Raw genomic sequence first — 144,179 nt, forward strand, 5'->3', positions numbered from 1 at the left:
AGGTTGCGCGCCTCAAAGCGCCGCTGCGCTGTTTACTGCGTCGGCGCCTCACGTCTCTAATTGGCCGTCCACACCTGTGACACGCAATAATACTCGTTAACGTCTGTTGCAATCGCTTGAATCTCCGCTGTCTAAAAAATTTGGAGTATGCTTATGCTTCGTCTTTAGGAGCGAGACGCGACAGCGTGTTGCAGCGTGTCCAAGGAGAACACGGAACGCCATCACCCTTCCGGCACGACGCGTGGCATGTTGGACAACTTAAGGAAAAGACGCTTGTCTCACATATCAAATCAAATCAAATCAAATCATATTTTATTCTCCAGCAAGTATCTGGATGGTCACCTTGGCTAAAAGCTGTACGAACAGCTTGATGAAGGCCCAGGAAACCATTACATGGCAGCAGCAGACAGAACAAAATAACAATTAATGAACAATACAGTAGTGGTCGTCAATAAATAAATAGAAAAGAAATTACACAGCGTATGCATGAGAGCAACACATCAGAAATAAGATAACAGAATGTGTTTCAATAATGAATAATAATAATTGGTTTTTTTTTGGAAAGGAAATGGCGCAGTATGTCTCATATATCGTTGGACACCTGAACCGCGCCGTAAGGGAAGGGATAAGAGAGGGAGTGAAAGAAGAAAGGAAGAATTATGTGTCGTAGTGAAGGGCTCCGGAATAATTTTGACCACCTGGGGATCTTTAACGTGCACTGACATCGCACAGCACACGGGCGCCTTAGCGTTTTTCCTCCATAAAAACGCAGCCGCCGGGGTCGGGTTCGAACCCGGGAACTCCGGATCAGTAGTCGAGCGCCTAACCACTGAGCCACCGCGGCGGGTCTTTCAATAATGAATGAATGCAAAATAAAAAGAGTACTGTGATAACAGACATTTTCTCATACGACATAAGAATAAATACAGATTACAATTTCACAAAGTAAATTCGCAGTTGTTTTGGACTAAATTCAGCAGTATCTTTATATTTATTAAGAAAAAAAAAACGGCAGATTGTGAGCCAGGGATTGCAGCTTGTAATCAGTTCGAAACTCTTGTAAGGACCAAGTGTCAGTACAACGAGTGTTAACTGTTGGTGTACGATATTCAAGGGAAGCAATTTGTGTCTAGAAATTACTGATACCTGTGGAAGAAAAGTATGTTATTTGTAACAAACTAAATTCATATATATTATCTACACGGATCATATTGAATGATGCTATTGTGGGATTAACACTTGATGTTGGTTCGGTGTTTGCGATAAGACGAACAATTTTCCTCTGCAGAACGAGAAGCTTGTTAATATTTCTTTTAATTGTTGTTGCCCATACCAGTGTACTGTAGTTAATATGAGAAAGAAATTGAGCGCAAGATATTTGGAGTTCAGCGCTTGTGGGAAGAAATGTTTGGCAGCGTGAGATTACGCCAGTAACAGCAGTTTTCTAGAGATATAAACAATATGAGCTTCCCATGACAGGTCATCAGCAGAAGCACAAGCTATGGGCACATGAACTGAGTGAATTTCAGGTTGTTGCTGCGTCTCTGAAATCGGGCTTAAACCTCGGCCTTAAGAGTATGACGCGACAGCGTTAATGGGCTAATGTCCATTTTCACGGAATTGGATATCACTTTCGTCACAACACTTTATTTCCTCTAAATACTTCTTGTGGAGCGGTTATGGGAGAAATATTCTCTACACTCATAGATCCCTGGAAGTCCTCAAAACACTCCTGGCGCAGTGGTGCGGTGGTTAAGCGATGCGTCATTGCCCTGCGATGGCAGGTGCTGCCACCGGTGGTGTTGTTAGACTGAAGTTGCTATTCCCGTGCAACCTCAAAATCACGGAGGGAAGCATCGGACAGACGAGCGTTGGCGCAATCTGAAATCAGGGGTTCTAGTGGTAGCGCACTATAAACTGGAGGGCACACTTAAGCTCCGCCTTAAGGGTATGACGCAATAGCACTCATGGGTTAATGCCCATGTATGTGGAATCGATCATTCTCTACTTTACATCCATAGATCCTTGGGAGTCATCATAGCACATATGCTGGCGCAGTGGTGCAGCGGTTAAGCGGTACGTCACTGCATGCCCTGCGATGGCAGGTGCTGCCACCGGAGGGCCTTATGAGACCCGTGTTGCTTCTCCTGGGCAACTTTTCGCCACCAATAATTAATTCAATCGCCACCTGCCATAGTGGTAAGTGCGCTCACAATCCGGTGCGCAGGTTATGATGACACCATAAGGTCACGTGACCTAGGTGGCCCACCTATCTAGGTCGCTTCTCCGGGGAATTTTCGCTCACAACGCCGACGATGACACCAGATTTTCTTCAGAACAGAAGCCTTAACTCTGTCGCGTTGAATTGGCAGTAAATAAGCTTATCTGTGAGCCAGAAGCAAGAATTGATTGCATTAACGCTAGAGACCTCTTGCAGCGGCATGCCGCCCGCCAGTGTGCTGGCAGCGGACTGTTCCGTAAGCGTTTATAGGCCTAACTTGGTTCGCCTCGAAGAGCCAGGGAACACAGCTTTGCAACAAGTCACTGCCTATCATAGGATGCCCTGCTATAGTACAATAAAAATAGAATAATCGCTCATTAAAATTAAGGTACAGTTGGTTACCGCAACACCTTCGGCAGCGAAGCACGCCAGGCGAGTGCCAGCGCTAGGTTTTAGTTGGGTTGTCTCCACCGTGTGATAGTGCCTTGTTGCAGCAAAGACCACACTCAAGAACACCCCACATTCACCTCTGCACGGAGTTTCACAGCGCTAGAGCTGCCAGCAGGTGTCCAGAGTGACCTTGCAGGGGTGCGGCATGGCGCTCAAATCCCGAACGACCGCGGAAGTTAGAGTTCGATATCATCATCGTCGTCATCGTCATCAACCTGACTGCGCCCACAGCAGCGTAAAGAATCTCCCATGTCCCTCCAATTAACCCTGTCCTTCGCCAACTGCGGCTCCGAATCTTCTTAATCTCGTCCGCCCGCCTAACTTTCGCCACCCGCTGCTACGCTATACAGTGTGCTTCACACAAGACTTCACATAATTTTAAAAAATAGGGTTTCTTTTTTCAGTTAGAAGGGCGATTTTTTCGGCTTAGCAATGTCAGCAATTTAGTAGACATCAGAATATAGCTAAGATATGCTAACTAGCAGGCTGGTTAACTAATATTGCATAGTTTACTTTTTATCTTTGAAGCTTGGGCATGTTAAATATTGAGGGCATGTAGCCCACAGTAAGCAATACCGCTATCAGTTTTTAGAATTCCAGGAACGCCGTAACCGTTGGCGCTGTGCACAACGTATTTAGGCCATTTCGACGAGTTACATGCACTGGAGAGGTTGTTTTGCTTTCAAGCGTCTCGAGAGCGCATGTATTTTTGCCAAAAGTTGTTTGGACACAGCGCCGAGAGTAACCGCGTTCTCAAAATTGTAAAAACTGATGTGGCTATTGAGATGGGCAACGCGCCTCTCAATAATTAAGGAGCCTGAGGGTAATAGCCGCTATTCAATATTATTTAACCAGCAAGCTAACTAGCACGTCTTAGCTGTATTCTCGTGTATTATAACGCTGACAGTGTTCTGGCGAAATAGTGCTCTTCAATCTCTAAATCTTATTTTTGAAAATTGTGTAAAGTCTTAGGTGAAACACCCTGTACACTGCGAGATACTGCGCGACTTTCCAGTACTGTTACACACGATGTTGAAGAGGATAATCTACGTGTTCGACATAGGCTATGACGGAAAATATCGGAGCTCGATTAACTGGCCTCGACTATTCTTTTTCAACTCAAAGGCAGTGAGCACCACTGAACACATGTACTGTGACCACTCGGGTCACCACGTCATAACAGGGCGCCGCTTCAGCCGGGACGGACGTTCGAAGGTCGAGCGTCCTGTCAAGGCCTGTTCTCTGACCACTTGGAGCCATGCATGAACTCAGCATGCCGGTAATCTCTAATTCACACCCTTATGGTGAATGCGTAGCCACATGAATTTGTAATAATTTAGCGAAAAATCCTAGAACATTAAAAAGCATTGCTAGACCGTTGAAAGGAAACGTGACTGCAAGCATCGCTAACACATCTGCAGTACGCAAGATTACCTTCTCATCATGCAAAAACATGGTAGGGTTTCAGCGCAGTTAAACAAAATAGACGTGCGAAAGCGTGTGTTTAGCCAGACTGGCTCATGGTTTTGCTTTGCTGGGTCGTCGACACGTCTGGCGACGATATTAGACTCGAATTTAGTTCTGATCGAGCTTACGCTGATGTGATCTGTTCACGCCGCAGAGGGAAGTTGAGGTTGACGGCGATGTGCAATGCACTGCACAGGAGTGGTTTACAGTTTTACAGTTTAACACGAGGCGTGGTCTGCTACGGCGATAGCACAGTGCTCTCGTGCACTGGCCGTCAAGGTTTCAAATCCTTGTCGCGGCAATATTTTATTTATTTATTCAAGACCAAGATCAAGGCTTCAGCAATGGCCCGGCTTTTGTAGCTTTGGTTGTGAGGTAGCAACTTCGCTCTAAAATAAAAACCCTGCAATCAGCTGACTGAGATATTCAATGGGAACTGTTCTCAAAATTTGCATACGTAAACAAACATGCTAAACAAACCCCACCTACTCTTCCAAGCCAGTTCAATTACTTGATTCTATTTTTGGAATACAACAAGAGAGTGCAGTTGAAACCTCATAACTACATTGATTTAAATTCTGGTCTGTATTGCGGAGAACATATCTATAAAAGGTTTCCATATATGACTCGCTCCGTATTTAGACAGCAAATAAAATGCGGCAAAGCATACGGTCATACCTTGAGAACCTCACCAACATTTACTGCATGCACTCGTGTAAGGGCCAAACTTTTCTTTCAGTTTTACCAGGGAGCAGCCCTTATAGGGAAACAGTTTTTTTCCGTCAATTTTTCCATAAAGCGGAGGCTTGATTTCGTGTACTCTGTTTATACGGCGACAAGATTTTTGTTACGAATTAGCGCGACCTCGGCGAATCCGTCTTGAGAGGTAATGCATTAAACATGTGGACGTCAGGCTGGCAGATGTCTGCATTGGTGGATTTCACGTCATTTTGAGTTATTCCTAATAAAAATTAAGGTGGACTCATCGTTGCGAGGTGGCCCACGTCTAGAATGCGTTTGCGCTCGGTTCGCACAGTGGAAATAAAGCGTGCCTTTATTTCAATATACAGTTGTGTTATGGTCAACTGTCAACAAGGTTAAACCCTTTACACTAAACGGCGGCTGGTTTCAAAGCAGATTTGCTACGAAGCACGCTAGGCCCAAGTGACGCCAGGCCAGCGGCGCACAATGGCAAGGGCGGCGCATTGATGCAGGGAAGCACACCGCGAGCGTGGGTGCACTCCATCCTGGCTAATGTGAAGCAGGGAAGCGTTCCCGTAACATTCTGTCCTTTCTGGTGCACGCATCTAGCACACATCACCGGGTGCCTGCTGCCCAGATACGCCTCCGGTGTGTTAGACACGTCTAAAAATATACACAGCATTTCGTTTTCGGGTTACAACCGATTTTACCCTATCCATACATCTCGAACATGTTTCTTAAAAATCAGCCTAAGCGAGATTTCTCCACGAAAACGTCCCTTCTAGAGACACACAGGGGCAAGAGAATGAGTTTTTCGTTAATATACGCGTTCGAGCCAACTTACAACGAACCTGTCTGTCACGGGGATTCCGTTCGTTATATCCAATATTCGTAGTAAGCCGAATTTTCTAAAATAACCGAAAATACTTAGTCCGCCAAAAGTGACATTGACTTCGTAAACAACTGCGTTATGCACGTGTACTTGTGCAAAGCAGTGCCTACCGCTGCTCTTTCCATGGTCTCCAGGGTGGTAATTTCGCCTCGCGGACACCCGTGATGCTATCAGCTTTACTGACGAGATATAACTAATCGCGGCTGAAGCTTCGACGGCAGCTGGTTGCAAATCGAACACACAAATTAAATTCTTGGTGGTAGGAAAGTACTCGTAATTGGCGTTCAACAGCTTCCGCAGAGCACGCGACTCAGCGATTTTGCGGTCCACAAGAACGTGGTCATCGATATACGAGGTAATAGCTGCCCAGATATACGCATCAACGACGCAATACCACAAATCTAGGCGGTTTTGATCATGTGCATATTCGAGCTCTATCTATCGTACCTAGGCTCATGCAGCGACGAAAGTACAGTAGCGTTCGCGGCAGCAGCCAAAAGATGTAGCCGACTGGACAGGATACGCTTACCACGTGAGCAGCACGTCCAGCAAGGCATTCATCTTTTCATATCACTGCTGTTAGTTGACCCACAACCGCTGGCAGTAGCTTCTCTTTCGACGATGTCCCTGTCTCGCGCCCATTGCGCTTCGTCCAATAGGGATGATTTGCCCAGCCGGCGAACACGCAGGCAATGGTTGGCTTCCTAGGCCATCGGCACGGGCTTGGCCGGCGGTTACATACTGCTTCAATGCCGGACTTTTATTGCACTTTTGGGTCGGCATGTTCTTTCTGGAGCGGTGTTGCGAGGGTTGAGAGACGCTCTTCGATCTCTGCGTTTGCTGGAAGAGCGACCTCTTCAACTTCGGCAGGAGTTACGGTGCCTCCTTGTTTGCTATTGTCAAGCGGTACAGCCAATGTTGTTCGTTGTAGCCGAGACAAAGTCCCTTGTTGTTATTAGTGGCCTAATGCATATTTTGACGGTAGCACCGCACCCGCTCGTAATAAGCGAGCGTTCCTTGAAGCCGTATTAAGCACGCTTGACTGTATTTACAGGGTGTTTCACCCAAGACAACAAAATTTTTTTAAAATAGGCTTTTCTGTTAAAGAGCGCTTTTTTCAGCGTAGCATTGCAAGTAGTGCTGTATATCAGAATGCGGCTAAGACGTGCTAGCTGGCTTGTTAACTAATATTGAATAATTGGACTATTACCGTTAGACTCCTGGATTATTCAGAGGCGTGTAGCCCAACAAATTTTGCCAACATCACGCCAAAATAAACGAGCTTTCCGCTGCGGCGGCTCAGTGGTTAAGGCGCTCGTCGACTGAGCCTGAGTACACGGGTTCGAAACCGACCGCGGCGGCCACGTTTCAATGGAGGCGAAACGAAAAAGGCACCAGTGTGCTGTGCGTTGTTGGTGCATGTTATAGATTCCCAGGTGGTTTAAATTATTCCTAAGACGTCCTCTACGACACCCCTTTCTATTCCTCCTTTATCACTTTCCTTATGGCGATGTTCGGGTGTCCACTGAGATAAGGGAGACAGTTACGGCCTCTGAAGTGAACATCCGCCTTCGCGACGGAAAGCTGAGGGCATGGGCGTTCCTACTGCAAGAGCATATTGCACTCCCACGCCTTTCAGGTTTCTGCGCATACCACTCACCATCTATCCCTGATCGCCGTTGCACCGCCTCCTCCCTCAGCCCAGGTAAATCTGCAATTTATATTCACAGTTCAGTTCCGCACACACCGCTCGACCTTTCACGGTGGTGCAACACACGTCAAGAGGTTGTCGCCCTTCTCGTAAAACCTGCACGCACACCCCTTATTCTAGTTTCTTTTTATAGTCGTCCTGGCTCCGCATCTCCCAATCTGGGATGGGTTCGTTTTCTACGTTCTACCAACTCGGGTATCCCTATTCTAGTTGGCGGTGACTTCAACGGCGCACACACTGCGTGGGGTTACCCATCGGATTCCTCAAGGGGTTCACACATCCAAGGGAGCTTTTCAGATCATTCCTTTCAACTTTTAAACCACCCGAATACTTCTACCCGCCCACGAGGTGGCCCGTATTCACCTGATTTGACTTGGTGGTTAGGCCCCGGTAACCCTCGTTGGGCTGTTGATTCTGATACTTGGGGTAGCGATCACAGCCCTATTTTTATCTCCCTCACGCCTACGCGTCTAAGGAAAATACGCCGCACTGTACGAATAACATCATGGGATTCTGTACGCGCAGACAATCATTTATCTACATTCAACCCCTCTTCAGCATTGTCTACTCTATCTGATGTTCTCGCTACTCACACTATTACCACTACTGTAAATGAAGATGACCCAAACCCGGACATACATCTCTTGAATCTGTGGGCTCTTCGTCGCCAGGCGGATCTTTACGCTACTCGTCACCCCGATGACCCTTCGGCTCTTCCTACTCTTCACCGCGCTACCGCACGGGCGCGGCGCTATGCAAAGCGGCTAGGCAGGCAACGCTGGGCTGCATGGTGTGCCCGCCTGTCCTCTACGCAGGGCAATCGACATCTTTGGAGAGTGTTTCACGCCATGGAGCGCCCTTCTCAGGTTGCAGATTACACAGAGAGCATTCGCCTCGCGCTAAATGTGGATGAGGACACATTTGCACAACAAGCGGCCCGTCAATTTTTTCCAAACCATGACTGCACCGCTACGTCTCCACCTGACTTATCGGTAACAGAGCCCCCCGATGGGATTACTTCTGACCTCACCATGGCAGAGCTGCTGGCCTCCATTGACCGTTTAAAAACTATTACTACTCCCGGGCACGACGGCATACCTAACTCCTTATTCCGTAACTTGGAAGGGAGGGCTTTGGAAACCCTACTTGATACTTTTAACGAAGTGTGGCTTTCTGGCGTCATGCCGGGAGACTGGAAGCATTCTATTGTGGTTCCAATCCCCAAGTCAGGTCAGCCTCCAGTATCTCTCTCGGCCCTTCGTCCAATTTCCCTTACCCCTACCATCTGCAAGCTTTATGAAAACATTCTAGCCGCACGCTTATCATGGTGGCTGGAATCCCATGATTGTTACCCAGATTCCCAAATTAGTTTCCGCCCGCATATTGGAACGGAGGACGGCCTTGCTACTTTGGCTGCTGACGTGCTTGACCACTCTCCACAGAGTCACCTTGTACGAACCGTAATCGCTACAGACATAACAAAGGCATATGATAACATCCTTCACTCTGCCATTCTTGCCTCCCTTCAAACTCTTGGTCTCCCTCACCGGTTCCTCCTCTCCATTCACGCCTTTTTAGCAAATCGAACCTTCAGCGTGCGTGTCCACGGAAAGCCCTTTGGTAATTTCACTTCCAATAGAGGAGTGCCGCAGGGCTCCGTTCTCGCCCCCACATTATTTATTGTGGCTTTAATTCCTCTGGTTCGAGCCCTAGAGACCATCCCTTCTATCCGCGTGCTTGCATATGCCGATGATATCACCTTGTGGTGCTGTCATCCAGATGCGTCTATTCATCAGTCGGTCCTTCAACACGCGCTGGATGTATTGACATATCGCCTCCCACCTTTGGGTCTAACACTCTCTCCTACTAAATCATGTTTCATTCGAATTGGAAATAAAGCCGCCTTACGGAAAGCTCCCCCTTTAAATTTTACGGTACATAATTCTCTGATTCCTCAGGTAGAAACTGTTCGTATTCTTGGTCTTCTCCTCCATAAATCAGGGACTGGCACCCCGTGGATGACAGCCACCCGTAAATCGGCTCACGCTACTCTAGGTCTGATTCGTCGCATAGCTATGCGCTCTGGTGGCGCACGTGCTCATACGGCCCGCCAGCTTGTGCGCTCTATCCTTCAGCCACGGATAGTATATCAGGCTCAATTTCAACGTCTCACCCGCAGACAGTGGGACTCCCTTCAAGCTATCAATCGTGAGGCTATGCGCGTCATAACATATCTGCCTCGTTTAACACCCATACCTGTGCTACAGGAGTTCGCCCAACTTAATACACTCAGTGAGATCATCGACCAACGGGTGGCAAATAGAGCTCGAAAACAGTCTCTCAAACTTCATTGTTTAAAGACACTTCCACCGTGGTCCTATTGCCAGCTCACTGACAATCGCCCCACTGTTTCCCCGTCGGTATCAGCAGCGTATCTGCCTGAAGGGTGCATATTATACACGGATGCATCTCATTCTGCAGAGAGGGGAGTTACTGCTGTGTATAGTCCATCTCATCCGCATCTCAACTCTCGCGCGACGTATACTGCGGATACGTGCACTCCCCTGGCATTGGAACTTCAAGCCATTTACAATGCCATTGCTTCCCTTCCGCTCGTTCCAACATTCAATACAGTTCACATTTACACCGACTCCCGCGCCGCCCTTAAACAGCTGAAGGCTGTTCGACGAACGTTCCAGATTTCACAATCTATTCATGTGCTCTGCGCAAAGTATCCATGTCCTGTGCGCATACACTGGATTCGCGGCCATGCCCAGGATCCACATAACATTCAAGCAGATGCTATGACTCATCTTCATACATTAGACGATCCGCCACCTTCCCCTCTTCCCCCAGATCCGTTCCTGTCCCACGTTTCCGATTCCGAAGTTCTGCGCCAGCGAACACGCGCTCTAATTCCTCCGTGTTCGCACCCTCTCCCCCGTAGTCTTACTCGGCAAGAGGAGGTATCCGTGCGCCGGATTCGGGCAGGGGCGGCTCTGACACCATCTGTCCGTCATCGGTGGCGTGCCAAAGATCTGCCACTACCTGACAGGTGCCCTCACTGTGGCGCTGCACCGGACATATGTGATGTGCGGCACTTGTTGTGGACGTGCCCAGCGACGGCTGCTGTCAGAAAACGGCTCCTCAGGGAGGTGGGCCTGCGGTGGAACCGCGAAAGTGACTTCGTGAAGTGGACAATGGACAACCGCTTCATTTACAACCTCTGCGACTACCTCAGCGCAACGGTTCTTCACTCCTTCTTTTAACTTTCAATCCCGTGCATTCCTTCCCCCCTTTCCTTTTTCAACTTATGCCTCATGGCACACTTCTCGAATAAAAAAAAAATACTGCGTCATTTTCTTTCCTCAAAACCAATTTTCATTTTCCTTCAAGAAGCTTGCGGGCAAAGCAACCTCTCCAGTGCACGTAACTTGTAAAAAAGGTGAAATTTGTTGGCAGCAGCACCAACGGTAACCATGTTTTTGAAATTCTATTAACTGATATGGATATTAATTACGGTGGGCAACACGCCTCAATAAGGATTGATCCTCCCTATAAATTACGGAGGGCAACACGCTTCTAAATAATTAAGAGACCTGCAATTAATACTTTATAATTAAGGATTTGTAATAAAAAAGGTCTTGCAAAGCACAGCGTCGAGAACAACCAGAGGTATACTCCAGGCACAGACCAGCGGCAGCGGTCAGTCCAGAGCACGCATGAGGGACAGTGTGTTCGCCGCTTTCGTCGTCTCCTTCGTTAAGCGGCTGACTCTGAAGATTCCAAAGCCGAAGGCCAGTCTTACTCATTCAATATTAATTAACCAGCCAGCTAGTTAGCTTGTATTAGCTATATTCTGATGTACTACAGCGCTAAAAATTCTATGCGGAAAAAAGTGTTATTCTAATTAAACAGCCCAATCCTAAAACTTGCGTAAAGTCTTAGGTGGAACACCCTGTATGAAAGGACATGAAGAACCTGTTTTCCTTGACAAAGCTGAAGACACCACATGATAATTAGTGGATATCCTGGCAATTACTTCAGCAAAGCTTTCGTTCAACGGGAGGTATTAAAAAAAATTCATTCAAGACGTGGCTTAATTTGAGGATATATCCCAAAAGTAACTTTTAGAAGGGAAAAGACAAAACACTAGCACTGAACACGCATTTATTTGGCATCATGTATCAAGTGCTATCCACGCTAACGACATCCTGCTCCAGGTCTCTTGACTGTTTACAATAGCCTCTTGTATATTTGACTGTTTTGGCAGTGTAAAAGGCAGGCAGGTTTCACGTGTACACAAAGTTCTGCGTAAACAATTGACTGGCGATGCATCGAACTAATTCCAATAGGTGGAAAAAAACTTATTTCGCAAAGTTTCTGCGAAACCTGTCATTTCTACGTTTGTGAATTATTGAGTAAGAAATAGGAGATTTTGCGTCCTGCACAAGAACGAGCGCTTGTAGCAAATTGTCTTTTCCTGCAAAAGAAAAGGACCCGAGAAACCCGAATTCTGAAAAATTTTCGCGGAATAAATGATTTGTACCAAACTTTGAACTAAAAATATATTACAAGATTTTTACCTGTCCCCGCCGGCTCCAATTCTAGAAAAAGTAAAATCCGATAATGACGAGCCCTGATTATAGCACACAGTTACCGTTTACCCGGCAAGGCAGGCAACATCTGAGAATGCACGACCATTGCGTTAACCGGAATGTTCCGCGTCCGGTTAACGATATGCTATAATTCTTGCTGGGTTTGATGTCCTCAATTGACACACAGGCAACGAAGAACCATGCAGTGCTGACCTCTGAATTAATCTGTACCAAACGACGTGCGACGGTATCGAGCAGAATATGGACGCCTTTTGCGTTTTGCCTTTATCTGTTAGCGCCCAGAGAAACAAGCTGCATGGGAAAAAAATGTCACATATAACTCAATTCTGGCCGATATATTTTTTTAATGCGTTAGCTGCTCGTCTGTCCGAAAACTCGGTTCGAAGATGGAAAAGTGGTGCAAAACAATCCTGGGAGGAAACACAGAGAGGCGAAAGGTGGCAATGTGGAGAGAGAACATAGGGTGTCAGTGTGGAGGGATATGGCTAGTCACACGCTGAGTGATGCACTGAATCTTGCTACCCGCTCCACGGGCTGAACCCGACAACGGCAGCTCCATCCAGGGGAACACATAATGCTAACGCATACTCTGCCATCGTATTTATCACATTAATCTATCTCTTGTTTTTATATTACCAGCTGTAAATTTTGGGGATGCGGCCTTTACACATGTATACTTAAGTTGCCTTGAATCAGACTTTTGCAAACAGCACAAAACTTCTGTAATCGTAATTTAGTTTCAAGCAAGACATTACATAACAACACTAACGACAGGCCAAGCCATTTATTAAAGTCAGGTGAATTAGCAATTTACGTCGCCATGGCGACACTCTATTCGGTGTGCTTTCCGTTGCCCTTTACCTTGACCTGGAGGCCACGTCCATGTTGCTCGAGGATCTCCTTGCGGTCCTTGTCCATCTTGAGCTTGACGATCACCACTTTGCTGGGATGGATGCCAACAAAGACAAATGCACCGTTGGCCTTTTCATGCTGGATCTGCTCAGTGTAGATAACATACTCATTGCGGTACACCTGCACGAACTTGCCCACCTGCTGGCTCTTATGTTGGCCACGCACTGCCTGCATGGCATACCATTCGAAATTATGACAATGCCCACGTGCTCAATTATAAAGCACCAAGAACATACACTCTCCTTCTTCCAGCTAAAAGTGCTGCAAATCACACATTTCATGCCCTTTTGAAACATGGCACAGCATTAAGATACGAGCCTACTGGTCTACACTGCTGGAGGAGAAGGCAGAACAAAACGCCAAACGTCAAGGCAGCTGCTGTCAGGTCCGCAGTTCTCGTGTCTATTTCTGCTGTATGTCTAAAGTACATGCACTCAAGCGCATGCGCTGATTATGTTTGCTTGAACAACTTTTTGCTTGCTACTGTTGGGATTCAGGTAGCAGCATCCCACAGCTGCCACCAGTTGTAGGGATTCAGGTAGCGTGACAGGGCCGGAGAAGAGACGAGGACGATCGGAGGAAGAAAACTTGGAGAACTTTATACAAGGACAATTTACATGATGTACAAGTAAGGCAATTGAGAGTGCTTCTCAGTAAAGAGAACTTCGCAGTCGGGAGTTCCTGGTATCTCTCAAGAGGGGGCTCTCCTCTGGTACCAAACCAGCAGCTCCTTAATACTCTTCGTATTCCCCAGATCTCTAGCTGGGGAATATAGTTCGAAGAATGATGTTCAATCACACGATGGCACTGATGGTACCACCCACGGCAGGGCGGTCCTGATGTTCTCTCGCAGCTTGGTCTAGGGAAAGGGAACAGGACCTGGTCACGTTGTCGTCCCCGCGCCCCCCAAGCGGGCGCGCACGTGCGTCCGGACTGCGCCCTTGTGGACCCGGAAGGCGCGTGGGTTACAGAGGAATGCAGACTGTCTCCCAGCAGTGTTTGAAAGATCTTGTACTGATGACCGGAACGCGGAACCTCTGTCGAAGGCGCGGCACTCGGGCAATTGTTCAATCCCAGCATGACTGAAGAAAGCAACGCTGATCCTGTACTTCGTATCCTGATGACCGGAACGTATACGTGGGGAAGCTATGGTCGTCGCTGCTTCCGGCATTCCTGTTCGAACACGTGGGGACGCTATTATCGTCACTGCTTCGGGCATTCCTGCAGCCATGTATCCCCCTGAGGGCTCACCATTCCTCGCGGTGGTCCTCGGGGAATCCTCCCCACGTCCAATTTCGCCGAACTCAACAGCAGGAAGGAAGAGCGAGCACACCACTACACAAAACACCAATAAATCAATACATTCCGTTCATACATCAGGTACAACACTGTGAAAAGCAAGAAAGTAGCCCATGTAAAAATTAAAGAAAGGTGCGTTACACTTTGCTTGTTTTGTGGCCAATTCGTACAAAGAACAAAAAAGTGACAATGTGTCCTCCGCAAGATGAGCGAAATAATCAAGCTCACAGCAAATGTGTCATTAATAATCCAGCTGCCAAAGAAATATTTTACACCCACCACAAGAAAGGCAGTACTTTTTGATCGCGAATGTACGCAACACAAAGCACTAGCTGTAACAGTGTTGCACGTGATGTATGAGACGGAATATATGAGGTATTCATGTGACTTCACTGGCGCCAATTTGTTGTCCAGGTTGCAGGTATAGTATTGCCGGCAGGAGCAGGAATCGATAATCTCAGACGCGCGAGGCCTTTCACAGCGCCTCACAAACAACAAAATGGCGGCTGTGTGACGTCTGTGAATACTCCCTATAAGCTAGGCTGCCAATGGCTGCACAGGTACAGTACCATCAATTGTTAAAGGGGACATGCAATCACGTGACCTCTTTGCTTCACAAAGCGGTGCCGCCGAAAATGGGCGGCACCAGGCGCATGCGTGAATAGAGGGCAGGTCGTGCGTACTGCGCCTTATGGCGCTTATTCTCGCGACAGTGCTTTTCGATCGCATGTTGCCTTTAACAACGAAACTTGTTTTATCAACTTGCTTTAGCAGTGAACTGTACCGTACAAGCAATCGGAAATTGAGCCCATTATTACCATACAACCAAGGTAAAGAAAAATATAAGAATAATGCAACCAAATAGAATAATTTGTTGAGAAATTTTCGCGAGAATTTCTATGTCGGAAACCACTGTGAGCCTTGAGGCAGATCATATCAAAGGCTCCCGATAAATTTCAACCACCTCGGGTAAACCCCTACTCCTGTTTACGCAAAGCCCACAGGAGGAGGAAGAATGCAGATTTGGTCTATCTTCTCCTGCTTTTAGGCATGTGCGAGTAACGAGTTTTTGGTTTGGAGAAAATACTTTTAATACTTTTGGCACAAAAGCATTTTTCGTCATTTTTCACTGCTGCTTCAATTATGAGGCCCGCAAAACGTCTCACTACGCTTTGAATGTCAAGGTTGGGTGTGAAGGTTCTTCAGAAGTGTTGGCGTGACAAAATCTGTGTTATGTTCTGGGCCTGCAGTTGTAAGGCAAACCTATCACCTTAATCTCATCCCCCGAAGCCATTCACATTTATTGGAGGAGGTCACAAAGTACAGGTTTCACAAAGAGGGCATCACAGGAAACGTCGATTGGTGTTCTTGAATCTCAACTGACAGCCCCGCTCCCCCCTGAGCGGAGGAATGGCTATTTTCTCCCCCCAACGAATTGGAAGTGGCGTGTCAAGTAGAGTCACATTTGTGAATTCAGGCATGAAACGCTCCGATGCCCTGCAGTAAACATGGGCACCTACTCTTCCGTGTCATTCACACCATGCAACAAGACATCACTGAATAAGTGACCTAAATCATTACAGTCGAATCCAGACATTTAACACATAACGCGGATTAAATAGCTAGATTTGTCGATACGTAAAACATGCCAGTCCATCATATGCAAGCTAAAAGCATGAATACAGTGCCTCCATGCTAGCAATGCACTACTTGCTGCAACGTGCAGCCCAATCCCTGGATGGTGGGATACCTATGATTCATTTTATACACAGCAGCCAATGCTACCAAAGCTAGCGCACCTGTTCATGCAGGCGAAGTCGGCACCCAAAAAGTAGTTAGCGATTCAACCAAAGTAAACACAGGCATATTGAGTTGCGACAACTTTAAAGTGCTATGACAGAGAACTTCCTGGACATAGTATTACTTCTTGCCATATTTTCATCCTGCAATTCATCTAGACTTCGAGAACTACCTAACACAGTATGATACGCGGCTGAAACGGTGAATCACTCTTACCTATTGCGCTCTTAAAAACTTGTTCACACTAAGTAGAGAATATATACAGAGGGCTTGAACATTGAGCACCTCATACATTCCAGTGATTTTCAATGCTGTCACTTTGTTTTCTACCACTGTTTGCTTTCTCCCCAACGCTCACAAAAGTTTCGAAGAGAACGAATGATGTGTGACAGAGTAACACGGTTTCGCAGATGCACTACCTCCCAATGCTGCCTGCTATGGTACGAAACAAAGTATAGCCTGCTACATATGAAAACCGTCGCGGACTCTTTTGGAAACTACCCACTGCCTATCGTGAAGCTTAATTTCGTTATAAACACAACAATCAATTTAAAATAACGGTGTTCACTGGTCTTAGACATATTATACTTTTTTGTACAACGCTAACGAAAGTGCACCACCTTGTTCATTTTTTGATGACAAGTTAAAATCCGTATTTGCTTTTCGTAAACATGAATTCGCACTATAATCAGTTTTAATTGGCCACTGATCTCAGCTCTCCTGGGTAACCACATGAATTCTAACCAATCTTCACTCGCTCACAAATATTAGTCACTGCTGGTAATGGCAACAAATGAGTGGAACACATTGCCATCCAACATCAGGAATATCGAATCATCCGTCCTTTTGAATAGATTTACTAATATTTTTGAACACAGCAAATATGTCGCATAGTGCTTGATTCCTTTGCATGTTGATAATGCAGTTACATTTTTGCCGGTACCTTTTTGCTCTTCTTATGTTCCGTTATTTTTGTGCTATTCTGAACAATGCCCGAGCTTGTTTTGAGTACCAATGTGTTTGCACAGTTTTTGATTCTTCTCTTATGCCCCAATGTTGACTCAAGTTTGCTACTGTAACTTTTCTATCATTTGTCATCGGGTGCTGCTTTCTTTGACACCTCCCCCTATTGTAATGGCCGATTCCAGGGCTTTTGGGCAAAAAAATAAATATTAAATTAATTATTCATTTATTTTATTTGGTGTGTGCATGGCTACATAAGTGCAATGCTAAAGAAGTTTTTTCAATTTAGCCCTTATTGGTTGATATACAGCACTTGAAATATTAGTCAAGATGTGCCTATCATGCATCGATTCTCTGTAAAATAAAAGAATTGAGCCATGATGAACAATTCTGTTTTCAACATTGCAAATATTGCACGTTCAGCTTTGCTTGGCGGAAAATTGACTATCTGTTCTAGATGCTCAGATATTATTTTACCAAAGTAGCCAGGACCTAAAATTTTAATGCCAATTTATGTCCTGTTCCCGAACAATTCAGCCCACATTATGATACCAATCCGGTATTATGGTCAAAATACTGATTCCAGAAAGAAATGATTGGTAAATTTGGGAAATTTATATCTGTAAATTTAAAAAATGCAATTTCGAAAAGACCCATTTCTGGGCCAACTTTTGGTCACAAAGACCAGTGCGCCCCCTTAAGTCAAGTTTGTTTCTGCAGCGACTTTGGCAAAATAGCATTCCAGGCGAGAGCGGCCACAAGCTTTTGGTGAGCTAGGTTCGCTTTACCGGATGACAAGCAGTGCATCAAATACATGATTCAGAGCATAAGAATGTTGTCGTACTGAAAACAGGTGCACCAGAGAGAGGGCTACCCACACCCACTACCTGTCTAGAAGCAGTTTGCAGCATCTTCGCACAGAAAGTGAACGCGTGAGCAACCTCAAAAGTGCCCCATGTAGGGCCATGGCAGGACATTTGATATAATGTTCCACTAAATGATAGTTCAAAACACACTAACAAAAAGCTATATATTTTCACGCAATTTTCATGCAAATGTTTTGACTTTTAAATGCAGACTACTTTATTATAACCTGAATCTCCTGTACGCTATTCACATGCAAGGACAGCACTGTTCCAAACTGGCAGGCCAATCACGTAAGAAAAGCACTGGAGTAACATGAATCAATGTTGTTAGAGACAAATTTACTCTTTATACCAATGATTGCCTTACCTTCCCTGATGTTGCGTTTATAGGATTACAAGGGCTTCTGCATGGACCACAGACCGCTTCTTCACCAGTGTTGCGAGACAATGAAACACCACCAAATGGTCTCAAATATGTCGTCCTACACCGCCTTCACTGCCCATTACCCACATATTTACTGACATCATCTTCCCATATCTCTGTCATCTCTTGTCAGTGCTTGGAATACACTCCGCTAACATAATGGACCACTGGCTATCTGTTCTCCGCATTGCATGTCCTACCCATGTCCTCCATTTCCGGAAAAATATCATTACCTGATGACCATTATTTTAAACTGGTCTCTATTTCTTGACATTACCCCTGTGACTTCGTTTTCCATAGCTCGTAGCATTGTCCAAGGTGGAGTCAACTCATGCTCCAACCATTCTAAGTGTAGCCTTTGTGGCAAGAGGGAGTGTAACTAGGTAACATTAGGCGGCTCATGTGACGTTTACTAATAGCCACACTTTATTTTCATCGCAGTTCTCGTTGGGTGCTCTTCATCACAGCATACAGCTGCAGGAAGCTGCAAACTTACAATTTCACTAAAGCAAGATCAAAAAGTGCTCAGGTCTCCAAACGTTACTTCTTATGTTTCATAAGTAATGCTTTAAAAGCATTTTTTACCGAAATTTCATTCACTAAAGTTTTTGAAGCCTCATCAGCACAATACCATACCTAGCCGTGAGCATGGAGCATGTCTGCTGCTTGGCAAGGTCGCATAAAGAATGCACACAAAATGCAATTCAACGCAGCCTGGATGAAATTGACTTTTTTCCAGTACGTTCGCATGCGCCAAGCCTTCAGAATGGCAAGAAAGCTGACTTACAGGAAGATTCTTGCAACCAAAAACTTCTCAGTTTTTTCTACTCAGCCAACAGAAGGCGTAAGCATGAGGGAAGATGAGTCAGTCACCCTCAATTGCACTTTTTAGAAAAGGAGAGGGGGATGCCCTTCAAGCTGCTGAACCTGAGGCCCCATTATTCACCACCAGCTTTATCAAGTATGAAGGTGCTGTGGAAAGGGCACAAGGATGCATTATCTTGCAATAATGTACTTGTCTCATTTGTACGTCTGCTCGGGGATAAGTGCATAAGTCTTGATGTAGGTAAGTCTGAGCCAGTAGAAATTTTGAATTCACTGGAAAGTGTTCTAGGCTACTCTAGTGCGTCCTTCGAGCAAATTCTCTTTCATGCAGATAAAGAAGAATCTCCTCCCATCCTTTCCGTATGCTCTATATTTTAGATGGCATGCAATTATTCGGAAAGATGTCCTTTAGGCAGGGCATCAAAGCAGCCACGCAACCAAGTGCAGATGATGTCACTGTCTTAAGTACTCCACTTCGCACAATTATGCACACCGCGTCCATTAATCTTGTGGTCAGTAAATTTCTATTCCAGCCAATACACAACAGCATGTACCAGCTTCTTACATCAACTGCAACTACGGTGCTTGCTAACATACTGATTAGACCATAACTGAAAGAAAAAGAGATGAACCGCACATGCCTAATCTAGGCACATCGGCTTTTCTCTCCTTCCTTTATTAAAAGCGTTCCTTACAAGCCAAGCCACCAAAACAGCCTGCACAAAATTATCCATGAACCTCACAGAATAGCAGGGATTATATTGCTTTGTTAAACCATGTTTAAACCAATACATGAAATAGGAGGTCAAAACTTTCACAGTCAAACTGGACATTTGACCAAACTTAGCTCTTGCATTGCTGATAGAGCACGCAAATACCATATACACCACCACCCTGACTTATCCGACTTCAGCAATCTTTGTACCACAAGTTAGGTCAACACCGACTGGTGAAACAAGCAACCAATTATCTGCGGCCAGTCTGCAAACAGCAGACTACTTGGTCCACCTAATTTATACGATGCGTCCGCGCCCGCATGCGCGTGTCGATGCATTGAATGAGTATTGGTTTCAGCCAAAGGTCTGTCACGATGGTACAGATGAGAAGTATTTACTGGCGCTAAAAAAATAAAAAGAAGGGGAATTAAGGTCGGAGAAGGAAGCCAGACTATGCATGACAAACGATGTATTCCATGGAATTCGCATGCATGAATACCTCTCCGTCCAGAGCACTACTGCACATTTTTGCGTTCGAAGTTTCTTAGCCCGAATAATCAAGTTACACCCTTACAGAGAAAAATATACAATCATGCAAATAAGGTGGCCTGAAAACAGCACACAAAATACACCTGTTCCCAACAAGGGGTACTCTCGTTCCAAGGCTAACGATCACACAGCCGCAGTCACGCACGTGAAATCGATTGCTTGTGGTAACAGAAATCAAACAGGCACGCAAAGTTACCAGAATTTACCTGAACTTCGTCTTCTTTTCTCAAAGGGCGGGCTGCGGACGTTGTACTTCCGCCGAAGGTCCCTCGACAACAATGAGCTTATGATCTTCCGTGGAGTGTGCAATAATATTTCGTTCAAGATTATTAAAATATTGTACAACACAGGGTCATTTCGTGCCGGAGGCCATGTTGACCTTGTAGTGAGAAGCGACAACATTGTAACGAAAATCTTAACGGGCAGCAAACGTACAACAAACGTATGCACAGTGTAGTTTATAAAATTTTTACTGTACACGCAAAAGGCACTCTTAGAAAAAGAAACGCTGACAGATCAGACAAGAACATCAGACCCCGGCGATGATACACACCGCAAAACTGGGCCGCCCTAAAATAATAAACGAAAATGATTTTGGACAGTAATTTAAATAATACATCAAGCCAATGTCAAGAAAGGACTCTAGGACACGCAGACAATGTTAAAAACCAGAAAACTTGCAAGAGAATTTAAGGATTTATCAAGATTTTAAGGAGTCACAGCACAACATTACTCGCATATGCCTTTTCACCAACCAGAAAGAGAGGCATTAACGTACTCTCGTGCGATCGAAGGCTAGAGAACATCATATCATTGTCGCATAAAAAAATTGTTCATTACTATATTGTTATTTAATTGAACTGTGAAAAGCAGAAACATTAATAATATTTCCAAATAAACTTGATTTTTGTTTATGGCTTTACTACAGTGGACTCTGGGTTCTGGGGCATAAGTCGTCTTCGGGTTTGTGACATACCTCGTCGATTGGTCTCAGAATCTCTTTGCTGTGAGTAGGCTGCTGTGGCAATCTGTGAATAGCCTTGCGTGTACAATGTATGTTGTGTACGTGAACGACCAGGCTAGGTCGCCTATTGCTTAGCCTTGTTTCTAAATAGGTATGAAACGCTCTTAATCGCAGATGTCACCATAGCAGCAGTAAAACGCGAAGTGGAAGCTTCTCGAGTTCCTTCTCGCTAGCTCCAATCGGTGTTCCTTCTTTATCCAGAGGAAAGAACACCGAGAGAAGAGCCAGAACAGCGAAGTTAATGTGCTTAGCCCTGCTGTAGAAGCATGCAACAGAAAGCGTCGTATTAAAATGCGCAAACGCAGTGTCGTCGTTTGGTTACTTCCAGCGATCGAGGTGCGTATGTGCAAGGCTGATAAAACTCGATGTGTCAAACTTGGGCGCAGAAGTTTCTCGGTGTTTCGAGTCTAAAGCAATGTTTTACATTTGCGTTTGCTGGCTAGAACTAGCAGTTTACCATCATCTGTTGCAGTGTTGGGGAATTCCTCAAGTTTTCCAGTCAGATCTTGGTGATGCGAAGCTCTGAAGCGACTCGGTCTTCAGTGCGGGAAAACGATAGGCGTGACTGTCCATAGCTAGATGATGGTTTCATCGGTAATCCACCTCTAGCGCAGAATATATGTAATAATAATAATAATAATAATTGGTTTTGGGGGGAAAGGAAATGGCGCAGTATCTCTCATATATCGTTGGACACCTGAACCGCGCCGCAAGGGAAGGGATAAAGGAGGGAGTGAAAGAAGAAAGGAAAGAAGAGGTGCCGTAGTGGAGGGCTCCGGAATAATTTCGACCACCTGGGGATCTTTAACGTGCACTGACATCGCACAGCACACGGGCGCCTTAGCGTTTTTCCTCCATAAAAACGCATCCGCCGCGGTTGGGTTCGAACCCGGGAACTCCGGATCAGTAGTCGAGCGCCCTAACCACTGAGCCACCGTACCACGTCTACGTTCGCAGTGGCTGTTTAGCCGCTGTTGTCGTCTCTGACCATGAGTACCCAGGCCGAGTCGCGCACACTTTGATCAAAAAGGTAATTGCCAGCTATTGTAGTGCTCCAGCGCAACTGACGCTTTCGGTTTCTTTGTTCCCATTCTAAGTGCTGGAGGGCTTTGCCTCCAAAATTCTGCCTTATGCATGGTCTTCACTAGTTGATTGTTAAAGCCATTTGCCATGTTTTCGCTCTCCTGCCTAATGGGTTGTGATTCTGCTTTAGCACATGCCAGTATCAAGGACAGGAGGAATATCTGGCCAAGTATTAGGTAAAGCGTGCTACGTTTTTAGAGCTCCATTTTTTCGTTATGATTGCAAGCACTGTTTCTCACACACCTGTCTTTTTGTCCTCTCCCCTCCCTACTTATTTTACCAAGTAGACCAAATAAGCAGATGCAATGACCAAGATCATTACCGACCTCGATGAAAATAAAATAATCTTGGTACGTACGTACCTGCACCATGTTGTTTTACGGTGACAGTGAGCGTGTCACGATTTACTTATGCAGCAAAATACCTTCGAAGTTGTCCTGGAGCCTGGTGAGAAATTGGATGACCCTGTGATATATTAATTGGTTTTTTGGAAAAAAATAGCGCAATATCTGTCTCATATAACGTTTTACACCTGAGCCGCGTCGTAAGAGAAGGGATGAAGGAGGAGTGAAATAACAAAGGAAGAAAGAGGTGTCCGTAGAGGAGGGATCCGAAATAATTTTGACCACCTAGGAATCTTTAACGTGCACTGACATCGCACAGCACACGGGTGCCTTAGCGTTTTGCCTACACACAAACGCAGCCGCCGCGGCCGGGTTCGAATCTGGAAACTCGGGATCAGTAGCCGAGTGCGTTAACCACTGAGCCACCGCGGTGGGTGAAGATGACCTTTTGGAAAAATCTGGGGATCTGAGCATGCGGTCAAAGACGTTTCACAAGACAGTGTGCGCTTTGTTTTAGATTACAAGGGCCTCGCCATCTCACATGCTTATTACCATTTATTAATGGAATTCATGAAGCTACCGTTCACTGCAGTGCCATATGCCCGCTTGCCATTTGCTGCATATTTGTTAGTCACCATGGTTAAAGATTCATGGTCACTAGGGTTTGGTTTATTGACGTCTAGAATATTTGTGTAAATTGATGAACCAGAATTCTTTGAATTTTTTGCACATTCTGCGGAATCTCTGTTTTTCGTCTTGTTTTGTGACCTATATTTGTATCTCTCTCCCACTGTATCTAATACTTCCTTAAGGCAGACTGTGTTCATCTATTGAATAAAATTGGTGGTGACTTTTTAGCATCATCACTTATGTAGCCGTGCTTCAAGGACTATAAACACAATTTTTTTTCTTGCATGATTTCTTCTTTCGATGCGTTAGACATTGGCATACATGGAACCACCTCATGGTATTCAATACCGCTAACTAATGTATATTCGAATTTCTTCCACGGGGCTTTCCACAGCAGTATAGTGCATGGAGTGTACTGATTAGCGTGCTGATTGCCTGCCCTCTGTCGTGCAACAGGCTGGCGCCGTCGACAGATGGTGCTGCATGTCTGGAGATTGGAGCAAAGGAACAATAATTGGCAAAGCCCCTACTGGATGCCTACTAAGCAGGCGCCATCCATCCATCGTCACCGCCATCGCTCGCCTCTCACCTTCAGGCTTGCCATACATGGTGGCTGTTTCCCGCAACCTCCCTGTCATTTTGCATCTTGTGCACCCACTCGGTGCCATGTTGGTGAAGGTTCGACACATCGTAAATGTAAAGGAGCGCAGGGATGACACAGAGTAAAGAGACAAGCAGGCTGCGCCTTGTCCCATCACTCCACATTATTGCTCTCTGTGCTATTTTACATTAATCTTAGGCGTGAGCCAGCCACCCCACCCCACTACTCAAGCAACATCAGCTCATAAAATGCAAGCAGCAGGCAGTCAAAATTAGGTGCAGCGGTGTTTTTTCTTACCGTGATTAGTTCTGGTCTAAAATGCTAAAATAATTTTGTTTAGGTCAAGACAAGCTTCTGCCCTGTGTCACCATTTTATAGCGAGTCTAAATTATACAGAATCCACTGAAAGGAGGCAACGATTCACAATGTGTTTTGCAAGCTTTGTTCAGTGCAAGCTTCTAAAGCAAGACACAAATCTTTCTAGATTCCGTAGACGATTTACATCGATGACGAATGCGAGTACGGAGCAGTACCTGAACGCCTTTTTCTAAAGTTCACATGTTAGGTACACAAAACTAGGGCCGGTCCTGCTATACTGTGTTACGGTGTTTGTAGCAAAGAAGAAAAAAGAAAAACCGCTGGCCCTGGCAGAATTTTTAGGCATCTTGTAAAACAAATCATGCGCGAATTGCAGTGTTTAGTTGGCTACCGATTATAGCAGTGCACATTATCCTAGTTACGGATGAGTGGTGTCAGTTCGAGCCCCCTAACAGTAATGACGCCCTTTTAGTTAGCATGGAAGGTAATTCGTTATGGCTTTAGTTCATTTTTAGCAGGAATTAGATATTTAGAGGAAGTTTAGCTCAGTTCACAAATATTGTGAACACTGCATTTCCGGAGCTTCAGTGCATGCCTTGAGCATGAGAGCAGAACATTGTTATTATTAGCATTAAGTTATTTTTATTAAGATTTTCGTTTCCTCAATGCATCAACAACAAAGAAAGAGCAGTGAAAGCGACGCATACTGCCAAACTTTGTCACTGCAAGTGGTCTCTCTCTTAGACAAGTTTATTCAGATTACCCCCCTCTTACCACTCCACAGGCAATCATTATCAGGATATTATGGGAGGAGGGGTTAGCATTTTAACACAAATAATATAAATTTGTTGTAATCTCTGGACAAAAAAAGAAAAACAAGGCAGTAGAAAGTAAACATCATAACAAAGAGCAATGATAAGGATAATACATTGTAACACACAGTAGCTGAGAACCTATGCGTACCCTTCGCAGTGTGTGTGTCCCGTGTGTTAATGAAAAGACCCGCATTTCTTGCATTAAAATAACCTGGGGTAGAAGTTAACCCAGAGCCAATAACTGCTGCCGGCCATAAAAAGAGCATGACATTCGTTTTGCGCACAAAAACCCAGTCAATCAATCCCCCAGTGAACAAATGCGTCAAAATCCTCTGCATCACACATTTTAGATTGTGCTTATGTTCACCGCAGTGAATGCAGCGTGTGACGCAGATCCCACTGCTTGACTGCTCAAACAGGGTGCGTGGATCATTGAAACATCTTATGTTTTTATGAGACTTATCTGGATTTTATACTTTAGCACTTCCTAAATATTTGCTCAGCGTGGAGCACGCAAACTGCAGGGGACCCGCACTTAAGTGCCCTGCGTGGCCTCCTTAGGCAGGCATTGCGTTCGTTGCCACTCCGGTGCGGCGCTCAGCACATTAGTCATCATGTTCTAGGCACTGTAACGGCAGCACTGCCGTGGTACGGTGAAAAGACAGTGCAACGGACGTGGTCTCCATGTGACCCCCGCGGCGTCGCCAATAGTGGCCTACTTTCAGGAGTTCTCGATTGCAGCACAGCCAGATACAGATCATATCACCAAGGCGTTCAAGTGTTTGGGAGCGCTCGCAATTTGTTACCTCACTCACTGTCTGCCCACGGTCCATGTAACCAAAAAGAAGGATTTCATCGCTTTACGCATCTGGCATGCAGTGCAATGCAAGTTAACAACAATGTTTGCCAACAAACAGGAAACCTCTAGCAGCATATTGAAAAATGGGCCACTCCGTTGCCAACGCTTCGTTCGCCAGTTGTGGCGTCATGCGCCCGAATGTGTAATCCTGGCCGTGCGAGTGTACTGTAATGACAGTGACGATGGCTAAGACTCAACTGTATAAGACTGCGACGTTTGCCGGTATCTATGTTTGGTAAAAACAAAAATTGAGCTTTCAGCTGTACATTACCCTATGAGCTGTATGACAGTTCCTCAATAAAGTCTGAAATATCACATGAGTCTGAGCTAGCGGCGCCTGGAAAAATGTTTGAATACTGCACCTCTAAAAGAGAATTACTGTGCACATTCTAGGCAAAAGCTTTCGCCCATTTTTCTGAAAATGAAAAGAACCTTGCTACCTATATATATTACTTTGATACAATCTCGGGAAAGCTACATATTTGCATTCGTTCTGATTTGCAGTGTTATTCGCCATCTTATAAAATTTGTGGCTGTTCTTCCTAATAAGAGCCCAGATAACTGTCTGACAGTCTGCATACACTGTTGTGCTGCAAACCTGTGGCTTCAAATGCACGAGTAATATTAGGAGCGACTTGCATTAGCTTGGGTACCCGCTCTACAATTTTCAGTCTATCAATTGCTGCCAAGTGAATCTGCACAGTATATGGTTTAATGCCAGTTTTACAATAATTGCTATTTAGATGCAAAAGCATTAATAGATTTTTTTGTAATCCTGCAGAAGCCCCTTCAGTGCTTAAGTCAAACAATAAAAGCCCGGTCAACGAATGCCAAACAGAGCTCCTTTTGCTAGCCCTGATAAATGCTTTTCTATACATAGGGCCTCGCCTGTAGTCTTGCGTAGCGTACAGCGCATTTCTCCGTGTGGTGTGTATTTTACTACATTAGGACGCTCAGTGCCAGTCTTGCTGCTAAAAGAAAGTACTGACATCTATCCTACTGATTCAACATCTCTACCACAGATACACTAAATTTGAGACACCTTTTATAGTCTAGCATCCTTTTTTCTTTCTTGCACTTATTTCATGCAGCAGGTGATGCATAGCCCACCTTTGTAATTAACAGAGACTTAAAGTTTGTCAAAACTGGTTCCTTATATTCTACATGATTAGCATGTTTCTCGTTGCATTGGAACTACTAGCTTTGATTGAATGGTTTCTGTACACACAGTACAAAGTTATCATATCAGGCAACACTTTATAGTTTTTGGTTCGGTGTCAAAAACTTCCTTCTGCACACTCTTGACTCATCCGTGCTTTGCCTGCAAAATGCACATTTTTTCCACAATATGCTCGTGTCTTCCACCTTGGCAGAATGCACGTGTGCTTCTTGGCGAGGTGCCTTGGCATGGAGGCCGAGGCACCTGTGGATGCCAAGATCTGCAGTGAAAGTTTAAGCACATTCAGGTGAGTACGCAGCAACACGGAAGAGCGAAAATAGGACTGTGAATACATGGAGCATTCTCGGCAGTAGGAATATTTTCTACAAAAGGAAAGTCTCTTGTATTTAAGATGATTAATGACATTTAGGTACAGGAGCAAAAGTGTGTGTGTGGTTGTTGCAAATAAATAGTGTCTTTGCTCTTCTATGTCGAACTTCTATTATGGCTTTCTTTCAACTACAAACGACTTGCGTTCATAAGGACGCTTTGTCTTCTGCAGCTTCGAAGTTTACATTCTACCTTTGCTCCAGGTTTGCATTTTGTATCTGAGTGATTGCAGTTCCAAGCTGTTTAACAAATGAAAAGCAAAAAGACTTAGAAGTCTGCAGAGTAATTGCTTTTTCGAAATTCCTAAGTTGTAAATGACAGTATATTTTGCATTGTTATGTTTGGCACAAATTGTATGCACATCAGCATTTGGGCAAGTGTTTGGACAGCGAATATGTGCACATGTTGCCGAGTGATATTCTACCAGCTTGGTTCATAGTCTGACTGTTCAGTGTCCTGTGCAGTGTCCTCTTGTCTGGGTACCTTACTTAACAAGATGGTGCACCAGCGTTGCTGCGATACTAGCACAAACAGACATTGCCCGGTCCGCACAGCCATTGCGCACCAACAGACAGTGTGATGACGTAAAATATTTTGGGACTAGAGAAGAGAAAAAGAAAAAAATGTGTCCTGGCCCGCAGTACTAAGTTTAAAGGCGGGATTGTCGTTTGGTGACAGCTCTCTTCAGATTCGAGAACTCGTCGCATGCAGAAATTTGGAGCGACGCCCTTCTCCCTGCCAGAAAAGCGGGGCCTCATGGCAACATCTTCCCGACCTCATCCCATCTGGCCTCGGAGTTTCCCCACAAAGCCCATTAAAACGTACTGAATTTCAACTCGGCCTTTTTCTGCGCTGGCTAGGTATTTGATGAAAAAAATTCAAACACACAAGTAGCAATTGTAGCCCTCTTCAGTATCATGTCCTTACTATGCAAAAAATACTTGGCGAGCAGCAGTTACAGATTGATGAATTGGAAGTACAGTCTGGAAAAGTTCGACAAAACAACGAGAAAGATGCATTTGGTGTTGATAGTGGCGGTGTCATCTTTACGCCAGTATTTCTGCACAGTACTGTCATCAAGCACAAACTTACTGCAGCCCAATATCTTGAAATGCTTCAGGACCAACACAATATCTATTCGCCCCAGTCTTCAGATAGTGTGGGACCATTGCATACAGCTGGCGATAAGAGACTATTGTTTAACAGCACACTAAACGATTGTTATGTGCAGTGAAAATGTGCGTTTTAAAAGGTTTCATGAATATGTTTAGTGCGCAACATGATTTGTGCTCCACTTGAGAAGTTGACATTAAATGGATGGCTTTCTAAAAAAAGTGTTTTAGGACACTTTACCTGGTAGCATTTTTTAGGGAGGCATTCATCTGCACTACACCACGTCTCACTTCTAGTACTCTGCATGTTATGGTTGTTGAAACGCTGTACCCGCCTCTGCCTATGGCTTCTAGCAGCACTGTGCTACCTTTGGCTGAACTACCGGCTTTCAGTCACACGCTCCTGCTTTCAACCTCAGCTAACAGTGTGAATAGATAGGATAAAAATGTCAAGTGCAGCAAGCCAGGCCCTTCCTTCTAAAGGGTCGCCCAAACTTCATTTGATTGAATAAGAGGAACCTCATTGGAACACCCTGGGGCGTGACCACGAATGAAGACACACCACAGAAAGCCAAACCTCGCACGTTGCCCCAACCCATTTTTGAGGGAGCAGTCATCCCATGAATTGCACATTGCGGCACCTCCAAGCAGCAGCCTGTCGCCACACATGGATATTGCATTCACTTGCCTGTAAAATAGCAGAGACGTCAGAAATTCAGACTGGGCAAGAAAAGGCACAAACACTAGTCTCTGATGTCAGTCAAGGCCTGTACACCACTCTCTGAAAATTATACGATGCTGAACCAAAGTTGGCAATGCGATGAGAATATTCCTTATAAACACCAGAATTAGAGCAAGAGGTGCAAACAGTAGCAGGTTGTAGGCATTCACAGTGTGTTGATTGTTGCTGAGGTGCATGCTAAATATCATGAGTGACTCATGTGCCTGGTTCATTTTTCAGGCCCGCAAGACCAATCACTGCTGCTCCATTCTCTGAAGGCAAGCTCGAGCTCGTTGATTTGTTTGTGTAGATATACATGTTACGTGGCCTTGTGTGGAGGGGCTATTGCAAAATAGTTGTAACTAAGTGGACAAATAAACACTCAACATGGGCCAGCCAGTGCATTCACGAAGCTGTACATACAATATATGCGCATTTAGTTTGAGTACATGCGCTTCTGTACAGCACAAATATGCTCATTTGCATAGACCTAACTGAAGAGGGTCAAGTGTCTGGCTAAGACCACCCCGACTCAGTGCTATTAGGTCTAGCCTAATGCAACTGCAGCAGTATCAAGCTTTAAAAAAGAGGCAGTGAGAGTGCGCAAACTATATCTCTGAAATCACTGGCACACTGCTGCTAACTTTGGGGCAGGACAGTGCAAGCAGGCCAGTTAAAATCAAATTTGACAGTTAGGGCGCCATTTCTGTCTCTCAAAACCAATTTTTAAGATACGGCACCCTCTCAGGAGTGGCGAAAATGTGATTGATAGTGACTGAAAATAAACGCACGTGGGCGACACAGGCGCGATCTGGCTCTACGAGGAGCCAGCTGCACCTCCGAGTGGCACGTGTGTGTGCTCGACAGCTGCTGCCGTCTGTCTCCATGCACCTGTCACTAACATGACCTACATATCCACAGTAGGAGCAGGTGGTTTCATTTTCAACCAGTGGAACTGGAGGAGAAGAGCCACACATGCGCAGAGCTGCATTATGAAAGGCGGATTAGTTGCTATGAGATGCATCAGTATTGATTTGAAGGGAGCCATCCTGCCAGCTCGCTCTTTCTTAGGAACCTTGGCATATTAAGAGACCACTCTGCTAGAAGGTTGATTTTTAAAAATATTTAAAAAATTAAGTCAACAGTGTAGTACATTTTTGCCCTCGTGGGCCAGCTTGTAAAGTGCACATTCGCCAAATGAACACAGCACTGGCGTGGGTATTGTAAGTGGCATACCAAGCCCACCAGCCCAATTTATAAACAAGAGCTTCATGACCAGTTGAAGTGTTTTAAAACAATAGTTACATGTAATCAGCTGTTCTAAAGTCCACATCATGCTGATGCCACTTTTGCGCATGTTCCAGCTGTGCAGAAAGGGCGCCCGCAATGGTGGCAGTAATGATGCATATAGCCTAAAGCTAGCATGTTTGTCTCCTAGGACCCCTACTCAGCTTCATTGCACTAAATACCTTTGTCTGCGTCCGCAGTGAAACCTCCGAAGAAAATGCGAAAGCATGAACTTCGCAAAACGCAATTTAGATTTGCTGGTTTACCAGTGTAGCACATAAAACACAAGGATGGCACCAAGCACTTTTCGACAGACCGCCATCTTTATTACAAGCCATCAAGCACTAGGAAATACAGCTGGCACTGCAGGCAGTTACGTCATGAACTATAGAAGGTACTTGAAGCTCACTCCCACAGCACATGTACAAAATCATATCTTGCTTTTGCCCTCGCCTTCTGCTAACCAAAATGCTCAACCTATTAGCATTTACATAGGGCGAACAAGCTAATTTCAGCCTGACGACACAAATTGACCCGCTTTGTCAAGTTGTCGGGGTTGTCATTTCATGATGTCCCACCTCCAACACTGGTACCAACAGTCCATGAATTGTTGGGGCTCCATGGGCAGTAAGGGAAAATGAGCATCTTCGCATTCATGGTCCATTACACTCACAACACAGGATGGTGGAAGCACACCTGTCCATTCAGGCAGCCAGAGACCAGCAGAAAATGGGTTGGTGAGAAATTGGTGCTCACAACGTTGTTGGAGTGGCTCACATTGGTCAGCACAGGGACCAGTGGCCGAGGAGGCAATGTGGGCACACAGTCACTGAGTTCCCGTAAGTCTGCGTCAAAAGCTAATAGGCGCACCCCCCGCTTTAGTGGCGAGCACACGATTCTTCCGTCGGTGCTGAAGCACAGCTGCTCGATCCAGACCGTCCCACGATTGGGCTCCTGGGTGTAATGAAGCAGCCGTGGCTGTACGGCCTTGCACCGGACATCCTCGGATGTGCCCGGCCTGCCCAATGGCTGGAGGCCCATAAAAGGTGGTTCACCAGGACGCCGCCCCGCAGCATCCTCTACAGAACCTTCAGTCAGTACTGGTCCATGGGGAACTCCCAGCGCCAGGAAGAAAACGCGCGAATCGGAAAGCTCTGTAGGTTTCTCATGGATGAAGACCGATGGTGTCCACAGGCGCTCCAAGGGCATAGTCCAGAGGGACGCAGACGCTGGTTGCTGGCGTTGCCGCTCAGGCGGGCCCTCGATGTGCAGCTCATCGTCAAGCTCAGGGTCCGTGTCGAGCCAGACTGGTCCCTCGCACGAGCTACTGTCAGCAGCACTGTGGCTGGTACTGCTGTTGCCCTCGGTCATTGGTGGTTCTTGAATGTCATGTACACAGGTCCACTGTGCGCAACAGAAATGAAATAGGCTCTCATGAGGTTGAACATAACAAGACAGTGTAAACCTGCTCAGCTCAACAAGACTCCCAAACTTTTTTTATGCTGAAGTACACAGGCACTGTTAGCAAAGCAGGTTGGGGACAAAACATATTTGGCAGATGTGCAGGTAAACTATGAGTAAAGCCATCAACTTATATATGGTGACAGAAAGCTTCGCATCTAACCTGTTTAACTGTACAATAGCTCCAGAAAAAGTGCATTGACAACATTTAAAGGACTACAGACACCAAGTTTTTTTCTTGCATGCCTTCTTTCAAATGACGCGATAGATGGTAAATAGATGAATCGCCTGTGATAATTACCGACCACTGGTAAATAGATATAATTAAATTTCTTGACGCTGTTTAGGTTTCATGTACCAAACTGTGGCTCTTATGTGCAGTTGATCTATAGGCCACGTGAGGCATGAAATCTGTAATACAACTGCTGATGCTTCGTTTCTTGTAATTTCAGCTCTTGAATCAAACTGGTTTAAAAGTGCTGTAGTGAATGAAAACTACACATCAATGTGTATATTGCATCGTTTTTGTGCCTCATGTCACCTAAAGGCAAACTACAAAGTCACAACCATCGTTCACTTCATGAAACCGAAACAGCACGGAAGAAGCAATTTAATTCTAATTATTTAGCGGTCCTAGATGAATAACACGCAGTGATGCAAATGTCTAATGCAGCATTTGAACGAAGAAATGCAACTAAAATTAGGTGTTCATGGTCCTTTAATGGGCCTTACTCAAATGTGGACATAACCATTTCATAGTACTCGAAAAATAGGCAGGCACAATGGTAAATGCATGCTGGCAAGAGTGAGAGACTGAAACCAGAGGTGGCCCCAGCAACAGGCAATTTCATGTCATGTACAACAATGCGACTGGCACATGTGGTACGTGCCTGCATGCAAACAAAAAGCACAACTGCCGTGCCACTAACTGTCGTTACCATGAAAAAAATTGTTTTTGATAGGTCTCAGACAGAAATTTTTCCTGCAAAATACTGGTATAAAATGCAATATTCATGAAAATGGCGGCAATAGATTTTGCTCTCTGAAGACATTTATTTCAACACAAATACTTGTTGTCAATATTGCAAGAAGAATCAGCAAACACACAAAAAGTTAAAAATAAAAAAACGCATTAAAATGTAACATTTTTTGAAGAAACATATTAAAACAATCAGAGACGCTTATATAAACTACATCTCCCACCAAATTTTTTTAAAACTTTACCCAACGTTTCGAAGTCGAGTCGGCTCCTTCATCAGGGATGACTGAGGACAGTAGCTAACGTCTTTTAAATATGGAAGGGAGCGAGACCATCGCCCGAATCCTGAAAAAATCAGGTCTTCAGGTTGCGCACAAGCCCACAAACACTCTTGCGCTTTGGCTACCTGTTCATAAAGGCCGGCCGCGGAGAGAAGGAGTCCAAGGCATTGTCTACAAAATTCCATGCGCCGACTGCGACGCAAGCTACATCGGCGAAACCAAAAATTTCAAAAAGAAAAAATTCGACAACATAAAAACGACGTCCGAAAAATTCGCAAGAGAGCGCAATCCAATTGCCGTACATTCCGAGGACTCCGACCATAGAATCAACTTCGAAGAAACCCGCGTCCTCGGAACCGAAACAAGTTACCACAAAAAACTCCGCCTGGAATTCTGGCATATCCAAACCACACCAAACAATATCAACCGCACAAAAGGAAACCTGCCCCAGTATATGCCCAGGGACTTCGCTCTTCAACTCAATGAAAAAACGTCTCCATTCACCACCTCCCTGCAGTGCGCCATCGCGACTAACAGCCTAAACCCCCTCCCCCTACCCCGCGCCTTTCGCTTCACAGCTGTCGTACCTTTGACCTCCCTCGCCTCCATTCTTAAAAGACGCTAGCTACTGCCCTCAGTCACCTCTGATGAAGGAGCCAAGTCGGCTTCGAACCGTTGGGTTAAAGTTAAAAAAATATTGGTTGGAGATGTGCAGTTTTTTATAAGCCTTATATCCCAACCAGACAAGCAAATTTGTCAAAAAGTTTAGTTTTCAATCAGAAACACACAAATTGTTTCAAACTTGTTTTAAACTAGTCACCCAAAAATTTAAATTAAAGCTCAGAAACTTCCTAACCTAGAAATTTTTTCCTGACAGTGAAAAAAGGCACTTTAAGTGCCCTTAATATAAATTTTTCACTCCGAGCAAAAACTTTTCAAAGTAAAATGAAATGTATCAAACGATGGCTTGATAAATCTACTTTACATTATTATCAGTCTGAGCTAAAAGCCTCTGTAAAAAAGCAAAAAAATGCAGAACCACACAGAGTATATCTGTCACATCGTTTGAGATGATCTACCCAGATAAAATAAAGTTATCACTGTAATATCTCATTATAGCTGATACTGTAGAAAATTGGGAAGTTGGTGTGACACTGTTTTTCAGCAGCGCGAGGAGGAAAAAAACAAGACAAGTCCACAGACACAGAGCGCCGTGTCTGTGCACTTGTCTTGTCATTTTATTTGTCCCTTGCGCTGCTGAAGAACAACTAATTATAGCAAATAGGCAAAATCATTACATTTCCATATTAGCCGAAATGTGTAATTGAAATTTCGACAAAAAGTCTTGCTGGAGCAACAAAACTTAAACCAGCAAAAGAGCGGATTCTGCAAGAGACCTTTTCTGAAGCATTACTACCGTTTTGAAGCCGCTTGCAGGAATACGGAGGCCTCAAAAAACCTAGCGGAAAACGCCAGATACGTTGGCTTCTTCGCAAAGCACCACGGCAAGCTGTGGCGACGACAGGTCAAACGCCAAATGGGTGCTTCCTTTTATTACAGCGGTATCGAATAAAATATGGGAGGCTAAAACGAAAGCTATCGCCATTTTCACCACCTCCTCTCTGTGAGCACAGAAGACGTGAGCAGAGGACGGCTGCTGGAAAGATACATCAACAGGCCATGTCACTAATTGTGGGGCACTATCTATAGGTTTGAGAGATGAAAACGGATACCGACCGCCTGGCTACCAGCTGTTCTCGTCACTTTTTCGTCTGTGCCGCTGTTGGCTAGTGTGATATAAAGCGTAAACCGTGCTGCTAACGACCACTAGTCACCGATGTAATGAGGCAAAGCCTAATCCTTGCCATCCGAGCGTGCACAGCTTGGCACTCCGCAGTTTAATATATGCGCTTCATTTCAAACCGCGTTTGATATGTAAGGTAAGAAATGAATGTGCTTGTTGAAAGCATTTAATAACATTTCAATATAGGCAATGAGTTCTTATATCTGTGATTGTTCTAACCAGGTTTTATTTATGTATTTACTTATTTACTTATTTATTTATTTATTTATACATTCATTCATTTTGAGTACACCCAGGGCCAGAGGGCATTACAGAGGGCAGTCGGGTACAATAGACAAAATAAGAAAAGAAGAACAGCAGTCACTATTATAGAAAATGTGAACAAAATTATGGCTCGCCCAAATGAATAGGTTACAGCAATGCAATGAAACACATTAACAGCTATTAGCACAAAAGTAGGAGCAAAGAATAAAAGCAGACAGGTATGGCACGCAGAAAAAAGCATACCGAGAAATTTTTCGAATAGGTAGGAAATAACTATTCCTCAAATGTACTGTGCATAAATAGACAACCGAATTTGTGAAAACCAAAAAAAGAAACAAGGTTTGTTTGAACACCCAGATGAGATGAAAAGGAATAAGCAAATGGCATAGCGCAAAAATTCGATGTACTATGTTATCATCAGGTCAATTAAAGTAGATTTAAACAAAAAATGTCACATATTTCGACGACCAATTGGGGAAGGTATTTTCACTGTGCCAATGTGCTAGGGATGAATGAGTTGTAAAAGGGATTTGTTTGGCATGAAAGAATACCAATTTTATGACGATGATTCATCTGAGCTGAAAGATAGCAAGGTGGCGTTTTAAATTTGCTCTTAAGGATGAGATTATCTAGGAAATCTTGTGAAATAGGCAAAGGCAGAATATATTTCTACATTGAGACCGTAGTGGCAGTGATCAGCTTGATTTCATGGCAGCAGCACTAGAGTTAAGGTGACAATTCGAGGGAATGAAATGGGCCGCACGGTTCTGTATAGATTCAAGTTGGTATATTAGTGTCTCTTGATAGGGGTGCGAGATGGATGCAGCATATTCCGGTTGGGTACGAACCAAAGACTTTGGAGTAGCAGTTTTACGGAGTTAAAATAAATAATAAAGTTACGGCATATGTAGCCCACCACGCGGCTATCGCTGCCGCTTACATGATCTATATGTACTGTCCAAGAAAGGTTATGAGAAATAAATACACCTAAATATTTATAAAGAGGCACAGACTCAAGGCTACTATTATTAAGACGATATGAAGGTAATGTGGTGTTACGACGAGAAACGCGCATGTACTTGCATTGTTTATGTTTTTTTCCTTGTTCCACCCGTTAGTCGATTCAAGAGCATGATTAACATCCGATTTAAGAAGAGCTGCATCAGAGTCACTATTATATTCGCGGTATATGGAGCAGTCATCTGAAACAAGATTTATTGTTTAGCATAGGTTGTTAGGTAAGTCATTGATGTGTATAAAAAAAGCAGAGGCCCTAGAACAGAGCCTTCTGTCACTCCATATTCAGATGGAGAAGTGAAGGAGGAAGCGTTATTAGCGGCAACAAATTGTGAACGATTCGTGAGAAACGAATGCAGCCACCTAAGAACGTTAGGTTCAAGGTTTAATTTACTTAGTTTAAGAAAAAGCATTTGATGAGAGACCTTGAAAACTCCTTTGAAAAATCGAGGAATTTCAATGCGACAACTGAACCCCTGCCAAGGAGTGAATTTAAAACACGTGTGAAGGTCAAAAGCTGTGTTTCGCAAGAAAACAACCTCAATAATCATGTTGGATATCAGTAAAAAAGGCATTAAAATCAAGGAATGATGCAAGGTGAGAGTAAATAACATGCTCCATGAGTGAGATGTTTAATGTTGATCACAAGACTTATGCAAGGGAATCACCTTCCAGACCTTCTAGTTATCTGGTATGCATGCTTTTTCTAGAGATTGCTCCAATAGGTTAAAAAGGATTATTGCGCTTTAAACTTTGGTTTCAGTCAACAACGTTGAACTAATATTACCAACACCACATGACGACACAATTTTTTGTTAAGGTTTATAGAATCCATCGGTAAAAATTCAGCACTGGTATATGCAGGGGTTACAAAACACAAATTCAGGTGTCCAACGATACATGAGACAGATACTGCGACATTTCCTTTCCCCAAAAACCAATTATTATTAATATTGTAAATAGCTGGAACGAATACACTGTTGAGGGCATTTGCACATTCATTTGATTGGATTAGCTCGTCACTGGAGTCTTCGAGGATAATGGATGGAGCGTCGTAATTGTTAACTATGCTCCAAAATTACCTAGGGTCATTTTGTATAAGAGAAGGTAATGCGTCATTGAAAAATGCATCTTTAGCATCCTTGAGTGCACTTTTATATTCAAGGACCGCGGCCTGATAAGCAGTTCAACGTTCTTGGTAACTGGTTAAGTTTTTCGGAGTGGAACATGCGTTTTTTTCTTATTAGACAGCCGTTTTAACGATTTAGTGAACCATGGTGATTGTTGATTAGAGGTGATGACTAAGCGTGGAACATAATTTGCATTGAGCGCAGCAATTTCTTCTTTAAACAGGCTCCAATAAGCATTCACGCAGCGATCATGAAAGCTTAGTAAGTAATCATCCAAAAACAGACAGTTCCCGGTTAATAGAATCAAAATCAACCTTTTTTCAACCATGATTGTGTACTGTGGTTTTTTTATTGGGGAACTGCGCAAGTCAGAAAATGAAGCAGTAGATGATCACTTAGACCCTGGCAAGTATGGTATGGGCTGTAAAAGATCAGGCGATGGGGTGAGTGCCAAATTCTGAATATTAGACGCAGTAGGAGAAATTCGAGTTGCCTGGAATACAAGCAGGGTGAAGTTAAACTTACTGCACAAATTCAAGGAGGTGTCGTATTCACTTGAAAAAGGATCACAATAAGAACTCGCATTAAACTGCTCTATGATGGGGAAATTAAAATCGGCCAGTAAAATAAAGGGACTGCTCTGATAACAGACTGCAATCATATGGATGACATCAAGAAGTTCGTTAAAGGTGTGGGAGGTAGACGGCAGGCGATAGCAAACGCCCAATAATAATTTCCTAGAGCATGTGCGAATTTCGAGCAGGACAACTTAATGCGTTTACAGAGCGGATCGGAAAAGGCATAACGGTATCAGTAACAGCTACAAGGACGCCTCCGCCAAATCTGGACCTCTCTAAACACCGATATACGTCATAGCGCTTTTTGCAGGTAAGCAGTTTACTGCTATTTATCTTCCCCGATTGCCAGGTTTCAGTCAGACATACAATGTCAGCCTCGCAAACATTAACAAATCTTTGTATTAAGCTACTATGCTACGAATATTTGTGAACAAAAAACAGTGGGGTAATGACCGGAGACGTAGTTACGCTGCCCTTTGTGCAGTGCTGTTTGATGACAGATTTGGTCGTTGGCGTGGAGGCACTGTGGGCTCATTCGTAGAATCCTCAGAACGTTTTATTTATTTTTATTTTATTTGAAATACCCTCAGGACCATACGGTATTAAAGAGGGGAGTGGTTGTACAATGTAGTAAAACATAGGAATATGAGCACAATATTACAAAAGGTTGCTAGTTATAGAGTGTTAGCAAGGGCATCTTGAAATAAACGGCGATCATTGATTAGTGCCAGTGGTGCGGGAAGGTGATTCCACTCGTCGGATGTCCGGGGTAAAAAGGAATGAAGTATGCCTTCGTTCTGCAGAATGGTATTCCAACCTTGTGGGCGTGATCCATGCGTGATGACACGTACTGTAGGGGTGAAATAAGTTCTTCGCGTAGATAAGATTGGTGAAAAAGTTTGTGAAAAAGGCGAAGACGAAGTGCTCGACGACGGGACGCAAGTGATGGCAGACCGAGACTAGATTTCATGCTGGTTATGCTTGCAGTTGTGTTGTAGTTAGAGAGAATGAATCGAGCAGCTGTGTTTTGGACCATCTCAAGTGAGTGCGTTAAGTTCTGGTGATAAGGATTCCATATCGATGCAGCGTATTCGAGTTAAGGTGAAACTAGTGTTTTATACAATAAAAGCTTCATAGATGATGGTGTTTTAGCAAAGCTACGACGAAGGTATCCAAGTGTTTTGTTGGCATTGTTAACGACATGTGTGACATGAGCAGTCAAGGTAAGGTCATTAGTTATGTGAACACCGAGGTATTTATAAGAGTGTACGGAGTGTAGAGACAAACCGTTAAGGTGATAAGAGGTCAAGTTATTAGTCACTAGAGAAACACGCATGAATTTGCACTTGTTAACATTAAGGTTCATTAGCCAAGATTTACGCCAGGTTGAGATGGAGTCGAGGTCGGATTGTAGCATTAGTACGTCGCTATCGCATGTTATTTCCCTGAATATTACGCAGTCATCGGCGAACAGGTGATTGTGAGATGAAATGCAGGAGGGTAGGTCGTTAATGTGAATAAGGAAAAGAACCGGACCAAGCACAGAGCCTTGCGGAACACCGGAATGAACCACACACGGATCTGAGGTGAGGTCATTAATAGAAACAAACTGTTACGGTTTGTAAGAAAATCTTCAATCCTAGTTAGAATTTTTGGGTCCAGGTTAAATTGCTGCAATTTGTATAGTAGTAAGTTATGACACATTTTATCAAACGCTTTCGCGAAATCTATGAACAAGCAGTCAGTTAGTGAGTTACGATCAAGGATAACATTCAACTTATTAGTAAAGGGTACAAGTTGGGTTTCGCATGAATATAATTTTCGAAATCCGTGTTGAAATCGCGGGAAGAAAGATTTCGATTCTAGAAAGTTAGCTAGGTGAGAAAACAAGATGTGTTAGAGAAGTTTACAAGGAATGCTGATGAGTTAAGTTGGCCGGTAGTTTAGTGGAGAATGCTTGTTACCTGATTTGTGGAGTGGAATCACCTTCCCCACCTTCCATGCGGCGGGTAGCGAACCCTGGTCAAGTGACTGCTGAAAAAAGTTTGTTAGTATGATGGAAGAATAAACACTTGTATTTTTAAGGATTTGGCATTCATTAGGTCGCAGCCTGGAGCAGCGGATATTTTTAGACAGTTTATCAGGTTTGCAACACCATCAAGGTCTATTGTAACAGGATACATGGGCGCATAATCGAATGACACTGTGCTAGGAAGCGGGGGATGGGCTGTGATAAAAAAATTGGATGTGAAAACGTCATTTAGTCCGGAAGCTTGCAGTTCGGGGGGAATGGTAGCTCCAGAGTTGTTAACAAAAGATATGCTAATACTAACAGCAGGGTTGATGGTGCGCAAAAACTTTCGCGGATCAGTGCAACTTTCGCGGATCAGTTTGGTCGGCAACGGGAAGGCGCTTGAGATGTCATGAACGGAATCATCAAAGTGATTCTAGGTGTAGCACTTGTCTTTTATGAAAAGGTTGTAGAAGTGAAGCTTGAATGTCAAAGGCTAGGTTTTGCCAAATTCGGTCAGTTTTTTCTAGCGTGACGGGTGGTGAAAAATAATCCTCAATAAACGTACTTGTTTTTCATCCCTGAGCTTGGAACTATTAAGCAGTATATTCTGCTTTTCTTTGCAAGATGAAACGTTGGCAATAACTGGTCTGCCTTTTCTGATGCGAAACCACCGAGCCTGCATGCTCTATCGATCAAAAGTTCCGACGGAACTGACAAGCGGGATAAAAAAAAAACCTGAATAGTTTTTTTCTGAGTGAGTCCAAGACTCTGACTTCGTGTCAGGTATGCTACAGAATAGAGGGTTATCGCGTCACTGCCTGTCTTCAAGCTCAGGCATCCTGGTGCTGTTCTCACGCCCACTACGATCGCCGGGGTGCCGCCAGCTCTTCATTATAGGCAGCATATGAGGTCGCTGTTGATCCGGACCTCTCATGTGAGAGAGGGACGACGAAGAGAAGGTGCCTGTCTTGCAGCCATGCGGAATCAAACGGGTCGTTGAAGTGGCAGGGCAGTCCACTGATATCACGGGTAGATGACGATAGTGGCGCGGCGCTGAAGAGAGCCCATGCTGTAACCTGGACGAACAAGTAGAGCGGATTAGCTAGCAGGTCATGGTGCTTTTCTCACGCCCACTAGGGGCGCCGGGGTCCCGCCAGCTCTTCATATAGGCAGCGTATGAGGTCGCTATTGATCCGGACCTTTCATGTGATGGAGGGACGGCGGTGAAAAGGTGCCTGTTTTGCGGCCATGCGGAATCAAACATGTCGTTGAAGTGGCAGGGCAGCCTGCTGATATCACGGGTAGATGACGATAGCGGCGCGGCGCTGCAGAGAACTCATGCCGTAACCTGGATGAAGAAGTAGTGCGGATTTGTTAGCCGCATCCTGGTGCTTTTTTCATGCCGACAGATTTCATGGTAGATTGTCTGAAAATGCTTTACAATTGTCTAGTTTTATAAAAAACCACTTTGGAACACGTTTCAGGCAATTTAGTACCAGTCTGGAAACATCCACAGCTTTCGTGAACGGCTTTGGGCTATTGTACAGCTTCAATCCGAGGTCGGTGCCTTCATTTATACTGAGCCCGAAGTCAATTCTTTTTGGGCAGATGGAAGTAAATCTTGCCCATATGATGTTCAGATACTACAAAAACCAGAAATATTGCTCCTGTAATCAGTGTCATGCTGAAATCGGCTTCAGGAATGTACATATAGACAAGCGGAAAACGGAACCTAAGGGTAGACAGGCCCCCACGTTTCATGCCTACGCTGCAGTTTCTTCATCTGCAATATCATCGTCTGAGTCAGTGCTGCTTGATGCATCAAAAACATCTGCTGCAGATGCAGCATAATTGCGTAAAGCGAGATTTTTCCGAGAATGTAACGTCCCTACGGCTGACACCTTCCAGCGATGAACTACGCTGGAACTTCAACTACAACGGCATTTCAAAAATTGCCGCCCTGAAGGAAAAATACAGACTACGCAATAAACAAAAGTAGTACATCTAAACTACCCACTGGATAGCCGAAAAAGTCCTCGGCGGACACGGCAGTACTGAAATTTCACTTCGAATACCGATATCACCAGATATTAATGCATACTGACGTGGTAACGAATAAGTTAAGGTTGCTATTGTTTTCCTCGCCCAATAGCCATCGCAACATAATTTTTCTGCTTAAAAAGATGGACTGAAAACAGTTCAAACATTAATTATATTAAATGTGCATTAAAATAATCGTAATGCGTTCAACAACAGCTGATATTTGTACACCCGTGTGTAACTGCGTGGTGAAGACACACCACCACGAAATTTTCACCGCAGAATGTCATCTGAGTTTTATGCAGGTATGTGTGCCACTTTGAGGTATTCCGCATTTATGTCGTTATATTATGCCTGAACCTATGAATGTAGGGCAATATCTCTTCACTCACATCATATTAATATGACATATTTTTACCTGTTCTTTTTTCAGTAACTGCACATGAGCCCTACAGCCAATCATTGAATTACGAATTTTAGGGCTGTTTTTTTAGACAACTATGATAAGTCAACTAGGAGGACATGTGCACATTGTCTGCTGACTCCAAACAAGTGATTTCCAAGTTTAAGGAACATAGTGTGCCTAACTGCATGTCACACAAAGGCTAAAATAGTATCTGCACACAAAAACTAGGTCAGTTATGCTCTCTGCTTTATTTCTTATTCTATTGCCATGTCCACAGCACTTCCTCTCTTTACACAGTCCAATTGCAAGACAGACTAATCTGCAGCTTTGCCCTCTTTATGGCCAGCGTACCCATTGTACAAATATATAAATACCTGATAATGCACATGAATAAAAGAATAAAGAGCAATGCAAATCAGGAGCAGACTATCTGAAAATAAAAAAAAGTGCTGAACAACTGACTTTTGTTTCTCACCGCCTGCTTAAAGTCACTGATATTTGTTTTATTGGTGGAAAGGGCATTTCAGAGCAAATGGCACAAGGCGAACCTGACTTAAGTACTAGTTAGCCCATGGGTATAATAAACGTTTAATTAAACTGCAACAAAAAGGCAAAGGTGCTGGTTCTCAATTCTGCGCAGAAAAAAAAACAGGTCCCAGGGCTGCACAAGAGTTCACAGATTGGAGTAAAAGAAAGTATTTCAATTCAGCACTGCTGGAGAGCTAATTACTGTGTTTGGAAACTAAAACGCTCTACAGCACTGGATCAACTCTTGTGAGTTTACTAAAAAAAGACGGCTTTAGAAGTACGTTCAAGTGAATTAGTTCTCCATTATTAAGCATAAACAGCACTCTGGCTTTGATTTTGCTGGTGGAACAAGTGCCAAGAGAGAGAGAGGGTATATTGACGGGAAAGGCAGAGCGGTTGGTTGGAAAAATGAATATCTGGCCTGCTACTCAGCACCGGGAAAGGGTAAAAGGAGAGAAAAGAGGGCCAAGATGGGGCATCATGATGATGGTAGGAGGCAGATGAACAAAGACTAAAAGACACGGCACACTTTCTAACATGACAAACATGAATGAAGGCCCGTATTTTCAAAGTACTTGTCTTGGTGCACCCAAATGGCATTTTCTTTAACGTGTGCACATAAGTGGCAAGGAATTTTGCCAAGGCAAGCATGTGTTACTAATGCTTTCTGGATCTTGCAAAATTATGGCCGAACTCAATAATGCAGGTATGTGACAATAAGTACACTTTTCTATAAGACATCAAAAGCAACTTCACTGAATCATGTAGAATAACATACCTGCAAGGACTGTTTTCCCTCCTTATACTATAGAAACAAGTTATGCGTCCTACGTTATTACCCTTCTGTAAAGCGATGAAACTTTAGAACGTCTGCTTTCCGAAGAGTACATCACTTTTTAACATACTCCCCATCAGTAATGATGTATATGCACCAGGCGGGCACTATTTGCATGGCGTTGCAATAAATAAAACTGGAACAGCTGCTCATTACACCAATGGGGCATTCCTCTGGTGATCGCTTGGTCCCATGCAAAACATGCAGCCTTCTAATATTCCTTCATCTTACAAAACAGCTTAAATTATGATGGAATGAGGCATGGATTATAATGTCGGTGAGACAAAACAGCCTCGTACACAACACATAACATATTTCCAAGTAACATGCAGGGACTAATGCCCCAGATAATGAAAATTAATTGCTACTGTTGAGAACTGCGTCAAGAACTGATGTGCTCTTCGAAAAGGTTCATTCCAAACTCTAATTTGCATTCAACACCCTTCACAATTATCATTTCATAAAAATTTAAGCGGCTAAGAAGTGACCGAAGCGTGGCATGAGGTTATGGTGGAAATTAATCTTACCTATAGTTTAAGAATCGAGCACTAATATCAAAGAAACAAGGTTTTATGACTTCAATATGGCATTGAAAATCGCATAAAGCAAACTGAAGTGCCATCTTACGGTTAAAGCTTTCCATTATCGGTGTATTTCACCACGTGACTACTTTTCGGTAAAATACTACCTAGGAATGCATGAGGACTTTTTGTGTTTAAGCGGTGTTGTTTATATTTCATTTTATTTTTACACCACCTCCAGTGCACCCTTCAAGAAAAAAACAGCAATCTAATCGCATGGCCAATGACGTGCTTTGAACTTTTTATGATAGATGGTGCCAGGGTGTTTTGAATTTTAGTTTAACTGGTAACTACAGTCTAGTAAAACTCCGTTAAATAGCCACTTTGGGTGCGAAAACTCCAATAGAGTCTAGACTAGAGTAAAACTGTTTAATATTTTTTTGCGCCTGGGACAATATTAGGTTACAGTTCATCATCTTTTGCTACCGTGCAATTACTGTCGCGCTCATTGATCATGGTTTCCAGCATGGGCAAACACACTGAATGAAAAATTCTCGGTAAAAATCATATAATGCTCCTATGCAGGAAGGATACAGTACACCTTGGGTACCTTGTGTTTTTTGCACTGAAAAAAAAAACTGTGAACTTCATTTGAGTTGCTGGTTTCTTTTACTGCCAAGAAGGTATAAATTACTGAAAATGTTTCATGCAACGGGGAAATACTGTTCAGAAATTTCTGCACAATGCTGAAAAATTGGAATACAAGGGCAGCAGCGTGGATGGCTAACAATGCATTCAGAAGGTGTATGCAGCCATGTCTGCACATTCACATATATTTTGAAAAGCAGCGTGTCAAATCACGCTTGTATTTCGCACAAAATCTGCCGACTAGTTTAGGCATAGGAGAGTAGGAGGGGTATCGTTTGCAACCGACATATCTACTGCAACATTGCTCAACAATACATGAATAATTTCTTTTTTCTCATGCTCGAAAGCTCATTAATGCTCCTGTTACAAGAGCAATCTAAATGCCCATTGAGTGAATGACCATCAAAATTTTTGAGGGCCATCCAGATGCATCGATGCCACATGGCAAATTTCAATGACCGCTGAGTGAGTAGTGAACATGCGATGCGACAGATGGCGCTAGGTGTACCAACATTTAAAAAATCGAAGCTTGAAGTCAAACAAGCCGAATTCTAGGGTAAGTGGTATTTACATTATTACTTTTTCCAGAAAAAGCTATTTAAATACTTCACAGTTCCCCTCAATCTGTAGACTGCGATGGCGGAGCGACGATGGGCAGCGATGCGCGCTTCGTGTCAAAAGCATTCAAGTTTCGCCGGCGAAGCTGCCGCAGATCAGCAGTCATTTTTGTCGTGTTCATAGCTGCTGTCGTTGCAGCATTTGCGGGGCACCTCTTGGTCTTTCCTGTCAAAAAAATGCTCTTACAGGCGAAAAAAGAGAAAAGAAGCGGAACACCGCTACGCCGCGCATGATCAGCGTCGGTTTGTTTACATCTGACCGCTGGCTGTTCTGTGGAGCTGTCGTTTGGCAAAAAAATAAACATTAGTTTCTGAACTGGCTAATGTATTCTAACATTGTGCAATTAAATCAAGAAGATATTTTTAATAATTCTTGAGATTCCTTTGGCTATTCGCGAACCTTCATTGAGCCGATGTGTATCGACTCAATTGAAACCGCCGTGCGGCACTGGCCGATGCCCATTGCAAAAATAAAACTTCTAACCTTATCTGTCACCTTAAATCATGCCCATGGGAATGACATTGTTGGAATAAAATATAATCAGTTGAGAAAAAAATAAAGTTTTCTTCTAAAGAGCTCAATTTCTGACCTCTGTAAGTATCTGCGAAAGACATGGTTGCTTCCGTTTCTTATTTAAAAATTTGGTGAATGTGCAAGTTCAATTACTTCTGGAATGTTCTAACAACTACAGCAACTAGAAAAAATATGAAATTGGTCATGAAGAAAGAAAAGGAAAACTGCCTCACTCTCAATAGAAAACTCAACCATGTCTGGAGGCGCCTTAAGAGATAGCTTCGGATTAATTTTGACTGCCTGAGTTTCCTTAGTATGCACAGGCATTATACATAGCACATGGACGTAACCTAGAGTTCAAAAGTGATATTTAATGTGTGTACAGCAATCTTCCTGCACACTGACAAAGAATACAGGCCACAAGAAAGTGAAGTTCTAGACCTTTATAATGTTGGAAAATAGAGAGAACCCGTATAAAATTTTGGCTGCTGGCTATAATTTTATGCAGCAATTGTAGACTGTCAAGAAAACTTGCATACAAACAATCATAGGTCTGTCTGTTGTCTGGCTTTACACTAAGAAACGTTTGCAAGCAAAAGTGTCTGTTTCCCCTAATGCCAAGTCAGTGCAGCAGCACCTTTTAGCACAAACTTTCAGCTTGTCAACCAGTCAAGCTCTAGAATCACTCTGAGACCATTCCAGCTTAGGCACACCAGCCAACCTCTCTGGTCACCGCCTTGAAAGGGTGCACGCTTTATGCCAAGTTTAAGCTCACACGTGAATTTCAGTTCACACTGTCGTGAAAGGTTCCATTCTTCGAACGAAACGCGTCTCTTACAAAATAAAGTTCACATCAAATAATTTTTCCACATCAGTTTCCTTGCATTGTTTAAAATTGGCCTTTAATGATAGAACGCGGCACCAATATCCTGCGGCCTTCACTTATCGCCAGCCGCTTTCTGCTGCAGCGCGCGACAGCACCCATGGGCACATTCCAAAACTGAAATGTATTAGTCACTGGACTACTCATCCACACCTGCGCCATCGTCCTCACTAGTGCTGCCTTTATGATCGCTGCTGCGGTCCCACACCTCGTCGTTCTAATATCGTCGTGAAGCCAAATCCCACATTTCGCTGACAGCCGCGTCACGACATCGCGTGGAACAGGTGAAAATTTTGCCTCGCTGCAGCTACCACTCTAGTATCACCCGTTGCAAACATCGAACTTGCGGCCCGGCGCGCAGTTGTTCGTTTCTTCGGCGTAAAGAATGACCGCCATCTTGAATGTAGCCGTGAACGAGCGCTGGTCACTTACCGGACCCGTAGCACAAATAACGAAGGCCTACATTAAACACTTGTGAAACGCGGCTGGCAGTAGTCTAATGCGCCATAGCTACAGAGAAACCGCGTGAGCAGCTTCGGCTCTTTCGTCGGCTACGGGCACTCCCCGGTGCCGCTGTGATTATTAGTGTGGGTGCCACGGCGATTGGAACAGCAGCCCTTCCATCAACTATCGACGCTCCCTTGAGCGCCGAGTGCGCGGTTGAAAGTAAACAAAAAACTTAGATGACACCTATTAAGAGTAGAAAGCGAATGCGTTATCGGGCCGCCACTACTTATCAGCAGACACAATCTGCTGCCTCGTTTGGGGAGTGGGCTGGTGCTGTTTTGCTGCTTATCGACAACGTGGGGTGGGGATGCCAGTTCTGCCCATTGACATAACCACTGCTAAAGGCCAGCACCAAGAGAGATGCGGCAGAGCCGTGCAGCAAATATCCAACCACGCTCTATGTAGCATGCCTGATAGCTTATTCGTCTCGCCTTTATTTATGGTGCTATGCTTTGGTTTCGACTCTAAGTCAACCCCCCCACTTCGGATTTTGAAATTGTGGAAAATAGGTCGACTTACAGTTGTGTAAATACGGTAAGCTACTTGCAGAGGCCATGCATGCTGCAAATTGAAGAGTACTGCCCTGCACGCCTACAACAGTGGCTTAGTGGGTGTGCTGTTCGGCTGCTGAGTGCAAGAATGTGGGATTGAATCCTGGTGGCAGTGGCAGCATCTCTATGCAAGTGAAATGCAGAAGGTACCTTGCCCTGTAGTTTGCAATTTTAGAGCATGTCAAAGAACTCCAGGTGTGCAAAATTCATCTTGAACTCCCAAGTACGGCACCTTTCATAACCCACGTGATACTTTGGGACGTTAAACACCACATACCACATGCTACTTATCTTGTCCTGCACAAAGATCTTCCTGTTAGCTAGAATCTAGCTGCATATACAGCAACTGCAAATACAGCCACCTTTTCATGACACTTTGCACCTAAAGTAAACTGGCTGCAAATGGAGGCAGACCTTTTTCTCTTGCAAGTCTCCACAACAAACATATCGTTACCGAAATGCACCCACCTCTGAGTTTTCGTTCTTGCTTCTGTTACGAGACAGTACACACCAGCCGTGTGGATGCACCTCAAGGGATGAGATGGTCTCCTCATCATTATCATTCGGGAAGTCACAGATGAGCTCAACCCTGTTGCGGCGTGAAGTGAAGTTATGTGCGCGGCAGTCCCCTATGTGGTAGGCTGCTTTCTCAGAGGCCCGCCAACGGTACAACTTTGTTAACTGCACATCAAAAGAAAATGAATAGGACCACGATTAACGATGTGCCATGAAACAGTCACATTAAGCACTCAAGTGCAGCTTCGCAACAATGTTACTGCTCTCAACAATTACTCAAGGTTTGCTATAATTGGGAGACTATGCAAAACTAGCATTCAACCAAATCAACCTGCCAGCAAAATGAAAACTTTCAATTAGAACCAACACACTACGATTCCTTCTTCGGGCAATTTTTTTCCCATCTGTAGAAATAAGATAAACTTAAACAAATATACAGACCATATAAGATAGTGCCATGATATAGTAAACCGCCAAGAAGTGAGGTTATGATTTAAGTTAAGAAATAACACGGTCCTGATGAAATTCCCACAGACATGCATGTATGTTCCCCAATACAGTTAAGATGGATGTAGTGAAGAAACAAATGTACTTTATTAGAACGTTCTTCTGGGCTAGTTGGTTCATTTTCAAGGAAGGCTAGAAATTGAGCAAAAGGACGAGGGCAGGAAATACAAAATTATAACACCACTGAACCTATAGTTTCGCAATTGTTTTCTTTACCTCTTGTCTGTACCCGTCCTTTTCCATAATTTCTAAACTTTCTCGAAAATAAATATAGCTTAGAAAAAATATATAATTCACTACGCTCAGATTACAAGGCACATCGATCCTAGTCAACCTATAGAAAACCATCCATGATACAGCCACATTCTGAAAGCTGTTTTTCATCTAACTAATGCCTTTGTACTGTTAAAAATCAGATTTTTCACTATAGTTTCCATGTGGAAGCAGAGGCGCCAATTTCATGACAGTCCAAATAGGAGCGCAGAAGCCTTCTTTTGAAGGAAAAATATTTTTTCCTCGAAATGTCGTGTTCCAAAGTGTCAGAAAATGCCTTAATCTGGGCATCTTTAGAATAAAATTGTTGAGGAACCGTTCCTTGCCACAAAAGTCGGCAGAGGCACTTAAGGCTGCTTAAGTGCGAGAAGGTAAAAGCCCGCACACTCACTCCGTGAGCACAGTCGCCGCGCGCTGCGGCGTGATGGGCAGAGGGTATCGCATTGCCACGTAGGCGGCAACGCTCTACCTCTACATGGCTGTTCGAAGTAGCTGCTGCAGCACTGCTGTACACGTTCTACTCTACGCACTGCGGCGTGATGTAACCTACACACACAGCTTACAATACTACCTGTACGTGGCTCGATGTAGCCATTTCCGCGACACAATGCTAACTTCATGAGCGCAGTCACCGCCCTACCAGGGCTTGTGCCCCCTTCGTCACCAGATGCTACATCAGATCGCATTGGGTTGCGCTTACCGCCTGCATAAGGAAGCCATCTTTTACGGGTACCATCGATTGCTATGACACACACACACAGAGACATGTTTTCGCTCAATGGCGCAAGTAAGGCTTTCGCCTTAAAATCTTGTCTCCACACCTAGACATGTATTAGGATGCCCTGTCCTGCGCCGAAAGATAAACCGCCGATGATGCGATTTAAAAAAAAACATTCAAGAATTTTGCATTTTTGCAGTAATGGTGGAGTCAAAATTTTGGGACAAATTTTTTGCGGTGTTTTCCTAAACTTTTTAGCAGCATAGTTTGTTTTAAATCTAAAAATGAACCTCGCATTGTTGTTTAAATTACCGTAATTACACGATTGTATGTCGACGCCCGCAGAAAAAAAGAAAAAAACTTGGAGGTCGCTTAACTTTGAAGTTTAAGAGTAGAGCATGACTGCCTTATCCGGCCGCTGCCGCTTATTGTCAGCCGTTATCAGCTGCCACATATGGACGCGCCCATGGGCGCGTTCCAAAATAGAAAATGTATTAGTCACTGTATTACTCATGTACACATAGGCCATCGTCCTCACTAGCGCTGCCGTTGTGATCGCTGTTGCACTCCCACAGCACGTCGTTCTACCATCGTCGTGCAGCGAAATCCCGCATGTATCAAACAGCTGCACTACGATATCACGTGGAACAGCTGAAAATTTTGCCTCCCTGCGGCTGCAACACCCGTTGCGAACGTCGAAATTGAGCCCCGGCGCTCAGTTTGTTTCTTCATCATAAAGAATGGCAGCCATCTGGAAAGTAGCTGTGAACAAGCGCCGGATCTTTACCGGACTCTGAGCACAAATGAAGACTGGCGAAGCACTACATTAAAAACTTGTACAACGCGGCCGGCTGTCAAATGCTTCAGAGCCAAAGAGAAACTATGTATGAGCGGCGTCAGCGCTTCCATCAGCTACTGAAAACACCGGCACCGCAGCTGTTCCAAGTGGCGGTGCCGCCGCAATTGGAACAGTGGCCCTTCCATCAACAATTGACACTCCTTTGTGCGCCCAGTGCACAGTTGAGAGAAAAAAACTGTAGGACACTTAGGCTTCTCCCTTAGGAGTAAAAAGCGATTGTGTTATCAGTCCTCCCCCTCAAGCATATCAGCAGCCGCAATCTGCAGCCACATGTGGGGATGTGAGGTGAAGGAGGTGCCAGTTTGCTGCTTATCAGCAGCCACCATCATCTGCAGAGTGTGGGAAATAGTGCCTTTTCCGCACATTGGCATAGCAGCTGTTCAAGGCCAGCAGCAAGAGAGATGCGACGGAGCCGCGCAGCAAAAATGCAACCACGCTGTTGCATTCCTGATATCTCGTTTTGCTGTCCTTTATTTATGGTGCCATGCTTTGGTTTCGATTCTTAGTCACGCCCCCATTTCAGATTTTCAAATTAAAAAAAAATATGTTGACTCACAATCGTGTAGATACGGTAAGTGCAAATATCTCAATTTCTGTTGGCCACACTGAGGGCTAAAGAACGGCACGTGCACAATGGTGCGCAGCAAAACAAGAATAGCAGTATGGTCTACTCATCTGCCCTATCTACATTATTTTAAGTTGAACTATTTTTCAAAATTTGAAATCCGAAGTGGGGGTCGACTTAAAATTGAAACCAAAGCATCGCACCATAAATAAAGGCGAGACAAATGAGATATCAGGTATGCTACATACAGCGTGGTTGCATTTTTGCTGCGCGGCTCCGTCGCATCGCTCTCGGTGCTGGCCTTGAGCAGCTGCTATGTCAACAGGCAGAACTGGCATGACCACACAGCGTGAGGCGGCCGATGGTGCTTGTCAATAAGCAGAAAACCGGCACCAGCCCACTCCCCACACATTAGCCCCGTGCACCTGGAGCATATCTTTGCCCCCTGGAGGGACGCGGCTTCAGGTGTGGATGGGCCAAGAGCATTTTTAGTGTTTTTAAGAGACGCGAGTTTGGTGGATAATATTTGATGTGTGTGAGTGTGCTTGATATCACCATTCCCTCTTTCTTTCTATTTTCTTTTTTCACCAGCCTCTTCTCAAATCTTCTCTTTTTCACCTCTCCTGGAGTAGCATGCCAGGCCGAAAACCGGGCCGCCCTCTCTTGTTCCATTAAGGTCCCTCCTCCTCCCCACACGTGGCCGCAGATTGCATCTGCTTATAAGCTGCGGCGGCCCGATAGCGCATTCGCGTTCTACTCTTATTAGGTGTCGCACAACTTTTTTTTCAATTTCAAGCGCGCACTCTGCGCTCAACGAAGCGTCAATATTTGATGGAAGGGCCGCTGCTCCAATTGCGTCTTCACCCCCCCCCCACCCAACCCCCACCTCCGCAAACCGCAGCCAGGGAGTGTCCGTAGCCAACGGAGAAGCCGACGCCATTCATGTGGTTTCTCTTTGGCTCTGGCGCATTCGACTACTGCCAGCCGCGTTTCACAAATTTTTAATGTAGAGCTTAGTCATTCGTCATTTGTGCTCTGGGTCGGGTAAGTGGCCAGCGCTCGTTCACGGCTACATTCAAGATGGCGGTCATTCTTTACGCTGAAGAAACGAAAAACTGCGCGCCGGGCCGCAAGTTAGATGTTTGCAATAGTGATACTAGTGTGGCAGCTGCAGCGAGGCAAAATTTTCAGCTGTCCAACGGGATGTTGTGGTGTGGCTTTTTGCGAAGTGCGGTATTTCACTGCAGAACGATTTTAGAACTACCAGCGGTGGAACCGCTGCAGCGATCAGGACGGCAGCGCTAGTGAGGACGTTGGTTCCAGTGTGAACGAGTAGACCAGTGACTAATAATAATAATAATAGTAATTGGATTTTGGGGTAAAGAACTGGCGCAGTATCTGTCTCATATATCGTTGGACACCTCAACCGCGTCGTAGGGGAGGGGATAATGGAGGGAGTGAAAGAACAAAGGAAGAAAGAGGTGCCCGTAGTAGAGGGTTCGGAAATAATTTCGACCACCTGGGGATCTTTAACGTGCACTGACATCGCACAGCACACGGGCGCCTTAGCGTTTTGCCTCCATAAAAACGCAGCCGCCACGATCGGGTTCGAACCAAGCAACTCCGGATCAGTAGCCGAGGGCACTAACCACTGAACCACCGCGGCGGGTACAGTGACTAATATATTTTCGTTTTGGATTGTGTCCTCGGGTGCTCCCTCGCGATACAGCATATAGCGGCCGGTGATAAGTCGAGGCCGCAGGATAGTACTATCGCATTGTATTATTTCTCAAGCTTTTTTCTGAAATGAAATGGGGGGAGGGGGAGGTCGACATACACTCGAGTCAACATACAATCGCGCAAATGGCGTAATTAGTTTCACAAATAAAAAAATTGAAAAGTACTTTTGCTGTTGCCGAGAAATCATTTCTAAACGGATTCACATCGATGTGGTGCACAATCTGCTACAGTCAGGTAAAACACAGCTTCTATTCCTGGCCTCACTCATTGCATTAGTAGCTGTCATTAGCGTTGAACATTTTGTGAAAAGAGAGCCCAATAAAGCGGTTTCACCATTTAAATAAATCTTAACGAATTCGTTAGGGTGGAATGCTTGCGGTCTACTGGGCACCTCATGTAATCCACTATAGTTTTGACCAAAACGCAGGATTTAAAAAGGCAGTCCATACCTGTTAGATAAATAATAATTTATGATTTACATTAAGCTTCATAAAAGAATCCGTCTGACCACATGAATCAACTTCCAAAGCCGTGATGCATAGTGAACACAATGGTTAATAAATAATTTGTATTTAATTAAATGGAACGCACATAATAAAGAGAGGAAAAAATGCCTGTTCGGTAATGTGATTTTTCTTTACTTGAATATATATTCCGACAGATGTAATGCAGCGTTCCACCAGACATTGTTTAATTTGATGACCAGAATAGGTTTGAAAATAAAGGAACATTTAAATTCTATATGCTTAGGAGAGTCACTCTCCTTACTGCAGGAATGATTAGATATCCCAGCCTGCTAAAGCAGCACCTGCCTTTTCAAACTCATGTGGAAGACGATGCCTTCGAATACCAGTATACTAGTAGGCATCGTCTGCCCACCAAATGCTATCAAAAGACTTGCACTCGGCCACAGCAGACGCCGCCCTGTGTTGCCTGCAGGGTAGGTGCCCTGTCTCCAGACGAATGTAAATCATTTTTAAAAATAGTTTCGTACCATCAACAAAAACTACTTTTTCAAGTTTATGATATGTGAAAAAATTAAATCGTTTGACCAATTAGTTTTTTGTTTGGTCAAAACCGTTGCCCACATGATATTCCTTGACCTTCAATATGGCTATTTTCGCAAAAATAGAGATCCCTGCAATAAAAAAGAACAACGCAAGGGCAGTTCTCAACTCTAATGCAAACAAAACTATTGAAAATGTCTTGGAAAACACTACACAAAAAGTAATTTGACAAACCTAGGACTCAAAATTTATATTAAAAAATGCGAAAACAATAAATTGCTTCTCCTGTTCAGCGCATTTATTTTGAACCAAAATGGCGACAAGCACAGTATACCTTTTGGGCCATGACCGGGCATCTCAATAACTGTCTACATGCCTAGACAAACTTTTGCAGCAAGGAACAGTTCCTGAACAATGTTTGTCGAAATTTGCCAAGATTAAGGCAATTTCTGGCACTTTGAAGCATATTATTTAGAGAAAATATTTTTTCTTCCTCAAAAGAAGGCCTCTAAAATTCTAATTGGACATGTTTTACCTACTATGAAAATTTTCAGTCAAATCTAAGATCTGAAGAAATTGGTGAGCATCATTTTGCGTGGAATGACCCATTAGCGAGAGCCCACCTCCCAGCGACTCTGCTGTCATCAATTTTAGCGAGGTACAGGAGCTGGAGGTGATTTGGGAAAACTTGAGTACCTATGCAGTTTTGAAGAATTAGTAGAATGTGGTGACCAGGTCGCGATGGTTAGGCATGCTCAGGGATATTAAAGTATTAAAGGATATCTTGGCTCCAAAAAGCACTGGTTCTGAAGGACCAAATAAACGCTGACAAAATGACTGAAGTCCCAAAAAAGCAGAGCCTGCCTCGGCTCTCAATTTCATTACATTCACACATAGTACATGACTAACAGGGAAGGTGAATACCACTTGAGTGGGTGGCTTGTTGTAACCAAAACAAAACATACACAATTCAAAATAATTCCATGAACACGAAGGCAAGATAAGCTGCCAACTGATATGGTGAGTTTACTGATATAGTGAAATTTGCTTGCAGTGCTCGCAACTTCTCGGATACACTGAGGTTCTACTACATTTCAGTAAACGAAACAATGCCCCTGCCAACCCCTTTGGAAATGTGGCCTGCCCAGAAAATACCTGAACAATAACCAACATACCCCCTTCCCAATAGACACAGCACCAATACCTTGAAAGAAAGCAGCTGAAATACAATTGCACTTATAATATTATAGCAATCATGCCGCCACTGGCGCAACCGAAACTGAGATGAGGTGAAAATTAAGGTTTCATGCAATACAGATGTCCGAAGTGATGTACAATTGATTATCCATCACTCCTCACTGTTCTCCCCCCCCCCCCCCAGACACAATACATCGCGACTCCGCCAGCTACCAAACCGGTCTGATTTGACATGTTTTCTTTAGTTGGGGTCCTTATTTGTTCAATCTATCTCTTCCTTTTTCCTACCCTTTCGTTTCTTCTACTGCTTTGGTGCACTTGTCTCCTGTACCTGGCTCAGGCTCAGCATGACTCCTCTGGCCATCTACCCACAAGCATTCTGCTTGCATGAAGCAGGAATAAACATGCATCCCCTGTGCAGTCTTTGCAACGTCCAATCCTTATATTTCACTAAAGACCTTTTTTCTGTCACAAATAAATACCTGATTTACAATGCAAATCGCTTAGTGATTGTCTCTTATTATTCTCTGTAGTGTCTATGTTGGGTTTGCCATTCATATGTCATTGAATAATCACTTCTAAGGAAACTGCGTTTATTTTGTATAAAAAATGCTGTTCCTGTCTTCATATGTTTTTTTGTCATGAGCCCTCTCGTATTTCTGTAATTTGAACCATCTTGCTTGTACGCTTTGCATTTTTCCACCATTCTTATGTGTATTATTTTGGCATGCAGTAGAAATCATTTGTCCTCACTAATCTCTTTGCTTTTATTGCATGGATCCATAACTAGCCTTTGGCTAAGGATCCAGACAGTGATGTTATGTACTGTACTGAAGAAATGATAATAAAAAGAATTGAATTGAATTGAATTGAATGCACTGCACAAAGTGGAAGCAATAAATTGTTATTGTTCTGCAGTAAAAACGAGTCTAGGTGCTTTGTGAGCAGAAAGTGCACTCCCAACCTTTTATGTCAACGTATTCATTGACAAAAAGTTTGGGCACCTCAACAAAATTTGTTACATTAGTAAACGTGTTTGTGGAAGAAAAAATCTTCCCATGCAAAGAAATAAGAGGTAACTATTTTGCTGTGTTGTATATCAGCTAAGCTAATCTAAAATTTCAAACTTGGTTGAGCTTCTTCAGGAAAAGATTCAAAACAATCGAAAATATGAGCTGGTTTCTTTCAGGAGTAGCAAAAAGCACCAAATCATAGCCTCATATTCAGTGCCAGCACAGCAGAGTTCACTCAAGAGCACATACCTTAATTACACGTAGATCATGTGCCAGTGCATGCAAGTCCAGGTCATGAATTACGACCATGTAACCCCCGTTAGTGCAGATCACCATTTTCTGGTTGTCTGGAGATAGTCGCATCCTCATCAGTTCCTTTGTGCAGAAGATTCTTCGGAACTCAGACAATCTCTCTGAAAATCTGAACAATTAAAATCATTATAAAATGCACACTGCGGTATTACTGCCCGACATAAGTACCCAGAAATCAATTAAACGCCAAAACAGGCAAGGTAATAAGACAGCAAAGCCATTAACAAACTTGATAGAGATCAGGAGTATCACAGATTGAGCTGCTTGGCAGCCCCAAAAGTTCAATCTATTAGCCCACTCGGCAGCAGTCATTTTTCAGAGTGCCAGATGGACAGAGTTGCATTTAATTGGTATTTCCGCTAAACACGGCAGTTTTCAAGGTTGTATCGTGCTATCAAAGAAAACTAAGCGACAAAACTTGAACGATTGTACTAGGGCCTTAGCCTTGAAGTGTGCTGTGAGGTTACTGGACAACTGCCCAAAATATTATTGCCTAGCTCCTTTCCTACCATATATGCACTACCTACTTTCTCCTTAATACCCACTCGAAAACTCATAACAAAAAAATATGTGGTTATGCCGGCACACTCATTATGTGTTGCGAAACATGGAATGCGGTGGTTAAAGCCACACTGAGGATAAATAGGAGTTGGCTTGTATTGATAGGGTTCCAATCATAAGGAGACCACTCTCGCAAATTTTTTAAAAGCTTAATATTGATCTGAAAACCAAATCTAAATGCCATCATCATAGGCCTATTTCACAAGTAAAATGCATGCATTCACATCGATTTTTGGCGCAGATACCAGAGACTACATTACATCACTATAAACATCAAAATTATGGCGACCTGTCCTGCTCATTACGGAGGATACGAGTTTGAATCAACAGATGCAAAGATATTTAACTCCAATTTTGTGAACAATAAATATGCCTTTTGCAGTCGAACAAACGTCAACGTATATATTAGTGTGGGCAGACAAAAATGAAGAGTAGTGTTGCCCAGAATGTCAAGACAGCTAGAACGAGCCAGGCATTAAATTTTGGTAAGACCGATAAATGGATAGAGTTGTCCTCAGTGTCTCTTTAAGGAAGCAGGGTAAGACGTATGCTTCTTGTGTATCTTGTGGCATATTTTAGACTTGTTTTATCAGAAACTCTGTATTTAGCCTATTCTCTACTACCTTTTGATTTAACTGAATTAAAGCTATTGTTCTGTAAGATATATTTTTCTCTGAATTTTTCGCAAAGCACAAGTTTTTTCTAAAACTGTCAGAGAAAAAGATACACCACGTAGATGCTTTAGTTCAGTAGGTTTGCTCACTGTATGTAGATAAAGCGGGAAAAAAGTTAAACCTGCTATATTTTCTCATTGTTCTAGGAATGATACAAATGTTGCCAAAAATAATATGCTGAGATATTCAAGGTCGAAAACAAAAACATATTTACTTCAATTTTTTTGGGGGGGGTGAAACAATGTGCACTCGACATCTATACAAACATTTTGGGAGCACTTTGCCAATCTTAAGTGCGGCAAAGCGAAAGCCTTTGGCCTTGCAGGCTGCGATTCTAGCCTCGCAGGTTCCCATACCAGTTGCACTCCCAAAGGCACCTTGGCACACTTTCGATCTAGACGACGTTGTAGGCGCCATGGCCATCTTCTTCTCTTCTTCTCTCTTCTCTGGTGGTGGTGCATGATACTAGCCCAAATCATCCCTTGGCTGCCCTAATGTCTTCTATACAGCAGCCAGCACAGATATGGTTTCTCAGAAAGTGTCTCCATATGCAATATCAAAATTCCAACAAGCCGCTTAACCATTTAGCCTCCGATTGGGGTACGCACCAAAGAATGCCTTCCTTGGAATGCACATCTTGGAATCCACATATTTCAACGGATTTGGTTGATTTCTGTTTTCGTTTCGCCATAATTGGCTATATTTAATAAACTATTCAATCTACAGTCATCAAGCTTTGCGTGGGTGTTAAATTTTGTCGCTTCTATATGATGCTACCATTCGATTTCTGCTATCTTGATCAGCAGCCGCGTAATTCATGGAAGACAGCGTTACACCAGACGCGCGAGTGTGAGCCACTAAAGGCTTTCGCCTTAATAGCTACTTCCTATCTGCACAGTGCCATTGGCAATCTTACTCTTCTTTGCTAGTCAGCTTGCATCTCTAACCTCGTCTGTGATCTGACAGCTCTCCGAGTGAAGAACTTTAGATAACGGTCCCCCTACATTTGAATCATTGCTAAAGCAATGAGAAAAGATTGCAGGCTTAACTTTTTTCCAGCTTTATCGATATAAAGATAGATGCAAACCTACTGAAATAAAACGGTTCGCATCTACGTGGTTCATATTTTCCTAGGACAATCTCGGGTGTGCCGTGACCCTCTCCCGTCGTAATATAAACGTCCGCGCTATATCGACGCATTTGGTTGTTTTCTTTGTTTCTTTCGCTATACATGGCTTTAATTATTTACCAATAAATCTACTGTCATCGAACTTGGCGTGGGGGTTACATTTTGCGCCCTCTATCTGATTCTACAGTTCAATTTATGCTATCCTGAGTAGTTGCCGCGTTATACGTGGAAGACAGCGTTACACCGGACGAGCGAGTATCATCCATTAAAGGTTCTCGCCTTAATAGCTACTGGCCATGTACTCTGTACCATTGGCAATCTTATGCATCTTAGCTAATAGCTTGCTTCTCTAGCCTTGTTTGTTGTCTGTTTGGCAGCTCTATGAGTGAAGCACTTTTCATAAAGGTCCCCCTCACAGAACCATGTCACAATGTAACACCCTAGTGATATTTTAAATGTCTTGTGATGTCACCTCGAATATCACGGAATGTTAACTACAGCCGCACTGCATCACCGAATCTGAGCACAGCATCTAGAAAGGAAATTCTAAGATCTGCATTCCAAGGAAGGCATTCTGTGGTGCTCCCCCCACCCTAGGCTAAATGGTTAAGCGGCTTGTTGGAATTTTCAGTTTGCATAAGGAGACACTTTCTTAGAAGCCCTCTCTGTGTTGGCTGCTGCAAAACGAACATTATGGTGTCAAGGGTTGATTCGGGCTAGTATCATGCAAAAAAGCTTGTCCCTCATTTGGCTCTGGTATGCACACTCAGAGTCATTGTCTTTCAAACAGAACATATGACACGTGTCGCTACTGATAGCATGTGGAAATACATGGTCGAAAACAACCTAACTAAAATCAACGGTAAAGTTTCGAACTAACCATACAGTAGTGAATAAACGTGGCGTCTCGCATGAGGTTACAAAAGAGCGGAGAAAAACTTTCCAGAGTTCAATGAAACGAACAATGCACCTTTAGTGCTTTACCAGACACCTATTAAAGATACAGCGGGGCTTAGGAAAATTCCCACTTTTTTACAATTTTTTATCTCCAGAATTGTGAGCAAGTGCATGCTCCGAGGAAATCGGCCTTGCCTGCTCATCACTTGGCTTCAATGCACCAGCTGTTCTGGCTCTACTAAAGGACAGACAAACATGTCATAGTGACTGAATATTGTTGGTTAGCCGAAAGTTGATTTTTTTGTAGCCTACCCTGTGTCCTTAAAATGCCATACATGCAATAGCCACTCTTGAAGTACCAATTTACACGGTCAGTCACATAGTGTCAGTCTCAAAGCTCGCCTTTGTGGCGGTTACCCAAGTAATGATATCTATCTTAATCGACACATAAATGAAACCACTAGACTACTTCCTCACAGATACCTCCACTTAGCCCGGTGCCTACCAAGTATAACCACAGTCATCCTAGGACGCTCTAGTAAAAAGAAGACTACTGTACCGTTATAAAAGCTGCCTGTCTAAAAAAACTGCAATCTTGCCCTTCTTTCCATAACTACTGGTAGTAGCTATGCTGTTTTTCACACAAAAGTTCTAAATAAAAAATCGACAACCGCACCTGCACGAGACAATAAGAAAGCTTAACCTTAGGCTGGCCTTAACTTACATGAATATATATAATCACAATGAAGTTTCATTGTAAATTGCAAGCAGAGAGCATAACAAACTCACTTATTGATGTCCCAAGTATGTATGCTTCCATCTAATCCAGAGGTTACTAGTAACCCCTCTGCCGATGCATATTCAATGTTTGTGACCGAGTCGGAGTGGCCAACGAGAGAACGTTGCTTCTGCTTCAAGTTTCTCACATCCCACAATGCCACTGTCTTGTCATCCGAGCATGTGGCAAATGTCCTGGAGTCAATAAACCTGAGAAATTTTTCACTTTGAGATATTCGCCTCTCGACTACATTTGAAACTCGCAAAAGGAAAGTCACACAGGCAGCACTTTTCAATATTGCTAAAAGGCAACACTACATGCCACTGACAGGAACACCACCTATTGCAAAAGCATGCTCGCCAAAACACCTGTGAGTACAGGCAGTTTGAGGAAGTATGCCAAGGCATTGATCGCAGGTAGGAGAGACCATAGTGATCAATTTAAATATACAGAAAACGATCAACGTAGCTGTCTCGACATGTCGCATGCAGAACACCACTCTTGCAGCAGTCGGTACTTGCACAACTCTGCCGGCAATCACCAATCTAGTCTATCAAATTATATCATCCTTGATTGCGTGCTGTTGTCAAAATTATTTTTTCCGCCAAACATAGCAGCTAAGTCATTACCGCTACTAGCACCTCTTTAAAATACATAATGCACTAAGGTACTGCCATAATTCTAGGATTATGTATGCATCTATGACGAGTTAGACGCATTTCAAGGATTTTTAGGTTTTTAATATGCTCAGACATAGGGACCTTGCGGGCTAATATATCGGAAAGCGGCATTATTGCCTCTGCAAGTAGCGCAAGACAAGAATGACGGCAGGTTCTCTCAGATCTTCAAAGGCAGTTTACCAATATCCCTCAAGAGAAAAGTAAAGAGCAGCTGTATCTTGCCGGTAATCACCTATGGGCAGAAAAGTTGAGGCTAAAGAAAAGGGTGCAACTCAAACTAAGATGAGCGCAATGTGCTAAGGGAAAAAAATGACAGGTGTAACATTAAGAGACAGGAAGAGGGCAGATTGGGTCAGGGATCAAATACAGGCTAATTCCATGCTAGTCAAAATAAAGAGGAAGAAAGGGGCATGAGCACAGAATCTAATGCGAAGGCAAAATGAAAGATGGTCCTTAAGGGTAAGACTGAATTCCAAGAGAAGAGAAGCGTAGCAGGCGGTGGAAGAAAGGTAGGTGAGCAGATGACATTAAGAAGTTTGCGGTGATAGGGTGGCCGCAGCTGGCACAGGACGGGGTTTATTGGTGAGATATGGGAGACGCCTTTTTCCTGCTGCCGGCTTCTGCTGATGCCGCGGCTGCTGATGGTGATGAATTAGTATATGAGATACCAACAAGTCCAACTTTCAGTTATCTTAAGCATTACAGCTGCATGGCATGGTAAAGGCTCTATGCTATTCAAAGAGATCAAATGAAATGAACCCTATAAAGGTCACCTGAGTTAATAAATCATTTTATCTTGAGAATTTATTCCTATGAGATTGGTTCGTTTGGTTTGGTTTAAGGGAGTTTAACATCCCAAAGCCACTCAGACTATGGGAGACGCCGTAGTGAAAGGCTCCGGAAACTTCGATCACCTGGGGTTTAAAAACGTGCACTGACATCGCACAGTATAGGGGCCCCTAGAATTTTGCTTGCATCAAAATTCGACTGCCGCGGATATCTTGGGATTGTGTCACAACTGGGTTCAAGTGTGTACATACGTTGCATCGATGTCACAGTGGCTGCTCTGTTTTAGATTAGAAGCGCGGCGAAAGCCTGAGCATTTTTCTAATAAGTTTACCGCCACCTGCTTCAGGCTGCACAGTTGAAGCTATGCTACAGACACGGCCATAGCACCCATGACATCGCATGCAACCCATATGTGTGCAATTTATCAGAATATAAACATTTTTCGGGTCATTTCAGTTCTTTATTAAGCCCACGTCTCAAGAAAACTTGCAAACTACTATTTCGGAGTGCCGCATTATTGTTTAATGGAACAGTGAAGATGGTTTACTGCGTAGACGCATAATGTAATTGCTTTTATAAACATCCGCCGAGCGAATAAAAACTAAACATACTGAAAATTTCATTCTATTGAGATTTTGTTATATAACTAGGTTCAAATGTATAATTGACACCAGGCACATAGCCAGAAATATTTTTCCGGGAAGGGCCCGAGGCAGTTGCCCAGGGGGGTGGGTCAGGGCCCATGTCTAACAAGAACACTGCTGGTGGGGTTCCTCAGACACCACGTCCCTGATTGACACATACCTGGCATAGTTGACACAGTCACAGTGTGCATGCCCGACTCCCCTAATGAGCTTGTGGTTGAGTGGGTCAAATATTAGGATGCTTTTGCCTTCCGTAGCTGCAACCAATATTGAACTGAAAAAAGAAATAAAGCCCTGTGACAAATGCGGAACTTTTGGTGCCCAGCCAGTACAGAGGCTCATACTGAATAAAAATGCACAAAAAAACATACAAACAGATATTCTAGCAACGTTCAGGCAAATAGCGACAAACAGATATAATAAGATGGCATGTGCAAAAACCTAATGCACAAGGTCAAGTAAATTGGGTGAGATGCCACAAGGACATTTTTTTCCTTTTAATGTGGCACGCTTCGTTAAACTTGTCAACACAGTAGGACTCGAGAGGTTTTTAGTGGTCACCCAGTTGACTAGCAAAACTAAGAGGGCCCATAGAGAAGAGCAGGAGGATGGCACTACTAAAGCAATAATATCGTCCATTAAGGCAAATAGTGAAGTATATTTTTTTATCCAAATTTTGTGAAAATGCAGGCAATATTGCAGTTCAGGTAAAATCACAAACTACATGTTCAGGCTTCAAAAGTTCAGACACCTTAACCAAGCAGAGAGGTTTAGAGAACCGGCTGTAAACCCAACGGAGTTACCATACGGGTTCTCTTTTTCAGACTGCTTGAATATTCTGAAATATTTCCCCGCACTCGTCTACATCTCTAAAATCAGTATATGAATGTGTGTACGCCACAGTCACACATCTGCATTCTTAGCTTCATTTTAGAGTCTGGAAACCAACAAACCCATGAGAGAAAAAAAAGAGAAGAAATGCCTGACACAACAAAACTAAGATGGGCCTAAATTAATAAAAATCAATGAACAGTGCTGAAAAAACACAGAAAAGGTAATTTAAAATCAAACTTCATTTAAAAAAGAAAGCGTGGCACAGTAAACCACTAGTGAAATGAAAAACCTACGGCCGAATGACACACAAGACGTTGACTGTTGCCAGAAAAATTGAAAACCAAGCCACGGGTAAAATATTAAAAAATGGTACCATACAGTGCTACAAACCTTTAAAGAAAACAAAAAGAATGATTACGTTGTCAAAATAATAGATCAAACAGAAACCATGTGAAAAAAATAGGGCTGGAGAAGGAAGGCAAGGAGTAAACGTAGGACAAGGAGCCAAAGAAAACAAAATGAGATTGCTGTGCATAAACACAAGCAAAACGGGGTGCAGAAAGCAAGCGAAGTAGGAAGAAAAACGGAAAAAAAGAAACGAAAGCAATACTAACTGAAAGAGATAGGCAGTGAGCAGAAAGGCGAGGAATAACGAAAGGACTAGGGGGCAAACAAATTAAAATCAGAATACTTTGCATAAAGACAAAAAACTGAGTCTAGAAAGCAAAGAAAATAGGAAGAAAGAAAAAAAAATGAAACGAAGGCAAGAATAGCTGAAAGAAATAGGCAGTGAGCAGAAACGCAAGGAGTAAACGAAGGACAAGGGGCCAAAGAAAACAAAGCATATTACTCTGCATAAAGACGAGCACAACTGAGTGCAGAAAACAAGCGAAGTAGGAAGACTCAAAAAAAGAAACGAAAGCAATACTGGCTGAAAGATATAGACAGTGAGCAGGAAGGCAAGGAATAACGAAAGGACAAGGGGGCAAAGAAAAATAATATCAGATTACTTTGCATAAAGAGAAAAACTGAGTGCAGAAAGCAAAGGAAGTAGAAAGAAAGACGAAAAAAAGAATCGAAAGTAAGAACAGCTGAAAGATAGTAGGCAAGAAGCAATAAGGCAAGAAATAAATGAAGGACAAGAAAGCAAACAAAACAAAATGAGATGACTGTGCATGAAGACAAACAAAACTGGGTGCTGAAAGCAAAAGAAGTAGGAACAAAGACGAAAAAAGAAACCAAAGCAAGCATAGCTGAAAGAGATAGGCAGTGAACAAAAAGGCAAGGAGTAAACGATGTACAAGAGAGAAAAGAAAACAAAATGAGATTACTCTGCATAAAGACAAAGAAAACTGGGTGCAGAATGCAAAGGAAGTATGAAGAAAGACGAAAAAAAGAAATGAAAGCAAGAATAACTGAAGGAGATAGGCAGTGAGCAGGAAGGCAAGGAGTAAAGGAAGGACAATAGAGAAAAGAAAACAAAATCAGATTACTCTGCATAAAGAGAAACAAAACTTGGAGCAGAAAGCAAAAGAAGTGGGAAGAAAGACGAAGAAAAGAAGCGAAAGCAAGAATAGCTGTCATAAATAGGGAGTGAGCAGAAACTCAAGGAGTAAACGAAGGGCAAGGGGCCAAAGAAAACAAAAGGAGAATACTCTGCATAAAGACAAGAACAACTGAGTGCAGAAAACAAGCGAAGTAGGAAGAAAGACGCAAAAAAAGAAACGAAAGCAATACTAGCTGAAAGATATAGACGGTGAGCAGGAAGGCAAGGAATAACGAAAGGACAATGGGACGAAGAAATTAATATCAGATTACTTTGCGTAAAGACAAAAATTGAGTGCAAAAAGCAAAGGAAATAGGAAGAAAGACGAAAAAAAGAAACGAAAGCAAGAATAGCTGAAACAAATAGGCAGTGAGCAGAAATACAAGGAGTAAACGAAGGACAACGGGGCAAAGAAAACAAAACGGCATTACTTTGCATAAAGACAAACAAATTTGAGTGCAGCAAGCAAAGGAAGTAGGAAGAAAGACGAAAAAAAGAAACGAAAAATAAATAAGCTGAAAGATACAGAGTGAGCAGGAAGGCAAGGAAAAACGAAAGGACAGGGGGGCAAAGTAATTAAAATCAGATTACTTTGCATCAGGAGAAAAAAACTGAGTGCAGAAAGCAGAGAAAGTAGGAAGAAATGTGAAAAAATGAAACGAAAGCAAGAACAGCTGAAAGAAGTAAGCAGTGAGCAAGAAGGCAAGAAGTAAATGAAGGTCAAGGGGGCAAAGAAAAAACAAAATACCTCTGCATGAAGACAAAAAAAACTGGGTGCTGAAAGCAAAAGAAGTAGGAACAAAGACGAAAAAAGAAACGAAAGCAAGCATAGCTGAAAGGGAAAGGCAGTGAGCAGAATGACAAGGAGTAAACGATGGACAAGAGAGAAAAGAAATCAAAATGAGATTACTCTGCATAAAGACAAAGAAAACTGGGTGCAGAAAGCAAAGGAAGTATGAAGAAAGCCGAAAAAAAGAAATGAAAGCAAGCATAACTGAAGGAGATAGGAGTGAGCAGGAAGGCAAGGAGTAAACGATGTACAAGACAGAAAAGAAAACAAAATGAGATTACTCTGCATAAAGACAAAGAAAATTGGGTGCAGAATGCAAAGGAAGTATGAAGAAAGACGAAAAAAGAAATGAAAGCAAGAATAACTGAAGGAGATAGGCAGTGAACATGAAGGCAAGGAGTAAAGGAAGGACAAGAGAGAAAAGAAAACAAAATCAGATTACTATGCATAAAGAGAAACAAAACTTGGAGCAGAAACAGAAGTGGGAAGAAAGACAAACAAAAGAAGCGAGAGCAAGAATAGCTGACATGAATAGGGAGTGAGCAGAAACTCAAGGAGTAAACGAAGGACAAGGGGCCAAAGAAAACAAAAGGAGAATACTCTGCATAAAGACAAGAACAACTGAGTGCAGAAAACAAGCGAAGTAGGAAGAAAGACGCAAAAAAAGAAACGAAAGCAATACTAGCTGAAAGATATATACGGTGAGCAGGAAGGCAAGGAATAACGAAAGGACAAGGGGACGAAGAAATTAATATCAGATTACTTTGCATAAAGACAAAAAATTGAGTGCTAAATGCAAAGGAAGTAGGAAGAAAGACGAAAAAAGAAACGAAAGCAAGAATAACTTAAACAAATAGGCAGTGAGCAGAAATGCAAGGAGTAAACGAAGGACAAGGGGGCAAAGAAAACAAAACGACATTACTTTGCATAAAGACAAACAAAATTGAGTGCAGCAAGCAAAGGAAGTAGGAAGAAAGAAGAAAAAAGAAACGAAAAATAAATAAGCTGAAAGATACAGCGAGTGAGCAGGAAGGCAAGGAATAACGAAAGGACAAGGGGGCAAAGTAATTAAAATCAGATTACTTTGCATAAGGACAAAAAAAACTGAGTGCAGAAAGCAGAGAAAGTAGGAAGAAATGTGAAAAAATGAAACGAAAGCAAGAATAGCTGAATGAGGTAAACAGTGAGCAAGAAGGCAAGAAGCAAATGAAGGTCAAGGGGGCAAAGAAAAGAAAACAAAATAACTCTGCATGAAGACAAAAAAAAACTGGGTGCTGAAAGCAAAAGAAGTAGGAACAAAGACGAAAAAAGAAACGAAGCAAGCATAGCTGAAAGAGAAAGGCAGTGAGCAGAAACACAAGGAGTAAACGATGGGCAAGAGAGAAAGGAAAACAATATGAGATTACTCTACATAAAGACAAAGAAAACAGGGTGCAGAAAGCAAAGGAAGTAGGAAGAAAGACGAAAAAATGAAACGAAAGCAAGAATAGCTGAAAGAAATAGGCAGTGAGCAGAAACGCAAGGAGTAAACGAAGAACAAGGGGCAAAAGAAAACAAAAGAAAATTACTCTGCATAAAGACAAGCACAACTGAGTGCAGAAATTAAGCGAAGTAGGAAAGACGCAAAAAAAGAAACGAAAGCAATACTGGCTGAAAGATATAGACAGTGAGCAGGAAGGCAAGGAATAACGAAAGGACAAGGGGGCAAAGAAAAATAATATCAGAGTACTTTGCATAAAGAGAAAAAGTTGAGTGCAGAAAGGAAAGGAAGTAGGAAGAAAGACGAAAAAAAGAATCGAAAGTAAGAACAGCTGAAAGATAGTAGGCAAGGAGCAAGAAGGCAAGAAGTAAATGAAGGACAAAGGAGCAAACAAAACAAAATGAGATGACTCTGCATGAAGACAAACAAAACTGGGTGCTGAAAGCAAAAGATGTAGGAACAAAGACGAAAAAAGAAACCAAAGCAAGCATAGCTGAAAGAGGCAGTGAGCAGGAAGGCAAGGAATAACGATAGGACAAGGGGGCAAAGAAAAATAATATCAGATTACTTTGCATAAAGAGAAAAACTGAGTGCAGAAAGCAAAGGAAGTAGAAAGAAAGACGAAAAAAAGAATCGAAAGTAAGAACAGCTGAAAGATAGTAGGCAAGGAGCAAGAAGGCAAGAAGTAAATGAAGGACAAAGGAGCAAACAAAACAAAATGAGATGACTGTGCATGAAGAGAAACAAAACTGGGTGCTGAAAGCAAAAGAAGTAGGAACAAAGACGAAAAAAGAAACCAAAGCAAGCATAGCTGAAAGAGATAGGCAGTGAACAAAAAGGCAAGGAGCAAACGATGTACAAGAGAGAAAAGAAAGCAAAATAAGATTACTCTGCATAAAGACAAAGAAAACTCGGTGCAGAATGCAAAGGAAGTATGAAGAAACAAGAAAAAAAGAGATGAAAGCAAGAGTAACTAAAGGAGATAGACAGTGAGCAGGAAGGAAAGGAGTAAAGGAAGGACAATAGAGAAAAGAAAACAAAATCAGATTACTCTGCATAAAGAGAAACAAAACTTGGAGCAGAAACCAAAAGAAGTGGGAAGAAAGACGAACAAAAGAAGCGAAAGCAAGAATAGCTGACATAAATAGGGAGTGAGCCGAAACTCAAGGAGTAAACGAAGGGCAAGGGGCCAAAGAAAACAAAAGGAGAATACTCTGCATACAGACTGAGCGCAGAAAACAAGCGAAGTAGGAAGAAAGACGCAAAAAAAGAAACGAAAGCAATACTAGCTGAAAGATATAAACGGTGAGCAGGAAGGCAAGGAATAACGAAAGGACAAGGGGACGAAGAAATTAATATCAGATTACTTTGCATAAAGACAAAAAATTGAGTGCAAAAAGCAAAGGAAGTAGGAAGAAAGACGAAAAAAGAAACGAAAGCAAGAATAGCTGAAACAAATAGGCCGTGAGCAGAAATGCAAGGAGTAAATGAAGGACAAGGGGGCAAAGAAAATAAAACGAGATTGCTTTGCATAAAGACAAACAAAACTGTGTGCAGCAAGCAAACGATGTAGGAAGAAAGACGAGAAAAAGAAACAAAAATAAATAAGCTGAAAGATATAGTTAGTGAGCAGGAAGGCAAGGAATAACGAAAGGACAAGGGGGCAAAGTAATTAAAATCAGATTATTTTGCATAAGGACTAAAAAACAGAGTGCAGAAAGCAGAGAAAGTAGGAAGAAAAGCGAAAAAGTGAAACGAAAGCAAGCACAGCAGAAAGAAGTAGGCAGTGAGTAAGAAGGCAAGAAGTAAATGAAGGTCAAGGGGGCAAAGAAAACAAAACAAAATGACTCTGCATGAAGATAAAAAAACTGGGTGCTGAAAGCAAAAAAAGTAGGAACAAAGACGGAAAAAGAAAAGAAGGCAAGCATGGCTAAAAGAGATAGGCAGTGAGCAGAAAGACAAGGAGTAAACGATAAACAAGAGTGAAAAGAAAACAAAATGAGAATGCTCTGCATAAAGACAAACAATACTGTGTGCAGAAAGCAAAGGAAGTAGGAAGAAAGACGAAGAAAGAAACTAAAGCAAGAATAGCTGAAAGAAATAGGCAGTGAGCAGAAACGCAGAGTAAATGAAGGAAAATGGGGCGAAGAAAACAGAATGATATTACTCTGCTTAAAGACAATCAAAACTGAGTGGAGCAAGCAAAGGAAGTAGGAAAAAAGACGAGGAAAAGAAATGAAAGCGAAAATTGCTGAAAGAGATAGTCAGTGAGCAGGAAGGCAAAGAGTAATCTAAGTACAAGGAGCAAAGAAAACAAAATAAATTACTCTGCATAAAGACAAACAAAACTGAGTGCACAAAGCCAAGGAAATAGGAAGAAAAGCGAAAAAAAGAAACGAAAGCAAGAATAGCTCAAAAGAAATAGGCAGTGGGCAAACAGGCAAGAAGTAAACGAAGGAAAAGGGGGCAAAGAAAACAAAATGAGATGACTCTGCATGAAGACAAACAAAACTTGGTGCTGAAAGCAAAAGAAGTAGGAACAAGGACGAAAAAAGAAACGAAACCAAGCATAGCTGAAAGAGATAGGCAGTGAGCAGAAAAGGCAAGGCGTAAACGAAGGACAAGTGGGCAAAGGAAACAAAATGAGAATATTCTGCATAAAGGCAAACAAATCTGGGTGCAGAAAGCAAAAAATTAGAAAGAAAGACGAAAAAAGAAAGATAGAATCGCTGAAAGAGATAGACAGTGAGCAGGAAGGCAAGGAGTAAAGGAAGGACAAGGGGGCAAAGAACACAAAATGACATTACTCTGCATAATGACAAACGATATTGGGTGCAGAAAGCAAAGGAGGTAGGAAGAAAGACGAAAAAAAGAAACGAAAGCAATAATAGCTGAAAGGTATAGGCAGTGAGCAGGAAAGCAAGGAGAAAAGGAAGGACAAGAGGTAAAGAACACAAAATGGCATCACTCTGCATGAGAAGAAACGATACTGGGTGCAGAAAGCAAAAGAGGTAGGAAGAAACACGAAAAAAAGAAACGAAAGCAAGAATAGCTGAAAGGAATAGACAGTGAGCACGAAGACAAGAAGTAAACGAAGGACACGGGGGCAAAGAAAACAAAATGAGATTACTGTGAATAAAGACAAACAAAACTGGGTGAAGAAAGCAAAGAAAATAGGAAGAAAGACTAAAAATGAAACGAAAGCAAAAATAGCTGAAAGAAATAGGCCGTGAGCTGAAACGCAAAGAGTAAATGAAGGGCAATTGGGCGAAGAAAACCAAATCAGATTACTCTGCTTAAAGACAAACAAAACTGAGTGCAGCAAGCAAGGGAAGTAGGAAAAAAGACGAGGAAAACAAATGAAAGCAAAAATAGCTGAAAGAGATAGGCAGTGAGCAGTAAGGCAAAGAGTAAACGAAAGACAAGGACCAAAGAAAACAAAATTAGATTACTCTGCATAAAGACAAACAAAACTGAGTGCACAAAGCCAAGAAAATAGGAAGAAAAACGAAGAAAAGAACCGAAAGCAAGAGCAGCTCAAAAGAAATAGGCAGTGGGCAAACAGGCAAGAAGTAAACGAAGGAAAAGGGGGCAAAGAAAACAAAATGAAATGACTCTGCATGAAGACAAACAAAACAGGGTGCTGAAAGCAAAAGAAGTAGGAACAAGGACGAAAAAAGAAACGAAAGCAAGCATAGCTGAAAGAGATAGGCAGGAAAGGCAAGGAGCAAACGAAGGACAAGGGGGAAAGAAAACAAAATGAGATTACTCTGTATAAAGACAAAGAAATCTGTGTGCAGAAAGCAAAGAAAGCAGGAAGAATGACGAAAAAGAGAAACGAAAGCTAGAATCGCTGAAAGAGATAGGCAGGGAGCAGGAAGGCTAGGAGAAAAGGAAGGACAAGGGGGCGATGAAAACAAGATGAGATTACTCTGAATAAAGACAAACAAAACTGGGTGCAGAAAGCAAAGAAAATAGGAAGAAAGACTAAAAATGAAACGAAAGCAAAAATAGCTGAAAGAAATAGGCCGTGAGCAGAAACGCACAGAGTAAATGAAGGACAAGGGGGCGATGAAAACAAGATGAGATTACTGTGTATAAAGAAAAACAAAACTGAGTGTAGAAATCCAAGGAAATAGGCAGAAAGACGAAAAAAGAAACGAAAGCAAGAATAGCTGAAAGAAATAGGCAGTGGGGAAAAAGGCAAGGAATAAACGAAGGACAATCGGGAAAAGAACACAAACTAAAGTTACTCTGCATAAATACAAAAACTGGGTGCAGGAAGCAAAGGAAGAGGGAAGAAAGTTGAAAAACTGAAACAAAAGCAAGAATAACATCAAAGAGAAGCATTGAGCAGGAAGGCAAAGGGTAACGAAGGACAAGGGGGAAAGAAAACAAAATGAGATTACTCTACATAAAGACAAAAAAACTGGGTGCTGAAAAAAGAAAGGAAGAAGAGGTGCGGTAGTGGAGGGCTCGGGAATAATTTCGGCCACTTTGGGATCTTTAACGTGCACTGACATCGCACAGCACACGGGCGGCTTAACCGTTTTTCCTCCATTAAAACGCAGCCGCCAGAAAGACGAAAAAGAATAAACGAGAGCAAAAATAGCTGAAAGAGTTAGGCAGTGAGCACGAAGTCAAGGAGTAAACGTTAGACAAGGGAGAAAGAAAGCCAAATCAGATTACTCTGCTTAAAGACAAACAAAACTGGCTCTAGAAAGCAAAGGAAATATGAAGAAAGACGAAAAAAGAAACGAAATCAAGATTAGCTGAAAGAGATAGCCAGTGAGCAGGAAGGTGAGGACTAAACGAACGACAAGGGGGCAAAGAACACAAAATGAGATTGTTCTGCATAAAGACAGAAAAACTGCGTGCAGAAAGCAAAGGAAGTAGGAAAAAACAGGAAAAAAAGAAACGAAAGCAAGAATAGCTGAAAGAGATAGGCAGTCAGCAGATAGGCAAGGAGTAAACAAAGGACAAGGAAGAAAATAATACAAAATGAGTTTACTCAGCATAAAATTAAGCTAACCTGGCTGTAGAAAGCAAAGGAAGTAGGAAGAAAGAGGAAAAAAAGAACGAAAGCAAGAACAGCTGAAAGAGATATCAGTGAGCAGGAGGGTAAGTCTAAAGGAACGACAAGGGGGTAAAGAACACAAAATGAGATTACTCTGCATAAAGACAAAAAAAAACTGTGTGCAGAAAGCCAAGGAAGTAGGAATAATGACGAAGAAACGAAAGCAAGAAAAGCGGAAAGAATTAGGCAGTGTGCAGAAAGGCAAGCAGTAAACGATAGACAAGGGGGCAAAGAAAAGAAAGTGAGATTACTCTGCTTAAAGACAAACAAAACTTGAGTGCAAAAAGCAAGGAAATAGAAAGAAGAAAAAAATAAACGAAAGCTAGAATAGCTGAATGCGATAGGCAGTCAGCAGGAAGGCAAGGAGTAAACAAAGGACAAAGAAGAAAAGAAAACAAAATGAGATTACTCTGCATAATAATAAACAAAACTGGCTGTTAGAGCAACGGAAATAGGAAGAAAGACGTAAAAAGCAACAAAGGCAAGAATAGCTGAAAGCGATAAGAAGTGAGCAGGAAGGTAAGTAATAAACGAAGGGCAAGCGGCAAAGAAAACGAAATGAGATTACTCTGCATAAAAACAAATAAAACTGCATGAATAAATACAAAAGGAAGTAGGAAGATAGTCGAAAAAAAGAACCCAAAGCAAGAATAGCTGAAAGAGATAGGCAGTGAGCAGAAATGCAAGGAGTAAGCGATGGACAGGGGGCAAAGAAAACAAAACGCGATTACTCTGCATAAATACATACAAAACTGGTTCCTGAAAGTAAAGGAAGTAGGATGGAAGACGGAAAAAAAACGAAAGCTATAATAGCTGAAAGAGATAGGCAGATAGCAGGAATGTAAGGACTAAACGAAGGACAAGTTTCAAAGAAAACAAAATGCGATTTCTCTGCATAAAGAAAATAAAACTGCGGGCAGAAAACAGAAGAAGTAGGAGGAAAGACGAAAAAACAAAACGAAAGCAAGAATAGCTGAAAGAGATAGCCAGTGAGCAGGAAGGCAAGAAGTAAACGAAGGACAAGGGGGCAAAGAACGCAAAATGAGATTCCTCTGCACAAAGACAAACAAAACAGGGTGCAGAAAGAAAAGGAAGTCGGAAGAAAGACAAAAAAAAATGAAAGCAAGTATAGCTGCAAGAGATATATTTTGACACATTCGGCAACATAGAAAAGCGGGTGTAGTGCCCTCGCACGTTGGTTCGTGGGCATTGCAGCGTAATAGCAATAGCCTTACAAGGTTGTGAATTAAAAAAGATCAAGATAGAGAGTGCAGAAAAGAAAACAAATCCTCTAATGCATCCCAATGAATGAAAGCGCGATGAAAAATGGGCACAGCGCCACTCACAACTGCTCTAAATGGCTTAATAAGGATGCATGGCTGTGAATGAGGAGTTGCAAAGCATTGACCAGAATACATGGACAGGGTGCGACAGATTTGGCTAGCAGTTATGGAAGAGTGACCAAGATAATCAGAAAGAAAATCACTAACACATCCACAAGAACACATACTGTGAAGTCAGAGCACAAATCAGTGAAAAAAGGCTAACAACCGCGGCCTGTTTTGAAATAAGCAATGAATTTTGGAGAAGGGAAGGATGATCGTCCCTACTCTCGCTTCCAAATTTTGTTCCTCTCCCTGTCCTTTCTATCAGGTTAGCCGCAGATCAGGTGCTTCAGGTTTCAATGGCAGATGCCGCCGCTAGCGACGCCTTTTCCTTCCTTTGTTATTTTAATATTAAAGAGCACTAATGATAATGATGATGTAATATGTGTGACGTGTGGAACCTAGCAGTACAGCTCTGTGGCACTGGTGATTGTTTTGTGATTTATGGGGGTTTAACATCCCAAAGCGACTCATGCAGTAAGCACGGCCGTGTTGAAGGGCTCCGGAAATTTCGTCCACCTGAGGATTTTAGCCTTGAGACATTATCATATACAGTGACATATGACCATGCAGCAAACAGTGGAAGCATCAGTTTAAAGCAAAAGGATTAAAATGAAAAACTGCTAAGCAAGTTAGTAGATTTACTGATCAAAATAAAGAGCAAATCAGCAAGAAGAAAGATACAAACAAAATTAGCGCTGGTCAGTGACAGGTCAAATAACCTTCGCGGTTGAAAATTGTTTCTTTGAGTGGTTTATGTCTAGTTTTTTCAGGGCTAGGTGGCGTACAATGTTAAGGATTGAACACACATTCTGGTACTTCGGCCTGATCTCTCAAAATATGCAGAAAAACAGTAAAATGTCAATGAAACGATCACAGTTGATATATATTTTAGGATGATATGAGCTGGTAAAATTCAATGGACGGATCAAATCGCTGTATAATGCGTAGGATCTCGCGTGCCCCGAACAACCTCCCAAACCCCTGCGGATGATACGAACGTGCGAGCCGCAACCGCGCCGTCAAGCACTAAGCGCCACCCACACATCGCCAACGCGCGATCACCTGTCGCACGGTACACACCGCGAGCAGTGCGCAAGGGCACACGGCGGTGACTAAATCTTGTCAGCCATAAACAACCCTGCGTGCTCGCACCTCTCATGCTTTTGCATAAGGATTTTTATCATTTTGAATTATACAAATTTCGGACAATACGAAGATTTTTTGTGACCTCGTGAGATCAGCATCCCTCATAATCTACTACTGCAAGGAACATTGGCAAATTTTCCGCATTGATGAGAGGATGGAAGTCATTACAATCAAATTAAAAAGGTACAAACATTGTCATATATGCCTATACACCAACGCCCAGTCATGATGGGGTCTAAATGTTCTATGGGGGTGCTGATTACACAATGTGCTGCAACCAATTTTCACCAGCGGGATGTGAAGTGCTCGCCTCTACTCCATACCTTCTACGCATTGCTTCCATTAGGCTGCTCACGTTGACAGATTTTTGCATTTCCGACACTTCACTTCCACTTTCCCCACTCGCACTGCAGAGTCCTGTTATCTTGCTCTTCGATCCCGCTGCCACTGTCGCCTTAGCTGCCGCAATTTGACGCACTGAGCACGCCAGCCTCTATCAACAACTTTGCTTGTCAAGTGCCCGGGGGCATTCATTACAAACGGGTCGTATTTTGTTTTATGGCCCATAGGCAGCTTGAAATATTATCAATGATGTAGATGGCCTAAAGGATTGTACTGTCTAGTAATAACCGAGGAAAAGAAATTTGAAAATGTCTAATTTCAAAAGCCTTAAAAAAGATCAGGTAGCCTCAGCAGCTACTATCCTTGCCTGAGCAAAGATCCTGGGGCTCCCAACCAATCAATTAAGGACCTTAGCCTTCTTTACAAGAATGAGAAATGGGCCTAGAGGTATCATGAAATAAAGCGAGCTAATGGTTCACAAATTACAGTTTTTAAAATATGCCTGCTTCTTTTAAAAAGCTAAAAATGGAAGGTATGTTAACAAGGGGATTATCATCCAAGAGCAGTGCTGGGTGAAATGGAATGCATTCTTTATAAAACTGAGTAAATTACCTTTTCGCAGTTTTTCCAGTTTCACGCAAGATAATGAAATGTAGCTAACCGTGAGTTCATCTCGGCATTCTAGGCAAAGAGGCTTGTCTTGTTTTGTTTTAAAGAAGTTTTGCCTAAGGTGCGTGTGGCCTATTCGGAGACGGCATAAGATCACTTCCTAGATACGTTCCTGGTGCACATACGAATTAATTTCATCTCAAATTGGTTTTGCCAAGTTAGTCTATTTTTTCCTCACTGTTCCAAGCCGACTGCCATTTTTACATTAGTTTACTTTTTACTAATTTCGTGCAATCATTAAACGGTATATTTCCAGTTCATTTTCTTGTCACGAGCATTAGCATCACACAAATCTGCTCTATCATTGCCTTTTATTCCTACATGACTAGGGACCCAGCGCAGTTTTATATTTTGTCCTTGAGATGTGGCAGTTGCTATGTGGTGTGTGATGTAACCAAACAGTGGGGTGCTTGCAGTTTTAGAATGGAGAGCTGTAAGTGCACCTAAGAAGTTTGAGCAAATAAAAGCATTTTGTGGTGGTTCTCTCTTAGTATTTTTTCCATGGCCGCACAAACTACGTAGCACTCAGCGGTGAAGATAGAGGAACACTGTGGTAGTCGTACAATTTCCTCCGAATTCCCTCGCACCAGTGCGCTTCCTAAGTATAAAATCCTGTAAAACTACTGTATTTTTCTTCAAAAGCAAGAAATTCTTGTATTATATGTTGCTGTGGAGATGAGAGTAAGGTCACAGATTGCAGGAAAATTGTACCATGAAGGCAGTGGACCTCGACTTAGAGGTTTTGGCGCATCGCTTCAAAACGCAGGGGGACTGACCTAATAGCTAGCGGTTTGTTCTTAAACATATTTTTGGATGGGCAAGTTGTGACTATGGGGTAACATAAGTGTTTGGGCATCGAACAGATTTTTAATGTGTATGAGCATGTGAGCATAGTGCTTCTGTCTGTAAGTGACGGTTCGTTGGTTTCAACATAAAGTTTGTTTATAAGTGACGTCCTGTAACCACCAGTTGAAAGACGTAAACAAATAATGCACTGGGTCGAGTCTTTTCAAGTACGATGGCCTTGCTGAGCGGTGTACTATACTACCATTCTAAGCAGGATTGGAAAACAAAGCAGTAAATTTTTAGAAGGCTTGCCCTGTCAGAACCCCAGGATTTATGCGAAAGAACATTGCGTATGTTTAGTGATCGGGAAGTTTTCTTTTTTAACTCATTAGTATGAAGCCGGAAAGTGAGCTTTTTGTGAAATGTTATACCTAAAAATTTGTGTTCATTTTACAGGCAACTCGGTTCCGTGCAGATATAGGGCCTGATCAGCCTGTAATCCTCTTTAAGTGAGCAAATAATGGCTACTGTTTTCTGCGCAGAAAACCGGAAGCCATTTCTGCCTGCCGAAGAGGACAGTTTGTTTGTTTATTGTGAATTTTGCTTGTCTTTCGCATCTCGATAAGTTAGAAGGTGTGCAAGCTATGTGGAGGCCGACTGCATAAAGTGAATACATAACAGACCTCAGTATTACTTTGCTAACAGAATTGATTTTTACCATAAAGAGAGTCGTGCTAAAAATACACCCTTGAAGTACTCCATTTTCGTCAATAAAATTTCTTGAAAGGGTTGAGTCTAGGCGATATTAAATGAATCGTTAGACAAATGAGTCAATAATGGAATTCAGCATTCTGCCACGGAGGCCGAGCAAAGTTAATTGCTGAAGAATCCCGAGCCTCCCGGTTGTATCATATGCTTTTCTAAATACAAAAAGACGGCAAGAGAGTGTTTTTTTGTGGATAACAGCTTCTCTGACAGTATTTTCTAGACAGACTAGGTGATCTCTTAAGGAGCATTCCTTTTAAAACACATATATGTATATAAAGAAGTTCGCAGGATTGAAGGAGAAAAGTTATTCAGGACACTTGCAAAGGATCTGGCGAGGCAACTCGCAACGGCTATGGGTCTATGACTGCAAGGAGAGGTTGAGAGTTTATTAGGGTTATGAAATGGTACAATAATAACTTTTTATAGGCTTCTGGTATTTTCCTTGATATCGAAAGTATGTTAAAGAATCTTAAAAGTGCTTCTACGGCAGGCTCAGAAAGATGGACAAGCATTTCATACTATTTCATAGTTTAATTGGTTGGGTCCTGGAGCAATTTATTTCCGGTAGACAGTACTTGGAGAGTGATTAAGTTGTTGTATTATTCTTTTCTACCCCCACTTATTGGTGGTCTTTGTTTTTCGGTTATATTTTTGTGTTTTATGAATGACTGGGCATATTGCGATGAAATAGAAACTGCAGAGAAATGTTCACCCAATATGTCTGCCTACTCCCTTATGCTTTTTTCTCTGCCAATTGATGTCAGCGGAAGAATTGTGAACGATGATAAGTTGCCGTTTAATTTTGGAACATAGTCTCACGTTTTTAGGTGTGATTTCACTGTTTATAGATGAAACATAACTCTGCCGTGAAGCTTTCTCGGCAATGAGATGGACATACCGAGCTTTAGCTCTTGCCTTTTTAAATTTACGAAATTTTCTTGTGTCGGATTGTTGAGAAATTTACCTCGAGCTTTATTTTGTTGTTTTTTCATTTCCTATCACTCTATTGTCCACCACCTTTTGTCATTTGGTCGCACTACTCCAGAACACTGCGGAATAGCTAATTCTACAGCAGTTACGATACAATTGATGAACTTTTCATTTATTTGAACGATGCTCAGGCACTCTAATTCAATATTTTGTAAAGAGGCTCTTGCTCTACAAAGTTCCTAGTCTGCTAGATGCAGTTTCCAGCGTCGCGGTTTTGTGAGGATCATTTCCGGTGGAGATGTTAAACTGATTAGTATAGGGAAGTGATAACTACCATATCGGGTGCCAATGAAATCATATATAAAATCGTTAGACAGAAGGCGAAGTAAATGACAAATTTAAACCGGTCATTTTCCTAGAGGTAGGGAAGCAGTATGTGTCCTTTTCCTTATTAAACAGACATACAGTATTTGTGAGGATAAAACCTTCGTTTATTTGGCTCCTTGGGCCACAGCGCTCGCTTCCGCCAATAAGGAGTGAGTGTTTATATCCTCAAGTACTAAACATGGTTCTGGAAGGTCATCAATGAGTTCATGCAGATCATGGACTGTTAATGTAAAATGTGGACGAATATATACAGAGCAGATAGTAATTGTTTTATAGCTGACGATGCTGATCGGAACGGCTTCAAGTTTTGATTTGGTGTTGATTTCTCGAGTAGGGACGCTGCTTTGAATGACAATCGTGAAACCTCCCAAAAGCTATCTGTCTGCTCGCGATCGCGTCTAAAAATTTTATTATGTTTCAGGATAATCATATGTTGGTGACCAAGAATGTTTTCTTGCAGACATAAAGCTACGAGCAACTCTGACCTTAATATATATGTTATCTCACTGTAATTCCTCAACAGTCCTCTAGAGTTCCACTCAGCTAAAACAGCCATGTTTAATTTTGGGGGGTCAGAACGCTCTTTTTTTGTTCAAGAGGGCTGTTCCGCCGCTGCCAAGCTGGCGGACTGAATGTTATATCCATCACCTCGCCAGAGGTGCTGGAGGACCGCGTTGCCGCGGTTTTCTCAGATTCAGGCTTCCCCCGAAAGGGATAAGTCCTGCGGAATGCCGACCCACGGAACGAAACTGCCTGCTTTGGAAATAGCAAGGCAGCTGACCCTGCCTCTGGCATGGAAGGCCCTGCCATAGGCTCGGTGGAAATGGCCTCGGTAGGTGCCGGAGTGCTGTGTGGAGCTACGCCCTTGCGCACCACATCAGCGAAATTAGGCTTTGTTGTGAAAGAGAATGTGTTGGTAAGCGCGAAACGCTTCCTCGCTTCTTTGAATGAAGTGTTCTCCTTGGTCTTTATGGTGATTGCCTTTTTTGCTTGTATCCAGGAAGGACACGCCCAGCAGTACGCAGCGTGCTGTCCTTTGCAGTTTGCACAGCGTAGTTCTGTATCACAATCTTCAGAATGATGGTCCTTGGAAGCACATTTCACACAATTCAAGCATCTGTGTGGGTTCGGAATGTAGTGACCGACATTTACCTTAAGGTATCTGACTTCGATGGTTTCGCGTAATGTGCGTGTGCTGAATGTGAGAACCAGGTGTTTAGTGTCTATTTCTTTGTTTTGCTTACGGATTTTAATTAGTTACAAATCTGTGACCATTTGGTCACTGAGACCTTCAAGCATTTCATTTTCGGTTATATGTATGAAATAGTATTCCGAGATGACACCACGGACAGTGTTGAGGGATCTGTGTGCTGTTATGGAGACTGGGATGTCTCCAAAATATAGAATGTCTGAGATTTTGGAGTTTTGGATATGGTCACAGATTTGTATTAATAATTCGCCACCGGACATTTTTGATACCTTATATCCGGGTGCCAAGGCATGGGTTAGGCACTTTGGTACCAGAAAAGAGGATGGGATTCTTGCCTGCTTTCTTTCTACTGCACTATGTATGACATCAATCTTTGGGAAGGTTTCTTTCTTTATGGAGAAAAAGGCTGTTGCTTCGATCCGCCTTCTTATAAGAGAGCGTTTGGGTTTGGAATGAAGGGGAGCCGTAAAAAAATTTAGATTTTTGGTCATGATGCTAGCCACCCACCACGGAGTACAACAACAGGACGCGAAAGGAACTTGCAAGCAATTCCTGACCACGCCAACCTGCACCGCAACTATAACCACTTATGACGCAACTCAGAGTAGTTGGTCACACAAGGTTAACCCTCGTCGCCAGCAAAAAGGAACAACGAAGAAGTGAGTAGGAGATAGGAGAGTTGTATAAATGGAGATAGGAAAGTGAAAGAAAGAGGGGATAATAGGAAAAGGCTACACACGGCTAGGCGCGGGCACTCGGGTCCGTGGTGAAGCACTGTTCACCATTACCCCTTTGAGGGGATGTCCTTGCGGATGCTCGGGAACCCGTGGCGTCGCCACTTACCAACGTCTGCAAGCTGCTGACTCCCCCCAGCGGGGCCCATCACAAACACAAGCTCGAACACAACTGTATGCAGCGCGAGACACGAGGCGCTGAGCTGGTGTACAACGTTTATGGTGTTATCCAATAAACCAATCCGATTTGCTCTAACTTCTGCGCCTTCTCCTCACACTCCTCCAGCAGAACGGCAGCATGTGTGCTAGTTCAGTTCTGCCCCGCTAAAACTGCTGCAATGGCGGCCTCGCACAGAGGCGTCACCATCGAGTCTTTGACTGTCGCATTTCTCGCATTGAAAAGTAAAAACACAGAATACGTATCTATACTATAAGGTGGCTTCAATGCAAAAGCAGGCAAGCATCATGCAATAACACGAACACATAGTAGAAAACATAGACACAGCCTCCAGGAATAGCAGGAGGGGATTAGCGGCAAAAGTTAGAGAAAAATAATGCATGAATAAAGAACACCTTCCTATGCAAAACTTGGACTGCATATTGTGCGCGAACTGTGCCACTGCATACCAAGATACCAAGGAAAACGTGAAATGTAATGACTGGAGAATCAATAAGTATAGGATTTGCCCAGATTTGAAAAAATAAGCAATTAGGCAGCAAAAAGGTAAAAAACTGACAGCAGAAAGAAAAACAATGTTGCAGTTCAGTCTCTCCAATTTAAGCAAAGAAAATGAGAACAATATCGAGGCAGCGATTGATTTGACCTAAATTTACATGTATCGTAAAGTATGCAGTTGAAGGAGAAGGTATTAGAGCTAGGCGGGACACTGGTAAGCTCGCCCGAAAAAGCTAAGAACCTGATAAAGACCACACCACACAGGCAGAACCAAAGAGGTAGAACTAGCAGTTCGTTTTGAGCTTTTAGCTCAAGGATTGGAATTGATTCACAAGAAACACAGACAGAAACGCACAGGCTAACATTGGCCACAGCATAATTAAAAAATATAACAATAACTAATATATATTTCAAATACAGAGATAATTATTTAGGTGATGACCAAAATATAATAATCTGATGTGAAAATGCAATTGGTGATGTTTTATTATTGTAAAGCAGCATCAGCCGCCTGCTAAACAATGGTGCAAGTTGTTTTACAATTATGATCTTCGTGCTAGCAGTGAAAGTGCTACATTACAAAGACCCGTAAATAAGTGCATGTACAAGGAAATCTGAGTTGACAAGCCATCAAGGCAAGAAAAGGCTACGGGCTGAGTACCTTGTGTCTTGTCAGAAAACAAAGGTCAGAGATAGGAACACTTATTAATACCTAATATAGTTACTTGTTCAATTTTCGTTTAAAAAATGACTATGTGTACAGACGGCTGACTTAGTTGAGTGAATAATAAAACCAGTTTGTGTACAGACGGTTGAATTAATGAACTGATGAATATAATCAATAATGAATGAATTAAATAAATGTTGAGGTCGAAGTGCAACACTGGTTATACTCAATAACAATTAAAAATGCTCATGGTCAGCTGTCAGCTTCGACAGTACAGTCGTGCTGAGTGCAATGCAAGAACGGCAGAAACATCCTCGACCAACAGAACCCATATGTTAACTGGGGAAACAAGCATCAACAGCTATGGCGACAGTTTGAACAAGTGCATGGCTGCTGCTCTTCATGTAAATTTCAAGATACTGGCTGGAAACACACCTGTGCCGCCAAAACTTTACAAGCGAACAACAAAAGCTTGAAATGACACTAAGGGTAGCATAGCAAGCAATAGAAAAAGAAATTATAAGTGTTATTTCTCTCACTAAGGCAGGAAAACAGCTGAGGGGACCAGAAAACGCGAGTTAACCACTTTCAGCTGAAACTATGAGGAGGCAGAGGACTTGGGCCAGACATGTAATCCACAAAAGAGATAACTGCTTGATGATCTCTTAGAGTGACAGACCAAATATGAAGACAACAGTAATGCAGTGAAGGACAGCACTGGGTCAAATATAAAGTGGTCCAGTTAGTTTCCTAGAACAAAATAGCCAATACCAGCACAGAACACTTGTAGTTAATGTCTAATATAATTACTTGTTCAATTTTCGTTTTTTTAATAATAAGGTAGAGCCGCTACAAAAATCAGTATGTGTACAGACAGAGGCTTTGTCCAAAGATGGAATTTATATGGATGATCACAACTGGCTATGAAGAAGAGACATTTCTAGAGCACATAGATGAGCATAAAGATGAGAGTTTGATTGAAAGCAAAAGTGCGAATAAAATATCTTTTTCGAGTATGTGAACATCAACAGACTTTCTTAAACTACTTCCACAACAACTACAAAGTCACTCCGAAATATTTTGAGGAGTTCACCAGACTGTGGTGACGTTGTATGTGCGCGCATGGTCACAAATCAAAACAAACAGTAACATGAATACGACACTCGGGCATGAAAAATATTTGTCTCCTGGCAATGCTGCAGCACCTGGTAAACAAAAGCTGCCGCAACATTAACTATACATCGACAAACAATGAACAGTGTTCAGAATAGTAATGCCCTCAGAGCTGATAACTGTCGAAAACTGAATGTTGCTTTCTTATGCAGCCTAACAGGCATAGTAGCAATAAAAAGATAGGTACCAAAAAAATCATTACATGGAGCAACATACAGTGACACAAAAAAGACAGATGGTGGCTGTGTCATTACCTTTCATGTGCTGTCTGATGTCACACTTCCCACATTGATCAGCAGGGCGTTTGTGGGTGCAAAGATGGCTCACTACCAAACACCGAAGAGACCACTGACTCCTTTAAAGGTGCACTCAAGTGGAATCTGAATTCGTCATTTTAACTCGGGAACTCAATCTACACGTTCCTAGCATTCATAGAAACTTCAAATTACGGTCCTGTGCTGCTGATTTCCCTCATTTAAATCGGATCACCCGTCCCAGCTTCCGCCTTTTTTTAATGTCAACGCTGAAGATAAGACGAGCAAACCAACGCTTGGAGTGCCGTTCAGTCAGTCTTGTAGCAGCTTGCCGCTCTGCCATCGGCGGAGCGATACATAAATCAGAGTCCACGCGTATTTTTATTTTCGTTGGCCTAATTTCCAGCTATTTTGTCAGCGACGGAATTATTTTTTCACAGAAACATAAAAAAAACAAAATAAAAGTGAAAGCGAAGCCGCCAAGACATCGGCTTAAAACCACTGCACGCATTCGTTGCGTCCTCCTACCTTCAGCGTTGAGTTCAAAAAAGGCGGGAGCCGTTACGTTTATTGCGATTTAGGCTTCGGAAATCGGCTGTACAGAGCAATACTTGGAATTTTCTAAGAAAGCTCGGGACATGTAGACCAAGTTCCCGCAGTAAATATACGGGTTCAGATTCCTTTTTAGATCACCTTTAAGAGCATCGATGGTAAGTTTCGACAACTGCCGTACTTTTAATTAAGAAACATCTAAACCTTTTCTTCTACAATAATTTTCATCTTTTGTAAAACTGCGCGAACAGCATCGGACAAGAACAAGAAGGACACGGGACGAGCGCGGTCCCGTGTTCTCTTGCTTCTTGTTTGACATGGTTGGCACTGTTTTACAAAAGATGAATATGTACCAACTTGCCCAACTGAACGCTCTACAACAATTTTCCACTGTGTCCACCATATGTGGTGGATGCAAGTGGGTGTACGTTATCTTGGTGCAGGCTTGTAATTGGTGGCCTCCACTGTCATATAATTTCACGATGTAATTGAACACTAACACCATTAATGCCACAAAGCATCTCTAATATGTCCCATGTTATAATGCTATATACTAAGCCACCACAAATATATTCATTACCGACACCAGTGGTGAAGCTAATCAGACTTCTTAGTTCAAAATTTGGACAGGATCTTCCTACAAATTTTTTTGGTCAGCAAGAATAATTGTGGTAGCTCAATAACTGGTCAGGCTGGCTTACAAAATGAATAATGAAGAGCTGGGGGGCACCACCAATAAACGGCGAAAAACTTTCTGGTGCCACCATTTGCAAATCTCGAAAACATGCAACGCGATAAGAGTAGATTTTAAACAATGGTTTCAAAAATGTAATAATTAAACAGCTCTAATCATTACAGGTGTCTACTAGCACACAAACACAGGCAGCCTCTTCAAGCTATGTTTGCAAAAGCTGCAAGTATAAAAAAAGAAAAAGTTACATACCCATCAGGGGCGAAAGACAAGTTGAAAATACCTCCATGATTACAACGGTAGAAATCAGGTTTCTGTGATGGCAGAAACGCTCGGTACAGCTCCTGGAACATGTGATCATTGGCACCAATATATGAGTGTAGTCCTAAACGCTGATGATCCACTTTCCTGCCCCAAAAGTCCAGTCTTTTTGGTGCCATACTTGATCAGTTTTTCTTCCTCTGGAAAAGGACATGAGCACATATTAGAAGTGAGCCATCTATTGGCAACACTAATAAAAAGTACAACCATCTTTTGATACTCTGCCTGGGATACAAAGGCGTTTGCAAAAATTATGCATTTCTTCTGCTTCCCTGCAAAATGTTTTTATACTCTTTTTTGGCACCTGCTCATAACACTACATCAACAGTGTAATAGCTACAATAAAAAATTGTGTTTAGCTCAGCTAATCCACGATGCACAAGGCTAAAGGTGTCAGCGTTTACTGTGTTCATTGGCGTTGGCGTTCACCACGTTCTAGACGGCGATGGCTTTGAGAAAAGGAAGGGCGCATAACTAGCTCCTTCGATCTGCGTACGCCTCATTCGTACTTTGATACATGTGGCGGTTATTGAGACAGAGATTGTGGCCTGAATGCATTAGCGCTCATTGCGTTGTGACTGACTTGCGGCACCGCAGCAATAGCTAGGCCGCAGAGATCATTTGGTGATCAATCTCTCGCGACCAACCAATAACTGCATGCCACCTCCCAGGGTGGCAGGGAGGGTGCCCTGCTTATCCAGTGTGCCGAACGCAATCAAAGCAGGCTTTTGCAGTTGGACGCTAACGCAGCGTACATGAAAGCGAGATTGAGATCTCCACTGACGATTGGAGTTAGCGCGCCTTTATTTTCGTGAAAATGAATAGCCTTTGCAAAGTTGTCGATGCCAATGACCTCTACGCAAGCCGACAGCCCACTTGTTTTGTTTGGTTTCTGAGGAAAGCAAATGGCACCGTAACAGTCTCAGATTTCTCGGTGGACACCCGAACCGCGTCTTAAACGAAGGGATAAAGGGGCGAGAAAAAGAGGAAAGAGAGAACTCGAGAAAAAGAAGAAAGATAAAACTGAAAATTTAAAGTTGCATTTTGATGAAAGGCGCGGCGCTGCGCAGCGGCGGGATACCTGTCGCTCTGTGCTACTAGTGGCGCATGCGCAGTAGTGACTAGGGAGCGAGATAGAGAAAAAAATTGGAGGACGCTCAAGCTTCGTCTTTAAGAGTGAGACGCGACAGCATGTTGCACCGTTGCCAAGGGGTCCACGGAACGCCGTCGCCCGTTCGGCGCTACGCGTGGTCCCTTGAAGAATTTAAGGAAATGACGCCTGTGTCACATATCTCGGTGGACACCCGAACCAGGCCGTAAGGGAATTGGGATACAAGCAAACTTAATTCACTGGAGATAAATGTAACAAAACAAAAGCCGTGCTTTTTTCCACAAGGCAGTCTCCGGTGCCTATCGCCCTCAAATATTAATCTAATTTTTGACCATGTTCCTACTGAAGTTCTTAAAAAAATAAAACACTTGATGTTCATTTCAACAAAAATATGTACTGGGATAGGCACACAAATCAAAGAAATTCACGCCTGTCAAACATAGTAGGTATTTTAGCAAAACTGCATTTCTTCTTACCGCCGAAAATTAAGCTGCATATCTATAACTCACTATTATTGTCTCAACTGAACTATTAATTCGTTGTATAGTGTACAACTACACAAACAAATTTAAATCGAATATATGCGCTACAAAAAAGGGTATTCGCCATATAGCCGGAACAGAGTACTGCACTCATACTGCGCCGCTTTTTCAGAATATTAAAGTAATGTCAGTACACTATTTCTACTCCTATTTCTTAACAGTTCGCTACAAACAGCACTTAACTACCTCTGAGAGTACAATGCTTTCGACCACCAATCTAACAGCACTTACACGAACATATCCTTCGCGTTCTGCTCATATCTGGGCGGTACCTTTCGTAAGAACGACATTTGGCCAGCAAAGGCCTGCACATACTCTGCCCATTCTGTTATACTATTTTCGCCAACATAAAGTTGATATTGAAAATGTAAATAAAAGAAAACACATTCATTCTTTCTCTCGCAAATGTACTTTTTCTGCTTTTCGTTAGGTGTGTTTCTCCGGTGTCTTTCGGATTTTTTTCGGGTTTATTGATTTGTACGATTGCTATTATTCCCTGATCATCTGTGTCATTCATATTGTGCCTTTACCTTTTACAACAAAAAACTGAAGTATGCGCAGTAATAGCTAAGTGCACCAAATTTGCATCAAAGTGCATCAAGTGTTAATACTGACACCTTGCTGTTTTGTCATGTAATATGGCCCGAGCGCCAACAAGTTAACGTCCACGTTTTGTCTCGGGTCCCTCATTTCTTACTGAAATGAAAATAACCAAACTTCAAAATGAAATGAAAATTGCTTTTAAGGAAAGGAAATGACGCCCTTCTCACAACTGTGACTAGGGAACGAGAGAGAGAGAAAATTTGAAGGACGCTTAAGCTTCGTCTTTAATACCCCTGTCACACAGGCACTTGTAAGGCCTTAGAAATTAAGGTGCTTTGCCCCAAAGGCGCATGACGCGCATCTACTCGGCAAAGCGTCGTGACCTTTGCGATAAAGGTCCGTAGCAATAAAGACGGCCGTCAGCGGCCTTAAAGTTGCTTAAAGGAGCAACCCAGAAGGCAGAGCCAGCTAGCGAGCTAAAAGAATAAGAAATTGACGCATTTTTTAGTTTTGAAACCGTAAAAATATCTAATTTATCTTATTTAATGGTTAATTTTGCGTTACAGTGCACTTAATCGTAGAGGAGGCTATGACTAAAGACATCCACACTGCTAAGAAAGGACTTGAACACTTTTCAGCAGCCGCATCGACACACACGTGCTTGCGCACCTCGCTTTGCTGTTTTTTCTTCATTTGCTCTTTGTTGTGTGCGTGTTTTCAGTTTGCTTGTGTGCACAAAGACACAAGCAACAAAGCACGCTTCTCGAACACGACGAGGAGCCGAACGGAAAAGTGCGCCTACCGTGGTCGGACCGAGAACGATGAAAAAAAAGAAAAGAAACTTTGTTTCAAAATATCCGTTTCTCACCGTCAGAACGCTCGTTTATTATCGTGATAGCTACTTTTTCCAGCATAAACGAAAGCACTCTTAGCTGAAGTGCTACCGTCTGCTTTAATTTCACAATGTTACTAGCGCCGCTTCACACACAGCGGTGACTTTTGGCATTCACGGAGGCCGCGTTCTAGCTCCTTTGGATTTGCCATGTAGCAGCGTCGCTGCTCCTTTTCGGTTTTCCTCCTTTAGTGCAATAAGACAACTTTACGGCAAAGGCCGAGAAGAAGTCCCGTGTGACAGGGGTATAAGAGTGAGACGCGACAGCGTGTTGCAGCGTAGCCAAGGGGTCCACGGAATGCCATCGCCCGTTCAGCGCGACGCGCTGCCCATTGGACATTTTGAGGAAAGGACGCCTGTCCCACATATATCGGTTGACACCCGAACCGGGCCGTAAGGGAAGGAAAATGAAATGAAAATTGGTTTTAAAGAAAGGAAATGGCGCCAGTATATCAGTTCTCGATTGACACCCGTACCGCGCCGTAAGGGAAGGAAAATCCTTTCCCTGTCTACCGAGATGTTACATATACTGCGCCATTTTTCGCTCACGGTCAACGCCACTGACGCCGACGACACCTGGTTTTCTGCGACACTGGGTCCGTAACGCTGTGGTGTTAATATCCGCGGCGAGGCACGCAATATGACGTCATGTGCCTCCTCGGAGCATCGCCACGGCGAAAACGCAAGTTCGCGGCCAGTAAAGCTTTCGCTGTAAAGGCCAACTAATTTTTCTCATCAGATCATCAGAGAAGTATTAACACTTTCCAATGTCTCATACGTAAACCGTGCCGTGATACACTGATGCAAGTCTGACAGGAGGTAAACAAATAGAACTGCTGTTCCTCTTGAGGCAATCTGACGAATTGCAAGCACGCTGCCGCGTTTATACAAGACAGATCCACAAGAAAACAGCCAGAAGAAAAACCCTCCACACAAGTGACGCCAAGTTACACGTCCTTACGCACAGGTTGCTGCACAACGTTGACAAACAGTTGCAAAACAGCTGTAGCCACTGTAAGGAAATACTGATCGCGAGACCCATTCGCGATAAATTTGTTAAAAGCGGGCTCGAACAGAAATCTCGGCTCTAGAATTAATATTCAAATTTCCATACTGAGGAATCGAATCTATCCTCCGAATCTCTCTGCAAACTGATGGAACGTGATTAAGCATTACAGAAATGACTACAACGACCAAAAACGTAAACAAACCGCAAAAAGACGACGCTCGGATACTGTCGCAGTTGTACAAGATACAGACGCAGACTGAATATCAGCGCTGCAGAAGCCAAGCGGCGCCAGCTTTCCTGACAAGGCACTCGCTGCAAGAACAATCGTCAAACCACCTAGAACGCCAGCGCTGGAAAGGCGCCCAACGGAGCGAAAGCAGCGGATATAACATTACCATCCCACCACAGCTCAGGTATACACAGCGCGCCTTTGACAGCCATCAGGAACGCAAACGGCGCACAGATTATGCCTACCAACAGAGTGGTAACAGCTCCAGTTACCGATGAGCAAAATAAAACAAGTAACAAGCGCATAAAAATATATTTTATTCCATCTCCAAAGAGTCTATAAATGCTTTTTCTCACGATAGAGACCCATCGCTATCTTCTCTATAGTTGCTGACGTAGAACTGTGGAACCATATCAGTGAATAGTATACTGACATCACGGCACAGTAACGTGACGTACTACGAACGGCGACGCGCGGCATCCGCGAGGCGCTGCGTCGGCGACTCAGAGGTTGGTGTGCTGACCAGCCATATGCCGTTGCTGACGCACCAGCCGGAACCTTATATCGGCGGCCGAGCGAAACCTTCCTGTCGATGAGACGATGACTATAGTTGTTCTCGTTTGCACCTTCTCCGTCATACGAATAAGCGAAACGAGCGACTACATTTCATATGTTTACCCTCCGACTCACCAGCGGTAGGAATAGGCCTAGCAAGTCCGCCGGGTCCATCTGTGCGATATCGGCGATTGTGGAGAGCGAGTTCACAAGATTTAGCGAATACAAATAATCATCGAGCGTAGTTTTGACCACAGTGACCTGAAATGAAGGATTGCTTATATCCTAGGACGCAAATACAGCAAGCGGGAAGCGCCGTTTCTAGGCCGTCTGACACAGACTGTCCGTCAATGCTGCAGACGCCCGTTGCGGCAGCTCCAGTCGTCGGTGTCGCTTGAGGGCAGCAGATTAAGCCATTTTATTTATATCAAATGGGTGTCGAACACAAATATTTAGATAAAACAATTCAAATTGAAGTACTGGATGCAACGCAAAAAGCACAAAAGCAGTTACAAGTGAAAAACGTCGGACCTATACCCGGTGTCTGGCTATGATGCGTTCGATACCCAGGCTGGCGCTCGCATTCTACGGCGATTCTTCCAATGTTATCGCTCTGCGGAAACAAGTAAACGCACAACCGGCGCAAAAGAGATGACATCGTTTAACCTAAACAATCCGCAGCTTGCTAATTCATGCCGAACTAACGCGCAATTGCTGCCTGTATACAGATACAGATATGTAAAGAAAAGTAGCGGCGAGATGCAGTAGTCAACATACACACCTTCCTGGGGGAGTTACGTACCCGTGCGGTAAATGCTGACTCCAGTACAATTGTCTGGAAGCATTCATTTAGCGAATACATGGAATACATGGTAAACAAGCAGCAGATATCGCAATCAGCAGCCACGGGAGCCTGAGGATTCCCGCAGCACGGCTGCGTGGTCGGAGCAAAGTGAGGACAAAGGCGGGTATTGGTCGCTACAAAGAGTGAGGAATCATGCCGCTGTAATGTGACCAGGGTCAGCTACAGGCCGCCTGCATGCACAGACGTCTTTCGAGCATCGGCGTCGGCGTGGCAAGGCGACATACAAGCCAGAAACCGCATTGGCATACGGAGGGTGCATGAAGACAACTTTGACGCGCGGGACAAGTTATTTCGACGCTTCGACTTAAGAAAGAGCGTTAACACGTTTTGGCGGGCTAGTTGGTTAGGCATCTCGAATAAACAGCGCGAACAAAGATGAGCACAAAAGACAAGAAAGCGAACGACACGACGACAAGGAGGCTGCGCATTGGCTGTGCGACGAACTCGCCGTTGAACTGGGAGGAGCGCGGGTGACTGCGCCGTCAGTGGAACGGCAGGTGCTATGCGCGCTGCGCTTCTTCACCTCCGGTGGGTTTCAAGGCGCCGTTGGAAATGAAGAAAACGTCGGCGCAGCTCAACCGACTGTGAACAAGTCATGCGGCGGGTAGCGGAGACCAATGTCAACATTGGATCGCAGAAGGGGTGTGTTCGCTTTCCGAGGAAACATGAGGACAAGGCTGTGGAGGAGGGTTTCCTTTGCCTAAACTTTCGCTTCGGCAGCATCTCCGGCGTCCTCGTTTGTGTCGATTGGGCACTCGCCACGATCAAGGATTCTGGGGGCAGTGCTGCGAACGAGCCGCAAGCGGTTGTACGCTGCGAACGTGATAGTGAGTATACCTCGGCCGTGTTTTTGACCGAATGAGTTCGGCTACAAGTGCGGGCCTCGGCAGAGAGAGTGAATACGGGCTGTGCGTGTTTTTTCTGAGATCTGTGGCGCGAACATGTGCATCCTGGCCGTGGACTGGCGCTGACCCGGATCATTCCGCGACGCGTTTGTCTGGCGATTCCAAGGCGGAGGAAGGCCTGCTAGATGACGGTGATTTTTTTTCTGGGTAAGCAGTAAAAGAGTCGTGTCACCCGTCGGGCGAACTCAGTCACATATATTGAGCTCAAGCACTATGCATTTGCCCTGATCTGCTAAAGCTACAAGAATCAGTCTGGCTAGTTATCCCAATGCAGACACGTTACAGTATGATAGTGTATTTCCACCCTTTTGTTAATTATAATTGCCGCAGAAACACAGGACACATGTTACATTGTTGAAATACTTAGCATTTCCAGCCGAAGAAATTAGGGCAAGATGTACCTGACAGCGCTTGTGTTGTGTAGGTAGTCATAGCGCATCATTTATATCAATATGGTGGTAAAAGACTGACCCTACAGCCGTGCTCACTTATGCATCTCAATCCTGCATGTTTGTATGCTCTTGAATGTCATATTCAGCAAAACCTGGATGTGGGCTACTTGACATCAGTCTTCTAATGTATAGCAGAGCGTCCCGCAAGGCTGTTCAGATCACTGAAAAAGGACATGCTCAGCTGCGTCATTTTTTTTATGCAGGAGACTATGTCTGCTTTCTCCATGGCTGCTTGCACCAGCTGCGTGGCATCACAGGCCCGACTCAGCAGTTGCGGTGGAAAATCTAGCGTCCAGAGACGACTCACAATGCTGGCGTGGAGAGTCGAATCAGGCACTGTCCATGTTGCCACTGTCATTGCCTCATGTAAGTGCACAACACACATCTGCAAGTGTGTGAGCAACTGTGTGATGTGGTTGTGCCCTTGGCCAAGCTATGTGCGGCCAGAAGCCTGCAGTGACAAACAAGTGCCCCACCAGCTGCCACTTATTTTTCAGTGTGTTTTCCAGTATGCCTCCCAGTTCTTCAGCAGCGTGTTGCACAGTCTCTTCCTGTAGGCGGAAAAGGTGTTGAAGCAGCTCGCCCAATGTGTGAAAAGCATCACTTTGAACTCTCTTTTGTCAATGCCAAGCACACCTGCCCCTTCTCTGCTATCTCCTTCCAGCTTGATGGAGTGCTTCTGGTCATTACCTTTGTGACGAACATGCATGAACCAAAAGTGTAGTACTGGAATAAGACACAAAATATTTGTGATGATTGTTGCAATCAAATAGCAACACCAAAGCTGATTTTTAGTGCATTATACAATTATTAAGCGCTTTTTATTTTTTTAGGCAAAGCATTTGACACGAGTGTTTCAACTGCAAAAAAGGCGCTGTGCATACAAGCATGCTTTACCTTGATGTACAATTACCATATGGCATTCTCGACTGCATTTAAGAAAAACATTTTGAAAATTGAGTTCCAAGTGCCTGTTTTGTTTCATACAGAGGCTATCTGTACAATAAATACTGCATGTTACAGTGTATATATAGGATTTTCAGGACTAGGATATATTTGGCACATATAAGATGTGTAAATACCAAAGCTAAGCTTTCTGCTTAATGGTATGTGGCTAGGGGTCTAACTCTGCGCTAAAAGCTGTACAACAATGCATAATAAATATTGAAAGGTGCAAGGCTACAATGACTGCTGAACGTCTAGAACATCTTCACTGATAGACGAAGAAGTGTAAACACCACAGACACATCATCAAGGAGATGGTGTGCGAGTATAGGTTAGTTTACAATCACAAATCATACAACACCGTTACAGGAAATGCTCTACAGCTCTATGAATATACAGGCAGCTAGATTAAGGGAAATTTTGAGCAGTCAGTTATTGCCCCATAACAGACACTTAGCTTAGTTTGTGTAACACAAGGCTACGAATTAATGTCCATGATGACACGAGACGGTGACAATGGCGAATGGCCGGACAAGCTCCTTATGCTATTGCATAATGTGTGTGACAAAAGCAACTGCTTTCAAGCTACATTTCCTCTGGGCATCTAATATCCTAGTCATTTTTAACTGGTTGTTTTCTTTCTAACTGGAGCAGCCTGTATACAGGGTGCCTCAGATAAGATGTACCATAATTTTAAAAAAAGAAAACCTAGTGGTCTTCCGACCTTAAAGGAAGGGCAGGTTAGAAGCTATGCAAAGTATTGAAAGACCTTCAAACACTGCCCTCACCAAACCCAGCTATACCAACATCACTCCGCCTGCTGAGCAAAATACAGTAACAAATTACACATCACTGCCCTGTCCTACCTACCTCACAGCCCTAGATCATATGCAATTCAAGCGCTGCGTACCTGCGAACATGAACAAACTTGCTCAACTACTCTGCCCAGTTGCAAATAGCCTCTACACAAGGCATACAAGAAACCACTTCTTTCCTGGTTGGCTCTGGATCTACTACAAGATCAGCAAATAACGTTAATGAAACAAGCTCGTTCTCTCCTCGGTGACAATAGGAGAGTTATCAAATGAAATGCTTCCTTTGTCTGAAAACAAACTAAGTGGACAATCAACATAACAGTTTCTGCATCTTGCACAGGAAAAAAAGAAACTGCCGCAACAACTGAATATGAACCGAATGGAGCTACAAACTACCAACGCAAAATCTAGTGCTTAGCCCGATGTGGGCGGCATCACTTGGTTACGAGGCAGAAGAGCGATTTCTGCCACAGAGGCAGGCCGTGTCGGCTCCCATTGCCCCCCCCCCTCCCGAGTTTGCAAGCTATTATTATTATTTCAAGCTTTCAGCAGCTGCACCTGTCTGCTCCCGTCTGTCGGCAGTTGCTTCTATGTGATGATTCATGGTTTTCTGGTATTTTTTAAAGAAAATAAACAGAACCACACGTCACTCGGTCATCGATAGGCGCCGACAGAGAACACAGACTGAAGTTGTGGCCGTCAATTTTCGAGCCCAGCGCTGCTTTTAAGTTGATGCCGGCAGGCCCGTAGCATTCACTGCCTTCAATCAGATTTTCTGCGCACTGAAGACATCCGCAAAGTACCTTCATTTTATACGACACGCAAACAAACAGCAACTAGCCATAGAATCAGATGTTTTCTTGCAGGTTGCCAAGTTCACGCGATACCACTGCCAGAGCGCCCTCACGGCGGAAGAAGTTACCCTACAGCAAATTTATTTGAAAAAAAAATGAGAACGCTTCTAACTTTATTTCTTGTCATTACCTTTACAACACAGTTCATTACAAAAATAAAGCATTACTTGTTTTCTTCATTGCGTTTCTGTTTAGTTTTAGACTAACATGTTAACGCTTTACCGCTGACAGCACACCTTCGCGGCAACAAAAGTGACTGAACAGCAAATTTAATTGCAAAAATGAAAACACTGCTTATTTATCTTAGTGTTGTTGAGTTCGAAATAAAAATTCCTAGCAAAACAAGGCATTACTCGTTTTATTCACTGCGTCTTTACAGCAAAAACAGCAAAATATTTGTCTACGGTTCCCTGTCGCGCGAATAAATGGTTCTGGGACGGAGCCCTGCTACCAACCACCGCAACCTTGTTCCTCATTGGACGATTCCGCGGTCGGCATCTCGCGGTGTCGTCATTTTGACGTCACGATCTCAAAATTGAGACAGTTTTTGGGAGCGATCCGTAATACCGGCCCTGATTTCAGAAGGCGCTGCTATGCACAACATGTGTACGAGAGCAGCCGGCGAGCCATCCGTGCGTCACTACTTTTGGGGGCCAGGTGACGAGGGTTGCTGCTCTTCATGCTGCTCTTCCATGATAGTGACGTCGTAGCACACCACGGCGCTCAGAACCCGAAACCAAATTTGCACAGTATAAAGAATGCAATAAGAACTCATTTACCGCACATATATGAATTACGCAGCGTGTATCACGAGTCCTGGGACAAGCAAAGTTTGAAATAAAGCAAAGCCCACCAAAAAATTTGGTGTCTCCATCCCTTTAAAGGTAAATTCGGGAGCAAGCGCGTTCGCAGCATTGATGTCTTGAGTGGTGGCGGTGATGATATTCTGACCCCAGATGGGCCAGATACTAAGCGTGTCCGCAGATGATGCATTTACACACGCTGAGAGTAAAGCACGAAGCTCACCGATCTGCAGGAGCGTCTACAGGGAGATCGTCACTCTGGGCTTGACGATGATCGTGAAATCTTCTTTGCGAAGTAAAGGCATAGCGGTGGGCCGCCATTTCTTCGATAACACTGTTTGAGAGAGTTGAGGGTTGGAGCTTGCAGCATTCGGATGCACAGGTACAGCGGCACTCACGGAGACTCCGTTGACTGCTGAGGTGTTCAGGCGTTGCTGGAGTTTACGAAGTGCCACCGACGAGAAAAGACCTTCGTCTACATATCTCCTGCGTCGGAGCTGAAGTTTGAGGCGGAGACAAGGCGCCTGCGCGACTTCTGTTCATGCCATCGTGTCGGGATCGTACCCTCAGCGAGCGGAGGCCGCCATGGCGTCCGCGATGAACGCTGGAGACTAGCTATTTGGCTTTAGGCCTAGCTGGAACTCCCGCATTGTGAAGACATAAATGGGCCTAAAAGGCCCAATAATTGGCTCACCTGGTCGAGGGCGGTATCTTCGGGTGCCTAGAGATGTTATCCGTATAGCAGAGGCAAAATTTCCGCGGTCGTATTGATCTTTTTGGTAATCCGGAGAAAAATTGCCGGAGCCCAAATAAGGCGCATCTGCTCGCAACGCGTGGCGGTCGCGTTCCTCCGAACCGCGCCGTAAGAAAAGGAAAATGAAAATTGGCTTTAAGCAAAGAAAATCTGGTTTTGGGGGAAAGGAAATAGAGCAGTATCTACCTCACATCTCGGCAGACACCTGAATCGAACCGTAAAGGAAAGAAAAAAGGAGGGACTGAGAGAAGAAAGGAAAAAAGGGGCGCCGTTTTGGAGGTCTCCACAATAATTATGACCACGTGGGGATTTTTAACGTGCACTGACACCGCACAGCACACGAGTGTCTTTTGAAGAGAAAAGCTTCACTACGCCAGTTTTCGAGCCGTCAGCGCGGCCGCAAGTTTCACCTTGAATGCAGCTAGAAGAGAGTTTGGCCGCAAATTTCACCTTGAATGTAGGTAGAGGTGAGAACTGACGTCCATCTCGCACATCTTGGTGGACACCTGACCCGCACCCGTAAGGGAAGGAAAATGAAATGAAAATTGGTTTAAAGGAAAGGACATTATGTCTGTCTCACTTATCACGGTGGAGAACAGAATTTCGCCCTTAAGGTAAAGAAAAATAAACTTGGTTTTGAGGAAAGGAAATAAGGCCTGTCTCACAGGTGGTCGAATTTATTCTGAAGGGCCTGCGGCGCCTCTTTTAAATCGGAAGCTTTACAGGCCGCGAAATTGGGAGTTAACCGTTGTCGCACTCCGAGGAGGCACATGATGTCACAGCAAGCGCCTCGCCGCGAATATTTTCCTCTCTCTCTCTCTCTCGCTCCCTAGTCACAACTGCGCATGTGCCAGTAATAGCACCGAGCCACATGTATTCCGCCGCAGTGCAGCGCCGCGCCGTTTCTCAAAATATTAATAGATTTTTTTATGCAACTTTCAATTTTAAGCTTTTTCATTCTTCTTTCCTTCCATCTTTTTCTCTTTCTTTTACGACGCGGTTCTAGTGTTTACCGATATATGTGAGACGGTTACTGTACTTTGCTAAAGCCTCTTGATATTGATAGTAGCGACACTCCCCTCCACTCCCGCGTTCCCTTCCTCGATTATCCTCGCCCGCTGGCTGTGCGCGCTGCGCAAGGCACGCTTCGCAGGCAATCGCGCGCTCGCCTGCCCGATGTGTTCGCTGGCACACATGAGCGCGCCGAAGTTTGCGCTTCTTTTCACGCTCTAATATTTAACACAACCGCATAGACTGCTGCGACATGCGTCTTAGCCACGAACCACATTTATCACTTTCCGGTTCGAGCAGGAAAAGACCCTAACGTGAGCGACATGAGCAATCAAACCGCACTCCTGGCTCCTCAATATGGCAGTTTTTATTTGCCTGAGATTTTTATTCAATATTTTTAGCTCACTGACGCTCCGCTAAATGTAGAATGGACCTAGCTCTACATTTTTGCAGAAATACTGTTTATGACGTTGTTAGTTTGCAATCGAACGCTGTAAAGATTCGGTAATTCAGGTAGCGAAGTCCTTTGACAAGTGAGCGAGTGGCTGCAAAAATGCCGGGAAATTTTCTTTAATGCTCGTTAGGAAGTTTTAGCAGGTGTCAGACCGAAAATTTTAAGCTTGGCTCGTGGGAGTGATGCACACTCCGCGGGTTTACTGCCTTCATTACAAATTTTACGGGTGCTTGAAACAACACTTTATTTCATAGTTGTTTGTTAACTTCATTAACTACTGCAGAAGCAAGCCTGGCCAATGGTTTGGCTTAAACTTTTGAGGTGATTGCTGGTGCCAACAGATTTTATTAAGTGGCGGATAGATATGGTATTCTGTTGATGACTCATATATGCTAATTCCTCGAATGCATTAAAGGAATGCTTCAGATGCCCGTGTAGTAGTAGTATTTAATGTTTAATTCAAAAATAATAAAAAGGAAAGTAAAAGACTTTTGCTAACCCCGGCATCTGTCATTACTTCGGTGGCGGCAGCTGAGCTGGGGAAGCGGAAATAAAGGATAGCAGGCAGTTGAAGAAGTGAAATGAAATAGGTGAGGGGACAGTAAGAAAGGATAGGGAGAGTGATGATATATACACTATTTACATAAGATGATAGTAGTGAATAAATATTCAGCACTGTAAAGCGCGGTCAGAAATGAAGAATAAATTCAAAAGAACCCATTTGACTGAAGTCTGTCTGGTTGGGAAATTCAATTTAGTAGAAGGATGACTGACGCCAACCATGTTACGTTTAGAAAAACACGACGTTCCAGGACCGGCTCGGTCTCTTCTTCGGAACGGCGTTCGGAGGACAGGGGAGCGGACGCGCTCCACATGCGCTCCGCAAACGTTGTTCTTTACGACCGCATTTACTCATACCAGCTGTCTGAAACTAGTGTCATCAACCTCCGCTTCTCGTCCAGAACCTGCCGATACCAACCTTTCTCGATTTGGACCACCACATTAAGAGGCAAGTCCATATCTTTTCATCACACCGCTGCGCTGAGGCTAAGCCTCGCGTCGGAGCAGCCGCCGACACCGAACGCCGCTAGAGACGCAGCTCGGACCACCGGCGCGTTGGCGCCTCGACGGCGGCCTGGAGCCCATTGTAGTAGAGGGAGAAGACATATCACCCTCGGAACTTACCTCTACTAACGGCTGGCAATCAGCGCATGGCAAGCGAAGCTCTAATCGCAAATCCCCTCCCACCGTTACTCCGAATCTTCCTCAAGCTCCGGCAGGGCGCCGGCACCGGCTGCCCCAACTGTCTTCCCTACGCCACTCCAAGCTCCCCATCGACGACCACAAGATCATCCTCCGTCCCCTTGGCGGCCTCAACCTTCCGACCGTGAACGGCGTTGTGCTTCGCAATGCCATTCTGCAAGCAGCCCGCCTCGAACCTCAAGAGGCCAAGCCCGACACCGTCATCATCAACACCCTCCATCTCATCCTCATTAACACTCCCGACCCGCAGCGCAGATTTCGTTACCTCGACATCAAGTCCATAATGATCAAAGGCACCACCTACGATATATACTCCTACCAAGTGGCACCTCAGGACTGCGCCCGCGGCGTTGTCCACGGGGTCCCTCTTGACCAGTCATACAAAAACATCAAGTGCCGCATCAGTCACGAGAGGAACCCTCCCATCCTCGACTTTAGATGCATGGGCTCGACAGAGTCCATCATCATCCTCTTCGAACAAAACTGGGCGCCGAAGCACATCTACTACTCATCTGTACTCTATAGGTGCTACCTCTTATAAAAGAAGATCGAGCACTGCCGTAACTGCGGTGCACTCGGCCATCGTGCGGATGTGTGCCCGGCTCCCAAGCAACGCAGCTGTCCCGGCTGCGACCAAGTCGAACCCCCTGAGGACCACTTCTGCACGCCGCAGTGTAAGGTCTGCGGTAAAGCACACCTGACGGCGGTCAAAACGTGCAAGGCGTGCTTCCGCAAGCCATACCTCGTCAAAAAGAGGTACTGGGATGCGAAGCGAGCCGCCGAGGCAAACGCCAGCCAGATTCCCATCAGTCAGGCTCCACCCCAACACCGCAGCCGCTCCACGACCCGCAAGCCCCTGGCCCCGCAGCTCACATCGAAGTCCTTTCCGGTGCTGCAGCCTGCCGCACCAAAACAGCCGTCCACCCCTCACAAGCCCAAGGCCCGGTCCCCTTCCTCTACAGGACCCAGGCCACAACCACCTCCAGTCCTAGCGAGTCCACCTGCCCAGGCCCCCGGCCGCTGCACCAAAGAGGTGAGCTGGGCAGGCGTAGTTTCCCAGGGCTCCGCCAACCCTCTCTATGAAGAGGTGCTGCGTGTCCACGCACAGCTCGCCTCCTCCATACCACCAACGACCACCTGCAGGCACAGCAGCATGCCCACCAGCAAGCCCAAACCCCTACCCCGGCACCAGCGGTCCCGGCTTCTCCTACCCCCCCTCTTCCACCGCCATCTTTCTCTACTCGCGAACAGCCGGCCAAGAAGCGGGCCGCAACACCCACTACCTCCATGACCACACCAACCCCGACCGAGGGAACGCCAGCCTTGCCTCCTAATTTCGATCAACTCATAGAGGCGAGAATTCAGGCCGCGGTGCAGACGGCCATCCAGGCCTTCACAAATCAATTCGCTAACATCACTACCGGTCTAGACGAATTTTCTCGCCAGATTGACGAGTGATTTAAGGAGCAAGAGTCTCGCCACGCGACAGCCTGTGCTGCCGTGCGGCCTAAAAAGAAAGCCCGGCTTCACACCGTCTCCAACTCCTACATTTCAAACGAAAGCTTCAGTGATGGCGAGACCCCGCACTAGCCCAACCATCTGGCAGTGAACTGTCGAGGCCTTGGTTACAAGCGGGGGCTGCTTCACCAGTTCCCTGCTAGGCCAGATGGCCCCGACACGCTCGCGCTGCAAAAGCCCTCCAATCCCCTCACCCTACCCAGCTACGTGCCCATCGTCCCCTTTTCTCCTACACCCCCTCGGGTTGCATTTCGTGTACGCCGCGCGCTCACTACAATCTCCCACCCCTAAAACGTCCCCGAAATAGGTCAGCTCCTCATAGAACTCGTGCCGCCGTCCGCTCGGGATACTACTCTCTTCATCCTCAACGTATACAGCCACCCGAAGTGCCGGCGGCACGACTTCGACCGTCTATTCACGCTTGTTAAGCGAGCCGCACACAAATGCCCCTTCTGATTGTAGGGGACTTCAACGCCCCGCACACGGCCTGGGGCTACACAGCCGACACCCCCAAGGGGCGAAGGGTATGTATGGCTCGCAGCTCAGCAGGCCGGCTTGTCTCTCTTCACAGACCCCACCACCCCTACTCGCACCCAGAACAGCGTCTGTGCAGACACTACTCCTGACTTCACCTTCACGCACCGCCTCCCTCACGCTGCGTGGTGTAACACACAGGAGAATTTGGGTAGTGATCACTTCATTATCGAGATTCTCCTACAAGCGTGCCCAACACGTGGACCCTCTCGTGATGCTACCATCACGAAGTGGGACTCGTTCCGCACCTCCCGAGCAGCCTGCACTCTACACACCATCTCATACATAGCCACTTGGTGCGACCAACTCCAGCGTGACGTCCGCGCCGTGAGTCGCCAACTCCCAGAGGACTGCCCTGCAGACGCGATGGCTTCTCATCTCCGGCACCTATAGGACGCGAAGGCGGGTCTCGAACGGAGGTGGCGGCGTCAGCGCTGGAATAGAACACTCAGACGCCGACTGGCCCGGCTCAACAAAGAGATTGAGACGCATGATGCAACTCTGTCTCGCCAAAATTGAGAATCTCTCTGTAACAAGCTGGACAGCAACATGAGCCTGCCCCAGACCTTGAACCTATTCCGCTATCTCATTGATTCGACTCAGTCCAATACACACAAGAAACACAACCTCATAAAGCTCATACACACATTCGAGGCCTCTCCGCAGGAACTTCTCGAGGAGCTTCGTGATCTCTACTTCCCGGCATATCCCTCTGCAGACCACCCTGACTACACAGGCTCCCCAACGACCTTCTCGACCAACCGATCACCGAGGCGAAAGTGAGGGCCGAACTTCAGCGCCTCAACGCGTCCTAACCGACTACTTCAACGAATACTGGCTGCGCAGCGCCCTCTCACCTCAGTCGAAAGACGCTAAAGTAGTCTTTTTTCCCAAATCCAACAAACCACATCTCCCAGCTAACCTCCGTCCAATCTCTCTTACGTCGTGTGTGGGCAAGCTCATGGAGCGCGTTCTCCAGACCCGGCTCCGCGGGTATTTGGAGAACAACAACCTTAAGCTTTCGTGCATGTTTGGTTTCCGAACGGGGTTGTCCACTCAGGACGTCTTTCTACAGCTCAAGCACCACATCCTTGACTCCCCCGCGGGCGACACCAAGGCTATCCTCGGCGTCGACCTAACAAAAGCTTTCGATAACGTTACCGACGTAGCAATCATAGAGGGCCTCCACGCCCTAGGCGTAGGCCCGCGGATGTACAATTACGTCCACAATTTCCTTTCCGAACGAACAGCCACACTCACCATGGGTGACCACCAGCAGTCCGGTGTCTCACTGGGAGCACGGGGAACCCCTCAGGGTGCTTTAAAGTCTCCTGTCCTCTTTAATATAGCCCTTCTCCAACTCCCCCAGCAACTCACCCAAATACCCGACATATATTTCAGCCTCTATGCTGACGACATCACTATCTGGGCTAATCGAGGCAGTGATGCTGACATGGAACAAAACCTACAGTCGGCCCTCAACATCATCGACTCATACGCTCGCGCGCGCGGCCTAGCCTGCTCCTCTTTTAAATCAGAACTCTTCTACCGCCCCAGGCCGCACGACCCCGCCAACATTCCCATATCACTCACTCTAGGAAACCACATCATTCCCCTGATCTCCAAGATTCGCATCCTGGGCCTCGTCCTTTACTCCCACGGCACGCATGGCAACGCCATCCAAACTCTCAAGACCCAAGCCCAGCAAGCCACCCGTCACATTTGGCGCGTGGCGAACCGCCGCGCTGGTCTGCGAGAGCGGAACACTCTCCGCCTCACTCAAACTTACATCACGAGCCGCACGGCGTACTCATTTTCCTATCTCCTCCTAAAGCAGAAGGAGCGTGACCGCATCAAAGCGCTCGTCAGGAGCTGCACGATGGTTGCAGTCGGCCTACCCCCCAGCACCTCTACTACCCGGCTCCTCAACCTCGGTACCCACAACACGTTTGAGGAGCTGGCAGGAGCCACCCTAACAGCACAGCTGACTCGCCTGTCGAGTACCGCGGCAGGCCGCACTCTACTCTCTCAGCTAGGCTACACCCCGATCACCCATCCTACCGAGGGGGTTCCCCTACCTCCAGACCTACGCTCCCATGTCATCATCCGTCCAATCCCTAAGAACATGCACCCAGAACACGACGGAGAACGCAGGACAGCCCGCGCCGAAGCCCTGCACAAGCTCTAAGGCAACAGTCCCGAGGTAGTCTACGTGGACGCGGCAGTGCACTCGTCGGGCTCCCGCATGGTTCTCGCCGTCGCTAATTCTCAGGCCCGACTTATTGCATCAGGATCCGTCACCACAGTCTCATCGGAAATTGCAGAGGAAGCGGACATTGCACTCGCTCTTGCCTTCACCTGTGCCACCAAAATTATCTCCGACTCAAGATCCGCCCTATCCAATTTGGCCAAAGGCCTGATATCTCGCACCGCGGCCCGGCTTCTAGGCTTCTGGCACCCCACCCACCCCGTAACCCTTATCTGGACCCCCGCACACGCAGGCCTCCCGGAAAACGAGGGGGTCCACTCCCTCGCCCGAGGTCTCACTTTTCGGGCCGGAGTTGGAGCTCCTCCGCCATCCCGGGAGCGTCTAATTACGATCAAAGATATTCTTGCCCACTACAGAGATACCCGGCAAGTTTCCGCACCGCCGGCTCCCTCCCTAACCTTTATCCAGGCCTCCCACTGGCGCCGACTTCCGACCCGAACTGCTCCCTACCCTATTCTCCTTCATGCCCGCCACCCCGATCAATTCCTTTCTTCTTGCAAGCTCTGCGGCAAACCGGGAGACTTCTTTCATGTCCTCCTCACATGTCCTGCCTTCTCACACCCTCCATCCCCCACCACGGCGGAGTCATACTGGGAGACTCTCCTGGCCAGCTCCGCTGCTGCTCACCAGCGCCGGATAATTACCGACGCCCTGAAGCTGACCGCCCTCCAAGGCTGTCCCTTGCCCTGTAAGAGAAGCCCCTTAAGGGTTGCGTCGTGCCATGTTAGGGGGTTTGCCCCCCTCGGTATGTGGCAATAAATGTTTCGACCACCACTACCGGTCACTTCTTCATGGTGTGAATACGGGCGAGGCGCAGCTTGGCATTTTAAGCCCTCGTTTTGAAGAATTCCGGGTCAGTGGCCGCAAACCGTGGATGTAAGAAGAGGGAAGTGTCCCCAGGGAGCGATTCCGTGGCTAAGTGAGTCTCATGCAAACGATTTGTACTCTTATAAAATACGGAGCTAAAGAATCTGAAGTTATTTTGAAACCAGCATTCAATGTAGTTATTATAACAATTACGCCTGCGACAATTGAAAGCTCGCTCTAAAAAGCACCTTTTCTGCGACTCGCTCCTCAGGTTGCATCATATCTCAGGATAGCGGTAGAGTTTCGCGCAGTCGCTACAGTGGATCGAGCGCCCTATTCTCTCTATAGATTCACACCCCTTATGATCCCGCAGACAAACGTTGGTATAACGCCGCTAAAGCTACCACGCTAGAGCTCTGGGACACAAGGGAAGACTGCCGTACACGTTACGAAAACCAACATGTTTTCTATTCTGCACACGGTCGGCAGCCCGCGTATTTACTAGAAAAAAAAATGAACGTCGATGACTCAAACGTTTTTCACGGATATCCACACTGAGATTCTGAAATTAAAGTGACTATAATAGGAGTCATCCTAACGCCAACAGACGCGATTGCAACACACAGAGCAATGCCATCAAATAGAAAGACGAGCATGTGAAACGACGCACAATGAGCAGCGAATGAAGCAATATTATCAGCTTCCTGATTATCTCGCAAAAGGATTTAAGTATGCTCATTAGGTTAGGTACCACGAAACGCACAAGACTTCGCCGAGGACGGTGTGCTTTGACGGAACAGAGTCCTTAAGGGCGTTGTTGTGGGCCTCCTTTGTTATTCGGCTGATGTCAGTTTTTCCTCGAGCAATCGCGAACAGCACAATGGCATTTTCACTCCGCCTTGTGCACTGAAATGTACCGCAATCGGACATAACGCGGCATTAAAAGTAGAGTTAGAATTGCTAGCGCGTAAGTCAACGAAGCTGGACCCGCAGCAAAGGCAGATGGCCTGCACATGGCGCCGACGGCAGAAGAAAACACAAGAAAACCATTCTTTCCCGCGCGTTGCCTGGGCAACAGACCGTAGGGCCAACCATCGTTCAGAAAAGCGCTGAGCAGAGAGTCGGGCGAGGGGGATGTACGAGAGTTCGCGGCGTGGCGGAAAAGTTCACAGAAATGCGCTACTTTCAATATCAAGGGTTGTTATGCTTTGCGCGCTCGCCGCGCCATCTAGCATGATGTCACAACGTGTGGCTCGCCGCCGCCGCTGTTTGGTATGACGTCACACCGCGTGCCTCGCGTTTGCGGTCGCCTCCACTCGCTTCACCAGCGGCGTCGCATGCCTGGTAACATGTCAGAGGATTGAAAAAGAGAGCTAGCGTCTGACGCAACCACAGCTGTGTCGTTTTTAACCACTAAACCCTTTTGGATGAGCTGCGCTCGTCCTTGCCAAGCCGTCCCCAAACCGTTCTGGACGACTGTAGCTCGTCCTCGCTGAATCGGTTCTTCCTTTCAGCGTTTTGGACGAGCTGCGCTCGTGTGTGGCTTAGATGGCATTTTGCTCTTCAGATGGCCGCACTTACCTCTTAATTTCGTTTTCTTCTTCCGCAGAAACACTTTTTTCGTAGAGAAAATTTGGTTTTAAAAATGGCAACCGGCGGAGCCGACACGTGTATTGCAGGTCCTCTTCTCGGAAAAGACGCCTTTCACTGTCGTCATCTTCTTCAGATGGTGCTCATTCATGCACCCAAATCAACATTGTTTCAGGGAGCGAGGACGACAGTTATGGCATTGTGCTGAGCAGTTCTTCCGATGAAGAAGAGGACAGCTCAGAAGGGAACTTTTGTCATATACCTGGGGTGAAGAAGAGGAAGAAGAAGAAGAGGGAACTTAGCGAGCGCGCGACAGTGGATGACGATCGACGTCAAATACATCCGTACGCAATCCCTTCGGTTTCCTTTTCTGGCAGTTCCTGGTAAGATGTTCACTATAAGCTCGCCTGATGATTTGCTTGATTATATTCAGCGTTTCCTCAATGATGAGCTCACTTCAATGGTAGTAGAAGAAACTAACCGCAATGCTCGTGAGTAGGTGAATAGCTGCCATCCGTGCCAGCTCTCCCGTGTCAAAAAATGGGTGCCAGTGATGGAGGAGGAGATGTGGGTGTGATGTGGTGAGCCAAGGGCCTGAAAATTAGGAAGAAAACATGGTTTTGGTGCAAGAGCTGCGAAACCGTTATGGGTGATTCCTTGTTTTGAAATTTACCACACCATCCCAAAGCTTCCTCGGTGAAGCAATCAACTGTTGGTCACCACAATTCAGTGAAGGAGTTAAGAAATTGTTGGCTGTGGTCATTCTTTAATTTTTATCACTCATTGCCAGCAGGAATTTGGTTTTCTGTGTAGTGAAAAATAATAAACTTGAAATGGTAATTTGCCTTCATGTTTGCTCAAATATTTTTAAAATCGAATCCATGCTTTTGATTGCAATAATAATCGAAATCAGGAATAAAAAAATAAGGAGTTCTGTTACGAAATTCGTTAATATGACAAAACGGTGAAGGTGTTAATGCGACAACAGCATATCTAGACAACCAGACTAAACTGGACTTGCAATCAATGTTAACGAAGGCTAACCATGCCATGCCTTAGCTTTCGATACGTATACCTGGCATAGTCCAGCTAAGCCACTGCAAATTTTCTCCCTTTCACCTTTTACTCCATCCTTTATCCCTTCCTTTAAGGCGCGGTTCAGATCTCCGTCGAGATGTGAGACAGATACTGTGCCATTTCCTTTCCCCCAAAAATCAATTATCATTTACTGCCTTGTGTGAGCGCCTTTAAAGTGGTGGGGACACCAGATTTTTTGTTGGCGCGTTTTCTGTTTCAAACGTTGCGTATTGCCCCCGGACGCGTGATGCACGTTGCGCAATTTATATAAGTGCCGTAAATATTTTTTATTGCAATATTTATACTGAGCGATTTTGGTTTCAGTTTCTCAGCGCCGCGGTGTGCTGCGATGTCGCGATCAGGTAAGTGCAGCAACCCCTAGTCACATGGGCCCCAAAAGCTGTGACGCACGTATTGCTGCGTCGTCAGCACTTGTACAGGTGCTGTGCGTTGCAGCGACTTTCGAAATCATGTACCCACAAACTTGGTCAGTCCAGCGTTATGCTGAAGAAAGCCAAGCGACCGAGGAATGACACTGAATCCCGAAACGAAGCTGCTCACTTTGGCCAATCTCAATCGCCATACCGCGTATGCCAGTGTTATTTCGGCGTAGTATTTCTGCGTTATTACCTCCTGCACTAACCTCTCTTCCTGTCCCCTCACCTCTTTTTTTTCATTTCTCCATTCTGCCTGCAATCCTTTATTTTCGCTGCCCCAGCTTAGCCGCTTTAGTATCGATGGCAGATGCCGGGGCAAGCAAATATCTTCATCCCTTTTAGTATTTATTTTAAGAAAAACCACTTACTACTACTACTATATCAAGCTTTGCCACGCCAACGCCGATGCTTGACGGGCGTCTGTGTCAGTGGCCCGTAGATCACCCTGGTCACATTAGAGCGACACGATGCCTCACTTTCCCTACTGCCAATATCCGTCTCTGTCTTCAGTTCTCGCCGCCCGCGCACCCACGCTGCGAGACTGCTCAGTATCCCGTGGCTGCTGATTATGATATCTGCTGCTGGTTTAGTAAAGAGTCCATGTATTCGCTATATGAATGCTTCGAGATAATTGTACAGGGTTCAGAATTGACCGCACTGGTACATAACTCTTCCAGGAAAGCGCACATGACGACGACCTCATCACGGCGCTACTTTTGTTTACATATCTGCATCTGTATACAGGCACCAATTGCTCGTTAGTTCGGCATGAATAGCAAGCTGCGTTCCTCTTAGGTTAAGCAAGCTCATCTCTTTTGCACCCGTTGCGGGTTTACTTGTTTGCGCAGTGCGATAACGTTGCAAGAATCGCCGAAGAATTCGAGCGCCAGCTTGGGGAATGCTTCATAGCCAGGTTGTTGACAACACATTGGACTGGCGTTTCTGACTCGTTTTGACAGCTAACTGCTTTTTCCTTTCCATCCAGTACTCGAATTCAAATTGGTTTATCTAAATATATGTTTGGCGCCCAATTGAGATAAATAAAATGGCCTAATTTGCTGCCCTCAAGCGACGCCGACGACTTTACCTGCCGCCGCGGGCGTCTGCAGCATTGACCGACAGACGGGCTCACACCGCCTAGCACCGACGCATCCCGCTTGATGTATTTGCGTCCTAAGATGTAAGCGATCCTGGATTTCAGGTCACTTTTGTCAAAACTACGCTCGATGATTACATGTATCTACCTAAAACTTGTGAACTCGCTCTCCACTATCGCCGACTTTGCACATACGAACGCGGCGGACTCGCTAGCCCTGTTCGTATTGCAGGTGAGCCGAAGAGTAACATACGAAATGTAGGCGCTCGTTTCGTTTATTCATATTACGGAGAAGGTGCAAAGAAGAGATTCATCGTCTCATAGACGTGAAGGTATCGCTCAGCCGCACATATAAGGTGCTGGTTGGTGCGTCAGCAACAACATATATGCCGATCAGCACACCGACCGCTGAGTCGCCGAAGCCGCGCCTCGCCGATGTCGCGCGCCGCCGTTCATAATACGTCACGTTACTGTGTCGTGATGCCACTGCTATTGAGTGATATCGTTCCCAGGGCTCTATGTCACCATCCATAGCACTAGCGATGGGCCTTTATTGTGCGAAAGAGCACTTACGAACTCTTTGAAGCTCAATTAAAATATATTTCAAGCGCTTGTTGCGTCCAATAGTTCGCCGTAAGTGACCTAACATATAGAGGAAGCCCCTACAAACTTATTATGGCGTGAAAAATTGATGACCCTACCCCTTTATGTCATCCAATGGCTCCATCCCGATGGTCGGCCACGCCAAAGTCGACGGTGAAGTCTGCAGGGGGATTATTATGGTTCATGAGCAGGAAACTTCTACCACCTTGAAATTTAAAGTCGGAAGGAAGAAGTGTGTTTTTGTTAAAGTGGCTGCACATCGATCTTCAGAAAAACTTCGTCATTCACATAAATACGTGCCCTATTTAAAGAGAAGTGCATCCTCGCATTCTGAAGAAGCTCCGGACGTCCTGCCACCGTGTGAGGCCTCCAGGGAACCATGCATGAGTGCAGCTGAGGTGGGCACTGACGCTAGGTTAGTGCCTCCGCTGCCACGCTGGCGGAGGTAGCTCTGCCGGAGTCTCTCGTGGCAGCACCTACCACGCAGTCGACACCTGATCCGCGGTGCCAGGTCCAGCTTTGCACCCCGGATCATCGGCAGACGCACCCCTCCTGCCTTCCCGAAATGCCGGACTGCTCGCGAGTGATCTGCCACCAGGACACATGGCCATCAACGCAACACCACCGGATGGGCCTCAAACCTCACGGCTTGATAAACAGGGCATTCCAATAGACTTATCGGAAACTCTACCCGTGCAAAAGTGCCCTCACGCAATTCACAAGCGTCCCTCAAACAACAGCCAACCGATTCCATCTTCGGCAAGTGATGGCTCCCAAGGAAAGCGCACTTTTCTTACGATCGAGAACTCGGTGGAGCCTACACCCGGATCGTCGTCTTACAAAGTGACCATTAAATCACTGGCCAACAAAAGCCTCACGAAAATACCGAAAAAGATTTTACAAGCTGACTGGGCCGTGTGCCTCGGAACCAAAGGTTTTCGGGGCTTCTCAGCCTGTACAAAGTCCAACACTATTGCAGTGTGGCTTCCGACTCTGGCTGACGCAGAACGACTGCAAACGCTCACCAGTAATTCACCAGCAAGCGAAATCTCACTGCCAGTACAAGTGTATTTAATGGAAGGCTCCGACTTGCGGCGCTGCGTCCTCTACAACGTCGATATCACTGAGGATCAAACTGTTCTCCAGTGTGAGCTGTACTGTCCCACGCATCGTGTCATCCAGGCCCGATGCGTGGGAAAGGGGCGCTCTTGCACAGTCACCTTGCATGGCCCTCTGACACAACCAGCCCGCCTGTACTATTATTGCTGTATTTTATGGGCTCGGCCATATAAACCGAGTGTGGTTTATTGCTAACACTGCTTCCGTACTGAGCATATGCGCAGATCCCGCCCCTTCAATGCTGCCGGCGAAAGTAAATCGGAAGGAAAAGGTGGCTTACCGATGCGGCCTTTGCAAATACGACGACCACGAGATAACATCTCCAAGCTCTCCGAGAAAACAAAAGGCAGCACAAAAGGCTCTTCGTCAAATGACTAAGCGCAAGCCAATACATGACAGTTTAACTTCATTGCAGACATTAAATCGGTTCGGAGCTCTCCAGTGAGATGACGACGAGTGGCCGCAGCTCCTTGAGCACACTTCGCATGATCCTTCAGCTCAGCAGCCTTCTAACAATACTGCGCGAAACGAACACCTCCAGAAAGAGCCAACAAACCAGCACAGTGTGCCTGAACTACCGCAGGAGGATATGGCCACAGTCGACGAGCAAATAGCACGTGTTTTAGCGAAGGGCACCAAGCTCCGGCAACACCGTGAACTGCTCGCTCGACGTAGACGGGCAGCGGAATCATCCGCCACATCTATCAATGGCTCCGCAACATCGCCTTCCTGCCGCTCACCAGTGTCATTTCCTGCTGCCTCTTCTCAGATTACCGCAATGCCACTGGACAACTCTGCGACTTCTTTGCTCCGGTTTATGGTCAACCAGTTGTTCAACCTGACACCTGCGATTCTACGGCGCTTGGGCTAATACCTAGAAATGGCAAGTTCCAGTCGTGCTGGTGTGCTGCAGTGGGACTGCAGAGGCATTTCCACGAAGGCGGGAGAGCTCAAGACCCGATTACAGAATCACAACCTCCAGGTATGGGTCATGTTCCTACAAGAAACAAACGCCTTGCCATCGATTCCAGGCGTGAGTGTTTACATGTCTCCTTCAATGATAGACCGTCGTGTGCAAACTGCTGCTCCCACGGGAAAGGCGGCGGTGTATGTGGACTCACATTTTCCGCACGTACGTCTTGCTCTCGAAAACTGGTGCACGTCGTATCAAGAGGTTGTGGCAGTGGCTGCGAAATTTAAGAGGGGAACAGTTGTGGTCGTTTCATTTTATGTTAGACCAGCCAGTGGTGCTTCCTGCCGTATTCATCTTGGCTGGTTAAGTGTCCGTCGGCAGTATCCCGGGTGTCCGATTTTAGTCGGAGGCTACTTTAACGCCCCTCACCAAGATTGAGGGCAACCTACTTCGAGCCCTCGTGTTAGGCGTTTGCGGGAAGCCTTCACGAATGAAAAATTTGTGCTGCTCAACCATCCTGGGACAGCAACACGGCCAGTGCGTCAAACTCGCAGTGCTTCCTATGCTCCAGACTTGACCTGGTGGTCGGGCCCGGGTACTCCCTCCTGGCACATGGAGCCAGACTGCTGGGAAAGTGATCATCACCCTATCATCATCGGTCTTCAGACCTCACATTTTCGACCTTTATGCTACAAATATTCTGTGATCAACTGGTACAGTTTTCGCTCCTGTATGGACAATCTCTCTTCAGATTCTTCGCCAATCCTTGTTGAGCGCATACAAACAGCACTCAACAGTGGTACAATTACCACATCGACTCATGTTGGTCGACCGGCACCAGATCTCGGCCTTCTTAACTTGTGGGCGGCATGCCGTCAAGCAGAACTGGCTGCTAAGCGAGACCCTTCGTCGCAGGCTCGTACGCGATTCAACTATCTTACAGCTAAGGCACGCAAATATGAACGCTACCTCTCTCAAAGGCAGTGGCATGCGTGGTGCGAACAATTTTCTGCAAAATCCTCGAATGCCTCTCTGGCGAAAATTCTGTACGATAGAACTTGGTCGCCGTTCGACTGACGCAGCATAATTGTAAATATAATTCATTTTCTGTGGAAAGGAGATAGCGCAGTATTTGTCTCATATATCGTTGCTCACCTGAACCACGCCGTAAGGGAAGGGATAAAGAAGGGAGTGAAAGAAGAAAGGAAGAGGTGCCGTAGTGGAGGGCTCCGGAATAATTTCGACCACCTGGGGATTTTTAAAGTGCACTGACATCGCACAGCACACGGGCACCTTAGCGTTTTTCCTCCATAAAAACGCAGCCGCCGCGGTCGGGTTTGAACCCGGGAACTACGAATCAGTAGTCGAGCGCCCTAACCACTGAGCCACCGCAGCGGGTAACTGACGCAGCAGCAACCGCGTGATTCGCGGCAAACTTGTCGCCAGATGATTTCGTCAAAGAAATAGCGCGAAAGCTTTTTTTTCAAAATACGCTCCTGTGCCTTCTTCAGCCGCTTGTTTAAAGATGGCAGGCATGCCAGCGCATGTATATAAAATGCCATCAAATGTCGACGTAAATGGAATTGCGTGTCCATTCTCTATGCCGGAGTAGCTGGCTGCAAGAAATGACGCGACACGAAAAACAGCGCCTGGCCCGGACAATATTCAGTACGAGGTGTACTAGAACCTGTGTAGCGCTGCACTACCTCTACCACTAGACACTATAAACAAAGTGTGGTCGGATGGTGTAGTGCCCGAGAGCTGAAAATCCGCTCTCGTGATTCCTATCCCGAAATCAGGAGAGCCTCCGACAGACCTTGCCAACTTGCGACCTATCTGCTTAACTCCTACGCTGTGCAAGCTCGCGGAGAAAATGCTAGCCACACGATTGTCATGGTGGCTAGAGCAGCACGTTTCTGGTCACCCCACACAAATCGGCTTTCGTCCATATATTGGTACAGAGGACGGGTTGGCTGTCTTGGCACCCGCAGTGTTGTAATCTACCCGCAGCCGCAATGTGCGTACCGTTTTCGCAATGGACTTTGAAAAGGCATTTGACATCAGTCGTGCAGCCATTCTGAACTCCATTGACATGCTTACTCTCCCTCTTAGAGTGCGTAGTTTTGTCCAATCATTTTTGGAAGGCAGAAAATTTGCAATACACCTCAGCGGCGAAGCGGTCGGATCATGTGTTCCTCGCTGCGGCGTGCCCCAGGGATCAGTATTGTCACCGACGTTATTCAATATTGCTTTCTTCCCACTGGCTTCGCGCTTACAAGACATCCGTGACATAAAATTTCTTTAGTACACTGACGACATCACGGTGTGGAGTACTCACCAAGATCTCTGTACTCAAGAGGCTGCCCTTCAATCTGCCTTGGATGTTACCTCCAATTACACATCATCCATCGGACTTCAGCTACCCGTGCATAAAACAACATACACGTCAGTCGCCAACCGCTTGGGACGCCATAAACTTGCTACAAGTCCAATACGTCTTTGTCTATCAGGCATCCTACTACAAGAATGTCCGAGTGTAAACATCCTTGGCTTAATGATTCACCAATCAGGATCAGCGACTGCTTGTATTTCTGAGGCAAAAAGGCAAGCTATTCAGACTTTGTGTTTGATTAGAAGAATTTCTCCTAAATGCGGTGGCGCAAGCTCCTTCGCTGCACGGCAATTGTTGAGGGCAGTTCTGCAGCTACGTATTGTTTATCAAGCCGTTTCAACATATTAGAAGAGCCCAATGGAATCGGCTTGAAGCCGAGAACCGAGAGGCTATGAGAACCATTACGCGCCTTCTACGCATCACACCGGTGATAGCTATACAAGAGAATGCGCAGCTTAATACCAATAATGAGCTGGTGCAGCAGCGCCGTGAAACACGCAGCATTAAGGCCAGTCTATCGCACTCTACGCATGCACTGAGGACTTATGCAACGTCACACTCTATTCTTGAGACGCCAACGCCAGTTCATCTCCCATGGAAGTTTGCACAGTTCAGCGACAAAAACCCAACAGATAATCGCCGGCTAACATCTGCTCATTCGGCATCGTTGCTTCGCCATAAATTTGGGGAACAAGATGCTTGCCTGCCTGAAGGATCCATTGTTGTCTACGTAGACGAAAGCATGCAAGACTGCAAAGCAACAACAGATATCTACTGCCCGTGCAGACCTGCCATGAATCAACCCGCTTCGTTCCAGCTTACGGAACACCCTTCGCCCTTTTGTGCTGAGCTCGCTGCAGTCCAAGAAGCATTCTGCTCCGTGGCCGACAGAACTATGCTCCCTGCGGCCCGCGTTGTCATCCGCACTGACGCTCTTCAAGTTCCCCTGTTGCCACGACGTGTTAGCCGGTGTTCAACAATGTCAGGACATCCATCGGCTCGCGGCACGCATTGCGCAGCCAGCACGTATTGTGTGGGTCCCGCGGAATTAGCTGGCCTATCAAAGCCAGGCAGATTTAGCGACCCGCCTTGCAAATCCAGACTCATCACTGCCTCGGCTCCTTCATTTGGACAATTTTACCCTCCTTTCATCAAGAAAAGCAACCCTCCGGCGCACCACACGTGCTCTCATCCCTCCGTGTGCGGCAACCCTTCCCCGCGGTCTTACTCGTGCAGAGGAGGTTGTGCTTGGGAGCACGCTGGTTGGAATTGCCCTCACACCAGCTGTCACTCGGAAGTGGCCTCAGTACACAGATTTGTTCTCTCGGCCAGGGTGTCCGACATGTAAACACGAGGACATTGAAGCTGAGATTCATCACTTGCTGTGGGACTGCCCAGCTCTCAAGCCTATAAGGATCCCGCACCAGATGGTAGCGGGTCTTTCACCAAGCAACCCTGCTTCATCCACTGCCTGGACGCAGGTACCGTACCATCGTTCTCTACTTCACTTCACCAAATCAGCTCCCCTTTTTATATTCATTTAATCTTTACTACATCATTAATCACACCTTAACTCATAATTTACGCCCTGGGGCAATAAATTTTTCTTAAAAGAAAATCTAACGTTCAGTGGCACGGATGAGAGATAGCCTTCATCCGCAAGCTGGGCAAGTCGCCGATTGCCCTGAGCACCTTCGTGGGACGTAGAGTACCGCGTCACGTGCACTATAACAGTGTGGTGACTATGGTGCGCAGATATAAGCGGACTATTCCCGCGTGTTTCCGATGCGGCACCATCGGTCACCACGAGGACTTATGCCCGAATCCTCAAGACAATCGCTTCGGACACTGCGGCCAAAGGGTCGCAGTCCTGGAAGACGGCAACATGACGTCCCACGAGTGCAATCTTTCCTGCATCGTCTGCGGTGGCGCCCATCTTACGGGCTCGCAAGACTGAAAAGGCAAATTCCGAAGGCTGCAACAACCGGGCAACATGACCGGTGATAGAAAACAACCTCAGAGTTAAGTGGCCCCGGGTACTGGCACCGCTCTGAAAGTCCCCCTGCCTAGCAACCAGATAGTGCAAGGCACAATCGAACAAGCGCCATGGGCAGGCGCCTTGCCCGGGCATGCCCCCAACCCTCGATTAAATATTCAGGAAGTGTCACGTGATCCAGATGCCCCCGCATTCCAAAACAGGCATTTTCCGGCTCTCATGTGTCCTCCGCCTGGCTATGGTGAACTAGAATATTGGGCAGTGTGTTTACAGGCACGGCTCGGGGTGACCCCGCCGGCTTCGACAAGCCGCGGCGGCGTGTAGTGGCGCTGCAGGCGTTTAACTCAGTGGTGTAAACGTGTGGCGCATTCGGCAGGCGTCGCAGTAGGCGTGGTCGCCACGCCGAGGAATTGGATTATTATCGCGACATTCGCGTCGGTGTCGCTCAATAGGCTAAGCGGGCATTGAATGGAATTTAATTTCTGGCCTGGGCACACGATTGGTTTGGTTTGATATATGAGTTTTCACGTCTCAAAGCGAGTCAGGCTGCCGTAGTAAAGGGCTCCGGAAATTTCGACCACCTGGGGTTCTTCAACATGCTCTGACATCGCACAGCACACGGGCCTCTAGAATTTCGCCTCCATCGGCAGCATATGTTTATTCACTCCTCAAAGGTTCACAAGGGACATTGCATGAGAGATTATTGCTGGAGATTATAATGCACTGAACACGGTTTGTACAACTTTTTCTATTTACATTTAACATCAGTAGTAGTAGCATATGGTGTATCGGCAGTTGATTCATGCCAGGGACAAACGCGAAATTAAAAGAGTAACGGCAGCAACAATCATTTTCATTCGCAAGGAGCCGAGATGCACATAAAACAGAGGGGCAGGAAAACGATAGGCAGAAGGAATTCGGCACGTAGACGCATATCCGCAAGTCATTTGGCACAACAGTAACAGGGACTTTTTATTTTTTGCGCAACCATGCAGCCACCTGCTGTTTGAAAGAAATGAGGCAAATTTGTCACCACTGCATATATATGCACGCTCGTTTCCTCATTTCGCCTCTATTTCTTAAACTTGTTCTAGCACTTGAGAGCAGCGTCAGCAACGGCTCCATTTAAGAGGATTTGCTCGTTCGCATTTTTTCTGCCTTTTTTAATTAACTCCTTTCACACAAAAGTGCCGTCTAGTTACTAAATAAAACCGTATGACTTCTTCAGAGTGGTAGTAAACAGGGCAACCTACTTTTTCTGCAGTGTACTTATAACCACTTCCAACTCATCAAGAATGCAATTCATTCCAGGTACACCATTCTGTGAAGTTTTCAAGTTTCAACACTTAACCATAAAGCTGCGCCGATGGGTACAGCGTAGTCCTCCGTGGTCGAGGTATTTTCTCAGCCTCGCAAGGAAAAAGATTTCATCGGGAGACTACATTGTAAGCAAGGCTATGCACGTTTGGTAATTTGTCTTCAATACAGACTTACGTGTCACACATACTGCTGGGTAGAAAAAGTCTACAGTCACTTTTAGCAGCATACTCATAGTGGTCATGCACTGGCATGCAATCTGAATTTTCTTCTTGATGGAAGGCCTTGACACTACATGTGAAAGATGCTTATCTGGGCATGCTCCATATCACCCTCGTCTTCAAAGTCTACCAGAGAATTTAGCACTGTCTCAGGATGATTAGCTTGCAGTACTCATTTTCTGAGCCCATAAAATGAAAGAAAATCGCATAAGATTAAACATTGGGTCAGTGTATGGTGCTGGGTGCATCCTGAAGACTGCCTTATTTCCGAACAGATTCTCAAGATGATCTTGGCTAAGCTTCGGAAATCAGATACCTGTACTTCAGCTTTTCTGTCAGGTATGCCAACAGTTTTATTAAGCGCGCTGAAAATATTCAAACGAAGAAAAGCGGCTGTTGAGGCGCTCTGAAATCCACGACCAATTTTCCCCAAGCATCTCCCAATTGTCAAGGAATGCTAAAAATGAATTCATACATGAACGTCACCATACGTGAACAAAAACGTGAAGTGACCCCGAGAAGCGCACGAACCAGCGCAAAACCGCACAACGGAACAAAAACGACACCCGCCGCGGTGGCTGAATGGTTACGGTGCTCGGCTACTGATCCGGAGTACCCAGGTTCCAACCCAACCGCGGTGGCCACGTTTCGATGGAGGCAAAACGCAAAAAGGCGCTCGTGTACTGTGTGAAGTTAATGCACATTAAAGATCCCCAAGTGGTCGAAATTATTCCAGAGCCCTCCACTACGGCACCTCTTTCTTCTTTCAGTCCCTCCTTTAACCCTCCCCTTTCGACGCGGTTCAGGTGTCCTCCGAAATGTGAGACAGATACTGCGCAATTTCCATTCCCCGAAACCATTTTAATATAATTTACAACAACGAGACCGCAAGTTCACACGTGGCGCAACGACAGCGATGGCAAATCCTACTGTCAAGTCTACTGCGGCGCTACCTCGTGTCGGTGCCACGAAGCAGCAGCTTGTCGACATTGTTGGGGCCACTCTTTTCCATTGAGGTGCCGTGGAGTGAGCCCACTAACTAATATTTTAGTTCACTGTATCCTGGCGCGCCAAAGAAGACATCTGAGCCCAACGTTGGCAGCCGAGATGGGCCTTCACCGCCACCCCGTACTTCTCTACCATCTCGTCCACCACATTTTCCTCTTCCTCCCCCCTTGACTACGACGCCCGGACCTCCGCCGCGCGCTCGAGACTCTCTGGGCACAAAATGCTCAACTACACGCCAAATTTCACGCGCTAGAAACGGCTCGGTCCTCCCAGCCCATTCCCCAGGTAGCTCTGGAACCGATGCGACAAGTGCCGGCGGATCTGACACCCTCTTGCTCTGTCGTGCGTTTCACCGCCCCCGAAAATGCCCTCTTCCAATTAACGACTCAGATGTCGAATTTTGGCCAAATTCAAGACAACCTGCTTAAGGCAGTCACGGCCACAGTTACGGCCACCGTGACAGCCAAAATTAAGACGCGGCTAGAGTCAAACCCTCGGCTTCTCCGCTGAATAGGACCTCTCAAAGACGCGAACCACTCATCAATATCCCACCGACCCATTAATCTAACCGAACTCCCGGAGAAGCCAGAACTGCTCCCGCTGTAGGTGACGAAACCTATTCCGGCTCTCAAAGGCTATCACCCTTCAATCAGCATGACTGCGTCCCCTCTCAACCAAACCCTTAGAAGGCGCCGCCCCCCGCAAAGACTGCAAGCTTTTTTCTTGTACAGTGGAACTGTCGGGGTTTCAAAAATAGGACCAAGGTTGCCAACTCAAAGGCACACATAAACAAATACGAACACCTCCCCGCAGTCCTTGCGTTGCAAGAAACCGGGGATGCGGTCAAGCTCTCGGGCTATAGTACTTTTCAACGAGACCCGTTCACGTGTCTCCTAATATATAATGCCTACACAACGCAGGAAGTCGCCGCAGCCGTGGCCTCGTGATAGAGCACCCGCCTCGGCTCCGGGAGGTGCTGGGTTCGACTCCCACTGCCGGCCGGTTACCCATCGGTTTCCTCAAAATGGGTACAAGCGTGACCCGGCCTCGTGCTCGGCTTGCTAGTGTTACATGGCTTGGCAAAGGAGCCTGCGCCTTCAAATCCCGTCCTTCCGCGCTTGGTCCAAAAAAAGGCCACAAATGGGCTTCTACCGCACGAGGCGAATATTCGTACGTGATGGTCTGTGTCCTCCCTCTATGGCGAACAGATAGCCCCGCAAACATCCTTAATATCTACTGCCTCCCGAAACTCAAAAACATCAGTTTTTCTAGCATCTTTAGCGCAGCGCGAAGGATCGTGGGTCGCGACCCCTAATAACAGTGGGCGCTTTTGACGCCCCCTGTCCGATGCGGGGCTATCGAGAGGAAGGACCGCGTGGTTAGAAGTTGGCGGAACTTATATCTACGCTGGCCATCACTTTTCTAACCGACCCAGCCCACCCGACACGTGTAGGGAATTTCATTACTCAGGACATCTCCCCGGCCTTATCTTCACGAAACACATCCGACACGCAGAGTGGCTCAACACTGAGGACAACCTCCGTAGCGACCACTGCATACTGAACACTGTAATCTAAACTATACCCTTACATCACCCCTTTGCACAAGCCAAACTTTCCGACTGGAATGCTTTCCGCCAGGCCCTCCCAGTAACTTCTCTCATGGAGCAAAACTACTCAAACTGTGCTCATGGACTCATGCAAACATTCTGTTCAACGAAAACCAGATCCAGCTTACGGAGAGTGCATCGGACGTGGATAACCACCTGATTCACCTCTGGGAAGCTCGCCGCAGCCTCACTAAACGATGGCGGCGGCACAACCACTATCGTAAGCTCCGCGCTCCCATCTTTGACCTCACCCAGCAAGCTGCCGAATATGCTGCCCAGCCCGCTGAAAATAACTGGGTAAATCATGCAACAGCGCAGCAAGACAGATGTCGAGCCGCAACACTTTGCGGTTCTGTGGGAGTCTGATATACTCTACACAAACACGTTCGGAAGCCTAGAAACACCTCACTCGCGCGATAAACAATTTTTCAACGAAAAAGAGCAGCTAGCGAACGTCAGGATCAAGATCCGCGCGGGAAGGATTATTAGCTTACAGGCAGCGATAATTCGGAACTGGATCAGCTTTTCCATCTTCACTACCTTCGCGCGGCTCTTGCCAAAATGCATAGGGGTACGGCGCCAGGGAGGGATAAGGTCACAAACTGTTGGCAACCCCCCTCCCCCGATTGGGCATACGAAACCCTACTTGAATATATCAACGCCATTTGGACCGGGGACACTTCGTTGCCACCCGATTGCAAGACATCATTGGTAACCTTCATCCCGAAGGCGAGGAAAGGGTAAACACAAAACCTCCGGCCCATCTCCCTCACCTCAAGCGTATGGAAACTGATGCAAACAATGGTCCGTGACCGTTTCTCGGAATATCTCGAGAGCAAGGACACCTTCGCCGACACCATGTTCGACTTCACACCTCATATGTGCGCACAAGGCATACTTTACAGCTTTATCGCGAGGTTCTCGAACCCATCGAACACCCACACAGTGACAAGATAGTCCTAGCACTCGATCTGAACGGTGCGTCTGACAATGTTAAACACGGCGTCATATTAAAACATCTTAGCGAAACCAACTGCGGTCCTCGTATGTTCAACTACATCAAACGTTTATTAATGGTCCGCTGGGACCAAATACACATACAAGAGACCAAATACGACCCGTTTGAGATGAGAACTCGAGGCACACCACAAGGCGTTGTGTTGACCCCGCTTCTCTTTAATATTGCCATGATGCACCTCCCTGCACAACCGGCTGGTGTCGGCGGTGTTCAGCATGCACTGTACATCGATGCCATCACCATCTGGGCTACTACGGGAAACATAGTAGAGATAGAGGAATGCCTGCAAGCTGCGGCGAGCACAGTAGACCACTATGCTACGCACTGCGGCCCCCAATGCTCCCCGTCCAAGTCTGAATTTGTGCATATTCGACCTTCTCCAAGATGCAAAATATCAGTTTAGCTCTCTCTCTCGCCAGAGGCGCCATCCTTGAAGTGGAGGAGCTACGAATTCTCGGTCTCTTCATAATCAGCAGCGCAAGGCAGATACGACCCTTTCCAAAGTCCGGAAAGTCGGCGACCAGGTGGGCCGAACGGCTCGCCGCGTTTCCAACAAGCGTGGAAGTTTGCGAGCAAAGATTCGGTATGCCTCGCCCATACCTTCGTAACTAGTTGAGTACTGTTCTCGACTCCTTATCTCCGCTTACGGAAGCATGACGAAGATTGCTTGTAGGTTATACTCCACAAAATTTTCAAGGGAGCCCTCGACCTCCCGTTCTCCACTACCAACACTACCAACACGCGACTGCTCGCGTTAAGGATGGTGAACACCTATCGGGAACTTCGCGAGGCGCATCTCGTTAACCAATACGCGCGTCTCGCGCAGACCGTCTCTGGTCGCCGCCTCGTAGACCGGTAACATATCAAGCATAGCCACCATACGATGGAACGGGTTCGAGTGCCCGACCTGTAGACACGTGCCCTCTACGTCCGACCCCTTCCGACTAAGATGAACATGGAGGAGCGAAATGGCCAGCGCAAGGTGCGGGCCCATGCCCTGCACCGCCACTATGGCGCTAAGAAACACGTATTCTACATCGATATTGCAGGCCCCTACCACTCCAGGGGGAATGATACATGGCTGCAGTCAAACTCGAAGGAAAACAGGTGGACGGTGTCTCGCTCAGCGCGCCGAGCTCAACTAATGTGGAGGAGGTAGCGATCGCCCTCGCAGTCTCCCATCCCAGCAATAAATTGATCCTTACAGAATCTCGTGGAACCTGTCGTACTTTGAGTTCGGTTGGGTCACTCGACTTGCTAACCAAATTATTCACCAGAGTACTGGCGACTGCGATCCAACTCATCGCTCAATCACCAAGGCATGCCAGGTAACGAAGCCACCCATGAGGCAGCCCGCGCTCTCACTTACCGGGCATCAGGCGTTTCTTGGGAAGACCTTAACCCAGATCACAACTCTCTTCTTTCTTTTAGAGACATTACTGAGCACTATCGAGCCGAACACCGGCGCTACCCGGTTCCTATAAAGGGACTTGGTAAAGCTTGCCAATGAACTCTCCTTAGGTTCTTTACAAACACTCTGCTGTGCCCGGTGGTTCTCGAGCGCTTTGACCCTTTGACGGCCGCTGCTCATTCTGTGGGGAGGTGGCCGACACCTTTCACATGGTTTGGGCATGCAGGCAAAATACTTCTTCCCCCCCCCCCCAACAGCCCCTTCCACTACCCGAGAGGACTAGGAGGCGGCTCTGTTCGTCTGCCAGGTACTACCGGCCCAACAGGCCCTGCAAATTAAACACAAATCAACCCAGATGGGTGCTTTTGGCTTGTTCTCTAGCGTCCTCCCAAATCGTGGTTCGATATACACCGTTAGACTTGGGGTAGATTTCAACCCCCCAAAAAAACTGTGGACTTACGGTTGGGAAGGGAGCATATTTGGTGTAGATTTTTGCACCAAAAAACACGAAGCACTTCTATTTTTACACCAAAAAACACGAAGCACTTCTGTTTAGCAATGGGAGGTTTCAACCGCGGTGATACGCTGTGCGGTGGCTGCGGTGTCGTGTGTATGCAGGCGCCAAAACTTCGAAACGGCGGAATCCAGGAGGAGGTGATGACAGCGGTCCGTTTTTCTATATTGCATTTTTCGTCTTTCTTACAGGGGTACTATAACTGCTAACTATATAGGCGGAACGGTGCTACTTGGTTATTCACAATAATCAGGTTCGAATGCGCTTTGTAATCATGAACAAAGCCCAATCGAACTTCAGTGTTGAGATATAGAACTAGCACTGTTCTGTTCATGCCATTACGAAGTATTACTGTAAGGAAGAGGGCAAAAACGCTGGATGCGAAGTGCATCGGGCCGCTGTCTTCACCTCCTCCTGGATGCCTGCGTTGCACGATTGTGGCAGCATTCATATACACGACGTCGCAGTCACGTCGCAGTGTACTGCCGTACATCGCGGAAACAAAACCAGACCAGCGACGGCGGTTAGGAAACGTTTTTAATCTGACTCCGCTGTGTATACGGCACTTCTGTAAAAAATACAGAAACCATGGCTCTGGCGCTAGCCGAAAATATCTTGACGGGGTGGCTCGCAACGGGCATAAAAAGCAAAGTTGGGGAGACGACACGCAATGAAACTGAAAACAAGACCGTGGTAACGGATCTACGTGCCAAATTCCTGCAACACATTTTTTTATTCTCGTAAAAGTATACCATCACTTCACTGTGATCCAAAAACCGAATCCCTGAAGTTAAAGAACCTGAATGGTGCACAAGCCACTTGCGGGCATCTCCACATTGGGCAAATATTGTTTGCTAGCTCTCTGCCTTTAGTTTTTAAAAACAATGCATTTGTATATTGTATCCTTAAAATCCCTTCATTTGTGTCACTTATTTTTGCAGTCCATAATGGACCTTTTTTTGAAAAAAAATTTGAATTCCATGCTCCACTCGCGCATTGAAAATATTTTTCGAGCACTATTTTCGTCCAGTCTATAAGTTATCAAAGTCAATAAAAGCAGAAGGATTCGCAGTAAGGATTACACAAAAACATGGCACATAGCTTGTGTTCCGTGGTTTTAATTTTCGAACAAGAATATAGTTCTTGGATTTTACCTTCATAGTGCAAGATAGGTGTGTAAGTTTGTTAGACATTTTTTCCGAGACTGCAGTTTTAGGCACTTTACAAAACATCGTTACTAGCACGTCCTGAAAACACTGTTCGCAATTTAACTTGTGCATCCGACTTACATTCATTCCATTGGATTTTCGAAAACACCGAATTACACAGACCACCGTTACAAATATCACAGGATTTTCACAAATGTCAGTTACTAACCTACACACATATCTCAAATATTAACACCAGCAGCATTATAAGGCTGCTTAACATGTCATTCTTATTCAATTGAAAAGAAATTGAAGAGCCTGTGTAAAGTAAACAAAAGGTCACGAAGTCTTCTAGATTACAATTTCATTTTTTTATAAATGGAGGACAATAAACAACATTTGGAACCACAATTCTTGGACAGGTATTAGAAATAGGGACTAAAATGAAATCAGCACCTAAATGTAATCAAAACGATACAATAGCAAACCTTGAAAACCAATGCAGAGTTGACTTAAAAACTTTTTCGCTACACTTCAGGCTAACTGGTGCTGTCAGATAAGGATGGCTAAAAGATGTTATGAACCAGACAATTCCCAGTGGCTAATTCCAAGTGGCTATCTTCAAGATGGAGATTACAAACTACAGTAAAAGAAGTACTAAACAAACATCCTAAAGCAGCCCACTAAATCTACAGTAAAATATCACAGCTATCCAATCTCTAACGTTTGTTTTTGTTTTTGAGAAACACATAGGAAGAACATAACCTTAGAAAACGTATAAAATGCATTCAATTTAACACACAATCACATAAAAACAACACAAAAAACTTTACACTCAATACATGGAGGTCTATGTTCTAGAGAAAGTTTATGTGCCCCGAAAATTATGTTAGCCAGTAATTTGAAGGAGCCTGTCGCAAGTAAAATGCAGCACTTATAACTTATATGGAAAAAATTAGAATACAGAAACACATGCACACATGCTTTCAATCTAGCTAACAAGTATTGACTAATGCTGAAACACAAGGAATTAGTCAACCTGGTATTAGCTGAATGTGCGCACTACAAGCAAAGCAAAAACACATGGGCTAAGGTCAAAGCAATAAGGACACAGTCATTCTGTTTGATCGGGAGAAAGGCATTCATCGCCTTCACTTCAGGACAAAGCGAAGAAAAATTCCAGAAAAGTTCCCATGGCAACTGATCAGGCTACGGACTAGTAACTTCGTGATTAAATAAGTAATCGAATTTCTGAAGACCTGTATCTAAGCATATATTTGCATAAAACTTAATTGTTCACCAAATCCATTATCACTAATAATTTTTTTCTAATTAAAGGATATTTATAAATGCTGGCAAATGTGTCTTGTGGCAGAACGGGGTCTAATAAAAACATAAAAAATTACAAAATGCTGACAGTGCTCCAAGAAAGCTGTCTGAGATTCATGTAAAACGATAAAAACCATCATTAGCCCATGCAGGGGCAAGAAATCAGTGGGGTGATGATTCTTAGGGTAACGAAATGTTGCTGTTCCTCTTTGTCATGTCTTCCCATGCTGTCACATAACGCGAGTACAGCCTTTGTCAAAGTTTAGAGCCTAAGGAATTCGCTTCTGACCTTTGTTGTGCATCGCTAGAATTCCGGATCTCTTGAAGGTACAGAAAATCTTGCCCTGACCACAGTGAATGTTGGACATCCATGGGTGCTCGGAGGCCTTATTACAAGGCTTAGAAGCCAAACCCTTAAGCTTTGTACTCTTTTGACAAAGGCTATACATCAGGTTTCTCACAGATTCATGCTGATATTGTTTTCCTTTTTCTTCACTCTGGCCAACTCTATCATGTTAACATTGATAAGTTATAGCAGCACAGTTTGTGTTCCGCTACCAGTGTTCAAAACAGTACTAAAAAACTAGACATGCAAAACATGTACAGGCGGACAGAAGAGGCAGCAGTGAAGGAAAGACAAAGTGGTTTTTAAAAACTGATGAGCTCAAAACCATCGAAGCGTGGTGTATTTTAAACCAAGTCTCAAAAGGCACTCTCACGAAAGGTCAGCAGACAGAGTGTCTTCTTTAGATTTTCCAAACGGAACACTCAGAAGGCTGCAAACAGCAGAACCCCCACAAAAGCGATGTGGTTTCCACTACAAGGTGACGGCCAATGAACACGAAAACTGCTCCTTGATAGGTGAGGAGGCATGCTGTAAGTGCTTGGTCCTGCAAAATTAAAAACGAAATATCACTGACATTTCCAACACTTGTAGAAGTGCACAGAAATACTGTCGCATTTCAATATAATGCGCATTATGACTACACTATCCTAGGGATGAATTCATGAGGGGTTGGTCTCCCCTCCTGAAAGTGAGAACGTTTACACAGAAAAACCATGCTCAACCCAATTTTTTCAAGAATAAAGTCAAAGAAATGCAAGGTTCAAACATGTCACTGACCGATTTTTAAAGATAATGGTAACCAGGCAAATGTACTTGGAGCTATCAACACTGTCTAGCATCCACTTTATTGCCTACCACTATGTGCAGGAAACCTTGGCGACAAGTTTGTGTATCAACGCATTTTCATCCGTGGTTCGTTAGTATGGATGAAACACTTTGCGAGAACTTTGCTCGCAAACCAAAGTGTCCATATTGCAGAGGCGCGACTGTACATTTGATTTGTCCATTAGAGCCATGATCACATTTACTGGGCCACCACAACTATGCAAAAGTTGAACAAAATGCTGCAATGGCCGTCCTACCAAATATTTGAAAACCACATTCTAGCTATAAGACAACTGAGCTGCTTAATCTCATTTAATTGCAACCAGTGCAGCAACAGCCTAACTGTAATCGAGCTAGAGGCTAAAGAAACAATATTGAGCCACTGTTCATAAGAGAGCGTGATACGATGTGCGTATTCGAAAGGTACAGCTACACACGAAAGTTATCACCCTTGCTTTATCTGTGCCATTTGATACATATGGCGACTACAGCAATTTTTGCTGAGCAGCGAAGAAGCAAATCATCTCTAGAGAATCACATTTTGAGTACCTATAAGAGCCCGGGAAGCAATAATCAGTCCTTCCCATGAATCATATGTGCGTGTCTATAATGAAGACCTAAAATGTAAACCTGGTATGGTATTGTTTAAGTGTATAACGCCATTATACACTGCTTGTGAAGTAGCACTCCACAATGACTGGATGCAATCGAAGACTACAACACAAAGCACTCTTTTCTAACTGAAAACAAAAAGTAGCTGCACCATATAAAGCCCTCATTACCATTTGTCAACAAAATGACAAAACCGCAGTCGTAAAAGGAAATAATGGGGATCGCCTCTCCATAGTTTCGTGCAAGTCTAAAGAGACCACAACCGTATGAACATTGGATTATTGGTTATTTGAAACGAGTGGTATTGAACACGCGTGAAGATGAGACAGTACCAATGCAAATCCCAAAATAGCAGCGTGTCGGTTCGCTGTATCTGGTTTACTTTTGAAAATACTATGTTTTCAGAACTAAATATAGTATCAGCAGTTACACTGGCTCCTTATTCCTACTATTGTCTTGTTTTTAATTGCACAAGTAACTATGCCTGAATTTTAAAGAAAATCTCTTGGGGGTAAGCAGCTCCTTACTGTCACTGTTTGCATTCCGCCTCTTTGCAAGATAACGAAACACTTGGGCTTTTTGCCAGCCCCATTCAAAAATAAGTAATCACAAAACACAAGTTTGGCTAAAGGTCGTGACATCAATGCCTAAATTTGAGTAAATTCTGCGCCTAAAAGGTAGTCATCAGATGCTCAGATAAATACTCAGCTGCTATTTTCGTACATAAATTTCAGATCCTGCCTATGTCCACTAATCATTTGCACAAAAATACCTACAAGTGTTGCAGGGGCATTTTTCTTTTCTACTTAACTCTGAACTGTTTGGTACTGCTTGTAGATTAAACTGATACTTTAGAGTTCTTCATAGATTAGAACCTGGATAGAACAATGTGCAGTCAGGTTTGGTACCAAACAAACCATTATGAATGAAATGTATGTCGTTCGAATTACTGACTCAAATACTGATAGGTGAACAAGGCAATGAAGTATTCGATGCTTTGAAATAAAGCAGCTGTTATATTTTCACATATAGTGACAGCACGTTTATACTGCACCCATCAAAGTTATGCCGCAACGAACCGCATAGCATAAGCCAAGAACGGACAGCCCTTGCTTTCTCGCTTTCACTCGTGTTCCAGTGACAAAGAGATTGCGCCATTGACTGAAAGCAACAAATAATCAGATTAGAATTCTAAATGTGGCGGCCGCGTCTGTGACGGCAGAAAACAAGTATACACTTCAGAAGGTTTGAGCACATTCATTTGCTGCGACGCGCACAATAAGCAAATTTATTTTTTTGTGGGGAACCATTACAATTTAGAAAAAGCAACGTGATTTTTTTATGTTAATAGCTATGCCGCATACCTCGGTCTGCGAACATGCATGATATTAAGAGTGGCCAAAAATGATACACATATCCAAACTAAACTGACACAAATGCTTGGGAGGGCACTAAACTAAATATGCCGAAAACTTACAGCCGATTGCAAGGTGTACTTCAGTTCAGACGAAAGCAGATGTACAGAGCACTTGTGCGGTGCTTTGCGGAATGAAGGCGAGCTTATAACGCAGGCACTCGGATTGAACTGGCAATGCAGGCGCTCAAGCGCTGGCGCAGTCTATAAAACAACCCATACACTGGCAGCGCGTCGTTAAGAAAACTGCGCTAATGTTTTGCTCCAATGCGCAGCACAGTCCTCCAGTGCTTCACACAAGCCTGCTCACGCCTTTACCGTACAACGACATTTAAGACGCAAAATCACTTACCATGACAGCGTGACGGATGTGAGAGGGCAGGGATTCAAAAATATCCTTCCGGGCAGCAGTGTCGAGGTAGAAATTTCTCTCCCACTGGCCAAGGGCGCGCTAAAGCCAGCGCTTGTCTCAATTCGCTCACAACGACGCCATACCGCCATTTGCAAACCAGAGCGAGAGACAAGCTCAGCCGTCGTTTACGATATCCACTTCAGTGAACTTGGTAAAGTTTCCATCTTTCCTTTCTCAGTCGCGCATCCAAAAGCAGCAATGCCAAGCGCGAAGTCACCGCTCACGATATCCGTTCCAAGAGAGGCTCCAGACAACCCGCCGTGATCAATTCTGCAATAGAATCCGAGAGGGCCCCGCTGGCGCTGCTAGGCCTAGCGCCTACGTCGCTCAAAGTCACAGCGTCCGCACTCACGACTCTCTTGCCGTCTTCTGATCCTTTGCACCACCTGCTGTCGACTGCATATGGTCCGGAACCACAACTTACTGCTTCGTTCCGGAACTAAGCGAAACAGATTAAGGTACACAGTTCCACTTGCGCGTTCTTTTGAACAGCAGCAGCAGTTCGACCTCGCTCCGTCTCAGTTTCCGTACGGTGTTTTTTTTTGTAAACCATTCGGAAGGTTCGGAACGGCGACAACCACTCCGTTAGAGACGGCTGATGAACGATTGCGGACCTCGTTAGCACGCCGTCAGTTCTAGCTGATGTTGCTTTGGTATTTATGATATCATGTGCTTTGTTTTACGGGTGTTCTCGTCTGTCGATGCGTAGTTTTAAAACGGACGAACCCCGATAAACCTTCCATCTCGTGTCATTCTTGTATAGTGTGTGGTTCGGCGGACCTGCGCAGCGACAGGACCAACGGGATCCCGGGATGAGGGACTCCGCCTTCTATTGTAATGGGTGAGACCCACTAGGCGCCTCTCCCTGAGCACCTCCCTGTACATATAGTTGAATAAATTATTTTCGCCCCCACTACCACCACGCATTTCGGTGGCCAACCTGGACCGCGCTGCAAGGGAAGGAAAATTAAACCAAAATTGGTTTTACGGAAACGAAGTGAGGCCTGTCTCACATATCTCTGTGGACACCCAAACCGCGCCGTAAGGAAAAGAAAATGAAATGAAAATTGATTTTAACGAAAGGGCCTAACGAGTCTGATATATTTCTCGTTCGGGTGCAGGGTGGAAGTGCGGACATCGAGGAATCACGCCGTGAGCGGCGAACAACGCAGCGCACATCAAAAGCGCGTTCACCACGAAGCTTGCGGCTTGCTGCGCGTTCGTTCGGAGCGGAAGCTATGCTGGCGTTTGTGGCATAGAGTTTGTCGAGAACAATGTGCTTACGAACTACGACTGTACCTTGTGGCCCGCGCGTTTCTCAAGGCGTCTGGCAGCGGTTCTACGTGGTTTACCAATCCGCGCGTCCGTTTCATTGTACGTACCAGAGCGATTTGTCTAGCGGGCAAGCCGTCGCGCCGAATGGGCGATGGCGATCCGTAGTCTGCCTGGGAGTGCTTCAGCACGCTGTCGCATTCAACTCTTAGAGGCGAAGCTTAAGCGTCCTGCAATTTCTTGTAGCGGGAGCTACACTAGGTTACCAGTCGAGCATTTCGCGGTACATGCGAGAGGCCTGTTTTGCGCATGCGCCGTTACCATTGCAACCGGAAAAGAACAGTGGGTGCGCCGCGCGCTTTGTCGCCGCCGTCGCCGCGGCCGCGCGCCCGCTCCACCTTTAGAAGGTGAATGTGGCGTCACGCGGATGAGGAGTTGTGAGCATGCGCCGATACTATCTTAACCAGACAGAACCCGCAGCTGCTCCGCGTTCTTCACCACCGCCTCGTCGCATGCGCAGTTTTGCGTATCAAAGGCGCAGATGTAAATGGCGGTTGTATCGCAACTCTCGATGTCGTTGACAAGAGAGTCCAACCGCTGCTATACAGCGGTATGGAGAAGAGAAAAAGAAATTGGCAGTGGCATAGCTCAGCTATATAATTGGTTTTTAGGGAAAAGAAATGACGCAGTATCTGCCTCGTATATCGTTGGACACCTGAACCGCGCCGTAAGGGAAGTAATAAGAGAGGGAGTGAAAGGAGAAAGGCAAAATTAGGTGCCGTAGTGGAGGGCTCCAGAGTAATTTCAACCACCTGGGGATCTTTAACGTGCACTGACATCGCACAGCACACGGGCGCCTTAGCGTTTTTCCTCCATAAAAACGCAGCCGCCGCGGTCGGCTTCGAGCCCGGGAACTCCGGATCAGTAGTCGAGCGCCCTAACCACTGAGCCACCGCGGCGGGTCGCGTAGCTCCGCTATGCCAGGATATACGTAGCGGGAGGTACGTTTCATTGGCTGAGCTTGTTGGCACTGCATGTTTGTTTTTGGCAATGTATGTCCGCTTGAAATGTCCGGGTCGCAGATGCACTTTCGGAAACTCAAATGGTGTGATCAGTCACACGACGGGCCTTCACACCCTCTTCGGTTGGTTGCCGTTGACTGACGCCTTCCATAGGCTCTATCTCGGCGGCTATGCGGCGTCTTTTACGCTCGGCAGTCTGGCGTCTCCGTTTGGCAGACTTTCCTCTCTGTTCGGACGTCTCCGCTGCTCTCTTCGCCTTCTGACGCCCATTCTCTCTTTGTTGAGTAGCTAACTGCCAGGCGACAACCTCAGGATCGAAAGATTCAATGTTATCTTGTCTATGCCGCCGTTTAGCAGTGACTGGACTCTCCTGTGCATCCTTATCAAGCGTTGGTATACAGCCGCCGATTACATCTCCGCTTTTATACGCAATGCTGCGCGTGCGATGACGCGCCGTTCGAGTGAAGAACGTGGTGTGACGTCATACCAAACGGCGGCGGCGGCGAGCCGCGCGGTGTCACGTCATGCCAGATGGCGCTTCGAGCACGCAAAGCACAGTAACCGTCTCACATATCTCGGTGAGCACCCAAAGCATGCCTTAAAGGAAAGGATAAAGGAGAGAGGGAAACGATGAACCGCGCGGCGCCAAAACTCGTCCTCCCCGGTTACCATTGTAACGGCGTATGCGCACAACTTGCCTACCACATATACCATGTTAGCGCATGCGCACAACTGGCGGCTCGCCTGTGCCGCGAAATATTCGACTGGTAGCCTTGTGCAGCTCCCGCGACAATAACTTCAGATCCAGAGGTTGTCGCCTGGCAGTTGGCTACTCAGGAAACAGAGAATGCTAAGACGCCCGAACAGAGAGAAGAACGCCTTGCCGAACGGAGATGCCAGGCTGCCGAGCGGAATACACATCGCATAGCCACCGAGATGAAACCTGTGGGAGGCGTCAGTCAACGGGAACTAACCGAAGTGGATGTGAAGGCTCGTATTGTGACTGATCACACCATTCGAGTTTCCGAAAGTGCATTTGCGACCCGGACATTCTAAGCAGACTTTGTGAACAATCCATTTGGAAACATTTCTAGTGTGTGCGACAGACTGTGGCACCAAAAGGAATTGACACCAGTGAGTAAGCCAATGTATGACACTTTGCGTTTGGCATTACCAGAACAAGCTCAGTCAGGGAAACTTACCTCCCGCTACGTATATCCTGGGATAGCGGAGCTAAGCCACTGCCAATTTTTCTTCCTCAACCTTCACCTACGAGGTATTTCCAGTGCCGACGCTGACACCTCATCTAGCCAGACATCTGCGACTCCCTGCGTCGGCTTTCTCCAAGCGCTGGAATTACGCCTCCGGCGAAGCCAGTAGCCGAAACGCTGATGCGACGCCGAAAATATTGGCAGTGGCTTAGCTAGGTTATGCCAGCATATACGTAGCAAGAGGTACATTTCCCTGGCGGAGCTCGTTGTGGTCACTCTATGTTTAGCAATGACAGACATTGAGTATAAACATCATTTATTTATTTTGCTTAATAGAGACGAAGACTGCCCGATGGTCTATGAAGCAGCATGCAGTGGTCTCAATTTTTTCGATACACTGTTTTGATTTGGTGCTGCCTCTTTAGTATACAAGCACTATAATAGTTCCCCAATGTGTAGTCTTGGTGGGAGGGTCCGAAGCTAAATTAAAGTCAAATTTTCTTTCATACACTAAGAGAGTCCTGTTTCCTGTTAAAATCACCCAAAATCACACAAAGCTTTGAAACCGTGCCATAGGCTGGTACACACGTGGCAACCACATCAACCGTCTGCTTGACAGATATTCCCGGTGCCACGTAGACTCCTTGGATGATAATGCCGCTTTCCAGAAGACGAACGCAGCAGGCTTCACCGTTATTCACAGCGATCGAAGGGAAATGTCTGACAGCGGTTATACCTTGTTTCACGTACACACAGACTCCAGCATTCTTATTTTGTTCAAGCCAAGTGCCAGGCGACAACCTTAGGATTGGAAGAGTTGATCTTTTCTCGTGTATACCGCTGTTTAGCAGAGACTGGCCACTCCTTCTCTGCATGCATGTCAAACGTTGAGATACAGACGCCCATTACATCTCCGCCTTTTATGCGATATCCTGCGCATGCGACGCGGGGATCGCGTGAAAGAGCGGCGTGCGGCGATGAAGAGCACGGCGCAGCTGTGGGGTCTCTCGGGTTACCATGGTTTCGGCGCATGCGCACAACTGCTCATCCGCGTGACGTCACGCTGCGAATTGGCAGTGGAGCCGGCGCGTGGCAGCGGCGACGGCGAAGCGCACGCCGCACTTTTCTCTAGGTTGCCATGGTAACGGCACAATGCACACAAATTTCCTCTCCCATGTACCGAGATATGCTCGGCTGGTAGCCTAGTGTAGCTCTCCCTACAAAAACGCTGCCTTGTGGTTCGGCCCTCAAACGCGCAGCGCGTCGAGCAAAGGCCAAAATCTATTGGAAAATGAAAATTGGTTTTTGGGGAAAGGAAATTGCGCAGTATGTCTCACATATCGGCTGACGCCTGAACCGCGCTGTGAGGGAAAGATTAGAGGAGGGAGTGAAAAAGAAAGAAAGAATGGAGGAATCCGGGATAGTTTCGACCACCTGGGTTACTTTAAAATGCACTGACAAATGAAACTTGTTTTTTTGGGGAAAGGAAATGGCGCAGTATCTGCCTCACATCCCGGCACACACCTGAACCGCACCGCAAGGAAAGCAATAAAGGAGGGAGTTAAAGGTGAAAGGAAGAAAAAGGTGCCGTTATGGCGGGCTACGGAATAGTTTCGACCACCTGGCTATCTTTAACGTGCACTGACATCGCACAGCACACAGGCGCCTTAGCGTTTCGCCCCATCGAAATGCAGCCGCCGCGGTCGGGTTCGAACCCTGGAACTCTGGATCAGTAGCCCAGCACACTAGCCACTGAGCCACCGCGGTCGCCTGCATTGTGCAACACTAACCTGCCGGAGCAGCAAGGAATCATTCGAGGACCATTCGATATAGCGCATCCTAATGTACCGTTAGTTGTGGGCTAGATCCGAGCAAGTGAATACCTCACCAGCGCCTCAATAGATATCTTCTAAGTCTCACCCTCTCTCGACTACGGCGCTCGTGATAAAGGCGACGCACGATAATGGCTTCAAGTCCACTGCGCTACATTTTTCACACTACAAAACGCTCGCAACTCCGCCACAGCGATAAATCAACCGTCACGCAATCATGCTAGACAGCACCAATAAAATAAAATACAGCAAGTTCAAAAGCAAAGTTGACAAGCTAGCACTCATCTGCATGACCATAGCTGTTGTCATCTTTTTTGTTCACGCGTACCAGCCGTGAACAAAATTAAGTTTATTTGCAATGCTTACTGCCTGGGCGTAGTTTTTCAGGGCATAACTTTTCACAACACACTGTCCATAAAGCCAAGAAAAAAAAACATTTTCACAACATACTCTCCATAAAGGCAATAAAGAATCACCGTCCTAAACACAGCTTGCAAAGTTTTACCGTGGAGCCCTATATATATCCCGCAAATGAAACGCTGGGTAATCGACTGAATGTATCGAAAATAAAGTAGCAAGGGCCAAGCGAGCCTAGGTGGAGTGATAATGACGGGGTCCCGAAATATGTAAACGAGATGAGATTCTTCCGGGCCCAATGTCAGGATTAAACCAACGAATTTCGATGGAGGGCAAATTCTAGAGGTCCCTGTACTGTGCGATGTCACCGCTCGTTAAAGACGCCCAGGTGGTCAAAATTTCTGGAGCCCTTCACTACAGCGCCTCTCATAGCTTGAGTCGCTTTGGGACGTTAAACGAACAAACCAAACCACACCACCAGCTAGAGATGATGCACATAAGCAATGCGCACAGGTGGGCATCACTGCGACGGCGAAAAGGGTTCGTTAACAAGACGTGCTTTACCGTGTTCTTGGCTTGCAGCGTTAGACGCGAGCAAAGAACAGCTCGGCGCCACTGGGAAACAGGCACGCCAAGACTTCGGAGTTGGTTTGGTTTTTGTTTATGCGAGGTTAGTGTCCCAAAGCAACTCTGGCTATGAGGGACACTGTAGTGAAGGGCTCAGAAAATTTCGACCCCCTGGGGTTCTTTAACGTGCTCTGACATCAGACACTACGGCCCTTACCACTTCATGTCGCATTCCGATGGAGGCGAAATTCTATAGGCCCGCTCGCGCTTGACACAAAGCATAGATGGGAGGTGCGTGAATGCTCCAAGGTTCTATCACACAAAGGTGATGCAATAAAATCTACTATTCAGCATTTCACAAACGTGAGCAAAAGCAAACAGCGTACAAAAAGAGCTAGCGCTTCAGGGCGTAGCACTGGTTGTGTTTCACCCAAACATAATAATTTCAAAATTTTCCCTTCGCGTAAGTTTGCGAGGAAGTCTGCCTAGTCTGTCTAAAGGCAGAGTGCACAACAGAAACCCGCTTTTTTTCTATCCACTTAACTCCTAAGTATCGCACTTTGGTGCGGCTAATCTGCAAAAACCCACGATAAGCTTTTGCTTGGAGGATGACTCACGTGGATCTGTTCACCTACGTTCCAAGAAAAAATGGCGTACAAGGTCGAGCCAGCGCGCAATTATATGCTTGGCGTCCTGCAAAGCAGATATACAGTCACGCGTTCTTGTAGGCGTGAGCAGTACTATTGAGCAACTAACGCACAGAAAGAACTAGTGGAACAGGTGTACACTTACCAATTGTTTCCGTTGAAGCGCAATGCTTCTCGAGGTTCAAGAGGCGCAAGTGCACCGAGAGTGCGTGCCAGGTTTGTTCTGTTAAGTCCGGAGGCTTGCGCTCTAATGTTTCGTCAGCGTTCACCTCAAGGAGCAAGAATTGCAGGAAGTCTACAGGCGAAGCGAAACTTTTCGACACACTACACTACCTCGTCCTCCAGGAAATAATACTTATGGCCCGCGATTAGCGCTCGCGCTGACTTCTAGGCGTCACGGTCCACTGACAGCAGCAGCTTCATTGTCACGCTAGTTGTGAAGCATTGCACCGCATGCGGTGAAAGTCGGATTTTGCAGGCGAACGCCGATTCCTCGAAATTAACCTCGAAATGCCTCGCCCGCGAGAAAGAGGCGTTGGCTTGCCAGAGGCTTGCACGCTACCAAGACGATTCTCTGAGGTGGTGGGGGGATGTCAGGTTTCCAGGCGAACGCTCGTCGAACTGCTTAACACGGAAATGCGTCGCCCGCGAGAAAGAGTTGAAGAGGACGCGTACGCACGTGGGCACTCGTTTGCGAGAGGATTGGACGCTACCAATACGATTCTCTGAGGAGGGGAGAGGTACTAGAACTTGGGGACAGCTTTCTATGGCTATGCAATGGAAATCGTTTCTCTGGTTGGAGGGGGGGGGGCTGTTGGGTACTAGAATTCGGGGACAGCTTTCTGTGGCTATGCGATGGTTCGAACCTGACCACAACGGCAGCGTTTCACTGACGGCGAAATATGCTTGGGTGTTGTGCCATGTCAGTGCATGTTGATCCCCAGGTGGTCGAAATTATTTCGGAGCCCTCCACTACAGCACCTCTTTCTCCCTTTCTTCTCTCACTCCCTCCTTTATCCCTTCTCTTATGGCGCGTTTCAGGTGAATGCCGACATGTGAGGCAAATACTGTGCCATTTCCTTTCCCCTAAAACCATTTTAACGCGACAGTGCTAAGAGTCCCGTGTCGCAGGAAAGCCGGTGTCGTTGGCGTGGGCGGCATTAGCCTTGAGCGAAAATGGCGCAGTATGTGTCACATCTCGGTGGACACCTGAACCTCGCCCTAATGGAAGCAATTTTCCTTCCCTTGAGGCCCTGTTCGGGTGTCCACCGAGATATGCGAGCCAGGCGTCCTTTCCTCAAATTGTCCAACAGGCCAGGCGGGGCGCCAAACGGGCTATGGTATTCTGTGGACCCATTGGCATAGCTGCAACATGCTGTCGCGTCTCATGGCAGTTTCATGCGGTACCCGCCGCGGTGGCTCACTGGTTATGGCGCTCGGCTACCCGACCGCGGCGGCTGCGTTTTTATGGAGGCAAAACGCTAAGGCGTTCGTGTGCTGTGCGATGTAAGTGCACGTTAAAGATCCCCAGGTGGTCGAAACTGTTCCGGAGCTCTCCACTGTGGCACCGCTTTGTTCCTTTTTTCTTTCACTCCCTCCTCTATCCCTTCCCTTACGGCCCGGTTCAGGTGTCTAACGATATATGAGGCAGATACTGCGCCATTTTATTTTCCCAAAAACCATTTACTATTAGTGTCATGCAGCCGGGCGGCAAGGTGGTAGTGTAAGGTAGGAAAGTTGAACGCTTCACTATGGCGCAAGAAAACCGGGCAGCGTACCCTCAGCGTGCTGAGACAGGCTCACCGAACGCCGCAAGCATAATTTGTTACCACAGTCACCGGTCTGCTCTTTGCGAGAAACATTTTGCTTAACACTGACGCTGAGCCCAAGTGCATGCATGTTTTTACTAGCACTTAAACTGGCCATTCCCGGCATTTAGCCGATGTGTCTTTGTCTGATTGTCTCTCTGAAGACGGTTATGATGACAGGCTGCTTGCCAGCCCGCCGAGTGGTGGGCACCCTGCCCCGTATTTTCGTTAAGCTGGTAAGGAGCAGTAACCTCCCACCGCGTCAAGCGCCAGCTCAATTAATCGTGAGAGGATGCCCGTGAAAAGCAACCTGGTTCGCAACCCAAGACTTACCTATGGCAGGATATGCCATAGAAGGGGAGCAGCGCATTGCTTGAGCGCTGCACCACTGCATCAATGCGCCCGAAGTCGTAGGCACACTCCGATTAATATATGAAAGATGGGAATGACCAATTTTGATTATATGGACTTCAACCCATCATCGTTTTCTGAAACTGCCATCCTTGAGCACTGCATCTGATTTATAGCGGCCATTACCCGCAGTTAGCCGGTTTCTGTCTGTCTGTCCGTCCGTCCGTCCGTCCGTCCGTCCGTCCGTCCGTCCGTCCGTTTTTTGAATTCAGTTTTGTAGGAGGCTGCTTACCTGCCTTCCAAGTGGTGGGCATCTTGCCCAGGTACCTTTACGCAATAAATTAATAAACAATAATCTCCACTGATCAATTCTATAAATTAAAATTCGTTGTGGTTTATCTCCACTACACGAGCGAAAGCTGCAAAGCGAAAGCTTGGTTTGGCTGTAATTTTACTTGGTGAGGCGTTCGCTATCCTATTTCATAAACCTTGAATGGTCAGCAGTATTATTCGGAAAGTCAGACTCGGCATGGCGCCGCCAATACACAGTCGCAACCGACGGCTCGGTGCCCACCGATAAAGTTCTAAAATGATTCGCGAATGCAAAACGCCACGAAGAACGTTAGCCAAGTTTTCTACTATGCTTTCGACGAATTCGGATACCAACGTGTACATAACGACACGATCATTCGTTTGGTACCAACCGCATCTATCTGCGACCGCCTGTAAGGCAGCCACGGCCCTCCGAAGGTCGCCGCGCATTACGATTTTGAAGACCAAAGGACGTCGGTTGCAATCCTCACACGAGCCAGGCTTCAAGTCGACCAACAACGTTTTGCGACAAATAGCACCAATTTTGTTTGACATCACTCCAAACCCTCTGCGTCAAACGGGTGGGCTACAGTTTTGTCACCAATGGCGACCCCAAGTGGCCCCAGTCTTGGCAAATGCTTGTTTTCATACGGTACATAAATAAAGGAACGCCAGCCTAGCGGGTGACCCAGCCATTGCCGGGAGGCTGGGCTGGTTGGCCGCTCGGTGGTGCTGCCACTCTGACTTCCGGCGTAGCTGAGTCAGGTCATATTTAATGTCACGTGTTTGTGACGTCACACTCTGGCTGTTGCATGGCTGGAGCTGAGTTTTCTCGCCCTGGTAAGGAAGTAAAGCTTTCAACTTAAAAATTCCCTGTGATCTTTGGTTGCTTACATATAACAAGCCCATCATTTCCTTTCCCTTGTCTGCTGAATTGCTTAACGAGGGCGTCGGTTTTGGGAGCATTGATTCCATAGAATCCATATCTACCTGATATATGCGGCAGATGCCGAGGATAATAGGGGATATTTTTTTTATTTGTGATGTCGATCAATGAATAATGATTATTTTATCTGTTACTACAAAATCAGGAGGAAAACAACCACATGGCGTCGGCAGGAACAGAACCCGCGACCTCTAAATTGCGCGTCCAGTACTCTACCAACTAAACTACGGCATCGTGCGCGGTAAGTCCGGCATTATTCGTCAAACTCGATCTTTGCCTAAGCCATGACCTGTCCATAATGTGAAAGTTTTGGGCCCTAACAGAAATTTTTTTTGCCTGTCTGTAGGCTACCCAAAGACTTTTGTCTATAAAGTCTATAGACTCCCTATAGACAAACCCTAGACAGCAGCCTGTAAGGAATAAAAATCCTATAGACAGTCTATAGACAACCTATAGAATTGTGGCCATACACGTTTTGTAGACGTGTTTATGGACAGTCTATAGACCATGAATATACAAAGACAAATATCTATAAGAAGGATATTAAAAAGTCTATAGGCCGTTTTTATAAGGGTGGTATGCATTAATCACTTCGTGGCAAAAGTACAGCCCTAATGTTCACAGCAAGAAACATGCGCAGACTTTCATAGAACCATATCGATAGAATCAATACCTTGTAATAAAGAAGCCGACATCACCCATTCACAGCCTTTAATTTTGCGTTCTGCTGCATTAGTAAACTCGTTCATCAGCGTTCAGCGCAGCTTACAAAAGAGACGAGAAAATAGCTGCACGATTTAATATAGCAGCAGAGCGCCACTCGTACATTATATCGTGTGTAGCAGTGCTTCATATGTCGTAGTTGTCCAAAAAAGCGTTGAGTCTATACTGTTCATTCAAGCATGACATATTTCCCCCCTCAAGTATGCAGGTACATTGGTTATATGCGCTGGATGTGGCGATCATAACCATATAGATGGCCCGTCAGTTGATATCTTTCCGCAGCATATTCTTCTTAAACATATTGCCTTGCGCCTTGCCTTTTCAGGATCGCATAGGTCACATATTTGCGGTAAGTACATTAAAAGAATGGGCAATATCCTTTGAAGCACGGGATCGAAATTTATTTGCATTCTATCTGACTTCCTGTTTTTACTCTTTTAATGTGTCAGTAGGCATTGCCCGTACAATGTCTTTAGAGACTTTCAAAAGCACAATTTATTCAAATATCTTAAAGGCTCGAGCGGTAAATATACTAGGGAGATCCAATACAGATTTACTATATGCACTACAGTCACAAAACATGCAAATGGTTAGATAATTTGAGCATAAAATAATAGCGTTATTGCAGGCAGTCAGAGCTTAGTACACATTGCTCTCAAAAACTAATAGACGCCTCAGCAGAATGTAGAGCCTCTAAAAAAATATTCATGACAATAGGTTCACTGCTGGGCCACGTGGAAGGAGGGCGGGGGTGTTTTGTAGCTGCTTTACGTTCCTCAACACAGCGGGAGTGAGGACGGCAGTTCTCGCCTTCGAAACACTCGCAGCCCTGGAAACACAAAGCCACCCGTCATGCACAGATGTGCAGCAAACGTGAGGGCCTGTATATATTTAACAGTGGCTGTATATTTGCCTTAGAAACTAAGCGCACCTCGCAAGTAATCAGCGGACCTACCGACGTCTTTCATTCATGTTTATGTGCAATGAAACAAAAACGCTGTGTTGTTTTCAAGATCAGCGATTCAGAAGACTAAAATAGTATTCAAACGTTCTTAATATATGTTATTACGAGATCGGGCTCGGTCATCACCGACCTTATTCGGTTGATTTTGTCATGAAGAACTTTTCCTAAAGAAATACAGAGTAAAAGTAGTACCCATAGTTAACCGAGTTGATACAAATTTGTTATTTACAATGAACCAATCTTCACTTTGTGCTCTTCCTAAAGGTGTAAAAATTTTCGCGCTTTTAAATGAATGCTTGTCAATTCATCAGCTTAATTTATTTATTGATTCTATATACCAGCCTATAAATACAGGTGCACTCAGGCCGAGCTTTCAACATATAAAAAAATTGTAAATAACACATTCGCTGAAAACTAACCCGCGTGGGTAGTTTTTACTGTTGGCAATAAGGCATCTTATCTTGTCGATCATCATATTTTATAAAATACAATTTGTGTCGCGTCCCTGGCTTAGCATTAAGTTCATTAGAATACTGTTCCAGAAAATGTGTTTCATATAGAAGAGAAAAATTGATCTAGTACATAGCATAGCAAACTTCTTTATTTAGGGAAGCAGAACTCTTCCGTTACAATTTCAAACTTATACAAGCGGCGCATTCTACACCACCCGTAGCCTTCATAACTGATACGAAGGCGATACAACATTGTTCGCTAAGGGTGGATCAGAGACCTAAAAGCAGAAGGAAATCTTGCGTCTGTAATTCATATTTTTGAGAGAACAAGGGCACGAGCCTTAAATGAATACTACAATTTTTTTTAATTGTGTAGTATTCCGCCTTAAGAAGGTAACAATAAGGCATAGCGATATCTCTCTCAGTGGTCAGTCGATAACTCGTCGATTAAGTAAAAAAGACGGAAACAGGTTTTTCCTCTAATTGGTTTGCTGAGGTATGACGCAATCATACGCTGTCCCCTGGGTAATGAAGCGTTCTCATGACGACAGTTGTCAGGCCTGTGGGTAGAACTGATGCTGCCACAGTATCGAATATAGGATTCCACCAAGTACTGCGGCGTTCTGCAGACAACAGCGACGGAGACGTCGATCACGGTGGGCATAGGCGCGCCCGATTGACCACGTGCCTAAGTAAAGATCCCTTAGCATTGTCTGACCAGAAGCAAAAAGCGCCCTATTCTCCCTGATCAGTACGTATCTCATGAAAGCACACGAACGCAGAAAAGGTGTGCAGCGTGAACCGGTGGTAGTAACTTGTTAGCACTCAAACTACTCGTCGTTTACGTGTTGTTGCCGAAATATTTTGACTAGGACCACGCAGAAGGTAGGGACAAATGCTACAGGCGTCAGCGTGGCGCCGGAAGGAATTCAGTGAATCAGACGGCAAGCCGCCTTTATGTTCACTACAAATAACACAAATTTGAGTGGGACAGTAAAAACTGGCCGAAAGCGAGCATTGTGGATCCCCTGTGAGCTGCAGAAACCGACAGCGTGTGGAACCCCGGTTCAAGGAACAAAGCTATTCTTCGAGGTGCCTTTTAAACATTGACGCTGTGCGACGCAGGTCAGTGAGCCTTCTCAAAGGGCTGAACTGAAGCGTCAGGAAATGTAATTTGAAAACTGCCTTTGGTTGTCCGAAACCACAATAGTTAATTTGCTGCAGCTGCTCAACACTGATCTCTCCGATGGTGATGCCGCCATGAATTAGGACCGGTAAGTACTCAATGTGCGCTACACCAGTTATTATACACCGCGAACGTCGTGGCAACGATCGCGTGGGGGATGATGCGAGGAAGCCTAGCTGCTTCGACACTTCGAAGCTGCTTGAATTTTCGGAACATTCCATTGATTTCCTATTCTCGTTGTAAATCTTTGATGTGAGGGAAGAAAGCACTTTATGTGTCAGATTTTGCGGCGAGGAGAAATAGCCAGCGATTTTATTCGCCATGTTTTGCAGATAATGTTTCGGTATATTCTTTATAGTTTTCTTAAAGCAGCAAGTTTAAAATATTCCCATTGAGTTCCGGAGAGATCGATACTGGCGGCCAACAGATGGCAGTAGTTGCTAAACATCCAGAGCAGCTGTATGTGTCTCTAGTTGATGGCAACCTAGACCGAAGTGCACACTCTCACTGAGGATGCTAGGACACAATGGCGGATCTATATACTGTTATGGGCCGCATCACTCTTTTTCTGCTGGCGTGAATGCCTTTTGATGGTTGGGGAACGACGCCCTCTGTGCAGCTCAATGCGATGTGCGCAATGCATGTTTTGGAAATGCGTTAGGGACACAGTATACACTGGGATGTCATTGCTTCTGGCTGGCCAGTTAGCTGACGAGCCTGCATGATTGTGCACAGATTAGGAGGTCAGAGGAGGTCGTTTTACGCGAAGGTAGTGAAACACGAACTTTACTACGTAGTTGTCTTGAACAGTATAGAGTGTACTTAAAAATGGCCAAATACGCTTCATTTATTGCTCACATATCTACGGTAGGCAGGAAAACACACTTGTGTACGTCAGCAACGTCATTTTCTCACCTTTCGGATTCGGTCTGGATGGATAGGAAGTGACATTCAAGAACTTCCCTTAATCATGTGGTGGTCTCTCTCCTCCCACAGTGCTACGTAGAAGAACGCCTTCGATTCCATATCCAAGATATTAGAACCATGATGACTTGCGCGATGCTTGCAGACTTTTTGTTGATGATTCGCACTAACTTCAACCAAGCACTGGATGGAGTAGCTTCAGACCTGGACAAGGTGCAATGTAAGTTCTGATTGCCGCAGAGTCTGAACATTTCACTCTCCAGAGAAATATTTCCCTCTTAGAGGGGAGGTGGTGAGATGACATCAGCGTACTCAGTATACTTCCTTAAAAAAACAATTTAATACCCCTGTCACACGGGCATTCTAAAGGCACTTTGAACTAATGCTCCTTTACGCTCCCAAAAGAGCACTACTTCAAGGGAGTTCGTCCGTGCTACACGGTCGCGCAACG

General features: G+C 45.2%; 1 protein-coding gene and 2 pseudogenes across 1 annotated transcript; 1 reads left to right on the forward strand and 2 right to left on the reverse strand.

The window, feature by feature from the left end:
• Window positions 1-12,829: 12,829 nt before the first annotated feature.
• LOC144108510 (large ribosomal subunit protein uL24 pseudogene) lies at window positions 12,830-20,818 on the reverse strand (annotated as a pseudogene).
• Window positions 20,819-21,681: 863 nt separating this feature from the next.
• Window positions 21,682-29,748, forward strand: LOC144108511 (synaptobrevin homolog YKT6-like; annotated as a pseudogene).
• Window positions 29,749-31,400: 1,652 nt separating this feature from the next.
• LOC144107857 (DDB1- and CUL4-associated factor 10-like) lies at window positions 31,401-85,754 on the reverse strand. Its single transcript, XM_077641071.1, has 6 exons — window positions 85,549-85,754; window positions 63,357-63,470; window positions 61,095-61,292; window positions 56,982-57,153; window positions 48,806-49,018; window positions 31,401-32,163 (listed from the first exon to the last, which is right to left on the reverse strand). The coding sequence occupies exons 1-6, from the start codon at window positions 85,734-85,736 to the stop codon at window positions 31,429-31,431; spliced, it is 1,620 nt and encodes a 539-aa protein (XP_077497197.1). The 5' UTR covers window positions 85,737-85,754; the 3' UTR covers window positions 31,401-31,428.
• Window positions 85,755-144,179: the final 58,425 nt, after the last annotated feature.

Source organism: Amblyomma americanum, chromosome 10 (genome assembly GCF_052857255.1).
Source record: "Amblyomma americanum isolate KBUSLIRL-KWMA chromosome 10, ASM5285725v1, whole genome shotgun sequence".
NCBI classification, from domain to species: Eukaryota; Metazoa; Arthropoda; class Arachnida; order Ixodida; family Ixodidae; genus Amblyomma; species Amblyomma americanum.

Bases quoted from the DNA above. Each gene is read 5' to 3' on its own strand.
- LOC144107857 (XM_077641071.1), bottom strand. From the start codon at position 85,736: ATGGCACCAAAAAGACTGGACTTTTGGGGCAGGAAAGTGGATCATCAG. The intron at 61,293-63,356 runs GTATGTGTCAAT...AAAATTTCTCAG, and splicing joins GACTGTGTCAACTATGCCAG to GTTTATTGACTCCAGGACAT. The intron at 49,019-56,981 runs GTATGTGCTCTT...TTTGATGTGCAG, and splicing joins ATGATCTACGTGTAATTAAG to TTAACAAAGTTGTACCGTTG.